Source organism: Rosa chinensis, chromosome 2 (assembly GCF_002994745.2).
Source record: "Rosa chinensis cultivar Old Blush chromosome 2, RchiOBHm-V2, whole genome shotgun sequence".
Taxonomy (NCBI): domain Eukaryota; kingdom Viridiplantae; phylum Streptophyta; class Magnoliopsida; order Rosales; family Rosaceae; genus Rosa; species Rosa chinensis.
In genome coordinates this window covers 72,206,923-72,349,328 of record NC_037089.1, presented here as the reverse complement: position 1 = coordinate 72,349,328, position 142,406 = coordinate 72,206,923, and the positions used below count along the sequence as shown (strand labels likewise).

At 38.8% G+C, this 142,406-nt stretch overlaps 8 protein-coding genes, 4 long non-coding RNA genes and 1 pseudogene across 46 annotated transcripts; 7 read left to right on the top strand and 6 right to left on the bottom strand.

Annotated features, from left to right (window-relative positions):
- Window positions 1–16,609: 16,609 nt before the first annotated feature.
- On the top strand, window positions 16,610–18,257 carry LOC112190679. 2 transcript variants are annotated; one of them, XR_002932516.2, is made up of 4 exons: window positions 16,610–16,786; window positions 17,157–17,217; window positions 17,320–17,401; window positions 18,201–18,257. It is a non-coding gene; the product is annotated as an uncharacterized LOC112190679 (long non-coding RNA). The 2 variants fall into 2 exon arrangements; XR_005805999.1 differs by having other exon boundaries at window positions 17,346–17,401; window positions 18,201–18,215.
- A 12,412-nt stretch (window positions 18,258–30,669) lies between these two features.
- LOC112190132 (disease resistance protein RGA5) lies at window positions 30,670–31,639 on the bottom strand. The gene is made up of 3 exons (XM_024329552.2): window positions 31,507–31,639; window positions 31,279–31,357; window positions 30,670–31,147 (listed from the first exon to the last, which is right to left on the bottom strand). Exons 1-3 carry the CDS (start codon window positions 31,510–31,512, stop codon window positions 30,837–30,839), a joined length of 396 nt encoding a protein of 131 aa, XP_024185320.1. The 5' UTR covers window positions 31,513–31,639; the 3' UTR covers window positions 30,670–30,836.
- Window positions 31,640–86,314: 54,675 nt separating this feature from the next.
- On the bottom strand, window positions 86,315–89,106 carry LOC112188189 (probable glycosyltransferase At3g07620). Of its 2 annotated transcripts, none has more exons than XM_024327258.2 (4): window positions 88,395–89,106; window positions 88,041–88,224; window positions 87,603–87,951; window positions 86,315–87,428 (listed from the first exon to the last, which is right to left on the bottom strand). In XM_024327258.2, the coding sequence occupies exons 1-4, from the start codon at window positions 88,534–88,536 to the stop codon at window positions 86,766–86,768; spliced, it is 1,338 nt and encodes a 445-aa protein (XP_024183026.1). In that variant the 5' UTR covers window positions 88,537–89,106; the 3' UTR covers window positions 86,315–86,765. The 2 variants fall into 2 exon arrangements, with proteins under 2 accessions (XP_024183026.1, XP_024183025.1); XM_024327257.2 differs by having other exon boundaries at window positions 88,041–88,234; window positions 88,345–89,102.
- A 1,054-nt stretch (window positions 89,107–90,160) lies between these two features.
- LOC112189830 lies at window positions 90,161–91,979 on the top strand. 4 transcript variants are annotated; one of them, XR_005807700.1, is made up of 5 exons: window positions 90,161–90,233; window positions 90,325–90,416; window positions 90,555–90,704; window positions 90,968–91,023; window positions 91,586–91,979. It is a non-coding gene; the product is annotated as an uncharacterized LOC112189830 (long non-coding RNA). The 4 variants fall into 4 exon arrangements; XR_002932102.2 differs by lacking the exon at window positions 91,586–91,979 and having other exon boundaries at window positions 90,568–90,989; XR_002932103.2 differs by lacking the exon at window positions 91,586–91,979 and having other exon boundaries at window positions 90,555–90,989.
- Window positions 91,980–95,807: 3,828 nt separating this feature from the next.
- On the bottom strand, window positions 95,808–101,670 carry LOC112190775. 9 transcript variants are annotated; one of them, XR_005806338.1, is made up of 9 exons: window positions 101,467–101,593; window positions 99,123–99,212; window positions 98,952–99,037; window positions 98,703–98,775; window positions 98,458–98,542; window positions 98,200–98,286; window positions 96,965–97,041; window positions 96,269–96,335; window positions 95,808–96,168 (listed from the first exon to the last, which is right to left on the bottom strand). It is a non-coding gene; the product is annotated as an uncharacterized LOC112190775 (long non-coding RNA). The 9 variants fall into 9 exon arrangements; XR_002932585.2 differs by having other exon boundaries at window positions 98,458–98,539; XR_002932580.2 differs by having other exon boundaries at window positions 98,458–98,598; window positions 98,703–98,760.
- A 1,250-nt stretch (window positions 101,671–102,920) lies between these two features.
- On the top strand, window positions 102,921–106,620 carry LOC112190774 (annotated as a pseudogene).
- Window positions 106,621–108,075: 1,455 nt separating this feature from the next.
- Window positions 108,076–110,912, bottom strand: LOC112189358. 11 transcript variants are annotated; one of them, XR_005806336.1, is made up of 7 exons: window positions 110,680–110,909; window positions 110,121–110,183; window positions 109,807–109,902; window positions 109,219–109,298; window positions 108,596–108,800; window positions 108,414–108,496; window positions 108,076–108,340 (listed from the first exon to the last, which is right to left on the bottom strand). It is a non-coding gene; the product is annotated as an uncharacterized LOC112189358 (long non-coding RNA). The 11 variants fall into 11 exon arrangements; XR_005806337.1 differs by having other exon boundaries at window positions 108,076–108,354; window positions 108,423–108,496; XR_005806334.1 differs by having other exon boundaries at window positions 108,414–108,500; window positions 110,680–110,908.
- A 2,797-nt stretch (window positions 110,913–113,709) lies between these two features.
- On the bottom strand, window positions 113,710–121,630 carry LOC112190466 (uncharacterized protein At4g26485-like). Of its 7 annotated transcripts, none has more exons than XR_005806083.1 (4): window positions 117,311–117,662; window positions 114,798–117,187; window positions 114,104–114,675; window positions 113,710–114,013 (listed from the first exon to the last, which is right to left on the bottom strand). XR_005806083.1 is itself a non-coding variant. In XM_040514099.1 (4 exons), exons 1-3 carry the CDS (start codon window positions 120,565–120,567, stop codon window positions 118,677–118,679), a joined length of 633 nt encoding a protein of 210 aa, XP_040370033.1. In that variant the 5' UTR covers window positions 120,568–121,630; the 3' UTR covers window positions 116,303–117,187; window positions 117,311–118,676. The 7 variants fall into 7 exon arrangements, 1 of the variants encoding a protein (XP_040370033.1); XR_005806085.1 differs by lacking the exon at window positions 113,710–114,013 and having other exon boundaries at window positions 114,151–114,675; window positions 114,798–116,361; window positions 116,990–117,187; window positions 117,311–117,666; XR_005806084.1 differs by lacking the exon at window positions 113,710–114,013 and having other exon boundaries at window positions 114,151–114,675; window positions 114,798–114,970; window positions 116,217–117,187; window positions 117,311–117,663.
- A 2,290-nt stretch (window positions 121,631–123,920) lies between these two features.
- LOC112189694 (uncharacterized membrane protein At3g27390) lies at window positions 123,921–127,811 on the top strand. Of its 2 annotated transcripts, none has more exons than XM_024329047.2 (10): window positions 123,921–124,117; window positions 124,350–124,458; window positions 124,602–124,794; window positions 125,113–125,249; window positions 125,331–125,619; window positions 125,788–125,894; window positions 126,042–126,207; window positions 126,302–126,497; window positions 126,590–126,830; window positions 127,073–127,811. In XM_024329047.2, exons 1-10 carry the CDS (start codon window positions 124,024–124,026, stop codon window positions 127,596–127,598), a joined length of 2,058 nt encoding a protein of 685 aa, XP_024184815.1. In that variant the 5' UTR covers window positions 123,921–124,023; the 3' UTR covers window positions 127,599–127,811. The 2 variants fall into 2 exon arrangements, with proteins under 2 accessions (XP_024184815.1, XP_024184814.1); XM_024329046.2 differs by having other exon boundaries at window positions 123,921–124,237.
- A 921-nt stretch (window positions 127,812–128,732) lies between these two features.
- LOC112184944 lies at window positions 128,733–130,631 on the top strand. 4 transcript variants are annotated; one of them, XR_005807562.1, is made up of 2 exons: window positions 128,733–130,298; window positions 130,469–130,631. XR_005807562.1 is itself a non-coding variant. In XM_040515595.1 (2 exons), exon 2 carries the CDS (start codon window positions 129,279–129,281, stop codon window positions 130,194–130,196), a length of 918 nt encoding a protein of 305 aa, XP_040371529.1. In that variant the 5' UTR covers window positions 128,733–128,907; window positions 129,264–129,278; the 3' UTR covers window positions 130,197–130,523. The 4 variants fall into 4 exon arrangements, 2 of the variants coding, with proteins under 2 accessions (XP_040371529.1, XP_024178935.1); XR_005807561.1 differs by having other exon boundaries at window positions 130,400–130,631; XM_040515595.1 differs by having other exon boundaries at window positions 128,733–128,907; window positions 129,264–130,523.
- Window positions 130,632–131,758: 1,127 nt separating this feature from the next.
- On the top strand, window positions 131,759–133,846 carry LOC112187546. The gene is made up of 4 exons (XM_024326394.2): window positions 131,759–131,915; window positions 132,001–132,100; window positions 132,748–133,131; window positions 133,431–133,846. The coding sequence occupies exons 1-4, from the start codon at window positions 131,770–131,772 to the stop codon at window positions 133,557–133,559; spliced, it is 759 nt and encodes a 252-aa protein (XP_024182162.1). The 5' UTR covers window positions 131,759–131,769; the 3' UTR covers window positions 133,560–133,846.
- A 1,038-nt stretch (window positions 133,847–134,884) lies between these two features.
- Window positions 134,885–138,269, top strand: LOC112187003 (glucose-1-phosphate adenylyltransferase small subunit 2, chloroplastic). The gene is made up of 9 exons (XM_024325605.2): window positions 134,885–135,236; window positions 135,321–135,617; window positions 135,710–135,979; window positions 136,097–136,276; window positions 136,548–136,651; window positions 136,739–136,850; window positions 137,035–137,133; window positions 137,319–137,438; window positions 137,877–138,269. Exons 1-9 carry the CDS (start codon window positions 134,967–134,969, stop codon window positions 137,991–137,993), a joined length of 1,569 nt encoding a protein of 522 aa, XP_024181373.1. The 5' UTR covers window positions 134,885–134,966; the 3' UTR covers window positions 137,994–138,269.
- Window positions 138,270–138,404: 135 nt separating this feature from the next.
- Window positions 138,405–142,162, bottom strand: LOC112187004. 2 transcript variants are annotated; one of them, XM_024325606.2, is made up of 5 exons: window positions 141,970–142,162; window positions 140,559–141,857; window positions 140,332–140,404; window positions 139,663–139,843; window positions 138,405–138,635 (listed from the first exon to the last, which is right to left on the bottom strand). In XM_024325606.2, exons 2-4 carry the CDS (start codon window positions 141,824–141,826, stop codon window positions 139,667–139,669), a joined length of 1,518 nt encoding a protein of 505 aa, XP_024181374.1. In that variant the 5' UTR covers window positions 141,827–141,857; window positions 141,970–142,162; the 3' UTR covers window positions 138,405–138,635; window positions 139,663–139,666. The 2 variants fall into 2 exon arrangements, with proteins under 2 accessions (XP_024181374.1, XP_040369885.1); XM_040513951.1 differs by having other exon boundaries at window positions 140,559–142,162.
- Between the last annotated feature and the right edge of the window lie 244 nt (window positions 142,163–142,406).

Here is a 142,406-nt window from a genome sequence, read left to right as displayed (position 1 = left end):
AATTGCCTTACAAATTTATAATTTCTATGTCATGCTTACATCAACTTCATGGTCATGTACATAATTAGTTCTCCGAGGATTATGGTTGGAAAGGCTAATACCACACTTTCTTTAGTTTGAGCATTTGTGTTTGAGTTAATAGATTTTTGGCAATTAATTTACATTTAGTTTGCTTGGGGACAAGCAAAGTTCAAGTGCGGGGGTGTGATTATACGCATTTATATGTGTGTAATTATATCTAAAACACTAGAATTAAGCTAATCCTCATGTTAATTAATATGTAATTAATCAATGTTTATTTACTTTGTAGAAAATAAGCGGAATTGCGGAAACGAGAGAAAATTGTGCAAAATTGGAGCAAATTGGAGTTTACGACAAAAAGACGAAAAGCTAACACCAAGTAAACCATGATCGATGGCATGAAGGAACGTAATCCAATTGCCTCCGATAATTTGTGTGGAATTGCAAGAAGAAGAGAAAGGAAAGGAAGAGACAAAAAAAAAAAAAAAAAAAAAAATAATGCAGCTTAATTAATTAAGTTAATTAATCACTTGATTAATTAGCTTAATTAATCAAGCTATGGTTGAACGGTAGAAACCATGCACGTGCAGAGTTGTTTAATTGGCAGCCACCAATCCAAGCTTGACACGTGGCACATACTCCAATTATCCTTGACCAGATTTTCTCCACGCTGACCCTGTTAATGTCTAAAAGTCTAGCGGTGGCCAAACCTTAGTTAACGCTGATCCGGTGGGCGGATCGATACTTGTATTTATGTTGTGATTCCCGTTACCTGTCAAGTAAAATACAACGGGCGTCAGAGGGAGACCGCGCTGGGCGGTCTTCAACTCTCCGATGCCTAAGTTAGTCAATGTATTTATGTTGACAAAATAACCGTAGGTAAGTATTGAATGCGTGATTAATGAGGAGAGAGGAGAGAACCTTTTATAGGTGAGGAAGAGACTGATCTTGTCTTTGTTTTCGATGTGGGACTGATATGCTTCAGTTCTTAGTTTCAGAAGCTTCTGATGCTTAACTTGGCGCGGCGCGTGGCGGCGCGTCGGTGGCGATCTGGAGGTGGTCCGACGCCGAGGCTGTAGCCCGTCTGGCAGTGTGTTCGCATGTCATTCCTTTGGTTGGAATTAGTACCTTTGGCGGTACAATGAGCATGGCCCATTATAGCTAATTATGCTTGCAAATGTACACGTATGTACAAGTCCCCCAAGTCCCCAGTCAAGGAGGGCAATCTTGGTTGGGGAGTTGTTCGGCGGTTTGAAGCGTTGTCCTCCGCTAGACTTGCAAGAGCATAATTAGCGTCAGTGCGTTGTCAACCGTTGGTTTTACTGAGCAAACGCTTTATACCCTTTCGGGTGGGCCCCTGCTGGGCCCCCAGGGAGTCCCCCACTCCCCGGCGAAGATAGACCTCCGGATGGTCGTTGAATTGTTTGATGAGGGGGAGCTGCACGGAGCAGAGGGTGTTGGGTAGCGAGCCCAATGTTTTAGCACCCAAATGACGGGGGTCAAATTGCCTGATCAGGGCAGTCGTAGACTGTGACTAGTCCCCGTGTCCCGTAGGGACGGTCTGACGGTAACGCCGAGTAGCGGTCGTTGTCAGTGAGGCGTAGCCTCGGGATTTTCCGTTTGACGGACATCCCCCCGCTGGATGCAGCAGGAAGCAGCGTCTGATAGACGTGCCTGGCGGTTGTTTTTGCAAGATGAAAAATAAAGGGGTTCCGCCAGAGGTGTGTAGCGACAGACATCGTGCTTGCAGGATGGCAAGGGAGAAGTTCCGCTGGCGGGGTTTCGCTCAGCGGAGACTTCGTCGCTTGGAGGATGACAAGGGAGAAGTTCCGCTGGCGGGGTTTCGCTCAGCGGAGACTTCACTCCTTGGAAGGTGACAAGGGAGAAGTTCCGCTGGCGGATTTTCGCTCAGCGGAGACTTCGTCGCTTGGAGGATGACAAGGGAGAAGTTCCGCTGGCGGGGTTTCGCTCAGCGGAGACTTCGTCGCTTGGAGGATGACAAGGGAGAAGTTCCGCTGGCGGGGTTTCGCTCAGCGGAGACTTCGTCGCTTGGAGGATGACAAGGGAGAAGTTCCGCTGGCGGGGTTTCGCTCAGCGGAGACTTCACTCCTTGGAAGGTGACAAGGGAGAAGTTCCGCTGGCGGATTTGCTCAGCGGAGACTTCGTCGCTTGGGGGATGACAAGGGAGAAGTTCCGCTGGCGGATTTCTCGAAGTTGCCCCTTCGGTGGTTAATACGTGTCGCGCCCATAGCGGGTTAGCGTGCGTAGGCTTGTCTGCTAAGCCTGTCCGTCTTCTAGCCTTTAATGATAGTAACTGTGGGTTTTGTAACCGAGATGATGCTTTGGGCAATCCGGAGAGTGAGTGGAGATGTACGACACGTGTACGGCTAACAAGGGATGTTGGTATGGAGCGGACGGTCGAGGACGCGTTGGGGCCTATATAAAAAGGGGGGAAATTCTGGGGGATTCGACACTTCGTGAAAATTTTGAAAGCTTAGCCATCGTTTGTTCGAAACCGGAGAAGGAGCCTACCGAAGTTTGGATAAACTACTCCCAGAGACGTTGGTCGTACTTGTGCACCACCGTGCCGGAGATTGCATCACTGAGGTTGGTATTCGGATCTCTGTCTTCTGCTATTTGTTTCTGCTAGTTTCTGGGTTTTGTAGTGTTTGCTTTTCTGGGTGTGCTCTGAGGTGTGAGATGGGGGTTTTTTGTGGGGGATTGAATGATGGTTGGCCAATGCGTTCATTGGTTTTAGGATTTGGATAGTCGAGTCTGGGTTGAGTGTGTTTGTTTACACTTTGGGGTTTTCTGGGTTTTGTTCTTGATTATTTTGGCTATAACTGATGCGAGAATAGGCTAGATCTATGTTTGTGCTAACTGATGTGGGTTTTAGGGTTTTGGGATGGCTAGCGTTATAGAGATTTCGAGCAGTGAGGATTCCGGGTCTGACGTGTCGCTCAGCGCGGCGGATGGGGTTTTTATTGATTCGTTGCGTCCGTCTGCCCATGCAGGATCCTCACTGCCAGAACCGCTAGAAGTTGAGCCGTTACAGACTATCCCCTGGGAAGCAACTATGGCCCGTGGTTCGCGTTCAGAGAGCTCTAGGGCGGGTGAGGCCGCTGCCGCCAAGGTTAGGCGCGACGAACGCTTGGCAAGCAATAGTGCTGCTAGCGGCTCCGCCGGGGAGGAAGAGGCAGCGGAGCAAAATGTTGAGTCGGCGTGGTTCCTCCCGGATGGGACAGCCGTTGACGAGGCGGGAGGGGGGATGAGCGGTGCTGCTGTCGCTCGACTGAAGCAGGCGTTCCGCTTGCCGGGGTCGGTGAAGCTGCGACCACCGACGGCTGATGAGAAGGCGTCGATTCTCCCGACGGGGTGTGCGGCCGTGCACGAGGCCATATTCCGCCAAGGGGTGACACTTCCGCTAGTGCCCAATCTTCAAATCCTTGTTTGTGAGTTTGGCCTTGCCTTCGGTCAGATCTGTCCAAACATGTGGCGGTTGATGTTGGCGATGAACTCCTTGTGGCGCTTGTCGGGGTGCGAGGGGCCTACCGTGGCGGAAGTGCTCCATTTCTACGAGTTAGTATATGTGAAGCGCCAAGGTTGCCACGGGCAAGTAAATTTGAGTCGCCGGCAGGGAGCGCCCAAGCTGATCGAGAATCTGAGGGACTCCATGTCCTATTGGCGGGGGACCTTTTGCGTCGCTACCGACGGTTGGGAGTACCACGCTAGGTCTAACGAGGAAGGGCCGTCATTTAGGATTAAGTCCGAGTTCCAACCTATTCGAGGTTGGTGGCCTGTGTCCGCTGAAAATGTTTGGCGTGCATACATGCTTGAACTTGTATTCTTACGACGTGTTTGTCTTGTGCAGCGGGACTCCGGTATACGCTGACGCGTGCAGAAGAGTGCCGGGTGGCGAGGATCAGAGGTTGCTGGCGGAACCGAAACCTGCTTGATTTCCGCTTGCTAACTGGTTGGGAGTTATTGGTCGACCTGCGACTAACACGCTCTATTGGTGAGGATCCTACCCTGTCGTTTCGTTTTATAATTGAATTGTGTCTGACTGGTGGCTGGCTTTCCCTTCTCTCTTTTTTTTATAGAAACTCCGCCGGGCAACAAATCAAGTCGCGACGCGTTCGAGAAGGCGATGGATCGGGCGGAGATAGAAACTTTTTGGAGGCCATGTATGCTGAGGGGCTGGCGACCCAGCAGACCGTGGTGAACCCGGAGACGTTGGCGTTGAGTCACTCCGAGGTTCCGGTGGAGATGGCAATGCCACACCAGTCTCACCTTGGCGAAGATGGTCTGCCTACGGTGCAGGCGGGGACTCAGGCGGATGGCGGGGAGAGGGGAACCTTTGCTACCGGGCAGCGGGAACGGATGCCTGCCACCAGGCGCGGTCCTCAAAAGAAGGCGGTACCTTCAACTGAGACTGCTACCGAGGCCAGGGGTGAGCCGCCAGTGCGGGTGACGAGGACCGCTGCTGGCACACAAAGGGCGCTGGAGAAGAGGCGCCGGCAGCCTGACTCCCCCGCCGAGGAAGAGGAAGAAGAGGTGGTTATCGGGGTCCGCCAACAAAAGAAGGCCCGACAAACCGCATCGAAGGTTGCAGTGGCGGAGGGAGAGGCGCCCCCGTCAGTGATCTGGACTCCTTTGCCGAGTACGCGCCGTTCATGACAGAAGGGGAGCGAGAGTTCCTCTTCCATCTGTGTGAGCGGCTGGGGTTCGGGGGTCTGGCGGGCATATCGCGCCCGACGGCAATTGACCAATCGCCCTTCAGCTCTGCGTTTGGTCAAGTATCGGCGGGGTTACACGATATGTTCGTGGCGGCGTCTAAGCAGCCCCGGATTGAGGCGGAGCTCAGGGGAGAAATCGAAGGTCTCCAGAGGGAGTTGGCGGAGGCCAAGGAGAGAGTGGCGGAGATCCAGCGGGGATTGGTTAAGGCGGAGTGCGATTATGCGGACGCCCGTGGCAAACTGAATGCGGCTATCCGGCGGGATCTGGAGAGGAATGAAGATGTCTCCAAGTTGGAGCAGGAGATTGGGCTGCTGAAGGAGAAGATAGCCGCCAAGGACAAGAAGCTTATTATAGTGCAGCGGGAGTCTGCCGCCAGACTGGATGAGATGAAGCGGCTGGATGGTGAGGTTGGTCGCCTGAAAGCTGAACAGAGTGCCTCTGCAGCCGCCGCCGTTGAAGCGTACAAGCTGTCGGCGGAGTATAAAAAGGCGATGACTGAGGCGGCGAAAGCTGGCGCCCGAGCAAACGTAGACATGTTGAAGCGGAAGGGTGCCATTGATTTTGTAAAGGCGTCACAGCCTGACGTGCCGCTGGTCCAGAGTGTCCCGGCGGAGCCAGAAGTCGTGCCTGCCCAAGCTGCAGGTACTCATTCAGGCAGCGGGGAAAGTGGCCCGCATCCGACGGAAGGGTCCCAGCAAACCCCCAGCAGACCCCGTCGGAGGTGTCACGTGCCGGGTTTCTGGAGGCACACACCCGAGCCGACGGCACCCTAGAGACTCCCAGTCCGACAGCCCGAGGGTCCGATCAAGCGAGCCGATCGGTCGCGCCGCCAGCCGTCGAAGCAGCAGAGGCCGAAGCCAATCGCTGAACCTATCTGAGATCTCCGAAGTTATTTTTTTTTTTTGTGTAGCCGCTGAGGCATACTAGCTTGTACCGAATTTTGTGAAATGAAGTACATTTCTGACTTGGTTTGCCATGATGTGTGTGTAGTACTATTGAGTTATATTTTCTTTTGTCGATCAATGGAACATTAAAGGAATTAAGATTGGTCCAAGTGCACCGCGTAGCGGACGGAGTCCGCCGACGATTGCTGGCGTTGCCAGTTGCCCTCGGTGCTAGACTTGGTAACAATGGTCTGAATAATTCCTCGTTTCATTGATGGCTGACTGATCAGCGTACAACAGTGGGGTAGTACCCGTTGGGTAGCTTCCCTTAGCTAAACATTCGAACAAAAAAATTTAGCTAAGTCAAGATGCGCATGGGTAGCGGTCTGACTATTTGTAATAATACCGAAGGTGTTCAGTATTCCAAGGGCGGGGCGTTGTGACGCCGTCCTTGTCCATTAAGTAGAAGGTGCCTGGGCTAACGACTTCCACAATTTTGTATGGGCCTTCCCATGTTGGGCGGAGTTTTGTCGGTGGCGGAATGACTTCTTTCATGACCAAGTCCCCCAGTTGGAGGTTCCGGGCCCTGACTCTGGCGTTGTAAAAACGTGATACCCGTTGCTTGTTTTGCAGATTGTGTAAATGGGCCTCGAGTCTTCTCTCTTCTAGGAGGTCCCTGTCCAAATTGACGTCGGCGCTGTTGGTCTCTGGGCAGTAGCCTTCGACTCTAGCGGTAGGTTGGGTAACTTCAATGGGTAAGACAGCCTCTGTGCCGAACATCATACAAAAAGGAGTTTCTCCGGTGGCGGAGGTTGGAGTTGTTCGGATGGCCCACAGGACTTCTGGGAGTTTCTCCGCCCATAAACCCTTGGCGTCGTCGAGCCTCTTTTTTAACAATTTTTTGATTATCTTGTTTGCCGCTTCGACCTGGCCGTTGGTCTGGGGGTGGGCGACAGATGCAAACCTCAGCTTGGTGCCCAAGTTGATGGTGAAGGAGATGAGCTCGTCATTGTTGAACTGTGTGCCGTTATCTGTGATGATTGTGTGCGGGACACCGTAGCGGCAATAGATATTCTTCCAAAGGAAGTGAATTACCTTGGCGGTAGTTATTGCCGTCAGTGGCTCTGCCTCTATCCACTTGCTGTTGTAATCGATGGCAACAATGATGTATTTGAACTGGCCCTTGGCAGTTTGGAATTTGCCCATCAGATCAAGGCCCCACGTAGAATGAATCCATGGGCCCACGATGATTGACAGTGGCTCTGCTGGTGCGTGTGGGAGATCTGCGAATTGCTGGCATTTGTGGCAAGACCTCGAAATCCGCCGGGCGTCATCGCCAAGTGTGGGCCAGAAGTACCCTTGTCGCATTGTGCGGTTGGCCAGGGATCTGGCGCCCGAGTGGTTTCCGCATTCTCCGCTATGGATTTCAGTCAGGACAACCCTTCCCTCCTCTGGGGTTAGACAGCGGAGGTTTGGATGGGTGAATCCCTGGCGGTAGAGTTTGCCGTGCTGGATGTTGTAGCGGGTTGCTCTTCGTTGGAGCTGCCTTGCCTGGACCTTATCGTCTGGCAATGTTCCGCTGCGCTTGTATGCGATGATCTCGTCCATCCAGCTGGGGTCGACCTGAATGTTGAAGATTTCCGCCAGAGTCTTTGTGATGCTTGGTTTGTTAAGATACTCCACCCTTGTGTCCGCCGGACTCTGATGTGGTTGGGCGGTTGCCAGTCTCGCCAGGGAATCAGCCTTAGCGTTCTTTTCCCTGGGGATTTGTGTGATTGTGTGAAACTTGAACTTTTTTAGCAACGTTTTGACGTACCCCAGATACGCCGCTAGCTGCTGGTCCTTGGCTTGGAAGCTGTCGTTGACCTGGTTGACGACTAGTTGGGAGTCGCTGAATATGTTGACGCTGTCAGCTCCTGAGTCAATGGCGAGGAGTAGGCCGGCGATGAGCGCCTCGTACTCCGCCATATTGTTTGAAGCTTTGAAGTTGAATTTCAACGCATATTCTGCCTTCAGTCCCCCGGGTCCGGTTAAGATGACCCCGGCGCCGCTGGCCTTGGCGCAGGCGGAGCCGTCCACATGTAGGTCCCATCCTGACTGTGGGGTAAGTACCCCTGTACCGGTTACCATTTCTGTTCCGGGCTGTGCTTGAGTACCGGGTTCTGGCTGACGCTCAGTAAGTTCAGCGATGAAGTCTGCTACTGCCTGGCCCTTCATGGCGGTTCTTGGCTTGTACTCGATGTCAAATTCGCTGAGCTCAATCGCCCACTTGCTGAGTCGCCCTGAGTGTTCAGGGTTCTGCATCACCTGTCTCAGCGGTTGATTGGTCAACACATGGATCGTGTGGGCCTGGAAATACTGCCGAAGGCGTCTGGCGGCAACGATAAGTGCAAGCGCCAGCTGTTCCAACGGTGGATACCTTGTTTCTGCTCCGTTCATACCTCTGCCGGCGTAGAATACTGGGAGTTCATCCTGACCCTCCCGCCGAACAATGGCGCAACTTATTGCCGTTGCCGAGACCGCCAGATATGTGAATAGTGTCTCTCCTTGGACAGGGACAGAAAGGAGAGGGACTGCCGCCAAATACTCCTTTAGACCTTGGAACGCCGCCTGACATTCTGGGTTCCAGTCAATGACCTTCTTGTGTGTTGTTTTGAGGAGTTTGAAGAATGGGGCGCACTTGTCAGTAAGTCGAGAGATGAACGGAGAAAGGGCGGTTAACTTGCCCTGGAGACACTGGACGTCTACTTTATACTTCGGGTCCGACAGGTCAAGGATGGCCTGTACCTTGTCTGGGTTAGCCTCGATACCTCGCTCGCTGACGATGTAACCCAGAAATTTGCTGGCGGTGACTGCAAAGAAACATTTTTCTGGGTTGAGGCGCATACCATAGGCCAGGAGGATGGTTACTATGATCCTGAGGTTTGCCACATGTCCGCTGGCCTTTATGCTCTTGACTAGCATGTCGTCCACATAGACCTCGATGATTTTTCCCAGATGCTCAGCGAACATTGCGTTCATCAACCGCTGATAAGTTGCACCGGCGTTCTTCAGACCAAAAGGCATGACATTGTAGCAGTAAAGGCCTTTGTCGGTGGTGAAGGTGGTGCATTCTTGGTCGCTGGGGTGCATTTTGATCTGATTGTATCCAGAGAAAGCATCCATCATGCTGAGGAGTTCGTGTCCGGCGGTTGCATCGACCAGCTGATCGATACGAGGTAGCGGGAAACTATCTTTTGGGCATGCCTTGTTTAGGTTTTTGAAGTCGACGCACATCCGCCACTTGCCGCTGGGCTTCTTCACCATTACCAGATTTGAGATCCATTGGGGGTAGATGACCTGGCGGATGAATCCAATGTCCCGTAGTTTGGCGACCTCCTGTCCGATTGCCCGGTATTTTTCCTCATCAAAGGCCCTCCGCTTCTGCTTGATAGGATAGAAAGAGGGTTTGATGGTCAGTTTATGGGTGATTATTTCAGTGGAGATGCCAGGCATGTCTGCATAGGACCATGCAAAGACGGTGGCGTTGTCACGTAAGAACTGAGTGAGTTCTGCCTCCACTTCTGGGTCTAGCTGGGAGCCTATGCGGACTGTCCTCTCAGGATGCTCGTCTGAGATGCAGACGGCCTTCAGTGACGTGTCCGGGTTGACCGGCTCCTTCATTACATATTTCTTCTCTTCATCTCTAGGATCCTCAAAGATATTCGGTGGTGGTGGGTCATTACCCACTGCCAGGATTTCATGGCGGCGCGTTGACCGCGCTACAGATGTTGAATAGCATTCTCGTGCCAGCTGTTGGCTTCCCCTCACACAGCCTGTGCCATTGGGCGTGGGGAACTTCATGAGAAGCATGTATCCGGCAATGATGCACTTGAGCTTATTAAGTGCTGGTCGACCAATGATGGCGTTGTACGAACTGGGACAGTCGACGATAATGAATTCCGTGTGCACCTCCGCCATACAGGGACTAGTGCCAATAACTAGTCTCATGTAATCCGACCCTAGTGGTTGTGTGATGTCTCCGGAGAAGCTGAGCAGTGGCTCATGATCCTGGAGTAGTTTCTTGTTCCGCTTGAGGTGGTCGTAGCAGCCACTGAAGATGACGTTGACAGCGGATCCGCTATCTACCAAGATTCTCCCCACCGAGAATTTGCCAAGAATGGCATCGACTAAGAATGGGTCGTCATGGGGTAAATGTACTCCGCGCTCCTCCTCCTCTGAAAAGGTGATAGGTTCCCATCCTGACTTCGGGAGTTTAGCGGATCTTTCATAGCGGATGTTGCAAACCTCCTTTGGGTGGTTAGCGCGTGCATAGCGCTTTCTTGCCCTGTGAGACATGCTGGTGATTGGAGCACCGCCATCGATGGTGTTGATGCGGCCCAAGGTTTCTACGTTGGCAATCACTGGCGGTGGTTGGCGTACCTTGAACTGCTCCAACTTGCCGTCACGGTATAAAGTCTCAATGGCTGTTTTGAGGGCGTTACAGCTGTTTGTATTGTGGCCGCTGTCCGCGTGGTATTTGCACCACTTGCCGGTGTTCCTGGGTTTGCCCGTTTTTGGGTACTTTGGAGGGGGTGGCGGTGGGATCTGATCCTTGCACTGATTATAGATATCTTCATATGAGGCCGTTAGGACCGTGAAAACTGCATACCGCTGTGAGGACTCCGTCTGCTTGTTGTTGTTGTCATGAGTTGGGCGGTTTCCCTTATAAAAATGCTGTCCCTTCTGCCGCTTGGTTTGGTGGCCGCCCTGCTGCCACTCTCTTTTCTTGTCAACTGGCGGAGCTGAGGGGGGTTTATCAGCGGCTTCCTGGTGATTGGAAGATGGTTGTGCTGATTTTGCTGGCGTTGCTGGTGGTGGTGTTTCTCCATATGTGATGAATTCCGCCTGGGCGTGAATGACCGCCTCACTCATGACGTGGTCGTACGTTGCATTGGGATGGTTGTAATTGAGGTGATAGAGGAACGGTCCCTTGAGGAGTCCCTTCCTGAAGGCTGCCGATGCCATAGTTTTGTCCAGGTCGCGGCACTGAGATGCTGCCGCTCGCCATCTTGTGACAAAGGCCTTCAGTGACTCGTCCTCCCCCTGTTTGACGCTGAACAGCTGACTTGTGTTGTGATGTCCGGCAGACAATAGGATGAAGCGGGAGAGGAAAGCATGCGACAGTGCATGGAATGAGCCAACCGATCCTGGCGGACATTCAAAAAACCAGTTCATTGCTTCGCCGTCCAATGTTTCGCTGAACAGATGGCACAGGGTGGCGTCGTCGAATCCCTTGTTGTTGGTGACCTTCTTGAAGGTGTCCATGTGGACAAAGGGATCGGTCATTCCGCCATATGGCGACATTTTTGGGGTCTTTGCATATGTTGGCCTGACGGCCTGTAGGATCGCGGCGGAAAAGGGGCCGGGTCTGGAAGTGAACAGCGGGTTCCGAGTTGATGTCGGGACGCCCGTGTCCGCCCGGATTAACCTCTGCTCCAGTTGGTGCATCCTTTCCAATAACTGGGCGGTTGTATCGCCGGCGGAATCGGCCTGACTCCCCCGCCGAGTTGGCTTGCGCCTAAGTATGGGCGGATCATCCTCAGTCCTTGCCCTGACATTCAAGCTGTTGGCGTGCGGAAGGGATTCCGCCGTTTGTTCTAACATTAGTTGGGGTATGGGCGGTGGTCCCATTCCTGACAACCCTGGTGGGTTCAGCGGTACGTGCGTTTGTATGACTGGCCCTGGCGCTGCCGTGCCGGCACTGGGTCGACTACGCCTGGTACTGCGTGACTGTTCGCTTTGTGCCGGGCGGTCGGTGGCCGCCAAAGTGTTTTTTAGTTCCTCAAAACGTGTCATGAGCGCAGCCACCTGTTTTTGGGCTTCGGCCTTCTCTCTACGCTCCTCCTCACGCTCCCTGTTTGCCTTATGAAGATCCGCCAGTGCTATCTCGTACATGGTGACGAGATCCTGGCCTGACGGGCGGCTGCTGCCTGGGTTTGCCTCACCACCGGGATTGGCCGGGGTTGTGAATAGTGCGCGGTTAACGCCGATCGCGGGGTCGGAGGGCTGGGGAATGGCGGGGAGCTCCGCCTGCTCTTCAGCGTTTCCCCCGCTGTCGTTAGTCATGATGATTGTAGCGGGATGACCTTTAGTTCAAGGATTCCCACAGACGGCGCCAATGTTAATGTCTAAAAGTCTAGCGGTGGCCAAACCTTAGTTAACGCTGATCCGGTGGGCGGATCGATACTTGTATTTATGTTGTGATTCCCGTTACCTGTCAAGTAAAATACAACGGGCGTCAGAGGGAGACCGCGCTGGGCGGTCTTCAACTCTCCGATGCCTAAGTTAGTCAATGTATTTATGTTGACAAAATAACCGTAGGTAAGTATTGAATGCGTGATTAATGAGGAGAGAGGAGAGAACCTTTTATAGGTGAGGAAGAGACTGATCTTGTCTTTGTTTTCGATGTGGGACTGATATGCTTCAGTTCTTAGTTTCAGAAGCTTCTGATGCTTAACTTGGCGCGGCGCGTGGCGGCGCATCGGTGGCGATCTGGAGGCGGTCCGACGCCGAGGCTGTAGCCCGTCTGGCAGTGTGTTCGCATGTCATTCCTTTGGTTGGAATTAGTACCTTTGGCGGTACAATGAGCATGGCCCATTATAGCTAATTATGCTTGCAAATGTACACGTATGTACAGACCCCAATTCCCTCTTTTCCTCTCGACCACAAGCACAGCAATGAAGTGTCTCTCTCTCTCTCTGCAGAGCAGTAACCAAGACCACCTATATATATATATATTGATTCGACCCTCTGAGGAGAACCCTAGACCAGCTGCCGCACACACCAAATAGAGGCAGCCCCTTTGGGCTGCTCTCTCTCCTCTCCTCTCCTCCTTCTCCTCCATTTTTCATAATAATTTTAGTTTTCTTTTGGGTATTCATAGAATTTATCACACAAGCTTAAGGATTCATCAAGAGCTACAAGATTCAAGCTTTAGGTATTTGTGGGAGTTGTAATTCAAGGGAAGTCATATTAGCTTCCTAGCTAATTGTGGCTACCTTTGTGTTCTCCTACACTTCTATAATCTTTTCTCTTTGAATTTTGTATCTTTGATGTTCATAGTTATGAGTTGTGAGTAATTTCTTTGTTGGGAGTTAGGGTTGTGAAGCCCTAACTCATCTTGTATAAATATTGATGCTTTAATTTTAATAAATGCAATTTCCATTGTGTATGCTTTAAATCCGAATGTATTGGTCCTTAGAAGCATGTTTCTAGGCTTTGTCAACCTTTGGAATTATGTTGTGGGCAATTGTGATGAATAGATTGATAAATTGACAACTTATTGGTCTTGTGGCATCTAGGATTTAAGTGTGGTAACCATTAGCTAGCTTAATTGTAGCTAAGCTTGCTTGGGTCTCTATTATCTTGCACTCTAGGCCTCTAATTTTAGATATTGCGGCCTTAACCGGCGTAATGCCTAAATTAGAGAGTTGATTGTGGCCCTAACCGGCATAATCGATACACCGAAAGGATAATTGGTTTAGTAGCCTTAACCGGTATTAAATACGGGACTTGACACATATAGGAAATGCATGCATTTGTGAAATTGGCTTCGATATTTGCAAGGGGGTTAGTGTGAATCACCCGACACTCCCATGTTTCCATTAATTTGAAAACCCAAATTTAATTTTCTAGTTCGTTAATTAGTTGTTTAGTTTATTTTTCGGTTGCGTTTAATTTAGTTGATTCCCAATTCAAAACCCCTACAAATTTCGACTCATTTGTGCATATCCACCGCTAGGCGCTTAGTTTTGATTAGGTTTTGGTGAAAACCAAAGCCGAGCATTGTTAAGGCTTGGTGCCTTAGATTAGCCTTTTTATTCACTTTATTTTTATTTGGTTTGCTTAGTGACTTTAGTTCCGACCACCCAAGGATTGTGGGTTAACCACTAATCCCCGTGGTACGATAAACTTTGGGCATAATATTTCCCTATTTTGACAATGATACGTACGCTTGCGTAAAGGTGTATCCAAGTCAAGCACCTGGTTTCAGTGGATCAGATATTGCTAGAACTCCAGCCACTTCTCCATCTATGGCTACTAGAATCCCAGTTTGAGCCAGCCCTTCAGCTTCTGCTACGTAGTCTTCTGCATCGAGTGGAACTGCAATGTCGTTCCCCACAATTATTTCCTTGCCCTGAACAATAGCCTTCACCCCGTGACCATTAATGGAGGCAAAGTCATGCGCTTCTGGCCCGGCTGGATTCTCTTCATCTTCTCTGAATTTTTTGGCATACTCAACAATGGCCTTGGCCAAGGGGTGTTCACTATTAACCTGAAATGTATGGGTCATAAAGAACTGTTAACATATATGCTCAGACGTTGATTTGATTCTGAAAAACATTTCAGTCCATCTAATAAAGTAGATATAACAATTGCTTACACAGGTTAAAAGCCTACCTCAGCTGCAGCAACAAGTTCATAGAATTCCCAAAGCACTATATTTTTCATGAGTCGTGGGTTAACAACCAGTGGCTTCCCAATTGTAGAGTCCCTGTCTTGTCGAACACAATGCAGTCCACCTACAACATCAATAATCACATTCATAGGAAGCAAACCCAAATTTTCTGGGAGGGCATGGTCATCAAGGTCCACAACTTGGTGAACCAAATAAAAATATACAGCAGCAGTTATAACTTGAAATGAATATATACAACTCTTAAAAGAAAATCCTACAATATCCCTTCAAGTAAACCAAACAGAAAACATACAGGAACAATGAAATTGCATTATAAGTTTATAACACATACCAGTGGCACAAAGAATTTAGAAATGCGGTCAGCAAACTTCTGAACAGGAGCTTTTGCCATCTGAGCTGACTTAACAAGCCCCACTATACCTGTGTTGTGGTTATACTGTAAGAAAAAAATGCAAAATAAATTACAATCCAAGGAATTCCAGATCACAATAACCTAAAACAAAAAGAAAATCAAAAGCAAATTCTCACGGATCCAAGTATCCAAAAACAAAAACTAAAACAGAAAAGGAACGCATATATACCATCAGGCTTGGGGACGACGGCCAGGTCCTCCCTTTGGAAACATTCCGATGACCTCGCCACCTCCATACCTGTGTTTGCTGATCTCATCTCTTCTTGCTCATTGATTCTGGAAAAGAAAGCTTATGGGAAGGACAGGGAACAGATCTATGAGGCATGTGAAACGGTGTCTGTCGGTAGCCGAGGTCGGTCTAGTGGTGAGAACCAAGTTTTGTTCATCTCTCTCTACTACTCAGTGGTGATGGCGGTGTGAGGTGTTGAAGATCGTGGGCAAGCGTCGGAAACAACAGAGACGGAGAGGATTGTATGTGACCACGGGTTTGAAAGGAAAAAGAGGCTAAAAGGGTATTAGGGTTAGTATATTTGTCAAGGGCAGTGTGTTTTTTTTTTTTTTTTTTTTTTCAGAACAATATAATTTTTTTTTGTTGCCACTGACTTCCGTGTGAGATACATTCAAAACTCTCACTGATATCTGTGTGAGATACATTCAAAACTCTCACTGATATCCGTGTGAGATACACATTTGAAGATTTACACCGAATTCCGTATGCATATCTTTTTCTCACACAGATGTCTGTATCTTCATTGAGCACAGATATCTGTGTAATGCTCGTTTCACACAGATATCTGTGTCAAACTATTTTAGCGACGAAAAACCGTCTCCCTACAATTCATATAGCACAAAAAAATATGATTTTTTAATAAACTTATATTTAATATATATATAAATATGTGTGAACTGGGCTTCACACGGACAACCGTGTGAGTAAATGATAAAATATTTTATTTTTCACACGGAAGTCTGTATGTGATGTTTTTTCACACAGACTTCTGTAGCTATTGTTATTCCATAAACTCTTGTGGGCCCAATTTTACTTATTTCACACGGTTTTCTGTATATATTGCCAATACACACTGATATCTGTGGCTTTAAAAAATCTGTGTGAGTTAAATCTGTGTGAGATGCCTGTTTTGCTAGTAGTGACAATTTTGGGTTCTTGCAATGGGTTGATTTGTCTAAAAGTCTCAAGCGGCTTGTTTCTGTAATGGGACCTATAGAAACTAAGATGTTACCCCAATTAGTTACATCTTTTTCGAATTTTAGGTTTTCTGGCTTTGGTGATGATTCTGCCAGCGAAGATTAATAAGCAGTGAATCTAAATCTGCATGTGGTTCCTTACGACCAAAGTTGCCGTTTTTACTCTGAAAACGGGTTCGTGGAGGATACTTGAAGGTCTCGAGCATGTTAGCTTCACAGAGAGTGGGTGCTTATTAAACGGTGCTCTACATTGGTTAGAGTTTTTTTTAAACATTGGGTAGAGTTATAAACAAGACAATAAGGAGGAGGATATTTTTGGAGCTAGTTTGAGAATAATCGCTTTCGATTTAGCGGAGGAGGAATTTCAGGCGGTTCTGCCATTACCCAGTAGTTTTCCAAGAAGGTGGTCGGTCTTTTCTCTGCGAGGCCTTGGTATTGGGATCGGGATCACTACTAGAACTCGTCTGTTTGTACTTTGTATATCATTACGATCACAAGACCGCACCTACCATATGGACGAAGGAGGAGTACGGAGTCAAAGAATCTTGGACTAAAGTCTTAGAAATTCCTTTTAAGATATTTACTATATACTAAGCGTCCTACACTGTTCCTAAGCACTGTTCATCACTGTTTCTAAGCACTGTTCATCACTGTTCACATGAGAAATTACGGTTTTGCCCTCATTCTTATTTTTTTAACGACTCCTCCATTGACCTACCAGACGCTTCCATTAGTTTCTTCGTTGTTCTACAGCCGTGTAACCATATAACCAAGATTGCTCTCTCAATTTGGATCTCCGCCGTGAATCTCACTCTCAGCTCTCCCATATCAATATAGTCGACGAACAGGTTTCACCGTGTAACCATATAACCAAGATTGCTTTCTCAATTTGGATCTCCGCCGTGAATCCCACTGTCTGCTCTCCCTTATCGATATCGTCAATTGTTCGGGAAGCTTCTATTGAACAAAGTTATCGAACGCAGATCGATCTTGATTGTTTCACAGTTTCAACTGCATCCCTCAAGCTGCCAGATACTACGGTTGGGCTGATAACAAGTACAAAAGGTTTGGTTTTCAGTGTTTATGTACTAGAGTTGATAGAAAATTTGGGATTTGATCATAGATCGTTGGGGTAGGAAAAAGAAGAGGAGATATTCACGATTTTGGTCCTTTTTTCTGGGGAAGGTTTGGGTTGAGGAAGCTTTCAATAGAAGAAGATGTACGTGTTTGATTTGGTTTTTTTTTTTTCAGTTGTCTAATATTGTGGTTTCGAGTGAGTGTTTTGATTTTTGATTTTTTGTGTATTTATATATGTGATTTTGTGTGAAATTTTCTGAGTTATATATATATTTTTTCAATTATTTTGTGCTGTCAGAATTAGCAGATGTATTGAATATGCTTTTGTTGATATTGGGTTGTGATTGATTGCTTGCAGGTTTTGCTTGCTCGTACTGTTTCTTCGAAGTGATTTATTTGTGAGATCGTCTGTATTCCAGGTGAGTGTTTTTTTTGAAATTTTGTAGATAATTTCATAGCATAGGTGGTTGGATATTGAGTTTCTTAAACGAGATTCAATTAGATTGTGCTGTTCTGTATAGGTTTTATATCGGTCTTGACGTTTTAGGGATTTGGTTTATCTTCGGCTTTGGGAATCTGGTGATTGATTGGAAAGGTTGCAAGGTACGGTTTTGATTTTTACTGTGGATTCACTATGGAATTTAACTGCAAATAAAGGCTATGTCTTAACTTTGATTCATTGCATTGGAGAGAATGATTAGTTTGATTCAAATTTCTTGACAGCATTTTCTTTTGATTAACATGAGAACTGTTGCTCTGATCTGATTCATTATGGGTGATATGTAAGTTTGGTAAAAAGCTAAGCCGGTTTTGCTCATAGATATTTGTCTTGCAGTATAATTTATAAACGTAAAATCTAAATTGCAAAGCTCTGATTTTTGGTGTCGGTGGAGACCTTTAATTGGGTTTCATCACATATATAGACTTACCATGCAGATCTGTATATACTGGTTTCAGGCCTTTAATTGGGTTTTGTAGCTTATAAAGAAAAAATATAACATGAATTGTTTGCATTGTTTTGGTATTCTCATGTCTCTGCTTGAAATTGCTATTCGTATAACCTTAACAATTCGTTTAAAGGCATCTTTGTATCATCATCTTATATAAATTTGTATCCCAAGTTGGAGCATTCATACATCTATACTGGTCTATCCTCCCAACCCATGTTCTTTTCATGATATATACCCATGTTCATTTAAAATGCTTTTGTTTCTCTTTGAACTATTTATATATCAGCATTCTATCTTCAGAGGTGAAGTACCCAAGAAACTTCTTTTCATTCATATTCTAATCCCATGAACACGTTGTACTTGCCTTCTTCAAAATTGAGTACTTGATCAGAAAGAGTAAGTCTTTGGTTACACTGTTCTTGATGTTGGGCTGTCATTGATTTTGCTTGCAGGTTTCGCTTACTACTACTGTTCCTGTTTGAAGTGATTCATTTCTTAGAAGATCAGTGTTTAAGGTCTGAGTTTTTTCTTTTGTTGGATGTTATTGATTTACTATAGCTGTTTATAGTTTTTCGTTATTGAAAAGTATTAAAACAAGAAGATCTACCATCTAAATATATCTGCTAGAAAAGAAACTGTTATTAGAGATGATTGCATTATGATAAATTCAAAGATAGCAAGGGTCAATTTCTCTCTGCATTTTGTATTTCTTGCACATTTGATTTCTTGCACAATTTTGTTTCTTGCAAAATTTTGTTCGACTTACAATGTATGAAATTTTGAAATAAAAAATTACTTCTATGTTATGTCCATGTTGAGTCCTACAATTGAAGGTTTAACCTTCTTCTTCTTCCTTTGTTTTTTTTTTCTCTTTTGTTTTTTTTTTTGTACAAAATTTGGAATTTATATAAGCGGTTCAAACAAGGTGGGTCTTCTTTAGCTTCAATTTTTAGATAACTTGCTGGAATTGATGCGAGAGAATGAGTTTCAACACCAGTATAATAATCATTAGGTCTGGATTTGTGTGATTGTGGGATTTCTTTTTTCATGATAGATATTGTCAGTAAAGGCTGTCTGATGTATTCGATAATGCAGGGGTTTGCGATTATCATATTGGGTTTGTTATGTTGCATATATCTTTTGGTGATATTGTTGTACTTATAGACTCAGTAGCTTGACATGTTTGCATGTTGGTTTTGCTCTTTTCTCTGGGAAATATAATGCAGTTATTTATATCATTGCAAAGAAGAAAATCAGTTTTAAATTGATTAGCCTTCTATACTGATTAAAAGGGAGTTAGCAGTTTTATTTTGATAATTTTGCTATGTTTGTTTTCTTGGTAGTTGCTTTGCTTGGCTCTATTTTTAGCTTCAGTTATCAGTGGTTTGTTGCTAAGCTTTGCATTACAAATCTGTTCATCACCACGTTTTTCTTCTTCCAAATCTGTAGGCAATTGTTTTCAGCAGCGGATGAATGACAACCAAAAAGATGGAAGTGATCTGCGAGACAAGCAAAAAGATGAAGTGGTCTGCCAGTGACATGGTCTGCTCATTATTTTCTTTCTGTAGCTCGGGCGGTGTGTTATACCCGGTCGGCTGTAACGCATGGGGTTTAGCTTTACATAACCAGGGGAAACGAGTGTAGAACAATATATTTTTGACTAGCTATGTCAACAACATTTATATCAATGGTAATGTTAATTCCAAACATAAGTCTCTAGCAGGCGAAACTTGCAGATTTTGTTTGAACACCCGCAGCAACGCGCGGGCACCTATTCTAGTATATATATATATGCCTTGGGATGTCTCTCGTGTGGATTATATATCCATTCTAGAGAACTAATGGTGCGGTTTTGATGAGTTGGAATTGCAAGAAGGTGGGGTTATATAATCCTGAGAAAGAGACATGTATGATCGTTTTTGCAACTGACGCCCTGAAACCTGTTGATACCGGACCCCGAGCTCGTTTTACTGAAATTAAGGCAATTATGTGTCTAGAGACTTTAGTTTCACCCGATAGCTGCTTTTACTTCTCTCTCTAGTATGATACTATTGCCATTCACGACTATCCCCGGTAGTATCCTATATGCTTTTAATTAATCTGGAGATGGTTGGTGCTTTATAAACCTATTAATTGAAGGTAATTTGGTGTTGATCTGCGATTGAATATTGGCTTTAATTTGATTTGTGGACAAAATCAAATGTGAAGGGCCCATGGGCTGACTAGGTTAATTAGGTTATATATGCATCCCTAAGTTAATAGGGTATATATATAGTAAGGTATTACTGCCGCAGGGATTGGCTTTTGGGTGTGAGAGATTAGACAATTAACCTAATTGTATTTAGGGTTTTGGGCAGAGAGTTTATTCTAAAACTCTAATTGTATTCTCTCCAATTGATTATAGTGGAATTTCTCGCTGGCTCCGAAGTGGACGTAGCTCAATCACATTGATTGAGTGAACCACTATAAATTCTTGTGTTCTTGTGTTTGCTTTCTTTTTCGTTGTTTGGTCGCTCATCTAGTTCCATATCAATATTGTGTTTGTAGGCCTCATCAAAAAGCCCGCGGATCAAGTGGGCCGATGGAGGCCCGCCGGCCCGGAGGGCTTTTAGCCCGGCCCGGCCCGTCAAAAAACCCGCAAAAGCCCGCCTTGGTGGGCCGAGGGCCGGCCCGCCTAAAGCCCGCAAAAACCCGGCCCGGCCCGTAGGCCCGGCCCGTAAAAGCCCGTAAAATATTATATATATATATATATATATATTTGTAGTTATGTGTGTGTGTGTGTGTGTTTATATATATGTATATATATTTATATATATGTGTGTGTTTATATATATGTATATATATATTTATATATGTGTGTGTTTTTATATATATAATATATATATATAGAGATATATATATATGTGTGTGTGTGTGTGTTTATATATATGTATATATATATTTATATATGTGTGTGTGTTTATATATATAATATATATATAGATATATATATATGTGTGTGTGTGTGTGTGTGTTTATATAGATATATATATATATATATATGTGTGTGTGTGTGTGTGTGTGTGTTTATATAGATATATATATATATATATATATGTGTGTGTGTGTGTGTGTGTGTGTGTGTGTGTGTTTGTTTATATATATAATATATATATAGAGATATATATATATATGTGTGTGTGTGTGTTTATATATATGTGTGTGTTTATATATATAATATAATAATATATATAGAGATATATATATATATATGTGTGTGTGTGTGGAAGTTCTTATACTTCTATTATTCTATATAGAATATGTGCATATATATATTCTACATATCGGTAATTGGTTGACCAATTAGATCGGGTTCAAAACTATGGTGAAATTGACTAAATTTTTAACCACACGCATAATTTATTGTAATAAACTCATCCAACGGTCGGTTTTTCCATTTAATTTGAATTGATATGGGTTGCTCTTTGGAGTGTATGATATATAAATATAGGTTTATAAGAGTAACTACGTTTGACCTAATTGATCGAATTCGAAACGATAACGAAATTGGCTAGATTTTCTACAATCACCATAAAACATTACAATCTCTCCATCGAGCGGTTGGTTTATCCGAATTCATTTTCTACTTCATGGTTGCTTTAGAATGAACCTAAACAATTTAAATGCAATGTATATGTCATACAACTTTAGGAGTAAAATTGGTATATGCCAATGTGTTTGTAATTAAAATTAATTTTTTGTATCTTATGTCCAAGCACATCCATAGATGGGATATATACAAAGGTGATGTGAAAAAATAAGCACGTTTCGAGGTTGTCACGCCATTGGTCAACCAAGAAAACATATAAGTGACTACGGTTGACCAATTAGATAGGGTTCAAAACTATGGTGAAATTGACTAAATTTTTAACCACACGCATAATTTATTGTAATAAACTCATCAAACGGTCGGTTTTTCCATTTTCTTTGAATTGATATGGGTTGCTCTTTGGAGTGTATCATATATAAATATAGGTTTATAAGAGTAACTACGTTTGACCTAGTTGATCGAATTCGAAACGATAACGAAATTGGCTAGATTTTCTACAATCACCATAAAACATTACAATCTCTCCATCGAGCGGTTGGTTTCTCCGAATTCATTTTCTACTTCATGGTTGCTTTAGAATGAACCTAAACAATTTAAATGCAATGTATAAGTCATACAACTAAATGAATAAAATTGGTATACACCAATGTGTTTGTAATTAAAATTAATTTTTTTTATCTTATGTCCACGCACATCCATCGATGGAATATATACAAACGTGATGTGAAAAAATAAGCACGTTTCGCGGTTGCCACGCCATCGGTCAACCAATAAAACATATAAGTGACTACGGTTGACCAATCCGATCGGATTCTAAAATATGGTGAAATTGGCTAAATTTTTTACCACACCCATAATTTATTGTAATAAACTCATCCAACGGTCGGTTTATTCATTTTCTTTGAATTGATAGGGGTTGCTCTTTGGAGTGTATGATATATAAATATAGGTTTATAAGAGTAACTACGTTTGACCTAGTTTATCGAATTCGAAACAATAACGAAATTGGCTAGATTTTCTACAATCACCATAAAACATTACAATCTCTCCATCGAGCGGTTGGTTTCTCCAAATTCATTTTCTACTTCATGGTTGCTTTAGAATGAATCTAAACAATTTAAATGCAATGTATAAGTCATACAACTAAAGGAATAAAATTGGTATACACCAATGTGTTTGTAATTAAAATTAATTTTTTTTATCTTATGTCCACGCACATCAATCGATGGAATATATACAAACGTGATGTGAAAAAATAAGCACGTTTCGCGGTTGCCACGCCATCGGTCAACCAATAAAACATATAAGTGACTACGGTTGACCAATCCGATCGGATTCTAAAATATGGTGAAATTGGCTAAATTTTTTACCATACTCATAATTTATTGTAATAAACCCATCCAACGGTCGGTTTTTCCATTTTCTTTGAATTGATAGGGGTTGCTCTTTGGAGTGTATGATATATAAATATAGGTTTATAAAAAATTAGTGTCTTTAAAAATTTATTTATCAATAAATTAGTATCTATATATAAATATAGATTTTTTTTGGTACAATATAGTTATAGAGATCTATTATCTTTGGTTGTATTTGATCATTATCCATTGGATTTCCAAAGCTTGATTAAAAAAAAAAACTTGTGTCTTTAAATATTTATTTATAAAAAAGCCCGCAAGGCCCGGCCCAAAAAAGCCCGCAAGGCCAAGCCCGGCCCGGCCCGAAAAAGCCCGCAAGGCCCGCTTTATATGGACGGGCTTGGATCCTTTGATTTTTAATAAAGCCCGGCCCGGCCCGGCCCGCAATTATTTAAAAATATAGCAAGGCCCGGCCCGTTGACGACCCCTATGTGTTTGTTACGCTTCCGCACAACAAACTGGCATCAGAGCTCTGGTTCTGAATTGGGAGTTGATTCATTGATTGGAAATCATGGTTGACGAGAAAAAGAAAGGGACTGAGTCTTCAGGTTCTTCGCGTTGGTCGACTTCCAGGCCATCAATTGGTAATGCCAAATTTGAAGTTGAAAAGTTTAATGACACCAACAATTTTGGCATGTGGCAGTGTGAGATGATGGATGTCTTGTGTCAACAAGAATTGGATATAGCTCTGGAAGATAAACCTGCAGACATAGATGATGTAGAGTGGGCGAGAATTAACAAGTGGGCTTGTGGTTCTATCAGAATGTGCCTTGCTAAAGATCAGAAATTCTTTGTCATGAAAGAAACTTCTGCAAAAGCGTTGTGGAAGAAATTAGAAGACCAATATATGATCAAGAGTGCTGAAAATCGGTTTCACCTGAAGAGGCGGCTTTTTCGATTTAATTATCGACAGGGTGTTTCTGTGTCTGAACACATCAGTGATTTCAATAAGATACTTGCAGATTTGGCTAATTTGGATGTGAAAATTAGTGATGAGGATAAAGCGTTGTGTTTGCTAAATTCTCTTCCTGACGAGTATGAGCATTTGATTACAACTTTGTTGCATGGAAAGAATGATGTCAAATTTGATGATGTGTGTAATTCATTGATAAATAATGAGTGCAGAAAGAAAGAGAAGCAACTTCAGAATGTTTCAGGTGAAGCACTTGTAGTAAGGGGCAGATCTGATGAGAGAAAACCTACTGGAAAAAGAGGTAAATCTCGTTCCAAGTCAAGAAGTAAATTTCCTGCAAAAGATGAGTGTGCTTTTTGTCGCAACAAAGGTCATTGGAAGAAAGATTGTCCTAAGTTGAAGAATAGAGACAAGAAGGATTCTGAAGTGAATGTTGTAAGAGATGATGAAGATGACGACTTTGATTTTGCTTTGAGTTGTTCATCAGCTTTTGAAGATTTTGAAGAAGATGAGATTGAGTTTGCTTTGGCTAGTTCATCTGCAGTTGGTTATTCTGACAAGTGCATTATGGATTCAGGTTGTTCACATCATATGTGCCCTAATAGGGAATGGTTCTCTATTTTCAAGGAGTTGAATGGTGGAGTAGTTTTGATGGGAGACAACAGTCCTTGCAGAACAAGAGGGATTGGTACAATTCGTCTCAAGATGCATGATGGAGTAGTCAGAGAATTAACTAATGTCCGATATGTTCCAAATTTGAAGAAAAATCTTATCTCTTTGGGAACTTTAGAATCAAAAGGGCACACAATTACATTGAAAAGTGGAGTTGCTAAAGTTGTCTCTGGTTCACTTGTGATGATGAGAGGTGAAAGGTTTAGAAATTTGTATTTTCTACAAGGGAGCACAGTGACAGGTGAAACAGCAATATCTGAGACTACATATGATGATGATGCAGACAATACAAAATTATGGCATATGCGTCTTGGACATGCTGGTGAGAAAGCAATGCAGGGATTAGTGAAGCAAGGTCTATTGAAAGGTGCAAAGACAGGAAAATTAGAATTTTGTGAACATTGTGTCTTGGGAAAACAGACTAGAGTTAAATTTGGCACTGCAGTTCATCAGACTAAAGGTACTCTAGATTATGTTCACACTGATGTATGGGGACCTACCAAAACTGCATCTTTGGGAGGTAAGCATTATTATGTCTCTTTTGTTGATGACTTCTCTAGAAGAGTATGGGTGTACACCATGAAGCATAAAGATGAAGTCTTAGATATATTTGTGAAGTGGAAGAAGATGATTGAGACTCAGACCGGTCGAAAAATTAAGAGGCTCAGGTCAGATAATGGTGGTGAATACAAATCTGATCCGTTCTTGAAACTATGCCAAGATGAGGGCATTGTGAGACACTTCACAGTTAGAGAGACACCACAACAGAATGGGGTGGCAGAGCGCATGAATCAGACTTTATTGGAGAAAATTCGGTGTATGTTGTCTAATTCTGGATTAGGCAAAGAATTTTGGGCTGAGGCAGTTGTGTATGCCAGCCATCTCATTAATAGGTTACCTACTGCTGCACTTGAGGGAAAAACTCCCATGGAGGTATGGTCTGGTAAACCTGCTACTGATTATCATTATTTACATATTTTTGGTTGTCCTGCTTATTTTCATGTCAGGGAAAGCAAGCTAGATCCAAGGGCCAAGAAAGCTATATTCTTGGGATTTAATGAGGGTGTTAAGGGATTTAAGCTTTGGTGTCCAGATGTGAAGAAAGTTGTTGTAAGCAGAGATGTGACTTTTGACGAGGCTATTATGGTTGATCAGAACAAGCAGAAAAATTCTGATGAGCAGAGAATGACCGTAGAGAGTTTGCAGCAGGTGGAGTTAAAGAAAAAAATTGTTGAAACTCCAATTGATCTAGTGAGTCCTAATGTTGATTCAGATTATTTAAATATTGAGGACATGAGTATTGAAGTAGAGGCTCCAACCCAAGAGCCTACACAGCAAGATGGACCAATTGCAACTACAAAGGGAAAAAGGAATGCTCAAAAGCCAGCTTGGCTTAATGATATGGTGACTTATGCACTTCCGGTTACTGAAGAAGAAATTCCTACTACTTATGAAGAAGCTGTCATACATGCAGATTGTGTAGAGTGGGAAAAAGCTATGGGTGAGGAGATGAAGTCTCTTCACAAGAATAAAACATGGGAGTTGGTTAAGTTACCACATGGGAAGAGAGCAATTGGTTGCAAGTGGGTGTTTGCTAAAAAGGAAGGATCACGGTATAAGGCTAGATTGGTAGCAAAAGGCTACGCACAAAAAGAAGGAATTGACTACAATGAGGTATTTTTTCCTGTTGTTAAGCATTCTTCTATTCGTATTTTATTGGCCTTGGTTGCACAGTTTGATCTTGAGTTAGCACAGCTTGATGTAAAAACTGCTTTCTTACATGGTGAATTAAAAGAAGAGATATATATGACTCAGCCAGAAGGATTTAAAATTGCTGGTAAAGAAAATTGGGTATGCAAACTGCATAAATCATTGTATGGTTTGAAACAATCTCCAAGGCAATGGTACAAGCGGTTTGATAAATTTATGTTCGGTCAGAAGTACACTCGGAGTCTTTATGATCCATGTGTTTATTTTCGCAAGCTACAGGATGGGACCTTCATTTATTTGCTCTTATATGTTGATGATATGTTAATTGCATCTAAGAGCAAGGTGGAGATAAATAAATTAAAATCACAATTGAGTGGTGAATTTGAGATGAAGGACTTGGGAGAAGCTAAAAGGATTTTGGGCATGGAAATTGAAAGAGATAAATCAAGAGGCAAAGTTTGTTTGTCACAGAAGCAATATTTGAAGAAGGTACTGCATCGGTTTGGCATGAATGATAAATCTAAACCTGTAACTACACCTCTTGCCTCTCACTTTAAGCTTAAATCTACTATGTCTCCTAGCACAGATGATGATATGAAATATATGGCTAAAGTTCCTTATGCTAGTGCTGTTGGTAGCTTGATGTATTGTATGGTGTGTACTAGACCGGATATTTCACAGGCCTTAAGTGTGGTGAGCAGATATATGCATAACCCAGGTAAAGGTCATTGGCAAGCAGTGAAGTGGATTCTACGGTATATTCTTGGTACTGTGGATGTTGGATTAGTTTTTCAGCAGGATAAGACGAGTCAATGTGTTGTTGGATATGTGGACTCTGATTTCGCAGGTGATTTGGATAAGTGCCGATCTACTACAGCTTATGTGTTTACTCTTGCTAGTGGACCGGTGAGTTGGAAGTCGAATTTGCAATCTACAATTGCTTTGTCGACTACAGAAGCTGAATATATGGCAGTAACAGAGGGTGCAAAAGAAGCAGTTTGGCTTCGTGGTTTACTTGAGGACTTGGGAATTATTCAAGAATATGTGGATATTTTTTGTGACAGTCAAAGTGCTATTCATTTAGCAGAGAACCAAGTTACTCATGCTCGTACGTACTAAACATATCAATGTCAAATTTCACAAGATTCGTCAGATGGTGGAGGACGGTGATGTTCAACTCCTCAAAATTGGAACTGCAGATAATCCTGCTGATATGTTGACAAAGTCGGTTCCATTGAGCAAGTTCAAGCATTGCTTGAACTTGATTGGTATTTGTAGAATTTGAAATTCCCTACGGGGATGTCGGAGCGGCGATTGGTTTTGAAGTTCTACTTTGGAGAATTTACATCAAGTAAAGCCAAGGTGGAGATTATTGAATATTGGCTTTAATTTGATTTGTGGACAAAATCAAATGTGAAGGGCCCATGGGCTGACTAGGTTAATTAGGTTATATATGCATCCCTAAGTTAATAGGGTATATATATAGTAAGGTATTACTGCCGCAGGGATTGGCTTTTGGGTGTGAGAGATTAGACAATTAACCTAATTGTATTTAGGGTTTTGGGCAGAGAGTTTATTCTAAAACTCTAATTGTATTCTCTCCAATTGATTATAGTGGAATTTCTCGCTGGCTCCGAAGTGGACGTAGCTCAATCACATTGATTGAGTGAACCACTATAAATTCTTGTGTTCTTGTGTTTGCTTTCTTTTTCGTTGTTTGGTCGTTCATCTAGTTCCATATCAATATTGTGTTTGTTACGCTTCCGCACAACAGATCTGCGAGCACCTTCTAGCAACTGTGTCTGTGTGCTTAGAGACTTACGTTAGTAAACTTGGTTTCCTTTGCTCTTTCATCAATATGTTACTAGCAATTTGTGTAATAACAGTGGGTGCACCTTCAAACAGCTACGTGTGTAGAGACTTTAGTTTCGGCTTGTCTGCTCTTTCAACATGATACTAGCCATCCATTTTGTGTTATACTGCATGCACAAGTTCTTATAGCGTCTTTTCTAATTTTTATTTTTCACTAGTCTTTAAATAACAATTTCATAGTTATGCGGAACCTTCCCGCTCCCGATTGGTGTGGAGTGGTGTTTATGATCAATTGTAGAATTATTTTGTTTGTGTTTTTGTTATTTAATTTGTACTTCAAAATAAGGATCTCCTTCAACTATAAATGCATGCGTACATTGAGTCTCCTACGCCAGATTGAATGAATTATCATATGAAAAACATCAAATCTCTTGGGGGGATTGTTCACCACAAAATGCCTTTGCGCGTGTTTCTCTCTTTCCTGCATTCCTCTGTACTCCCATTTTTCCCATGTGGGATGTATATATTCTCAACAAGAACATAATGCTGTGAAATCAAAACTGGAACACACTCTGTGTAAATTGCCTCTACGATCCCTGGACTAGCCACTTCATGACCGCTTTGGCAAATGCAATACTTGCTTTTCTTCAACATGTCATGGTACAAAAATTTCTCGGGGAGTGTTTCATAAACCAGTAAATCTTTATCTTTTTCTTTCCAGTGCTGGAAAAGCAATGGTCTGATTCGTCATGCATTTGTCCTGCAAAGAAGGCTAGGATAGAACGCTTGGAGGGGGGCAAGCCTCCAATTAGACCTGTGATTTCACCTGTTTTAAGATTGATTTCGGGAAATGATGCATCTTTCTGAGGGTTGAAGTGCTCGGAGGTGTTTGCAGTGCATAGTACACGAATGATTGGGAGTCATGCATGTCGCCGGCATCTGATCGTCCTAAATCATCATTATCATCACTTTCCTTCACTGATCAGTATTTGATTTATTCAACCATTTCTTTCAGCATGAGCAGGTACACAATAATACAAGTGGTGCTTTTTTCTCTGTTTCTGTCTTTCTGATAAGAACAGGTGGAACAAGTGGTGCTTTTATTAGTGATTCCATAACCCCTTTCGATTTTCCTTCTATTTAGTCCAAGCGTAAGCACAGGGTAATTGCCTATAAACTGCGGGGAAAATTCTCACTTTGTCTCCAACTAAAGATGGTATTTTGTACCCGTAGTGCAAATTAATAGCTAGCAAACAACGCCTTATTTTGTGCATTTCATTAAGTCTTCCCCTCCATTATTCAAATCCAATTGCATCCAAAGGACCACAATTGGTAAACATAAAAACAAAGCTCAGAGAAATAACACAGATTGAAAAATGGAAACTCTAAATCTGCAAAAAATTGCTAGTTGTACTAATCCCAGAAAAACAAAGCCACGATCTATATTTCATTGAAGGGAACCATATATGTAGTACCATGATAATTTATATTACTGTTGGAGTAAAGGGTATGAGGTCTAACATTCATCTATTATTGCATAATGGAGCAATTGGGGTTGGCTCATAGCACTGGTACGGATATGGGTGTTGGTGAATATATTGGTCTAATTGCTATATTTATAATAAAATCAAGAACTCATTTATGTATATTAAATAATAGGTAGAAAGCATAACTTAAATCAAACTAAACCAATAAAAGTTAGAAAAACCTTAAATAATTTGGTCGAGTCTAGAACTTGGTTCTATCTCCTTAAGACGAAATTGCCTCCTCATCGGTGTTTAAAGGTTTCAATGGCAAACGTCTCCCAAGATACAACGACCTTCTTCTTGTGGTAGTAGCACTCCAAACCTCAAGAATAGCGAACTTAGATTGTGTATGAACTCTCTTTTGAAAAAAACACAATGATTTTCAAGACATTAGGAAAGACTCATATGTAAAGGAGATGAGGAAATATTAATTTAGGAAGATCTTTCAGAATATGGTCTAGCAAGTGTTTTATAGATGTAAGGGCATCTCCCACCGTAGGCTATAATCCCATTTATAGCCTAAAACATCCTCCCATGGTAAGCTATTTCCCATGGACCAAGAAAAAAATTTAGCCTTCTCAAATTTGTTAGGCCAAATTTGGGCTCAGATTTGGTAAGCCAAATGGTGGGCCCTGCTGACTTTGTTTTTTTGTTTATTTAAGAACATGAATTTTACATTTAAGAAAAATCATTTTTCCTATATACATAGATTATTTATAATGTTACTAAATATTAAAATTACATCATTGTAGATATCTTGTTGAGATCTTCAATATGAGCCCAATATTTGATATGTTTAGAATTTTTAAAATAAATGTGTAATCATTAATTTTATGATATACTTATTTTCATTTAACTACAACGACTAGTTTTATTGATAGACTCGTCAAAACCATACTCGAAAATATATTCTGAGTTGGAAATTATAGTCATTTTCAAATTATAGCCGTTGGATGTGATGATATTTATTTTTGGCTTACGGAATTTGGCCTACGGTGGCAGCACTGCTTTTTGTTGGTAGGCTAAAAAAGTATATTAGAGGGAATATTCTGTTTTTGATAGGCTAAAACCATTTGGCTTTTAGCCTACCATGAGAGATGCTCTAAGGTGACTTTTGGAGGAGAGATGATTTTTCACCGAAAGTTATCTTTTGTGATTAATCATGACTTCTCATCGCATAGTCATGTACTTTTATTCAACTTCACATCTTTTCACTAAATTATTTATCCACAAATTATGGAAAATAAAATATAATATCAAATTTTCCAACAATGGGCACTGGTATGAAGCAACTGGGTAAGTCATGATCGATATGAAGCCAACTGGTATGAAACCATGGTCGATATTTCATCGAAGGGAACCATATATGTAGTACCATCATACTAAATTATTAATCTAAATCACTGTTGGAATGAAGGGTATGATCTCTTGGGTCTAACATTCATCTATTATTACAGAATGGAGCAACTGGGGCTTGGCTCATAGCACTGGTACGTACATATATATGGCGGGCACTGGCATGGGTAAGTCTGAGGACATCCGAAGATGATTTGCTCAACTTTAGGCGCCTCCTTCTTCTCAACTTTAGGCTCCTCCTTCTTCTCCTCCTTCTTCTCCTCCTCCTCTTTGACAGGGCTCACACTGACGACTTCAGCACGCTTGACGTTTTTTCTGAGAAGTGTTGTGAGCAAAACCACATCAACATCATTTCCTGTTACTTCAATTTGGTCCTTGTCCAGTGGCAGACTTGCTGAATCCACCCCTGTTATTTCCATCAGCACCCAAATGGGGGTTTAAGTTAATTTTGAAGAACTAGAGCAATTAATTACGGAGATGATTGGAAAAACAACGAGATATTACACAGAACAGAGCAAGAACAGTGTTGTAATTTACCATCAACTCCAACTGCTGTCCTCATTGCCTTGGATCGAGACCTCTCGTCGTGCACAGAGAGCCTGATCACCATCTTTTGCTGCAAATCAAAACACAGAAGAGAGCTTTCAGAATTGGCAGAAAACCCAGAAATCAAAAAGACCAGAATTGAATTGGAAGTGCTTGCTATATGTTGCCACAATGCATATATATATATATATGCATCATTTGCCAGAAACTCACACATACCTTCATGATGATAATGAAGAAGAATTAATGATGGAAAATGAAGATGGCGCTTCAGGCTTTGGGAGATTGATGGTAGGGAAGGATTAGGAAGAGGCGTGTTCTGTATAATTGATTAATGGATTGGTACTGAACCTCGTAACAAACTCTCTGGTATTTATAGGAGTAGCCACTAGCCAGCTACTTGTAGGGACTTTGTGCTGAGGAATTGTCGTATCCACTCCGAGTCATAAAATAACCCATTGTTTCCACCAGTTACACCAATTATTGAAGAGGTAAAAAGTTCTATCACGTGCAAATTATGCTTTTGATTTTGGATTGACGTACAGTCTTCGTTTTCAAGTTTGAATTTCGTATCAGTAATTTTTTTTATTTTTTATGGATTGTGATGTTAGTAAAGCAGAGGAGGAAGAGTAGCGGTATTTAATCTAGGGAAAAATTCACCAACGGTGTGTGGACACTTACAAGACTTTCAGAATGATACCTAAACTTACAATCCTGGACTTATTTTTTCTTATCACCGTCATACCTACAACTAATTTCCGTCACAGAACCGTTAACATAACAATGTGTGACACACGTGAAGCGCTAAATGAGGACAAAAAGACTAATTTACCCTAAAAAAATATTGGGTTTTTTTTTGTTCTCTCTCTCTCTCTCTCTCTCTCTCTCTCTCCCCTTCTTTTTCGACTTCTTCTTCCTCCTGAATAGAGCCATCAAGATCTCAAACACATTGATGCCCAGTAACTACATAATCATATGATGATATGTACAATATATCATAGTCCCCATAGCATAATTCAGATTAAACTCATTAAAGAAACCTTTCACAATCTATTCACAATGTCATCAACATCAAGCCAGTCATTAGATTCTTTGGTCTCTATCAGTTTATGGGAACTTATCTGCCCAGACTCAACATGTCTGATTTGAGAGGGTGACCTTGAGAGGTTGTTGGTAACTCTCTCTAAAGAGAACTATCAATTCCAAATTTCATATTATAATTGGAAATTGATCAAAATCATTACCCACATACATGTACACCTTAGTAGTGTCACCTCATCTCTCTTCATATCCATTAATATTGAATAAACCAATAAAAATATAAAACACAATCTTGCTCATAAAGGTTGGGTTGAATAGTTGAGCCTCAGTTCGATTAAACAAAGCCAAAAGCTAAAGAGTGATCCTATTTCCAGAACTGATTATTAAGCCTTGAGCTTCATTCACCACCAGATCTAGAACAAAAAAAAACAAAAAAACAAAAAAAGCGTCCCAGCCATATCACTGTAAGTCTGTAATTCCGGCAAGCCGGGACCTAAACAAGCCCCAAGGCCCCCGACATCCCTCATGGTCGTCGTCGTCTCTCAGAGATGGAAATTTGACGGAACCATTGATTGCTGCTATTGGACCGTCGACATTGGTGGCGGCTTCATGACTTTTGATGAAGAATCGAGCTCCAATCAGCTCCTTGTTGCAATTGGTGGCTAAGAATTTGACTCCAATTGCAATTGGTGATTATCTCACAAACACTTTTCCAACGGTATGGAATCAGACTGAAATTCAAAGAGATAATCACCTCAAACAGCAGAGATCAGAAAGACGAAGCTTTGATGACATACAATCTCAGACTTCAAGCAAAGGAAATCGAAATGAAACAATGATACTTTATTTGCTCAAGGAAACACTAATTCTTCTGATCTGGGTTTCTTTCTTTGGCCAAATTCTGATCTAGGTTTAACTGTTTAAGAACGCATGATGATTTAATTTTTTTTTGCTTTTTGTTTCAGACATAAATAGACAATTTTGCCCTTTGAAATTCAGTCACATGCACGTCACGTGACCATTTTCAACGGCTTCGTAACGGAAATTGGTCGTAGGTATGACAGTGATACGAAAAAATGAGTTAAGGTATCACATTGATAACTTTGTAAGTTCAGGTATCATTCTGAAAGTCCCTTAAGTGTTTAAACACTGTTGGTGAATTTTTCCCTTTAATCTAATCTGTTTCCCCAAGTTACGCCAATTATTGAAGAAGTAAATAATTCTATTTAACGTACAAATTATATGTTTTTTTTAAATTTGGATCGACAGTCTTCATTTTCCCATTTAAATTTTGTATCAGTAATTTTTTATTTTTTATGTGTTGTTAGTATAGCAGAGGAGGAAGAGTAGCAGTGTCTACTCTAATCTTCTTTATTAAGTATTGTTTTCTTTATATTTCTCGATCTTGTATGGTGAATTTGTGATCGAAACTATTAGTTTGTTGAACTGCACTTTAAAAATTATGGACACAAAGAATGAATTAAATCGATAATTATCTAAGGAGGGTGTGTATTCATTTAAGAGTCTACAAGATTTTTTTGTATTTTGAAAGTCTGTGGATATTTAATTGAGATTTTAAACAATCCTTTAAAATTTTGTTGTATTCAATTAAGATTTAAAATTATTCATTAAATCTGTCGATATTCAAAAATATACGGATTTTTAAGGATTTCATTAAATGTTGGATTTTGGAGGATTATATATATAAAAACTCAAAAACAATCCAACCACTTTCCAAGAGATTTTGATGGATTCTTTCTTATTAAAAAAATGAAGAAGCTCTTCACCAAAAAAAGAAAGAAAAAAGAAGTAACTCTCAATAGGTGACATTTATCCATTTTGTCTAAGACCTATTTTCCCACTATCCTCCTCTGCCTCTGCTCTCATTTAATAATTTTTTTTAATTTTTATCATAATAGCTTTGGAAGTCTTAATCGTTCTAGCTAATTAAGCTCACTTTCAATGGTATTGTTAAGATGATACATACACACATGCTCCTTTTTTTTGAATCAAACCCAAACCCAGGTGCTGATATATATTCATCTAAAGCCAAAATAGACCGTTACATGTACACAGTTTCTTTTGTAAATTAGATATGAAATAAATTATGCTATTAGTTTAGGGTGGTGCTATTCACACACCCCCTCTATTTTTCTATTACTTTAATTCAAGTTTTTTTTAAAATTACCCTAACTACCCTCATTTGTAATTATGTTTCTTTTTCTTTTTTCTTTTTTGTATTTGGCAAATCAATCATGAATCAAACATCATTATACAACAAATCAATTTTTTTTCACCTATATAATTGAAGGAAAAATAAAATGTTCATTAACTAGAATGACCTATATTATTAGACAAGGAATATGTTTTCCAGGTAATTACGACACTACGTTTATCAACTGAATCAAAATTACAAAGTTTGTCCTCATACAAGTAGGAGGGGTATGAAATATGCTTTTGAAAATGAAGAATCTAAACAAAGAAGAGACAAACTTTGCAATTTAGATTCAGATTTTTTTTTTAATTTTTAATTTTTAAATTTTTATATTCTGGACGACAGTTTTTTTCCCACCCCACCCATGATGTCAGTGAGATTTGAACTCATGACCTCCACAGTGTTAGTTAGGCTAGCTAACCAACATGTCATGACTCACTGACATTTGAAATTTAGATTCAGTTGGATGAACGTAATTACCTGGGAAACATATTCCTTGTCTAATAATACATGTCATTCCACTTAATAAACGTATTATTTTTCCTTCATTTATATAGGTGAAAAAAATTATTTATTGTATAATGATGTTTGATTCATGATTGATTTGCTAAATAGAAAAATAAATAAATAAATAAAAAGAAACATAATTACAAAGGAGGGTATTTAGGGTAATTTATATAAAAAATTAAATTAAAGTAATAGAAAAATAGAATAGGTGTGTGAATAGCATCATCACACACACACACACACACACACACACACACACACACACACACACATACATACAAGCCTTTTCTGCTAAGGATATCCTTAACTTAGCTTACCGTACGAATTTCCATATTTCGACCACTTTTCGATCACATATTCACATCTTAACCGTTTAGTTTTTAGGTATATATGAGTAGACCATTGCTGTAAATTTTCAGCCAAATTGATGATCGTTAAGACATCCAAAATTGCAATTTACACGAATGGTTCAGGTTGGACAGATTCGGTTCGTTCGTGTAAATTGCAGTTTTGGATGCCTTAACAATAATCAATTTGGCTAAAAATTTGCAAAGATGATCTATACATTAGGACCTAAAACTGAACGGTTAAGATGTAAATACGTGATCGAAAAGTGGTCAAAATATAGAAATCCATATGGTAAGCTAAGTTAAGGACCTCCTTAGAGCATCTTTAGCAGACTCTCTATTTTGGCTCCTTAGCTATTTTAGAGAGCATGTTTAACTTTTTGATAGGAGAATAATTATGCGATATTAATAACGTTAATCTCTATACTTTCTTTGTTAGTTTAGTGTATTTTCTCATTCTTTACGTTGTTTATTTGTTTTATAGGTATCTTGGAGCAAAGAAGGAGAAAAGAAGTAAAAGAGGGATTGAAAGGCCACATCAGCAAATCTGCCTGTGCAGATTAGTCAATTTTGACAGATCACTGAGAACAGCTCACAATGATCCAGCTAGAGAATGATCTTTATATTGATGGAAAGCCTCAGATGTCTATTTTCCAGATATTTTTACGACTTGTCAATATCATTTTTCTACAAGAAGTTATGGCCGATTTAGTACAAAAAGGTCAGGCTGCGCGTGAATCTGAAGTTGGATGGGAATTTATGTTTCGAAGCCCAAATCACACCAAGAAGCCCGAGGACGAGTTTGTGCTTCATATTCTGACTTATGATAGACATATGGCACAATGTGAATGGTTAGAATAAGTCATCAAGTTCAAGAGCCAATAAGAAAACTCTACCTAAGCACGTGAACCCTAATTCTTTTAGGTTTTGGATTTCCTACACAATAAGAAAGATGAAGGCAACCTCTAAGCATATAAAAGGAGATCAATCTGCAGCAGCTCTCTCTCTCTCTCTCTTCCTCCCCTTATTTAGTTAATTTTATTTCTTCTATGTTTAGCTAGTTTTTCTTAGTTAGAGGGCTGCTTGAAGCCCCTAGACATGAACTACAAGATGATTTGACTTTTGATGTTATTTTCTTTTAATCCAAGATGAGACTTTTGTTTACTACTTTTTCATTGATGAATGCTTGCTTGTATGCTTTGAGGGCACGCTTAGTATGCATGTTAGGATTCTACCGCTTTGATTGTTTGATGCCTTTTGTCAATAGTTGGACTCCTCAAACTTTCTAGAGAAGCAATTGTTAGTTTTTACTATCAAGTAAACTAAGTCCTAGGTTTAGCAAGGCGCTAAGTTTATTGTGATACCTAGTGATGTCTCAAACTCTTTTAGACCTTAATGATCTCTGCATGTTTAATCTAATAAGCGTACCTTTAGGTTGCATTGTTAGGGAATAGTCTAGGTATAGAGCACTTCCTGCCTAGCGTACGAAGTAACAAAGGGTAATAGGTTGTGTTCAAGCGTACTGAGCCAACCTGAGCATCTTCATCTAGATTAATTGAATTAGGATTGAAAAAATTATCTGATTGTCCGGGGTGGATGCATCTTCCCTAACTATCTTCATCATATTGTTTTCAAACCATCTTAAAACCAGTTTTTGTTATTTTCAGCTTCTGTACTCTATATTTTCGTATTTTTTTAGAATAGTAAATCAATTCCTAATAATCCCAAATTTTGTATGCTAGACGTCCTGTGTGATGACCTGGATTTTCATTATGTAATTTTGGTAATTAATAATGGACCAGTTGTACGAATAATTGTTATTATGCTTTATTCGTAGGTTTTATGTGGAGTGGAATGATTTTCGTACGTATAAATATTTGAATTTCACAGTTTAGGGGTCGTGTGAAGTTTGACTTTTTATATGTTGGGATTCTCGGAAAACTTCCTTCACGAAAGTTGTAGAGCGCGTCGATACGAGTTCGTGGACATATGGAACGCGAAAATCGGAGTTCGTATGAGGAAGTTATGGCCATGGAAAGAAGTTTCCATTTTGGTATTTAAAGGAAAAATCAGAAAAATATTTCATTTTTCTCATTTCCTTTTCCGGAAGCCACTCCCTCTCTCTCTCTTCTCTCTCGTCCGCTCCCTCAGTATTGAAGTTTTCCGCCTGACCCGACCCGAACCCGGCCGATCCGACCCGACTTTTCCGGCCGACTGCGGCGGTCTCCGGCCGTGAAACTTGGACAGACAGGATCGCCTCCTCCGTCTGGTCGTCCCTCTGGTGCTCTCTATCGACGATTCTCATCCACGACGGCGCTGCAAGTCGACCCAGATTGAGGAAATCGGACCCGGCCGGAAATCCATATTCCGACGTCGGCAAGGCTTCCAGTTTTCTTGGTTGAGCTCAGAACTGCATCGCCGATCGATCCTTGGTGGTTGTTTGGATCGATTCACGTGAAAATTCGATCAACTCGGATTGGATTACTGTTCACGGCTTGTGAGGTAGTTTTCGATCCCTTAAGCTTGTTTTATGACTTCGATCCAGTTATGAAAGTTCACAAGCATGCTTAGATGAAGCTTTTTGATGTTGGGAGTTTTGTGAAATAATGAGTTTTTGGCCGGCGGCGGTGCACCACCGTCTGTGGTGGCGTTCCGGCGGTGTTCCGGCCACTTAAGGAACTGTTTCTGGTATTATATGTCTTCTACTCGTCGATACGAGCGTTTCGATATATAATATGCAGATTTTGGAGTTCGTATGGATTTGTTTTGATTTTTGCCGTTTCATATCGGTGAATTTATTCGATCCGTGAAGATACGAGCGTCCGATCGACTTGTGGTTTGGTCACATCGATCGTGGACGTATTCCGAAGACTTTGGGAGGTCTCGGATGTGGTTTTGCCTCGATTGGCACCACTTTGGGGTTTTTAGTTCAAAAACAGGGGTTTCAAACTTAAAACAAATATGAATCATTACTAAGTTGGAACCATATGTGATTAGGTACTTGACGAAGTATTCAGACGAGTGGTTGGTGATAGTTTTGGTTCGGTTCTGTATTGAAGACGCAGCAGGAATTCGAGGTGAGTAAATCTCACAAGGACCTTTATGAACATAAGTACCATTATTGTTTTGGCGTTAATCTTTTAACTGCAAACTATAGTTGGTATTAGTAGGCATTCCTGAGCGAATGACTACATATATATATTTAGATGAAATATATATATCCTTGTGAATGATTGTGATGAATAATAATATGCATGATGGTGTTCATATTATTGTTAAATGCGACTTTTCAGGAAACGATATTATAGAAAAGATGTTTCTATTGTTTGAAAAGTATTAAGCATTAATGTTATATTTTGAGTCAAGCGTGACTCATTTTAGATGTATTGGTCTTTGTACCAAGGGTCACAGATGGTGAGCAAGGATTAGGAAAGCCGAAGCTAGGTGCTTGTAACGTTTTTAGGTCAGATGCGACTTACTTAACGTTGACCTTAAGACCAGATAGGGTCTAAGAAGATCTTACGTCACAGATGGTGATAGATCATAGATAGTAACAGGTTGCAGATGGTAACCTTGATGTTTGACTTCATGACCAGATGGGGTCTGAAGATCATGAGTCACAGATGGTGATCAATGGTTGAGCTGAGACCAGATGGGGTCTAATGATTATAGGTCACAGATGGTGACAGGTTGCAGATGGCGACCTTGATGTTGATTTCCTGACTAGACGGAGTCTGAAATCATATGTCTCAGATGGTGACAGATCACAGATGGTGATAGATCACAGATGGTGATCAAGGCAGGAAATAGGTAATCACGTTCTGGTTAGGACGAGTGATTACAATTTCAATAGGGTTCTAGTTTATCTGCCATGATAGCTTATGGGAGTAACAGTCGAGGTTGCTTGAGACTCATAGGTTCGCGGCTTAAAGGAGAGTTCAGATGGCATTCTTCTTTAATTGTCTAGATGAGACTTGAATTGCTACTTGATGGTTAAGTTAGCAAATAAAGCATGGTCATAGTGGTGACTCATGTTGTCCTTTCTATGGAAAGGATATGAAAAGTAACAAGGAAATCATGGCTGCATGTTTCCTTAAGTAGATTGATGTGAGTTGTTGATTGATGTTCATGAGTTACTCATACGAGCTTGAAGAAGCTTACCGGGTTTGTTGTTTGGCAACCCCGGTGCACCATTGTAAATGGTGTAGGGGCTAATCCTGCAGGTCAGGAAAATCGTGGCTGAAGCTGAAGGAGCTTGTTGGCAGCAGAACGGGTAGGAAGCAATTTTTGTTGGCTTTGCCAATATATGACTTCCGCTATGCAGTAAGCTCTGAGGAGCATTTACGTTTTATTGTGATGACAATTAAATTCGTAAATTTGTATAATATATAACTCTGTGGAGCGAGTGTATGTTATCTTGGATGATTCAGTGTATCAGTAAGTACTTGTTTTAAGGGAAAGATGTTCCAGATATTTGTATTGATGACTGAATATTCACGCATGTATAATTATGGGATTATATATATCGATTTTTATTGTTGTAAAAATCAGGGGCGTGACAGATTGGTATCAGAGCGTAAGGTACATATTTGGTGACACAATTAATACTCCTCGAGTGATGGCCCGTCTGCAGCGGATCCCCATCGTATGCTCTTCGGTATTGATATAGTCATTGGGTATGTAGTGAACGGTAGGATGTGAGTCTTCAGGGTAGTGTCGGCTCAGGAGATGAAGTGTAGGAGCTAGATGTAGCTTCTATGAGTTAGGACTTTTAAGGAATGATGACCTTTAGTCTAACTCAAGATTTACGTAGGGGATGGAATTGTATCCTTTGACGTAGTATTGTGGTTGATCGAGTCATAGCGTTGACTTATACTTGTGTTTGAGAGTTATACATGTATTAACCACATGTTGTTATACTCCTGAGGTGATGGACCCTCGAGGAGGCAGAGCTAGGGATCGAGGTAGACCCAGAGGCAGAGGTAGAGCCCGAGGTAGGGGCAGGATTCCTCCTCCTGTTGAGGAGATGTTTGAGAATGATGTGGAGGCATCAAATGTTGAGTTGCCTGTTCCACCGGTGGTGGAGGTTGCTAATGTTGTAGATCCTACTCGTTTGTCGAAGTTGGCAAAGGAGATTTCGAGATTGGGAGGAGTTCCATTTCAGGGAGGTACGGATCACATGTTGGCAGACCAATGGATTGAGAATATGAAGACCTACTTCGAGATGGTCGTCTGTGACGACATTGAGAAGAGGAAGATTTCCACAATTATGCTCCAAGGCGATGCACGGGTTTGGTGGAATGGCACACAGAGGGTGATGGACGTGTCCACCATGACCTGGAATGAGTTTGTAGAACTGTTCAGGAAGAAGTACTTTCCGCCTTCAGTGAAGGAGCAGATGGAAAGGGAATTCATCTCGTTAGTCCAAGGGACTAAGAGTGTGAGGGAGTATGAAGCTGAGTTCTCAAGGTTGTATCGCTTTGTGAGGCAGATGGATGCTGAGAGCTTAGCTATGAAGTTTCAGTGGGGACTGAATGCTTCAATCCGGCGCGATGTCGCTGTTCTGGAACTGAAGACAGTAGAGCTCATTTTCGTTAAGGCTATGGCCATTGAGCAGGAGAACTTGACTCTCCAAGAACACGAATCGGCTGAGAGGGATTTCCAAAGAAAGGGAAAGGCAACTGCGGGGAGCAGTAAAGCATCTGGGAATCGAGGTGGATTCTGGAAGAGACAGAGGACAAATCAGCAGGCACCAGCTAGGGCTGCAGCTGCACCTGCTAGGGTTGCACCTAATAGGCCGGTGGCGAACCCGAAGTGTTTCAATTGCAATGAGATGGGCCATGTTGCTCGAGATTGCACGAAACCTAAGAACTTGGCATGCTTCACATGTGGCCAGACGGGGCACTTCTCAAGGGATTGTACCCAGCAGCGTAGGGAACAAGGGAATCAGCAGAGGCATCTACCTCCGGGAAATGCTAGGGTGTTTGCTATTGGTCAGCAGAATGCCGGAGTGGAAGGTACCTTATCCTTATTTGATTTCTTTGCTAGGGTGTTATTTGATACGGGAGCGTCCCACTCTTTCATATCTAGTTCTGTGGTTGATATGTTAGGTTTAACTCCTAGGCCTCTTGCTAGATCCTTGTGTGTTATTTCCCCACTTGGTGTTTCCCTTGAGCTTGATAAGTTTTGTGATGCTTGTCCAATTGTGATTGGTGGTAAGGAGTTTACCGCGGCCTTGATAGTATTAGCAGATCATAAGTATGATGTCATTTTGGGTATTGATTGGCTGAGGCCAAATCATGCTATGATTGATTGCTTTGAAATGGTAGTGTCATTTCATATACCTGGGCAGCCGGTGTTTCGTTATCGGTGTCTTAGGTCAGATACTGCTTTAAGGGCATGATTCTTAGCTCATGTGGAGTCAGTGAGTTGTACGGCGGTTATGGCAGAGATTTCTGTGGTTTCCGAGTACAGTGATGTATTTCAGGAGATACCAGGATTACCTCCGAGGAGGGAAGTGGATTTTGCTATTTATGTGATACCAGGTACTGCACCTGTATCTATGGCACCATTTCGGATGGCACCAACTGAACTTAAAGAGTTGAAGGAGCAAATTGATGGTTTACTTGAGCAAGGGTTCATTAGACCTAGTACTTCTCCTTGGGGTGCACCTGTGGTGTTTGCGAAGAAGAAGGATGGTTCACTAAGGTTGTGTGTGGATTATCGGCAGTTGAACAAGGTGACGATTAAGAATAGGTACCCTTTACCTAGGATTGATGACTTGTTCGACCAGCTTAAGGAAGCTGCTGTATTCTCGAAGATCGATTTGAGATCCGGATATCACCAGTTGAGGGTGAAAGATGATGATGTTCCTAAGACTGCTTTTAGGACTAGGTATGGACACTTTGAGTTTGTTATCATGCCTTTTGGTTTAACCAATGCACCAGCAGCCTTTATGGACTTGATGAACCGTATGTTCAGTCCGTACTTGGATAAGTTTGTGGTAGTATTCGTAGATGATATTTTGGTTTATTCCAAGACGTTGGAGGACCATGATCAGCATCTGCGGATTGTGCTACAACTTTTGAGAGAAAAGGAATTGTTTGCGAAATTCGAGAAGTGCGAATTTTGGCAAAGGGAGGTCAAGTTCCTTGGTCATGTGATTTCGAAGGATGGAATCTCTGTGGATCCTTCTAAGGTGGAAGCAGTGATGAACTGGGGCCAACCCACTACAGTTACTGAGGTACGTAGTTTCCTGGGTTTGGCAGGTTATTATCGGAGATTCATTGAGGGATTTTCTAGCATTGCTTCGGCTTTGACCAAGTTGACAAGGAAGAATGTCCAGTTTGTGTGGACTGAGGAATGTGAACGAGCATTCAATGAGTTGAAGGCTAGATTGACCACAGCCCCAGTGTTGACTATTCCCACAAGCGGTGGCGGTTTAGTCATCTATAGTGATGCGTCTCATCAAGGTTTGGGATGTGTATTGATGCAGCATGGAGGTGTTGTCGCTTATGGTTCTAGACAGTTGAAGGTGCATGAGCGTAATTACCCCACTCATGATTTGGAGTTGGCTGCGGTTGTGTTTGCCTTGAAGATTTGGAGGCATTACTTGTATGGGGAGAAGTTCGAACTCTTTTCGGATCATAAGAGTTTGAAGTATCTGTTCTCTCAGAAGGAGTTGAACATGAGACAGAGAAGGTGGATGGAACTCATAAAGGACTATGATTTCACCTTGGAGTATCATCCAGGAAAGGCCAATGTGGTGGCGGATGCTTTGAGTAGAAAGCCCAGGGGTATTGTTGCTTCTGTTATGGTTCAGGAGTGGCTTATGTTGGAGACTGCATCTGAGTTTGACCTTGTGCAAGTAGGAATTGAGAATGGGAGTTTCCTTGGAAGTATCACGGTACAGCCTGCCCTGATTTCCAGGATCATTCAAGGTTAGAAGGAGGATGAGTTCTCACGTGCGAAGTTGGCAGAGTTAGCTGCAGATTCACCCATTGATGTTCCATCTGAGTGGACGGTGGGGACGGATGGTGGTTTGAGGTTGAACCATAGGTTGTATGTTCCGGATCATGTTGACCTCAGGGGAGAGATTCTTCGTCAGGGACATCGATCGCGGTATACTGTGCACCCTGGAAGCACTAAGATGTATCGGGATTTGCGAAGGCAATTCTGGTGGAATGGAATGAAAAAGGACGTGGCAGAGTACGTTTCCAAGTGTCTTACTTGCCAACGTGTGAAGGCTGAGCATCAGAGACCTGCAAGTATGTTGAAGCCATTACCTATTCCCGTATGGAAGTGGGAGCAGATCTCGATGGATTTTGTCACTGGACTGCCTAGGTCCCAACGAAGTCACGATGCGGTGTGGGTGATCGTGGATCGTTTGACGAAATCAGCGCACTTTCTTCCGGTGTCAATGACGTATTCGGTTGACACATTGTGCAAGCTTTACATCGAGGTGATCGTGAAACTTCATGGTGTGCCCGTGTCAATTGTTTCTGATCGTGATGCTCGATTTACTTCAAAATTTTGGAGCGGTTTCCAAAAGGCCATGGGAACTGATTTAGATATGAGTACGGCATTTCACCCTCAGACTGATGGGCAGACTGAGCGAGTGAATCAGGTGTTGGAGGATATGTTGAGAGCTTGTGTGTTAGACTTCAAGGGAAGTTGGGAGGATCATCTGCCGTTGATTGAATTCTCCTACAACAACAGTTATCACTCCAGTATTGGCATGGCACCATATGAGGCCCTGTATGGTAGGCCATGTAGATCTCCGATCTGCTGGGCAGAGGCAGGAGATAAGGTGTTATTGGGTCCTGAGATTGTTCAGGAGACCACTGACAAGATTTCAATTATCAGGGACAGGATTCGAACAGCACAGAGTAGACAGAAGAGTTATGCGGATTTGAAAAGGAGACAAGTTGAGTTTAATAAGGGTGATCTTGTGTTCTTGAAGGTCTCGCCCATGAAGGGTGTGGTGAGATTTGGCAAGAAAGGAAAGTTATCACCAAGGTTTGTCGGACCTTTTGAAATTCTGGAAAGGGTAGGAGAGTTGGCTTATAGGCTTGCCTTACCTCCTACTATGTCTGGTGTGCATAATGTTTTCCATGTGTCTATGTTGAGGAAGTATGTTCAGGATGAGTCACATGTGATTGATTATGGTACGATTGAAGTGCACGCGGATACGACCTTTGTTGTTGAACCTGTTAGAATTTTGGATAGGTCAACAAAGCAACTTCGAAGGAAGGAAGTTGACTTGGTCAAGATATTGTGGAGTCACCATGACGAGGGTGATGCTTCTTGGGAATTGGAGTCGGATATGAGAGCGAAGTACCCACAGTTGTTTGTTGATGAGCAAGCGTGAATTTCGGGACGAAATTCCTTTAAGGAGGGTAGACTGTGATGACCTGGATTTTCATTATGTAATTTTGGTAATTAATAATGGACCAGTTGTACGAATAATTGTTATTATGCTTTATTCGTAGGTTTTATGTGGAGTGGAATGATTTTCGTACGTATAAATATTTGAATTTCACAGTTTAGGGGTCGTGTGAAGTTTGACTTTTTATATGTTGGGATTCTCGGAAAACTTCCTTCACGAAAGTTGTAGAGCGCGTCGATACGAGTTCGTGGACATATGGAACGCGAAAATCGGAGTTCGTATGAGGAAGTTATGGCCATGGAAAGAAGTTTCCATTTTGGTATTTAAAGGAAAAATCAGAAAAATATTTCATTTTTCTCATTTCCTTTTCCGGAAGCCACTCCCTCTCTCTCTCTTCTCTCTCGTCCGCTCCCTCAGTATCGAAGTTTTCCGCCTGACCCGACCCGAACCCGGCCGATCCGACCCGACTTTTCCGGCCGACTGCGGCGGTCTCCGGCCGTGAAACTTGGACAGACAGGATCGCCTCCTCCGTCTGGTCGTCCCTCTGGTGCTCTCTATCGACGATTCTCATCCACGACGGCGCTGCAAGTCGACCCAGATTGAGGAAATCGGACCCGGCCGGAAATCCATATTCCGACGTCGGCAAGGCTTCCAGTTTTCTTGGTTGAGCTCAGAACTGCATCGCCGATCGATCCTTGGTGGTTGTTTGGATCGATTCACGTGAAAATTCGATCAACTCGGATTGGATTACTGTTCACGGCTTGTGAGGTAGTTTTCGATCCCTTAAGCTTGTTTTATGACTTCGATCCAGTTATGAAAGTTCACAAGCATGCTTAGATGAAGCTTTTTGATGTTGGGAGTTTTGTGAAATAATGAGTTTTTGGCCGGCGGCGGTGCACCACCGTCTGTGGTGGCGTTCCGGCGGTGTTCCGGCCACTTAAGGAACTGTTTCTGGTATTATATGTCTTCTACTCGTCGATACGAGCGTTTTGATATATAATATGCAGATTTTGGAGTTCGTATGGATTTGTTTTGATTTTTGCCGTTTCATATCGGTGAATTTATTCGATCCGTGAAGATACGAGCGTCCGATCGACTTGTGGTTTGGTCACATCGATCGTGGACGTATTCCGAAGACTTTGGGAGGTCTCGGATGTGGTTTTGCCTCGATTGGCACCACTTTGGGGTTTTTAGTTCAAAAACAGGGGTTTCGAACTTAAAACAAATATGAATCATTACTAAGTTGGAACCATATGTGATTAGGTACTTGACGAAGTATTCAGACGAGTGGTTGGTGATAGTTTTGGTTCGGTTCTGTATTGAAGACGCAGCAGGAATTCGAGGTGAGTAAATCTCACAAGGACCTTTATGAACATAAGTACCATTATTGTTTTGGCGTTAATCTTTTAACTGCAAACTATAGTTGGTATTAGTAGGCATTCCTGAGCGAATGACTACATATATATATTTAGATGAAATATATATATCCTTGTGAATGATTGTGATGAATAATAATATGCATGATGGTGTTCATATTATTGTTAAATGCGACTTTTCAGGAAACGATATTATAGAAAAGATGTTTCTATTGTTTGAAAAGTATTAAGCATTAATGTTATATTTTGAGTCAAGCGTGACTCATTTTAGATGTATTGGTCTTTGTACCAAGGGTCACAGATGGTGAGCAAGGATTAGGAAAGCCGAAGCTAGGTGCTTGTAACGTTTTTAGGTCAGATGCGACTTACTTAACGTTGACCTTAAGACCAGATAGGGTCTAAGAAGATCTTACGTCACAGATGGTGATAGATCATAGATAGTAACAGGTTGCAGATGGTAACCTTGATGTTTGACTTCATGACCAGATGGGGTCTGAAGATCATGAGTCACAGATGGTGATCAATGGTTGAGCTGAGACCAGATGGGGTCTAATGATTATAGGTCACAGATGGTGACAGGTTGCAGATGGCGACCTTGATGTTGATTTCCTGACTAGACGGAGTCTGAAATCATATGTCTCAGATGGTGACAGATCACAGATGGTGATAGATCACAGATGGTGATCAAGGCAGGAAATAGGTAATCACGTTCTGGTTAGGACGAGTGATTACAATTTCAATAGGGTTCTAGTTTATCTGCCATGATAGCTTATGGGAGTAACAGTCGAGGTTGCTTGAGACTCATAGGTTCGCGGCTTAAAGGAGAGTTCAGATGGCATTCTTCTTTAATTGTCTAGATGAGACTTGAATTGCTACTTGATGGTTAAGTTAGCAAATAAAGCATGGTCATAGTGGTGACTCATGTTGTCCTTTCTATGGAAAGGATATGAAAAGTAACAAGGAAATCATGGCTGCATGTTTCCTTAAGTAGATTGATGTGAGTTGTTGATTGATGTTCATGAGTTACTCATACGAGCTTGAAGAAGCTTACCGGGTTTGTTGTTTGGCAACCCCGGTGCACCATTGTAAATGGTGTAGGGGCTAATCCTGCAGGTCAGGAAAATCGTGGCTGAAGCTGAAGGAACTTGTTGGCAGCAGAACGGGTAGGAAGCAATTTTTGTTGGCTTTGCCAATATATGACTTCCGCTATGCAGTAAGCTCTGAGGAGCATTTACGTTTTATTGTGATGACAATTAAATTCGTAAATTTGTATAATATATAACTCTGTGGAGCGAGTGTATGTTATCTTGGATGATTCAGTGTATCAGTAAGTACTTGTTTTAAGGGAAAGATGTTCCAGATATTTGTATTGATGACTGAATATTCACGCATGTATAATTATGGGATTATATATATATCGATTTTTATTGTTGTAAAAATCAGGGGCGTGACATCCTGTGTGTCTAGTATATCTCTGTAAATTTTCATAATTTTCTGAGTAGTTCAGATTAGGTTTTCGACTACTATTCGCTTGGAACAGTGGTCACTTTTGTGACATTATTTTGAGTAGTTATAACCTTAGTCCTCTGCGGGAAAGACCCTTGTTACCCTTGCTACAATTGACAATCTTAACTGTGAATAAGGAAAATCAATAGCTTATAAATTTAGCTATCACTTTTTATCTATTTTAGCAGCTATACCAGACTCCTAAGTGACTCTCTATTATAACTTTTAGCTATCTCGCTCATATATATAGAGAGAGCGAGATGAGGCTCTCTATAATTTAAAACATTCATTTTGAGTTACCTTATGTAATTTATAAATACATTTAAACTATTTAATATTTCTTTAAAAAATAATGTAAATTCAAAATTAGCTAAAATAGAGAGCCTGATACAGAAATATTTCTAAAGTGGCTAGCCAAATTGACTTTTTAGCTACTTTAGCTAAAATTTGACTCAAAAATGGCTAGCATTGCTAAAAATGCTCTTAGACTGATATACACACACACACACACACACACACACACACACACACACACACACACTTTTTTGTCACTGATATAGCATTATAGTTGGATCCATACATCCATTGCTTTTAAAGAAGAAGAAGAAGAAAAAAGAACCTACCAAAAATATCATAAGGACTTGTAAAATCTAAACAAATACCAGTAAATCAATTCATTAGAATCAATCAGAGTTCATATAGAATTTAAACAATCTGCGGATTAAGTAAATCCATAGATTATAAAAACTCAAACAAAATTTTTTAAAATCTGAATTGAATAGACCCCCTAATTATATAACTATATCAAAAAACTTAACTTCTCGAATGATAATTGTATTGTGGCAAAAACTGATAGAAATGAATTATAAATTAACTAAACTTCTGTAAAAGTTAATCTAAAAAATCAATTTTCAATCTTAATATTACACGACCCAATGAAATGAATGAGAAAAGTAATGGAAAATTTATCAATTTTATTAGCCGCTCCCTAGGGTTTCTCTCTGCAAACCCTGGTGTTGCGTGGTAGGCCGCGGCGGCAACGACGATCGGTGCTCGCTGGTAGTGCAGGGTGACGCGCTCTTGGGAAGCGCACAATTTAACCCTGAAAATGTCGTTAGTAGTATAAGCAAATGGGGATCGTTCTATTCCGGGGATTGAGGGTACACCTGTCATTGTGAAACAAATAAAGAAAAGTATTATTTACAAAAATAAAATAAAGAATATAAATATATACAATTGTATAAACAAATAAAGAATTAAAATAATAAAGTATTATTTACAAAAATAAAATAAAGAATATAAATATATACAAGTGAACAAAAATAAGGGGGGAGGGTTTTAAGAATTATAGAATTGAAAATTAAGATAAATAAAATAAAGAAAATGTAAAAACACATGTACAAGGGTGGATCGCAAGGAACAAAGATCAAAACCACATCCGTATGTAAGAAATCCAATTACAATTCCTATAGTTGATTTTAAATGTCATGAGAGAGGAGTTGATCATGTGAAACATTCGAAAGCAAATGATTTTCCATATTTTACTTTTCAATGCTAATTAACCTAAGCGAAAGCACCTAGATTAATCCTATCAAACATGCAATCAAGCCCTAGAAAGCTAGTCAATCATGTCATGTTCAACGCATTAGACACAGAGAAAGGCTATCAACTCAAGTGTACAACTTAGTATGGAAAAGTCCACCTAATTGCAATCCTCGTTAATTAAATTCGGTCTTTGCACAAAACCTTTACTACTTTGATTCAAGTTTACACAAAACGAAAAGTCGATTTCATGTTCTTAAACCTAGCACCAATTATATCAAAACCCTAAGTGTTTGCAACCACATAAGATTAAAATACAAAAGTTTTCTATCATGCAAATTTAATTAAACAAACCCACATAAGCAACATAAAAATCAACATATAGAAATCACAACTTTATCTCAAAACATATAAACGGGCTTTAAACTTTGCCCTTAACATTATTTGTTAACTAGAATTCATAGTTCTACAAATCTAAACAAAGAAAACCAAAAGAAATTACAAGGAAAAAGATAGAATTACACCATGAAGGGAGTGGATGATGAAGAGCTTGAGACGTTGATCTTGAATCTTTAAAGCAAGACTTCACTATCACGGCACAAGGTGGATGATGACGGCTAGGAGGCTTCATGGCTTCTTCTTCTCTTCTTCTCTTTGCTTAAAAATGCAGAAACTTAAAACTAGAGTATGAAGAGAAAAAATGGAAAGGAAATGGAGAGACAAAGAAGATGGAATGGATGAAGGAATTCGTATCTTGAGAGTGAGAGGAGAAGTGTATTTATAGCCCAAAAAATGATGAATGGAGGGTGGAGATGAACATAAATGAAGGGCTAGATATGTTAGACAAATTTGTAAAAAATATCTTCCCACTTGTTTATCACTTGTTCAACTTGAATTGATTTTCCTCCTCAAGATTTTCCACTTGGTTGCAACTTTAATTTTCCTCCTCAAGATTTTCCACTTGCTTGCAACTTTGATTTTCCTCCTCAAGATTTTCCACTTAGTTGCAACTTTAATTTTCCTCCTCAAGATTTTCCACTTGCTTGCAACTTTGATTTTCCTCCTCAAGATTTTCCACTTGGTTGCAACTTTGATTTTCCTCCTCAAGATTTTCCACTTAGTTGCAACTTTGATTTTCCTCCTCAAGATTTTCCACTTGGTTGCAACTTTGATTTTCCTCCTCAAAATTTTCCACTTGCTTGGAGGTCCTAAAAATAGAAACTAATAAGAAAAATAGAAACTTTCCTAAAATGAAAAATGGCAACTTTTCTAAACTGAAAATGGAAACTTACTAAAAATGATAAATAGAAACTATAAAAATAGAAACTTTCTACAAATAGGAACTTTCCCAATCAAAGAATGAAAACTTTCCTAAACAGGGTTTTAATAAGGAAATAACGCAAAAAATGTAGGGAAAAGCAAGTAAAACGTCGCATTAAAATGCTCCTATCACAGGGTGGGTGCTAACTTGCTGCTTGGGTCACTTCTGCTTTGGTGGTACGGCTTTGGAACCGGAGGATCAAGTTTTTTGGTTCGGATCTCGGGTGTAGATTGGTAAGAGGTGGTCTTTGATCGTTGTGGTCGCAACAAGGGTATTGGGAACAAGGACTTGGCGCCGGTGGTGTGTGGATATTGTCTTAGCGGCAAGGTTTTTGATCGGGTTGCTGGAGGAGGTGCTTGAAGGCGGTGCTAGTTAGGCTTTCAGGTTCCTTTGACAACCAGTGCGGTTGTCTTCCAGGTTAGGCCCAAGGCGAGGTCTCTTCCAGATTGGTCTGATGGTGGAGAGCCGCGGTCGGCCACCGGAGCTGTGATGAGTGGGGGTTGCCTCCTTGAAGGGTCAGACCAGGCCAACCTGGGTGATGGGGACGTAGGGTTTCGGCAGTAGGCTTTGGGCCCTTGCCTTTCTGGGCTGCGGATGCAATCCAGTGAACTAGGCCTTTTGTCCAGTTCCCATTTTCTCTCTCGCTTCAGTTTGGTTTGGTTTTGGCTTTTTGGGAGGCAGTTTTGTCCTGCTCTTAGTCCTACTTTTATTTCTAGCGTGTTGCTGTGGCTGTGTTGTTTGTTGCGACGTACACCAAGAGGGTCTTAGGCGTCAAGATGTTCAAGACAATGGCTCCATGTTAGGGTAGGGTAGGGTTAGAGAGTTTTTTCCAAATTCTGTATTTTGTTTTTTGCAGTTCCTTTAGGATTTTAGTCTTGTTGGAGTAGAGACTTTAGCTTTCTTTTGGATTTATTCTCTTCGTGAGCATGCATTGTAATATGAGGGGTGTTTGTACCCTTCATGCTTGACCGAGTGAGGTCGTCATGATTTCTATCAATGGATTAGTCTTCCGTTGCCCTAAAAAAAATGAGAAAAGTAATGGGGGAGGATTCAGTGCACCGACATGGGGATGAAATCTGTTGTCCCCAAAAACCATGTGCCAAGCCTGTCTTTATATTCTGATTGGTTCATTAAGATTAAAAAATGAAAGAAAGATTAAGATAATGATTTTTTTAATCATTCTAAGCCAATTAAAACATGGGGATAGTGTTGGGAGAGGGTTTTTGGGACAGCAGATTTCCATCCACCGACATGCACTTGCATTGACATAAATGAATGGTTAGATTATATTAAATACACTCTTAGGTTATTAATAAAAATATTAATTATAAATATCAAGGGTTGAGATCATCTTATAAGTGTTGGTTCATTTACACCGTCGGTGCATAGAATAATTTCCAGAAAAGTAATGGAGAAAATTGAAATCCTGGAGGTAGATACTATCATCATTAGGTGTATGTTTTTTTTTTTTTTTTTAAGGACATTAGGGGTATGTTTGGATAAAGTAGTTTCAATTTCCATAGATATTCTCAAATCATGGGAATTACGATTTTATGATTTTAAATTTCATTAATTGGGAACTCAAATGTTTGAATTTCAGAATGTGGAATTTATGAAATGATAGGAATTATGAATTCTTGTGTTTGGATTAATGGAGAGAGAAACCATTTTCTCAACGTGATTAATCGCCTTAATTATAGTATATAACTGATGCCATATTTAGATATCTCAACGTGATTATTCTCCTTAAATATAGTATATAACTGATGCCATATTTTAGGAGATGGTTTGTGTAGATATTCCTTATTTAAAAAGATTAATTGCCTTAATTATTGTATATGTCTTCATTTTAGATTTGATCTATATATTTGCTATTTTTTAGTAGATATGTTTGTGTAGATATTCCTATTAGATTTCGTAGATTTCTGAACGTGATTAAACATCCTTTTGTGGAGATATTCCTATTATTAGATAGCACCTAAACTCTAGGTGGGAGTATTCTTTACCCATCAAGAACTTGTAGAATCTATTGAGAAACAATAAGAGGAAAAAGAAACATGCAATCAAGAACTTGTAGAGTCTATTATACCTATTTAATAGCATAAACCCTGAAAAATCTCAAAACAAATACCTCTTCGTCAGGAACTCAGGAAGACACACACCTATTGAATAGGTAGCAAACACAATGGTCATCAACCGTGCCAGTCGGATTAAAGGGATATGCAGTTGAACAAAGGCTACCCACCAACCTCTGATTGTGTGATCCATTTATATCACAATCACAATTTGAAATCAAAAACATAATCGCATGATTGTGGAGAAGGTCGTACCTAAACTCTAGGTGAGAGTATTCTTTACCCATCAAGAACTTGTAGAATCTATTGAGAAACAATAAGAGGAAAAAGAAACATGCAATCAAGAACTTGTAGAGTCTATTATACCTATTCAATAGCATAAACCTTGAAAAATCACAAAACAAATACCTCTTCATCAAGAAGACACACACCTATTGAATAGGTAGCAAACACAATGCTCATCAACAGTACCAATCGGATTAAAGGGATATGCAGTTGAACAAAGGCACCCACCAACCTCTAATTGTGTTATCCATTTATATCACAATCACAATTTGAAATCAAAAACATAATTGCATGATTGTGGAGATATTGATACCGACTTTGAATGTAGAGATTAGGCTTTTGAATGTGTAGATTACATAACCTCCAACCTAGAGGAGAGTTTTCAATTGTTGGAATCAAGGGTTAAGTAATTCCGGGCAACGTCTATGGGCAGCCGTTTCATGACTTCCATCAGAAGCAAGACTGGATTTTAATATTAATCATATTTAACAGGTGAATGGGGAATTTCATAATGACAACTTTAGTAATTCTTAACAACATTGAGTTTTAATATTTATCCTATTTAATAGGTTTTTTTTTATATTTTGAATAAACCTAATTAATTGGTTTGGGTGTATATTAAAACACTCTTATGGATGAGTTTATTCTAAAAGGGGTGTGTGAATTTGGGTGTAGAATCAAATTTCCCAAACTTAAATGAAGAAACCTTCCCTTTCAACATATCCCACTTATTGTCTGCCAAATGTCTTTTGACTTCACTCAATTTTATAAATTAAATGTTGTGAAAATCAATTTTTGTTTCTTCCAAATTTGCCCATAATTGGGGAAATATTTCTTTTATAATTAATGAAAGATCTTAACCTTTACATTATTCTTTTCCATTCATTTCTCTTCTTCTATCCCTCTCTTTGAACATTTTGTGCTCGTTCTCTCCCTCTTATCATTTTTTCTTGCTCAAACCTTTAAATAGAGTAGCGTATGTATAATCTCTCCCAAAATTTGAGCTAAATTCTTCGCAATATTTTTCTGGAATTGAAAAAAGTCCTCTAGGTTCCTCTTTTAATACTCTTTATTTGTTGAAACCCAATTTTTCAGAAATCTTATAGAACAAATCTGTAATACCCCGAAAATTTGTTATTATTTTCTGAGGATTTTATGGAATTAATTCAGTGGTTATTGGTAAAAGTATGTGGTTCTGGAATGGAGTTGAATTATTTTCGGATGAATAATTATTTAGGAAGCGTCATTTTTGGGGGCGCAAAAGTTGACTTTTTATACGTTGGGTTTCTCTAAATATTTCCTTCACAAAATTTGTAGAGTCCGTCGATACGAGTTCGTGCATAAGTGAAACGAGGAAATCGGAGTTCGTATGTGAAAATTATGGTCAACGGAAGTTTCAGCCATTTTTAGAAATTACTATAAATAGAAGTTTCCGAAAAGTTGATATTTTCGGAAAGTTTCTGTTTTTGAAAATTTCTTCTCTCCGTTCTCTCTCTTCGAAATCCTAGGATCCAGAATTTTTCGTCCAACCTGACCTGACGGTAACTCTTGATTCCGACGTTCTCCGGCCAAGCCACCAGCACAGAACAATTCAGAGCAACCTCGCCGACCTCCCTATGGTGGTCTCTAACGACGATTCTCACCCACGACGACGCTGAAAGGCAGCGGAGGCGAGAGCAGTCAGACCTGATCAGTTAACGTGATTCCAACGACGGCGTGGCTTCAAACCATCCTTTTTTGAGCTCGCAGCAGCCTCCTTTGTCGATTCTTGGTGGTGGTTTCGAGTGATGCTCAGTATGGAGTTGCAACTCAAGGTGAACAATATTTTTCTAGCTTGTGACGGCGATCGGCGGCGATCTAGTCCGAGTTGGCTTGAACCCCAGGTATTAAAGTTGCTCTACTGGGTATTCTTGACATTTTGGACGGTTGGATTAAGGTGGTTTTGAGTTTGGTACGAGTATTTTGATCTATGGTACTCGACGAGGTGGTCTTGGATTGTTATTGGTGAGTGTGTTATCTCGGTTCTGTATAGAAGACCCAGCGGGATTCTGAGGTGATTAATCTCACAATGTTCATTTACGAAGGGAAGTTACCTTATCGTTTTGGAATTTATATATTTAACTGCAAACTATAGTTGGTATTAGGGGCATTCCTGAGTGAATGACTACATATGTGTGTCTATATATATATATATGTATATATATATATATATATGTATATATATATATTTATGTGAAATATGTATATTCTTATGGGTTGATGAGTGATTTAAATAGTACGTATGACGGGGTTCATTCTATTGTTTTGAGGCGACTTTTCGGGAAACAATGTTTTGGGAATTGGGAATTGCTACTGTTTGAAAAGTATCAAGATTTGGTGTAAGTTGCTTTAATAAGATTTAAAATGTTTTGATCAGATGATCGGGGATCTGAAAATCTGAGAGTCATTGGTTTTGATTTCTCCTTTTGATTTGATTTAACATTTTGGGTCTAGAGTGACTTGCTTAATGTTTTAAATCTATTGACCGGGGCTCTGAGGATTCCGAGGTCACGGGGTGACATCTCCTTTTGATTTGGTTTAACATTTTAGGTCCAGAACGACCTGCTTAGGGATCACAGGTTGTGACATCTCATTTGAGAGTTGAGTAACATTTTGGCCCTGAGTGACCGTTTTGAAATTCTTTGATCTGAAGGTCGGGGACCTGAGGATCCGGGGTAGCTGGGAGTGACCTCATGCATATATATATCGGGACTTCACGCCTTTGCAAGGGCGGATCCAGAATTTTTTTTTCAGGTAAGGCAAGTCAATGGCAAGAGGGGAAGGGAGGAAAATTAGAGAGAAGCTGCAGATTTTAGAGGCAATTGTGAAGATTTTGCCTTGGTTTTGCCCTGTTTTTGCCTTAATTTTGCCTAATTTCTACTATTTTCTTCCCCAATTCACCTTATTTTGCCTTATTTTTGCCATTTTCACATTCTTTGCCTACACCAAATCAATATAAAATCAAAAATTCAGTCTAGGCAAGTGCCCAAGCTGGGCTCTATGTGGATCCGCCCCTGCGCCTTTGGTCGGGTGAGTGGATACTATCAGATAGAGCTCTAGTCTGTTGCCATTGTATTCATGGGGAGTAGTGGCGAGCTACTTGATGCTCATGAGTACTCGTTTTAAAAGGGAGTTTCGGGGATTCTTTGTTTTAAATGTGTAGGGTGGACTTGTTTATCATATTTAATTGTTAGAGTTTCAATTAATATGATTTTGTCACGGGATAACTTTTGTTGTTTTGAGTACGTGTTTTAAAATGGAGTTTCAGGGATTCTTTCTTTTAAATGTCTAGGGTGGACTTGTTTATCATATTTAATTGTCAGAGTTTCAATTAATATGATTTTATCATGGGGTGACTTTTGTTGTTTTGAGTATGTGTTTTAAAAGGGAGTTTCTGGGATTCTTTCTTTTAAATGTCCAGGGTAGACTTGTTTATCATATTTAATTGTCAGAGTTTCGATTTATATGATTTGGTCACGGAGTTTACTTTTATTGTCCAGGTTGGACCGAAGCATCATATTTGATTTGTTAGGTTAACAATAGATATGATTTGTTGTGTTGTTGATTTTCATTATCCAAGTTGGATTGAATTATCATATTTTAATTGTTGGAGTTTCAATTAATATGATTTTATCACGGGGTGACATTTGTTATTTTCTTTTGGGAAAAGAATATTGTTTTTGGGAAGCATGGTATGTGTTCATTTTTCTTGAGTTGAAAGGTTTTCCTCATTTGGTGAGAATTGTGTGGGTTATGTTTTGAGTTACTCATACGAGCTTTCATAAGTTTACCAGATTTGTTGTGTGATAACCGGGTGCACTATTCGATAGTGTAGGTGTTAATCCTGTAGGTCAGGATAATCGTGCCTGAAGCTATGTTCCGATAGTTGCAGCTTTACGATAGGAAGCCAATTTGTGACTTTACCGTTGTTAAGACTTCCGCTTTGTAGGAAGCTCTGAGGAGCATTTACTTATTATTTTGTTGTGGCAATTTAATTCACAAACATTGTTGTGGCAATTTAATTCACAAACTTGTGTAATATATGACTCTGCGGAGTGAGTATATATTGACATTGTGGGTTCATGGTATCAGTATGTACTTGGTTTAAAAGGAAAAAGTTTTTCAGGTATTTTGTATTGATGGCTGAACCATCACGCATGTATAATTATGAGATTATATATTAATTTTTAATTGTGTTTAAAATTAAAAATCGGGGCGTGACAAAATCATTGCTATATATAAATTAAAATTATAAGCCAAACCCAATTCCGATCATCCTATGCATGTCAATTGAAGTGATTGCTAGTCTGCCTTTATAGATTCCAAAACCCAGAAACCAAAATTGAAGAGAGAGAGAGAGAGAGAAAGAGAGAGAGAGAGAATTAGATTTTGGGATTATATCAGTGTATATAGTAATCAAGTTTTGAAATATTATTCATCAACTCTCTTTCCTTTAATTGTAGTTTGATATGATGATATTAGTATTTCTGGGTTTGTATTGAACAAAAAGGAATTGGAAAAATAAAATGAAAAAAATAATAGAAAAAGATGAAGGAGTAGAGGCTTGGAGCAAAGATAGAGAGAGGAAAAAAAAACAAAAAAATTATTGCATTAATTATAGGCAAATTTGGAAGAAATGAAAATTGATTTTCACAACATTTAATTTATAGGATTAAGTGAAGTTAGAAGACACTTGGCAGACAATAAGTGGGGAAGGTTAAAAGGGAAGGTAGATGGAGAAGGTTACTAGCATGAGAAATTCTTGCGTAGGGTCAGCCGTACCATTTGGCGGTGTGGTTGAACAATCAAAAGCTAGAAATTTTTCTTCCTTTGTCAAAACTATCCCTGCTTTTTAAAAGTGAAATACTCAAAATATCCCTCTGCTAGGGCCCTGATTGGTTAGCAGCACCGCCACGTGGTACAGCTGACGTATGCAAGAATCTCTCTGCTAGCATTCCTCCTTAAATGAAATACGGTTTATGTTGTGTGTGATTATGGAACCTTTAAGGTGATATTAGTGCAGATTTATTCAAAGAGATTGTTGAAATGGAAGAAGAAGGAGAGAGATTATTCAGTCCAGAATAAGGATAGAAACATTGCAGCTAGACAATAACGTATGTGCCGCTTAATTAGATGATTTTGCTTTTACAGTACAAAAACACTTTAACGAATTCACTAGAGTATCACTCAAAATAATGATCATGACAGATTATATATTAACTTGTACTAGTTCGCTACTAATTTATATGAATAGAAAATATTTCACATGAAATTAATATTTGATTTTAAACAAGTTTAGATGGAGTAGTCAAGTGATTGAAGTTGAAGCTCCACTAATTGATGGATCAGTATATAAGTAAGAAAGTGTCCAAATATGAAATATCGTTGGCCGTTCTTATGAGTAGTGTTGAACCTTGAAGTCAAGAGGTCATGGTCGATTCCTGAACCTTCTGGGCTCCGGCTGATTGCAGCTCTGGGGCCCCGGTCAAATATGAACCCGTTGTCTCAGTCTCACGTCTCAAGTCTTGGTCATTTTACGGCTGACGCGGTTTGATTGCCAAATTAGCTTGACGCCTCGACTTCAAAAGCTAACCTTTCTTGGAAGTTTAGGGACGTTTGCGGTAATGGACCAAGTGTCTAGGACTTTGGGGACACTTATACCAAAAGTCCAAAACCCTTTCCATTGGAATCATGGCAAGTTATATTTCTGTTGAATGTTGAATGCCGTTTAAAGTAAATCATAATTCATTGGCGAAAGAGAAGCTGTTCGTAGATTATATTTTGGTGGATTTAGAAACGATTCTTCTTTCAACTGTTTGCTTTGCTCACAAGTCGGAAAGGTTCAAAAATTGGTATAATGGGAGGTTTATGTTGGTGTTTCTGCCCTCTTAGCAGGAAATGAGTACTTTAGTTTTTGGTTTTCATTGTTGGGAGTGACCAAACTACTGAGATCTCTTGTTTGAAAACAACCGAGTTAACCAACTCCGAAGGCGACAATGTGTATTAATCTGTATTTAATATACGAGACCAACTTGCTGATTAATATTCAATTCTCTGTGGAAAGGTAAGCATGAATGTAATTTAGGAGTATTGGACACTAATAAAAGTTCATACACCAAACGTCACTCCATTTGTGATTATGATTGATCAACATGAGGTGATGTAATTTAGTCTTCTTCAGATGATGGCAATTAACCACCCTTCTTTTTCTTTTTTTTCTTTTTTGGAAAATGAGAGAAGGACTATCTCATCATCCTCTCCTAGAAATTTATTGATAACTCAAAAAACAGGACAAGGGGTGGAGGGTACCACCAAAGCCAACCCCAGTATGCACTACAAAACCCATGCATACCAAGTACATTCTAGATGCAATTAAGCACTTCTTTTCCTCTCTAACCCGATTGATTCAATTAATTAGTTTATAATTTAGGGGAAAAAAAAACCGATTACTTTATTATAAGCTCTTAGAGCAACTCCAACAGATTCCCTATATTTTGATTTTTCTCTACTTTAGGGGAAAATAAGCCTCTTTTGCTCCAACAGATTCCCTATAACTATCTCTATTTTAGAGAAAGTGAGGAGAGAGAAAACCAAATTCCCTATATTTACAGCAAACTCCAAAATTTTAAAGAAGAATATGGAGATTTTATAGATTACTGTAAACTAGGGAATCTGTTGGAGTTGGAGAAGAAAAATAGGCTAAAGGTTTGATTTTTGCTTCTCTATAATACAAAAATTATAGAGAAGCTGTTGGAGTTGCTCTTAGAGCATCTTTAGCAATGCTAGCCATATTTTAGTCAAATTATGGCTAAAGTAGCTAAAAAGTTATTTTGGCTAGCTACTTTTAAAAAACGTCTGCATCAGTTCTCTCTATTTTAGCTAGTTTAAAATTCATATTAATTTTTAAATGAAGATTAAATAGTTTAATTGTATTTATAAATTACATAAAATTACTTAAAATGAATGTTTTAAATTATAGAGAGCCACACCTCGCTCTCTATATTTAGGAGCGAAATAGCTAAAAGTTATAATAGAGAGTCACTTAGGAGTCAGGTGCAGCTACTAAAATAGATAAAAAAAACTAAACATGCTCTTCAAAATAGCTAAGAAGCTAAAATAGAGAGTTTGCTAAAAATGCTCTTAAAAAACCAATGCTAGTCATTTTTTTGGTTCAAAATCAGAAATTTTTGGACTTTACTAGCTAAGAGGAAGTTTCTGAATTTAATTTACTAAGGGAAAAAAATGGCTTGTTTTTTTTTTATACCACCAAAAAAAAAAAAAGGCTTGTTGATATATATGTTTTTCTCAAGTTGTATCACTTGCCAAATCGACCAATGATAAAGACCTACACATGAATCATGTGGTTGACTTTGGTAGATCAGGAACTGTTTGGAAGTTGGAAAGAGAGTTCACCTATATTTTCAATGGGAACAATAGGGTCAAGATACTCTGAATTCATTCAATTTCCCACTTCTTTAGAAGGTAGGCCTTAAAATGTCTCATTCAAATTAGCATACTGGACTGATTATGAAATTGGTAATCTTAACTTTGTTTGTAAGAGCTATGAAAAGGTTGGGACTAAATTCTGCTTACTACTCTGTACTTTCAAGAGTTCATCAGTTCAGTTCATGCACTTCTAATTTAATCAGAAAAGTCATTGCACTCTCCAATTTCATCTAATTGATCCAATCCGTCACTATTCTGTCAATTTTCGGGGAAAATTTCCAAACTATCCATCTATATTCACAACACTGACGCGTCGGCGGGCTGTTTAGAGATGGGTAGTTTGGGAATTCTCCCTGTGAGAAGGTCCCACGTCAGCATTTTAACAGCGAAAATTGATAGAATAGTGACGGATTGGATCGATTTGATGAAATTGGAGAGTGCAAGGACTTTTCTGATTAAATTAGAAGTGCAGGTACTGAACTGATGAACCCTTGAAAGTACAAAGTAATAAGCAGAATTTAATCCAAAAGGTTATAACACTCCAAAATCGTACTGTATTATTTTTCAATCGCTCACATAAAAGTAGTTGTTTCTATCATTTCTAGAGAGTAGAGACATAATAATTAGTATATAATATGCTTTTGATTCAAATAAGTATTACATAAGGGTTTTTATTATTATTATTATTATATATTAAATCATACAAAAAAACCTTACGTAATATTGATTTGAATCGAGGGCTATACTAGAGCTTTTACACCCAAATTATAACTGAGAAACAAAGTTCTAAAAATACAAGGACAATGGTTCCAAGTTTCAAAAAAGTAGAGGTTATAGAAAAATAATTTCTAATGCACTCTATAGGCCAAGAAGGTTCAATTTCTAACAACATAACAAGACCATGCTGCCCACGCTAAAGTGAAAAATATATCCATACCGGCACAGTTTAACCCCTCTTATCAATTTCAACATAATAAAACGGAGAAACTCGGAAATGAGATTGGCTAACAAAATAAGATCCGTATGACAATAAGAAGACCCATGCATACCAAGTACATTCTAGATGCAATTAAGCACTTCTTTTCCTCTCTAACCCAATTGATACAATTAATTAGTTTATAATTTAGGGAGAAAAAAAAAACCGATTCCTTTATTTAAAGCTCTTAAAAAGCCAACAGTAGTCATTTTTTTTGGTTCAAAATCAGAAATTTTTGAACTTTACTAGCTAAGAGGAAGTTTTTGAATTTAATTTTCTAAGGGAAAAAAATGGCTTTATTTTATACCACCAAAAAAAAAAGTCTTGTTGATATATATGTTTTTCTCAAGTTGTATCACTGGCCAAATCAACCCTAATATTAAAATGATAAAGACCTACACATGAATCATGTGGTTGACTTTGGTAGACCACGAACTGCTTGGAAGTTGGAAAGAGAGTTCACCTATATTTTCAATGGGAACAATAGGGTCAAGATACTCTGAATTCATTCAATTTCCCGCTTCTTTAGATGGTAGGCCATAAAATGTCTCATTCAAATTAGCACATTGCACTGATTATGAAATCGGTAGTCTTAACTTTGTTTGTAAGAGCTATGAAAAAGTTATAACACTCCAAAATCGTACTCTATTATTTTTTAATCGCTCGCATAAAAGCAATTGTTTCTATCATTTCTAGAGAGTAGCGACATAATAATTTACATATAATATGCTTTTGATTCAAATAAGTATTACATAAGGATTTTTATTGTTATTATAAAAAATCTTATGTAATATTGATTTGAATCGAGGGCTATACTAGAGCTTTTACACCCAAATTATAATTGAAAAACAAAGTTCTCAAAATACAGGGACAATGGTTCCAAGTTTCAAAATAGTTGAGGTTATAGAAAAATAATTTCTAATGCACTTTATAGGCCAAGAAGGTTCAATTTCTAACAAAATAACAACACCATATGCTGCCCACGCTAAAGTGAAAAATCTATCCATACTAGCACAGTTTAACTCCTCGATCTTATCAATGTCAACCTAATAAAATGGAGAAACTTGGAAATGAGATTGGTTAACAAAATAAGATCCGTATGACAATATCTGACCTGGGATTGGGCTTGTTATGCCTAATATGGGTTGGCCCAATGTGAGAAAGTTTTTAATTAAGAGCTGTTCAAAAAGAAGGGTTTTTTGCACCAACAGTGTCTGGAGACTTAGGTGACTAACAATATGATATCCAAACTTATCAAGTTATCAAAGTAATACCCAGACTCAATTTTTCGTATTTCTGTCGTACCCACGGTCATTTTTCGTCACGGTGCCGTCAATCCTGATCATGTGTGGCGCACATGAGTTGAAAATTGAGGTCGAAATAGACTTTTCTACTCTATCAAAATTGAAAATAAATTGAATAAATTATTATATATTGAAAATAAAAACTGAAGATCCCAATCAGTGGAGGGAGGTCCTAGTCGAAAAAAATCGGTAGAGAGAGGTTACGGGACTTGAAATCTCATATTCGTCGGAATCTGGGAATTGGATCATGTCCGGACCAGGGTTTTCTGTTAAGAGAGAGAGAGAGAGAGAGAAGTGAGAAGCTTTCATGAATTCTGACAAGTCGAAGTTGAACTCCGCTGAGGAGGGGAAAGGGGTTGTCTTGTTTGAACCCACAACGCCGGCTTCGAGTCTTTTAGAGAATTGTGAGGCGGCTATAGACCATGATGGGCGGCGGCGGGATTGAAGTCAGATTTCAAATGGAGTTCAAATTTGGGGATGCATGCCTGCACGAGACCTTCTTCCGATGTTTTGTTACAGTGGGCTAGCAGAGGTAAGGCTGGGATCAAAGTTCTTGTTCACTGATGTTTTTGTACACGTGATTCTGCGATCGAAGTTCTTGTTAACTAACCTTGGTTTGGATCAGATTGTCTGGATATGAATTTAGGTCGGTGGGTGAGTGAGATTCAAGAGGCCTCATGCTGGTCTCTCACCCCTCTATTATCCCTCAGCCACGTTCTACACATAGGAAAGAAAGGCGAAAAGGGTACCAAAATCACCCTCTTGATTGTTGGTTCAATTTGAGATTAATGGCTGGAATGAGTTTCTTCCAAATTAAAGCTCAATCCCATCACCAATCTTTCTTCTTTCGAAAGCTCAAATGGGTTTGCTGGGTTTAAGAAGATGGACATGAATGGGCTCAAGAATATGAAAAATTGCTGAGATTTCTTTGTTTTTTTGCTTTTTTTTTTAAGAAGATGAACATGAAGAATTAATAGGTTCAAATATTTATCTTGATTATTGTCACTGAGGTGGAACTAGTGGTGGATTTGAATAGGAAAGGAAATTGCAAGAGGTTGAATTTGATGAGAGGATGATGAAGGGGAGAGGGAGAGAGAGAGAGAGAGAGAGAGAGAGAGAGAGAGAGAGAGAGAGAGAGAGAGAGAGAGAGAGAGAGAGAGAGAGAGAGAGAGTATTCTAAAAAAAAATGAACTGAGGGCAAATAAGTCTTTTTTGCCTCATTTAACGAGTCACATGCGTCATATGTGGTCAATTTGACAACGCCGTGACGGAAAATGACTGTAGGTACGACAGAGATATGAAAAATTGAGTCTGGGTATTACTTTGATAACTTTATAATTTCGGGTATCATATAGTCACTCACTCAAGTCTCCAGACACTGTTGGTGTAAAAAACCCCAAAAAGAAATAGGAGATCAAGTAACCTAATTTGAATAGGATTACCAAATTACCTTCGCAGGTCCTTGCTCATCGACCTAATAAGGTCAAAAAAATCACTTTGAATAAACACACTGTATGGGAATTATGACGCAACTGCGCAGTAGTCATATTTGTCTTTAGAGACAAGTGTCTCTTACAGAGATGCAGACACTTTATGGTTTCTGCGCTATAATCGCCAACAAACTAAGAGGGAAAGTGACAAGGCCTACGGCCAGCGGAAGCCGAAGCCGAAGCGGAGTAGAAGGGGAAGAAGATAATAGTCCCCCCGGATGGCGGCGTTGCTGAACGGCCTTTTTTTTTCGATTCTCGTGCGTATGCAAGTCATGGCGTGCTTTAATCTCCAGTACTTGTTTCGTTAACAAGCATCTCAGACACGAAGCTGTCACCAGTAGATTACAGGTCCTTGAGTGTATCCCTAAGGTATATTGTGCCGGCGGAGTCCATAAACCTGAATCGAAGGTAAGAAATTACAGTGAGCCTGATTTGAAGGATGCAAGCACAAAGCTTGATGTACCAAGATGGTGCTCTACTGACGTATTTTCCCTTAGCCTATTGTGGGTTCGGCCAATAGGTTGATTTGTCTTAAAGTCTCAAGCGGCTTGTTTCTGTTATGGAACCCTGTACTAGAGAAACGAAGAATCGAAGATGTTACCTCAACTATGGTTACATCTTTTTCGAATTTTAGGTTTATGGCTAATATGGTACTGGAACCAGAGAAAACTAAAATAGAAGGAAAGTAAAGGAAATTGCAGAAAGAGAGAATTAGTTATATCATTTCCTAGTCTTCCAATGAGACCAAGGCGAGTACATATAGCTAAGAATGAAGGATACGTGTCCTGTAAGAGATAAGGAACAAACACGTGATAACAGGCTGGCAGATGACTATTGACATGGCACACTACCAATAATACTGAAGATAAAGTAGGATTCCTATTTAATAAGTAAAAACAATGAAAATATATGGATATTGGGGTATGAATATTGGAGCAGAGCCCCAATATCCCACCTCCCTTGACAAACACCATCAGTTACCCCTTAAAATCTGGAAAACGCTTCTGAAATGATGGAACTCGTAGTGCCCTTGGTGCGATCTAATTTGCAAGCTAGTAGTAGCTCAGAAAGAAAATGGACAGTTGTCCATTTTCAGATAAGGATCCAGCTATTGCTGACTCATAACAAATGAACGACAAATGAAAAACAGTAAAAAGGTAAGTTGCATATTGGGTCAGAGCCCCAACATCCCACCTCCCTGGACAGAAACCATCACCAGCTACCCTTGAAAATCAGGAAAACGTAATTGAAATTCATTTGCACTCTCCCATGTAGCATCATCCTCAAAACCATTTTTCCATTGAACTAACCATCTTACCTCAGGATTGTTACCCTTCTTGAACAAACTCCTATGTAATATCTTTGCTGGAACCCAGTTACTCTTGTTGGTATCAAAGCTAGGAGGTAAAGTTGGAGATGGAACTACTGAACTTCCCAATTTCTTCTTTAGAAGTGACACATGAAATACGGGATGCACCTTTGCAGTCGCAGGTAACAGCAATTTGTATGCAACTTTGCCAATTTTTTCAATCACCTGATAAGGGCCAAAGTACTTTGGAGCGAGTTTGTGGGATTTTCTGACTTGCACTGACTTTTGCTTATAGGGTTGCAACTTTAGGAACACCCAATCACCAATGTCAAACTCCCTCTCAGTGTGATGTTTGTCATAGTATACCTTCATCCTTGCTTGGGCTTGTTCCATGTTAAACTTGAGTTTGGACAATAGTTCATCCCTATTTCTCAATAGCAGATCCACTTGATGTACAGCAGTACTACCTGGAACATATGTTTGTACTGAGGAGGAGGAACCCCATATAGAGCTTGATAAGGAGACATCTTAATAGCTGAGTGGTAGGAGGTATTGTACCACCACTCAGCCCAAGGCAACATTTATGTCCACTGACCTTGTTCCTCCAAAATCACACACCTTAAATACTGTTCCAGGACCCTATTTAAACATTCAGTTTGACCATCCGTTTGGGGATGGTATGCAGTGCTCATACATAACTTGGAACCTTGTAGCTCAAAGAAATTTTTCCAAAATGCACTCAGAAATATGGGGTCTCTATCACTGATAATACTATCAGGCATTCCATGAAGTCTAGAAACCTCTTGAACAAATAATTCAGCCACACTTCTAGCAGTATAAGGGTGCTTGAGAGCAACAAAATGTGCATATTTAGTAAGTCTATCAACAACTACCATAATGGAAGTCTTACCTGCACTGTGAGGAAGGCCATCAATGAAGTCCATCGAAATATCAGTCCAAAAACCAACGGGAATCGGGTTAGGTTGCAGCAATCCTGGAGGTGAAATCGTCTCATAGTGAACTTGCTGACAAATTAAACATTCAGAAACAAATTTCTTTACTTGCCTTTTGATTCCAGGCCATAGAAAACTTCTAGAAACCCTTTTGTAGGTCCTTAACCAACCTGAGTGTCCCCCACTCTTACCACAGTGTAACTCCTCGATAATTTTCAACCTCCACCCATCAGCATCAGGGACAAAAACTCTCTTCTTATAAAGCAACTGACCATTAACCACAGTGAAGTTTTTAGAAGTGATAGTTCCCTGGTCGATGCCTTCCATCAACTTGCAAGTCTCAGAGTGGTTTTTGCACAAGGTAGATATTTCCCTCATGAATGTAAACACAGGACTAGAAATTTCGATAAGAGAGTTTAACTCACCTTGTCTTGATAGAGCATCAGGGACAACATTAGTATTACCAGATTTGAAAACAATGCTATAGTCATACCCAAGTAACTTTAATAGCCACTTTTGTTGTGCAGGGGTGGTAATCCGCTGATTCAAAAAATACTGAATAGTCCGGTGATCGGTAATGATCCTGAATGGATGTCCCAACAAATAAGGTCACCAGTGCTCAACTGCAAAAACAACTGCTAGCATCTCCTTATCATAAACACTCAATGCCAAATGCTTGGGAGCTAGAGCTTTACTGAGATATGCTATGGGGTGACCATCTTGAGAAAGAACTGCTCCAATCCCAAGGCCTGAAGCATCACACTCAACATCAAATTTTTTTTTGAAATCGGGTAAAGCTAACACCGGTGTTGAACATAAAGCTACCTTAAGCTCTTCAAAAGACTTTTCAGCCTCAGAGGTCCAAACAAAATTGTCCTTCTTGAGCATGTTTGTCAAAGCCTGTGCAATGATTCCGAAATTCTTCACGTACTTTCTGTAATACCCAACCATGCCTAAGAAACCACGTAATCCCTTTAGAGTCATAGGTCTCTTCCAATTCTTGATTGCTTCAATTTTTTTTGGATCAACTGCCACCCCTTTTGCTGAAATCACATGCCCAAGGTATTCCACACTTGTAGCTCCAAATGTACACTTGCTCATCTTAACCTTTAACTGATGTTTCTGCAATATGGAAAAAACCATAGTTAAATGTTTCAGATGCTCTTCAATGGATTTACTGTAAATAAGAATGTCATCAAAAAACACGAGGACAAATTTCCGCAAGAGTTCCTTGAATATATCGTTCATCAAGGATTGAAAAGTGGAGGGAGCATTGCTGAGACCAAACGGCATCACAAGGAACTCGTAGTGCCCTTGGTGAGTCCGAAAAGCCGTTTTCAGATAGGTCCCCCAGTCAACCCATTTACGCACAATCTCAATCTATGGTCGAACCCATCTACCCAGATTATCGCTCATTTCAGCCTGCGTCTAACATGAATCCATTGATTCCAATATTTCAGTCACCACCAGTCCCCACCTTTTTACCCCAAACAGGCATGTTTCTGAATCCCTTTCCATCATTCGGAGTCGGATCCTCCAACGGCCCAACCACCACCACCGCAGCTCCTACACCTTCCCTCGGCTCTACTCAATCACACCCCATGTTCGGCTCAACCCCATCTCAGTCCGTGTTTGGCTCATCCTCATCGACGCAGCCCTCGGGTGCTAACTCATCCCCATTTGGGCCAACTGTATCTGTAGCCATTTCAGGCTCAGCTATGTTTGGTTCTTCCTCTTCTCCATCGCCAATTTCCGATGTTCTGGAGCAAAATGAGGTCCTGCACTCCATACCCGCCGTCTCCGTTATGGTGGATGAGCTGGAGAAACTTCGCCAGCCTCTCTCTGTGGCCCTGACCGAGGAGGTCAACCGTACCTCACCGGTCTTGGATGAGAACTTTACCAACGTTCAGTTGCTCCAGGAGTTGACCGACGAGGACACTGTGGATGAGAACGACGAGCCCGCTCCAATCCTAGTGGATGCAGTTGTCGACAACAAAGTACCTGATGTCGCTATTGGCAAGCGCATAATTTAACCCTGAAAATATCGTTAGTAGTATAAGCAAATAGGGATCGTTCTATTTCGGGGATTGAGGGTACACCTGTCATTGTGAAACAAATAAAGAAAAGTATTATTTACAAAAATAAAATAAAGAATAAATATATACAAGTGAACAAAAATAAAGGGGGGATTTTGTTTTTGGTTTGTTTTTCTAAAATTTAAAAATAAGAATTAAAACTAAGTATAAACAAAAACACAAATACAAGAATGAAATGTAAGAAACAAAGATTAAACCCAAGTTTATTATTGAATTCGAATTAACCCTACATTGTTCTTCCAAGTCACGAGAGAGGAGTTGATCATGTGAAACGTTAAAAGCAAACAATGTCCCATATTTTACTTTTCAATGCTAATTAATCTAAGTGAAAGCACCTAGATTAATCCTATTAAACATGCAATCAAACCCTAGAAAGCTAGTCAATCATGTCATGTTTAACGCATTACACATAGAGAAAGGCTATCAACTCAAGTGTACAACTTAGTATGGAAAAGTTCACCTAATTGCAATCATCTTCAATTGAATTCGATTTTTGTCCAAAACCTTTACTACTTTTGATTTAAGTTCATAACACAAAAAGTTGAATCATGTTCTTAAATCTAGCACCATTCATATCAAAACCCTAAGTGTTTCGAACCACATAAGATTAAAATACAAAAGATATCTATAAAGCAAATTCAATCGAGCAATCACACATAAGCAACTTTGGAATCACAACATAAGAATCGAAATTCTTTATTTAAACATAGAAGTTGGGTTTAAACTTTACCCTAAACATTATTGTTAACTAGAAACAAGTTCATATGAATTCAAACAAGGAAAACAAAAGATCATTACAAGGAAAAAGAATGAATTACACCGTGAGGGGAGATGGAGATGGAGAGCTTGAACGTTGGAATCTTGAATCTTGGAAGCAAGTCTTCAAGGTGGACGATGGAGGCTATGTCCTCACGGCTTCTTCTTCTTCTCTTTACTTGAAAATGCAAAACTAAGAACTAGATAATGGAAAAGGAAAATAGAAAGGAAATGGAGAGACAAAGAAGATGAGATGGATGAAGGAATGTGTGGGAAAATGGAAAGGAAATGGAGAGACAAAGAAGATGGAATGGATGAAGGAATGTGTAGGAAATGGTGACTAAGGAAAATGGAGAGGAAATGGTGAGACAAGGAGATGAAATGGATGAAGGAATGTGTTTTAGAGTGAGAGGAGAAGGTGTTTATATAGGGAAGAGAAAGAAGAGTGAAATTGGAAAAGATGGAGTAAATTAGTGTGAGTAATGATGGAGAAAACATGATGATTACACCCTAAAACATGGAATGTTTTTGGGTGATGATGATGGTGGATTAGTGTGATAAATGATGGAGAAAACATGATGATTACACCCTAAAACATGAAATGTTTTTGGGTGATGATGATGGTGGATTAGTGTGAGAAATGATGGAGAAAACATGATGATTACACCCTAAAACATGGAATGTTTTTGGGTGATGATGATGATGGATTTCCTACTCATTTACTTCAATTTTATCTCCACCGAAAGTTTAGATTCTGCCTAAGACTTCTTCATAACAAATATTCCCCCATGAATGTAGATTACTGTGGTAAAATTTCAGAATGTATTGCCATGTGGTTGGGCCGGAAATGCTGCTGGACCTCTTACAGGTCCAGTTTTCCAGTTTTGCTTCTGTAGAAAATTGGGCTGATTGTTTGAATGCCTTCCACTCATAGTTTGCTCTGGCACTCTTCATAAGAAATGATCCTTGGGCTTTCTAGAATAAATCTGGAAAGTTTCAACTCATTTGAAGTTTGGATGGTTAGTCTGCCACTCCTCATTTCTTGTCTAGCTCGCTTTCTCATTGGCTCAATTTCTCCAAGACACGCTTTCTCAGGCCAAAATGCTCATTTTATGGCCAAACAGCTCATTTCATCATCATCTACTCCAATGTAACTAAAAAATAGAAATTGAGTTAAAAATCGATTCGTTAAGGAATTAACTAAGCAAAATGTGAGGAATTAACTATTAAAATACAGCATTAAAATGCTCATATCGGTACCTGAAAGCGCCATTTATCGCCAGTCTCCACCTCAAATTGGAGGAGCATACTGGATGAGCTTGAGGTCAGTGGTGATTCCAGCATCATGTATTAGAGCACCATTAGAGTGTCATCCATTATCAGTTGTTAGAATTGATGAGTGCTTGTCGTCGCTTGATTTTGCTCTGATTGTTGAGAAGAATGAGAATTTTTCAAGTCGTAGGCCTGCCATGAATTCTGTACATTGCTTGGAGACTATAGAGGATGCTAGAGAATTGTTTCTAAAAATGCCTGAGAGGAACATTGTCTCGTGGAAGACTCTGATTAGTACCTTGGTCCTAAATGGTCAGGAGGAAAAGGCGTTGGAAGTTTCTAATGCCATGATTTTGGAGGGAATGGTGCCTACGCATTTTACATTAGCAATTTTGTTCAGTGTGTGTGAAAGGTGGTTGGATGTGGAGAAGGGTAGGAAATGTCATAGCCTTGGAATGGGGGGGTTAAAGCAGATGGACAAAATTGCGGAGGCTTTGGAAATGTTTAAGCTGATGTGTAGGAGAGGAGTGTCTATTTATTCTGCTTCGTCATTTGTTGATATTGAAAAGGACCCCTCATCTGTTGCTCTTACACTTCTGAAAGCAATTATTAAACTCAAGCTAGTTGTTTCGGAGATGTATGATCCTCTTATTAGAGTTGCAGAACTGATGGTAACACGTCAGCAGCGACTGTGGGGTGCAGCAGCTCAAGCTTTGGGGTTGCTGGTTGAAATCAAAGTCATGAAGAAAGGATTCCACAAGCATTTCAATAGTGTATTACAAGTGACTGAAAGCATCTTGCAGTCTGCCATTGATGCTGTCACTCATGGTTCTCTTCATAAAATTGCCATTCCTTTATGGAAATATGTATTTTATTCATCGGTTATGCTAAAAAAAATTTCTGAATCAATTCCATGAACTTGGTTTTGCTAGGAATCTCAAGAATATATGGGAAGCAATTTCTGCCTATCTCTGCCGCCAAATAAAGACACGACTTGTTGGTGATGCAGCCAACAAACTGATTACACAAAATATGCCATTCATTGTGTGCAGTGTGCATTTTTTGATAGGACAAACAGAGTGTGTAGATTCCTTGTCAAGAATGTTGGGTGTTTGTGAAAAAGGATGTAGTGAGTTTGGTGTTAATGAACATGGTTGTGGGTCTGATGATAAGGAAAATGATGTCAAACGACCTGATTTCAACGAGAAATTGGACATCTTCCAGTCAAGTCATTTAAGTGGAGGCATTGTTGTCTCTTCTGATGACAGTGCTGGGAATTTGCTTCCTAATGACACATTTGGGATAATGGTAAGGAATGCCAAGTTATTTCATGAATATGTGAACGTGCTTGCCAATATACTTTTCAGGAGTGTTAGTAAGGATTTCTGCTCTGGATATCAGCATTTTAAGCACGAAGTGAGTCTTGAGCAGCACGAATCTCCTCCACAGAATCACGCATATGTTGAATATGTGAGTCAAACAGTGATTGTTGAGCAAGATAATCCAACTCTGTCGCCGTTAAGTCACAGGTCACCGGAGGACCACCACCACCCTTCGGTTTTGGCATGAGCGCAAGGGCTCTGATATCAGATAATATGGTACTGGAACCAGAGAAAACTAAAATAGAAGGAAAGTAAAGGAAATTGCAGAAAGAGAGAATTAGTTATATCATTTCCTAGTCTTCCAATGAGACCAAGGCGAGTACATATAGCTAAGAATGAAGGATACGTGTCCAGTAAGAGATAAGGAACAAACACGTGATAACAGGCTGGCAGATGACTATTGACATGGCACACTACCAATAATACTGAAGATAAAGTAGGATTCCTATTTAATAAGTAAAAACAATGAAAATATATGAATATTGGAGCAGAGCCCCAATAATGGTTCCTTATACAGTATAACAACATTGGTTCCTTATATGACATTTCATAAACTTGAACATGTCAATCTATTCATGACTACTGTGGTAGCATATGAACTTCAATGAAATTACACAACATTTATTCTAACATAATTTAATTATGCATACAGGCTTTATCATATTAATATTGCAAATTTTTAAAAATAACCAGATCAATATAATCATAGAAGCATGTATAAGCATTCATGTAATCTCAGAATCATAGATATATCAATCTTAGTCTAAGCATAGATGCTCTGATACCAATTGTAAAATTAGAACTAGCCTACTGCAACTTAAATGCAGAACATATATATAAACTGAAGATATATTTCTATGTCAGACTAGGATTAGATATAGAGTTTAAGTAAATGACCAGTTTGGTTGGTGTTGTCCATTCCTTCTCCAAGATCCATACGATATAATCTCCTTGTATTGATGGGAATATATATAGAGATTAGTTTATGTTCTTGCAGGGGAATCAACAAATCTGTAGAACAGTTTTGTAACTGCTTTGCAGTTATAACAGTTCCTTCCATCAAGGAAACTGTTTATAACTCCTTATCTAGTCAGACAAGGTCTTATCTTAATCAATGCATAATTTGAATGTTTGTATTCAAATAAGATGGCTTTAATTAAGTGTTTATAAATGATTTTATAACTTAATTAAATCACCAATGTTTTATTAATTTAAATCCCAATAACTTAGCTTCATTTTCTTTTGCTGCTGCAACTCGTATTCATACCAGCTTTATATATCTAGTTCAATATGATCTTAAACTTAATGCATGGGCAGTGAATCTAAATCTGCATGTGGTTCCCTTACGACCAAAGTTTCCGTTTTTACTCTGAACCAACGGGTTCATGGAGGATACTGGAAGGTCTCGAGCATGTTAATTAGCTTGACAGAGAGTGGGTGCTTATTAAACGGTGCTCTACATTGGTTAGAGTTTAAACACGACAATAAGGAGAAGGATATTTTTGGAGCTAGTTTGAGAATAATCTCTTTCGATTTAGCGGACAAGGAATTTCAGGTGGTTCTTGATGCGCTCAAAGCGAGCGCATAATTTAACCCTGAAATATCGTTAGTAATATAAGTAAGTAGGGATCGTTCTATTCCGGGGATTGAGGGTACACCTGTCATTGTCAAACAAATAAAGAATTAAAATTAAAACAAAGTATAATATTTACAAAGATATTCACAAGTATAAACATTATTTACGAAAAAGGGGGGATTATGTTTTTGGTTTTTTCGAAAATAAAACTAAGTTAACAAAATAATTAAAATGTAAAAACATATATACAAGGGTGGAACGCAAGGAACAAAGATCAAAACCACATCCATATGCAAGAAATCCAATTACAATTCCTATAGTTGATTTTAAATGTCATGAGAGAGGAGTTGATCATGTGAAACATTCGAAAGCAAATGATTTCTCATATTTTACTTTTCAATGCTAATTAACCTAAGCGAAAGCACCTAGATTAATCCTATCAAACATGCAATCAAGCCCTAGAAAGCTAGTCAATCATGACATGTTCAACGCATTAGACATAGAGAAAGGCTATCAACTCAAGTGTACAACTTAGTATGGAAAAGTCCACCTAATTGCAATCCTCTTTAATTAAATTCGGTCTTTGCACAAAACCTTTACTACTTTGATTCAAGTTTACACAAAACGAAAAGTCAATTTCATGTTCTTAAACCTAGCACCAATTATATCAAAACCCTAAGTGTTTGCAACCACATAAGATTAAAATACAAAAGTTTTCTATCATGCAAATTTAATTAAACAAACCCACATAAGCAACATAAAAATCAACATATAGAAATCACAACTTTATCTCAAAACATATAAACGGGCTTTAAACTTTGCCCTTAACATTATTTGTTAACTAGAATTCATAGTTCTTACAAAATCAAACAAAGAAAACAAGAGAAAGGATATAATACACCTTGAAAGATGAATGATAAAGCCTTGAAACGAAGAACTTGAAGATCCTTGAAAGCAAGCAATCTTCTAGGGAAGACACAAGGGTGGATGGCGGTTAGGAAATTGATGTATTGCATGGCTTCTCTTTCTCTTGGCTTGAAAATGAAGAACAAGAAAACTAGAGAATGAAAAAGAAATATGGAGAGGAAATGGAGAGACAAAGAAGATGAAATGGATGAAGGAATGTATTTTGAGAGTGAGAGGAGAAGTGTATTTATAGCCCAAAAAATGATGAATGGAGGGTGGAGATGAACATAAATGAAGGGCTAGATATGTTAGACAAATTTGTAAAAAATATCTTCCCACTTGTTTATCACTTGTTCAACTTGAATTGATTTTCCTCCTCAAGATTTTCCACTTGGTTGCAACTTTGATTTTCCTCCTCAAGATTTTCCACTTGCTTGCAACTTTGATTTTCCTCCTCAAGATTTTCCACTTGGTTGCAACTTTGATTTTCCTCCTCAAGATTTTCCACTTAGTTGCAACTTTGATTTTCCTCCTCAAGATTTTCCACTTGCTTGGAGGTCCTAAAAATAGAAACTAATAAGAAAAATAGAAACTTTCCTAAAATCAAAAATGGCAACTTACTAAAAATGATAAATAGAAACTACAAAAATATAAACTTTCTACAAATAGGAACTTTCCCAATCAAAGAATGGAAACTTTCCTAAACAGGATTTTAATAAGGAAATAACGTAAGAAATGTAGGGAAATGCAGTTAAAACGTCGCATTAAAATGCTCCTATCAAATTCCCCCACACTTAGCTTTTGCTAGTCCCTTAGTAAAATCACACTAAGACACACACTAAGACTCAACGAAAATTAAAGACTCTACAAAAACAATGACTCTATTGCCCTTCAACTTTTTGTCTCAGAAATCTCCTACTTTCACAACATCAAGATTAGCACTCAACCAAGAATCAATATGTAGATATTCAAGAGTTAATTAAAACATATAATCCACACATACACAAGTAGGACTTGGTTGTGACAATGGTGATGGTTTATGTTAAGCATGCTTCGAACAATTATGATTCATATCCTCACAAGGTATATCCACTCTTTCTTCTCTCAGAATTCAAGACAATGCTTAAAAGTTTATAATCACTCAATTATATGTGAGAGAAAATATTTTGAGGCAATCAAATAGCTCACATATATAAGAAACGAAAAGCACTTTGTGAATATAATTTTTTTTTGAAAAGATCTCATGAAGGATATCACCTACTTGCACGGATGGACCCAAGCCATAGGTTCAACTCTTGTAACTCATCTCCACAAATCAAAGGCTGTCCCATCTTAAGGATCAAGAAGGTCTTATCAAGGGTTGTAGTGGGGCTAAGGCTCAAGGTTTCAAGAATTGAAAGGTAAGGATTTATCAAAGTGTCCTAAAAACCTAGCAGAGCACATGTAGATGTAGAGACCTCAAGAAATCCACCAAGGCATTGCAAAAACGTTACTTTCCCTAGAGGTTACATAAAAGGGCCTAATGTCTTCATGTTGGGCCAAATCTTCATTGTAAACTTCCCTAGAACTATAGTGGAATGGACAAAGGCCAAATTTTTCTGTAGTGGGCCTTCAGTTCAAAGTAAACTCCAAAATCACTGAGTATGGGGGACTAAAATCCATAAACATTTTTCTTTCTTTTCTTTTCTAGCCGTACACAATTTTTTTATTTTTTTTCTTTTCATTTTTCACGGCTTTCACATATTTTTTTCTTTATGGACAAGTCTACCCCCACACTTGAACTTTCACCTCTTCTCAATCTTCTTTCTCAATGCCAAATCCTCAAGTAAAGTCCCAAAATATAGCTCCGCTAAGTTTTTAGAACAAAGGGTAGGAGTGTAGCTATACTAAGGTTCAGGGTTAAGGATTTAAGGGTGATGAAAGAAAAGGCTTAATGTAAGCTCAAAGAGGTTTATCTAAGGGAGTCCCACGACGGGCACAAATAGGGACACATGCTTATTTAGCAATGGTGGTAATTCCTAGGTTGCCTCTATCCCTTCCAGAATCAGGGCCATGTATTGACAAACGTCTCAACAAGCACAAGAGCGAATTCTAGCATTTTCTAGTCCATCAAACTTAATCTATGGCAAGCAATCAATCAAATGAAAGAATAATGAGATCATCAAAACATCGCCAAGAAATTAAGAATATATTTTTCAATTATCACTCCAAGAAAAAGGGACATGGCTCAAATATCTCACATGGGCTTTTATGAATCAAAACTCATCCTAACATGCTCATATTCTGTACCAAGGTTACGAAATCCATATCCACTACACATGCATGCATTTTTCATATATCTCAATTAACCAAAGAATACCATTTTAAAAATCATCTCAATTTTGTGATGCTCTTTTAATCATGATTTCAGAGATATAGAATCATCCTAGACAGTTGAAAGGGCATTCTAAGACTCAAAAACAAAAACAAAAGAAACCAAATTTTTTTTTTTTTTTTCAACAATTTAATGTAGTTTCAACACTTAGGTACGGGAACAGGGAGTCTCGATGTGCAATGGGACTGAAACAGCTACCCTTTTTCAAGACTATGTTTAATCCAATATACCTTAGTGTATCACAACATCAATTAAAAACACAAAAAACACAATCCAACATCAACTATTTTTCATTTTTTTTTTTAATATACTAACTACTAAAAACACAATAAAGCAATAACCCTTCCCCATACTTAATTCATGCATTGTCCTCAATGTATAAACAAATATAAATCATGCAAAGCATAAATCAAGCATAGAAGAGAAAGTTAACACAACGAAACCTAAAACAACCTAAAATTCATGAAAATAAAATAGAAGGAAGAGTTCAAGAAAGCAAATCTGCGTTTGATGGCTCCTCCACAGCTACAGTTGAAATGGGTTGCCTCCCATGCAGCGCTTAATGTTTAAAGTCTTTCAGCCTAGACTTGTACCTCCATTTACTCCTTTGGAGGAGCGGTATGCGGGCGAGTGGCAGCCCTCTTGCTGGTTTCAGCTTCCTGAGGAGGGTCCTCATGGTGTGATGCAGTAGCGTCCTTGCGAGGAAACCCAGGAGGATAACTCTGCAAGTTATTGACTTCCTGAGCCAGCTTGTTTATTGCAGTGTGACAGCGGATCAAAGAGCAGTTCATCTCAGAGATGTAATCGATCATGCAATTGACTCTACAATCTGTCACCATAATACCATCGCGGAGAGAGGAGCGCAAATCATCAATCGAATCCGACAAGCTTTCCAGGGTGGCCATAGGCCGAGGAGCACGAGCAGCTGGTGAGGAAGAAGACTCTCCGGGATGCAGTCTGGGAGAGCGACGAGGCAGAGGAGGGGGACTGCGGGTACGCTCACGGATAGGACGATGGTCCCATGGACGAGTAAGTCCAGCTCTAGTGGCCGCTTGACGACCTTCTTCTTCCAAAGAGAGAACACAGCGTTGATTGACGCCCCTGCGAGGGGTAACCTTGGTTCGAGCCATGAGGAAGTAGAAAGAATTTGAAACTACACGCTTAGACAAACCTTAGTAAAATCTGGAGGAGACAAAAAAGGATGTATATGTAAAGCACAAAATAGGGTAGAAATTTCAACAGGCACACGGTTTTAACAAAGCTTCTCCGGGAAGGAGAAGAGTTATGACAGTTCACGGCCCAAGAAACACGTATGCACATGAAAAACTTCCCCACGCGTAAATATTCCTTTCTTTTCCGTGATTTACGGCAATTAGGTCTGCTTTCGGCTGTAGCATGTCTGTCACAGCTCCTCGATATTCATTTGGTTCCCCCACGCGTCCTTTCTTTTCCTTAATTTACGGCAATCATACCTGCTTTCGGCTGTAGCTTATCTGTCACAGCTCCTCGAGATCAGTTTGGTTCCCCACGTGTCCTTCACGCGCCAACAGATTTTCCTTGTTTTCGGTTGACTTTAATCTAACGCGTAGATTTAATCTCAGAGATCGTCGATCCAACGGTGGAGATCTGCTCACTCGTTCTATAAATAGGTGCATTCTGAGCGACTGGTCACTCCAAAAGAAAATTCTTCCGAGTTCGAGCCTTTCTCTCTCAACCCTTCAGCCTTTCTTTCGAAACTCAAATCCTTTCTTCATCAACATGGAACCACGAACTCTGCAACTAATGGAGTTACAAACCCAGCAACAAATGGAATTACAAGCCCAGCAACCAACCGAGGAGGGAGGAAGCATCCAAGCAGCCGGGAGTAGTAACCGGTGGGCTCCCACACCGCCTCAACTAAGAATCCTCAAGGGCCTTTACTATGATAAGGGTTTTAAGTACCCAACTCCAGAGCAGATTCAAGAGATCTACCTTCATCTGAAACAGTATGGGCAGATCGAGGACAAGAACGTCTTCTTTTGGTTCCAGAACCTCAAGGCTCGTGAGAGGCAGAAGTTGAAGGAATTTCAGAACGTTCGGGTTGGTGGCTCTCTCGATCTCAATTTTGGATCCACTAGTTCTACTGATGATGGTAGGTCCATTGATCTAAACTTTGGTTCCACTGGTTCTACTAGTACTGACAGATCCATTGATCTAAATTTTGGGTCACGTGTCGGCTATGGTGTTGATGGATCGATCATGGAACAACGAGGAGAATATCACCAGGAGATTGAAACCCTTCCACTATTCCCCATGCATGGTGAGGACATCTTTGGCAACATGAAGACTACTTCCGAGGGAGGTAGCGGTTATGGCGGTGGCTCTCACATTTCCCTTGAGCTCAGCCTCAACTCCTACAGAGATGCAGACATGCAAATCCTATAAGTGTCGACCCAAATAAGATAAACATATAAAAGTTTTCTGTAAAGCAAATTTAATCAAACAAACTCACATAAGCAACTTAGAATCACAATTATAGAATTCGAAAACTTTATTTAAACATAGAAATTGGGCTTAAACTTTGTCCTTAACATTATTTGTTAACTAGAATTCATAGTCTTACAAAATCAAACAAAGAAACCAAAAAGGTTACAAGGAAAAGGAACGAATTACACCGTGAGTGGAGATGGAGATGGAGAGCTAGATGGTTGGATCTTGAATCTTGGAAGCAAGCCTTCAAGGTGGATGATGGAGGATATGATCTTCACGGCTCCTTCTTCTTCTTCCTCTCCTTGCTTGAAAATGCAGAAACTTAAAACTAGAAGAAGCATCTCCTTGTCTCTCCATTTCCTCTCCATATTTCTTTTCCATTCTCTAGTTTTCTTGTTCTTCATTTTCAAGCCAAGAGAAAGAGAAGCCATGCAATACATCAATTTCCCAACCGCCATCCACCCTTGTGTCGTCCCTAGAAGATTGCTTGCTTTCAAGGATCTTCAAGTTCTTCGTCTCAAGGCTTTATCATTCATCTTTCAAGGTGTATTATATCCTTTCTCTTGTTTTCTTTGTTTGATTTTGTAAAACTATGAATTCTAGTTAACAATACTGTTTAGGGCAAAGTTTAAGCCCAATTTCTATGTTTAAATAAAATTTTCGAATTCTATAATTGTGATTCTAAGTTGCTTATGTGAGTTTGTTCGATTAAATTTGCTTTACAGAAAACTTTTATATGTTTATCTTATTTGGGTCGACACTTATAGGATTTGCATGTAATTGGTGCTAGGTTTAAGAACATGAAATCGACTTTTCGTTTTGTGTAACTTGAATCAAAAGTAGTAAAGGTTCTGGACAAGAATCGAATTTAATTGAAGAGGATTGCAATTAGGTGGACTTTTCCATAACTAAGTTGTACACTTGAGTTGATAGCCTTTCTCTATGTCTAATGCGTTGAACATGTCATGATTGACTAGCTTTCTAGGGCTTGATTGCATGTTTGATAGGATTAATCTAGGTGCTTTCGCTTAGGTTAATTAGCATTGAAAAGTAAAATATGGGAAATCATTTGCTTTCGAATGTTTCACATGATCAACTCCTCTCTCATGACTTGGAAGAACAATTATAGGGTTTGAATCGAATTTGATTACATGGAATTGATTTTGATCTTTGTTCCTTGCGTTCCACCCTTGTATATATGTTTTTACATTTTCTTTATTTTATTTATTTTAATTTTAATTTTAAGAATCCTAATCCCCCCCCCCTTATTTGTGTTTACTTGTATATATTTATTCTTTATTTTATTTTTGTAAATAATACTTTATTATTTTAATTCTTTATTTTTTTATACAATTGTATATATTTATATTCTTTATTTTATTTTTGTAAATAATACTTTTCTTTATTTGTTTCACAATTACAAGTGTACCCTCAATCCCCGGAATAGAACGATCTCTATTTGCTTATACTACTAACGATATTTTCAGGGTTAAATTGCGCGCTTGCTTTTAGCGCATCAATTTTTGGCGCCGTTGTATTATTTACAGAAATAAAATAAAGAATATAAATATATACAATTGTATAAACAAATAAAGAATTAAAAATAAAGTATTATTTACAAAAATAAAATAAAGAATAAATATATACAAGTAAACACAAATAAGGGGGATTAGGATTCTTAAAATTAAAATTAAAATAAATAAAATAAAGAAAACGTAAAAACATATATACAAGGGTGGAACGCAAGGAACAAAGATCAAAATTAATTCCATGTAATCAAATTCGATTCAAACCCTATAATTGTTCTTCCAAGTCATGAGAGAGGAGTTGATCATGTGAAACATTCGAAAGCAAATGATTTCCCATATTTTACTTTTCAATGCTAATTAACCTAAGCGAAAGCACCTAGATTAATCCTATCAAACATGCAATCAAGCCCTAGAAAGCTAGTCAATCATGACATGTTCAACGCATTAGACATAGAGAAAGGCTATCAACTCAAGTGTACAACTTAGTTATGGAAAAGTCCACCTAATTGCAATCCTCTTCAATTAAATTCGATTCTTGTCCAGAACCTTTACTACTTTTGATTCAAGTTACACAAAACGAAAAGTCGATTTCATGTTCTTAAACCTAGCACCAATTACATGCAAATCCTATAAGTGTTGACCCAAATAAGATAAACATATAAAAGTTTTCTGTAAAGCAAATTTAATCGAACAAACTCACATAAGCAACTTAGAATCACAATTATAGAATTCGAAAACTTTATTTAAACATAGAAATTGGGCTTAAACTTTGCCCTAAACATTATTGTTAACTAGAAACAAGTTCATATGAATTCAAACAAGGAAAACAAAAGATCATTACAAGGAAAAAGAATGAATTACACCGTGAGGGGAGATGGAGATGGAGAGCTAGATGGTTGGATCTTGAATCTTGGAAGCAAGCCTTCAAGGTGGATGATGGAGGATATGATCTTCACGGCTCCTTCTTCTTCTTCCTCTCCTTGCTTGAAAACGCAGAACTTGCAACTAGAGAATGGAGAAGGAAAATGGAAAGGAAATGGAGAGACAAAGAAGATGAAATGGATGAAGGAATTGGTTGGGAAAATGGAAAGGAAATGGTGAGACAAAGAAGATGAGATGGATGAAGGAATTTGTATTTTGAGAGTGAGAGGAGAAGTGTATTTATAGCCCAAAAAATGATGAATGGAGGGTGGAGATGAACATAAATGAAGGGCTAGATATGTTAGACAAATTTGTAAAAAATATCTTCCCACTTGTTTATCACTTGTTCAACTTGAATTGATTTTCCTCCTCAAGATTTTCCACTTGCTTGCAACTTTGATTTTCCTCCTCAAGATTTTCCACTTGCTTGCAACTTTGATTTTCCTCCTCAAGATTTTCCACTTGGTTGCAACTTTGATTTTCCTCCTCAAGATTTTCCACTTGCTTGCAACTTTGATTTTCCTCCTCAAGATTTTCCACTTGGTTGCAACTTTGATTTTCCTCCTCAAGATTTTCCACTTGCTTGGAGGTCCTAAAAATAGAAACTAATAAGAAAAATAGAAACTTTCCTAAAATGAAAAATTGCAACTTTCCTAAACTGAAAATGGAAACTTACTAAAAATGATAAATAGAAACTACAAAAATATAAACTTTCTACAAATAGGAACTTTCCCAATCAAAGAATGGAAACTTTCCTAAACAGGGTTTTAATAAGGAAATAACGTAAGAAATGTAGGGAAATGCAGTTAAAACGTCGCATTAAAATACTCCTATCATAGATCAAGTGTGTACTTTCTCTGATTGAGAAAGAGACCTTTATGAGAAGTAGCCATTTCTATGCCAAGAAAGTACTTAAGAATTCCCAAATCTTTAATAGCAAACTTGTTTCGAAGAGATTGCTTGAGAGACTGAATCTCCTCAATATTGTCACCAGTCACTCTCAAATCATCAACATAGATGAGCACCACAAGCTTACTGGTTGAACCAATTTGAACAAACAAAGAAGAATCTGCATTGCTTCTTTGAAAACCAACTTCCTCAAGTACTGAACTGAGCTTAGCATATCAGGCATGAGGGGATTGCTTTAAACCATAAATGGACTTGTGCAGCTTGCATATTATTTCAGGGTCATGAGATTGAGGATGACCAGGAGGTAATTTCATATAAGAAGGCGTAATTTCATATGAGATTCAGGGTCTTCAAGATCACCATGTAAGAAGGCGTTTTTCACATCCATCTGGTACAGTGGCCAAGAATGGTTAACTGCAACTGATAACAAAACTCTTACTGTACTCATTTTAGCAACAAGAGCAAAAGTCTCCTTGTAGTCTACTCCATATGTTTGAGTAAAACCATGAGCTACTAAACGAGCCTTATATCTCTCCACAGAACCATCAGAATGAAGTTTTGTTTTGTAAACCCAACGACAGCCAACAACTTTCTTTCCTTTAGGAATTCGAACAACACTCCATGTATTATTGTCATGGAGAGCTTGAAGTTCATCTGCCATAGCTTTCTTCCATACATCAACATGATTAGCTTCCTCAAAGCTTTGAGGTTTATGAGTACCATCAAGGACATTTAGAAAAGCAGAATGAGCCGAAGAGAATTTCTTATAGGATATGAAGTGTGTCATTGGATACCTTGCAGTATAAGTTTTGTAGTCATTTAGCTTGGATGGAAGACCTCGATCTCATGGAGGATTCCTTCGAAGAACAACTGCAGGGGGTGATACCAAGGGATTTCTACGAAGAACAACTGCAGGTGAAGAGGTAGGCTCATCAACAGGTTGAGTATCAGTTTCTATATCAGAGGATACTACTGGAACTTCCTGATCTTCTTGCATACCAGTTTCTGCATCAGTGACTATTGCTGGAACTTCTTGAACTAAAGTGTCAAGATTTAAAAACGAACTACAATCCTCATCAACAAGAAGGTTAGGACTTGGAAACAAATCAGAGAGAAACTCCCCCTGACCAAAATCACATGATTTTCTAGTGAAATAGGGAGTAGCTTCATCAAATCTCACATCCCTGGAGACAATTAGTTTTCTGGTAACATAGTTATAACATTTATAACCCTTTTGAGTAGATGAATATCCTAGGAAAACACACTTATCAGCTCTGGGATCAAGTTTATCACGTTGATGAGCTTGAATATGAACAAAGCATGTGCAGCCAAAGACTTTTAAGTGAGACATATCAATCTTTCTTGAATATGAACAAAGCATGTGCAGCCAAAGACTTTTAAGTGAGACATATCAATCTTTCTACCTTTCAACACTTCACGAGGTGATTTGAAATCAAGCACTTAACTAGGGAGTCTGTTGATGAGATATGTGGCAGTGAGAACACCTTGAGACCAAAATTTTTTTGGAACATTCATTTGAAACATAAGTGCTCTTGTTTTTTCAAGAAGATCTCGATTCTTTCTCTCAGCAATCTCGTTCTGTTGAGGAGTACCAACACAGCTAGTTTGGTGCACAATGCCTTGTGTGCTCAAGTAACTTGACATATTATTGGACATATACTCAGAGCCATTATCGGATCTTAACACATGAATGGATGAAGAAAATTGAGTGATGAAAAGTTTATGAAAATCCTTAAAAACATCCACAACTTCACTTTTGAATTTCAATAGATACAACCAAGTAATCCTTGTAAAATCATCTACAAATGTTACAAAATACTTAAAATCCATCATAGGATTCAAGAACTGGACCCCAAATGTCTGAATGAACGATTTCAAAAGGATTACTAGCTCTAGAAAGAGAGGAAGTAAAAGGCAACCTAGAGGATTTTGACAGATGACAGACATCACATTGATTGTCTGCTTTGCACAAATTTGGAAACAAAAAAGACAACACTTTCTCTGAAGGATGAGCCAAGCGTTGATGCCACATATGATGCTCTTGTGTTGATCTTGAACTGACTTGGAAGGCTTTAGAATTAAAAGAGTTCTTGGACAGATAATAGAGACCATTCAAAAAGAAACCCTCACCAATCGTCTTCTTGGTGATGAGATCCTGAAATATGACATTATAAGGAGAGAAGATGACAAGACATTTTAATGTGTTTATAATTCTTCCAACAGATAGGAGCTGAAAGGGGAAAGAAGGAACATAGAGAGCAATTGACTCAACAAGCTTGGAGAGTAATTTGATTTTTCCCTTTCCTAAAACTGAGACACATTTGCCATTTGCTACAGACACTTTAGAAGGGATAGACATTTTTTCAAACTCATGCAAATTTGTGATTTTATTTGTCATGTGATCCGTAGCCCCTGAGTCTATAATCCAATAATCATCCATAGCACAAACATTGAGAGCAGTAGAAAAGGATTTTAGAGTACCTGAAGCTTCTTCATGTGGAACATAATTAGTTTCTGCAAGGAAGCCAGCAAACCTTCTAAGGATTGCAGTGTGACCTTCAATCCCAGACATGGCTGTTTCTTCACCTCCTTATGCATCTGCTTCTTGCTGAGATAAGCAGCAAATTCATTGATTAAAGTAGTGGGATTGGAGGTGAAGTTGAGCCTATCCTCAGAAGAAGAAGAAGAAGAAGTTGTTGCCAGGTTTGCTTTTGGTGGATTCCAGCTCTTTTGAGAGCTTTTGCCTTCCTTTAGAAACTTTGGCTTCTTCTCAGGATAGAGAACCCAACATCTTTCCCTGACATGTCCAACCCCCTCACAGTAGCTGCATTTCAAGTCAGGCCTCTTGCCTTTGTACACTTTAGCTTCAGCTTGCCTGTGATTAGAAGCATAAGCTCTGGTTTCAGATGCACTTGTCTTGGTCTCCATATTCATCACCCTTTTTTGAATTTCTTCTCTTTGAATGGTGGCACACACATTGTTGAAAGATGGTAGCTCAGTATTCATAAGAATATGACTTCTCAAATCTTCATATTTTGAGCTTAAACTTGCAAGAAGCTGAAAGATCTTATCCTCCTCAGCTCTTTTTAACAAAACACTAGCCTCAATAGTATGAGGTCTATAAACATCTAGCTCATTCCACATACTTGTAAGACTACCAAGATGCTTAACAAAGTGCTTACCTTCTTGTTGAAGATCGGCAATATCTCGTTTGAGTTGAAATACTCGGGCAACATTATTCTGATTTCCATACATCTCCTTGACAGTATTCCAGAGATGCATAGATGACTCAGAAAAACTAAAAATTTCTGCTATTCTGCTCTCCATGGAGTTGATTAGCCAAGACATGACGAGTTGATCCTTGCACAACTAAGAATCAAGTATAGGAGAGTCAGCTTTAGGCTTCTGTATAACTCCATTGACATAGCCAAGCTTGGACCTTCCTCCAAGAGCAAGAGTAACAACTCTAGCCCAAGAAAGATAGTTGAATTCATTCAACAAAACGGAGCTAAGACGTTGGTTTGGATTAGACTCCACATCGGAAGAATTTGTAAGAGGATCATCATCTTTAGAACCAGATTTCCCAGCCATCTTAAGTAGGTGAACTCAGGAACTAAACAAAAAAGAAAAACATAGACTCAGGCCTTGAATGCCTGCTCTGATACCATGAAGAAAACAAGCAAGAGAATTGTGGAAAGTTTTCTTGTATTACTTTATTAATAAATTGATTACAAGGATGCAAATATATACAAGGAGGAAAACAAGCAACAATGCTTTTAACTTCAACTCAACCCATAACTATGCTTAACAACTCTACTTTACCAACTAAAAGTAAGGTATGAACAGTGGAAGTTAATGTACAAACCAGTAAACCAGAAAACTAAGTCAGAAACAGTAAACTAAGCCATGCTGCAGCCATACTGCTACTGCCCCATGCTGCAACTGCCAATACATTTTGTGTTATACAGCACAAGTAGTTCTTATAGCGTCTTTTCTTAGAATTTTTATTTTTCACTAGTTTTTAAATAACAATTTCATATATAATTATGTGCAACCTTCCCGCTCCCGATTGGCGTGGAGTGGTGTTTATGATCAATTGTAGAACTATTTTGTTTGTCTTTTTGTTATTGTTTCATATTGAATGCCTTCAACTATAAATACGTACATTGAGTCTCCTAAGCCATATTGAATGAATTATCATATGAAAAACATCAAATCTGTTGGGGGGATTGTTCACCACAAAATGCCTTTGCACTTGTTTCACTCTTTCCTGCATTCTTCTATACTTCTCTTCAGGAATCCCCATTAAGATTTCCTTAAGTTGTGGTATTTCACTCACAGATACTTGAATAGAAAAGGACTCCCAATCTAGAACATCACTGAAAGGCAGAACATAATGCTGTGAAATCAAAACTGGAACACACTCTGCATAAATTGCCTCTACGATCCTTGGACTAGCGACTTCATGACCGCTTGGGCAAATGCAATACTTGCTTTTCTTCAACATGTCATGGTACGAAAATTTCTTGGGGAGTGTTTCATAAACCAGTAGATCTTTATCTTTTTCTTTCCAGTGTTGGAAAAGCAATGGTCTGATTCGTCCATGCATTTGTCCTGCAAAGAAGGCTAGGATAGAACGTTTGGAGGGGGGGAAGCCTCCAATTAAACCTGTAATTTCACCTGTTTTAAGATTGATTTCGGGGAATGATGCATCTTTCTTAGGGTTGAAGTGCTCGGAGGTGTTCGCATTGCATAGTACACGAATGGCAACAAAGTATAGCTGTCGAACATACCATGTCGCCCTTGGCCCCTATACAAAAGCCAAATAGCACATTAACAAATATTACTTCTTTGTCACTGTATTCTAAATTATCTGAACTATTCATTAGATGGATTGTTATTTGAATGTGCGGTCTAAAATAGCAGTGTGACAACAAATATGTCAGATAAGATAAGGTGTCGAGTACTTGGGATATCTACTTACCCAATCATGGCAAGAAAGCACTACATGATCAGCCCCAAGGCTTCTATTCCAAAATGGGTACTTGTTGGATATGACTCGAACATAATCAACCACGGTGCGTTGTAAAACAGCTTTGTCTCGAATAATTGGATCAAAGAGGTACTCAATGATCATCACCACACTAAAAGGAAGGAAATAGACATGAGCTTTTTCTGGATCCAAAGTTCGGAATTTGGTATCAGTTCCCATGAAGCTGAGAAAGAGTCCTTCCATAGAGTATATGTTCTTGCAAGGACCATTGTGGAATATTGGAGGCTCTCCCTCTTCATAGACAAAAATCTTAAAAAGTCTTTCCATTAAGAGGTAGCTCCTATATACAAGTAAAACACATAAAAATCACGTGTGTAGGTAGTGAAATATTCAAGATTCTTATACTGATCAGAGTAAAGTGGCACATACCGGTGAAAGGCATAGGCGTTCCTGTAAATATCGCCGTGTGGAACATAATCGGCATCTTCAAGTGTACTTGTTTGGTTTAGCTTTGTTGCTTCCCTTATCAACTCTCTAGCAGTAGCAAGACCGGCCTCAAGCCTCTCCAGGTTTACATCTCTTTTATCATTATCTCGTTTAGAAACAGACTTGCCTGTGAAACTCTTTTTGAGATTAAACATAAAAGGTAATCAATGAACAAAAATGATCAATGATGAGAGAACAAATTAGCAAATTAACTAGGAATGAATGTGTAAGAAGATCGAATTCATACCCCGTTTCCAGAAATATTGTTGAATCTGAACTGAGAATCAGAACTCATACCTATGGTACTAGTTAAACCCAACCAAGTAGATATTCCTCCATGGGCCTTTGGCATAACAACCACTGAGACTATAGCAAAGAAAGCCATTGCAAACAGTACAAAGACATTTTGGTATGATCTTCTATGAGCCTGCTTTGGCATCTCTTTCTTGTTGGAATCTATCTCTCTCACACCTACAATCACTCTCTAAACATATATTTAAGTAAAGAAGAAAGATGTAGATGAGAATTTTAGAAAGAAAATGAGATGAACAGAGTGCAGACCATGTAGCTCGTCTATTTTCTATTTTGATCTGAAAAGATTATACAGATGCTTAGGCTTAAATCCCAAGACTTGGAGATGCTGCTGGAACACAGTACTAAACCACACAAGGCTAGATTTTTCTCAGCCACAAAACACATAAACTTTGGTCAAAGAACTAGTACATACAAAACTCTGACGATTTAATTAACCTGCTAGGAAGTACATTACAAGTATACATTATTTCCAAAAATAGTACAAGAATACATTAATTCTAACATTTCTCTCTTTCAGAGTTTATTTTTTTCCAGAAAACTGTGCGACTCTCATGATCTAGAATCTTCTAATAACGTGGTAGGACACATGGAATTTATGGAAGGTATCGGTAAGATCTATCCCTGTTCCAGTTTTATGTGTAAATTATTAGATAGAACATAATCTAATGTTATCTGGGATCAGTGTAACTATTTAATAAGCTTTTGGTATTCGCTACTGGTCTTGATTGTTCAAGCTAGCTAAACCACACAAGTTAGATTTGGAGATTCTCAAGTCCACTGACATTTGCGTCAACAACGGACAAATATATTTGATTTATATTTCATGAAAACTAGACAGAACAGACCAACGTGGCAACGTCTAAGCAAGGTCATCTCTCTCAAAATTTACATTAATTTTAGGCAAACCGCTGTGAGATAGCGGTGTAAAATTGGCCCAAAAATCCTACATTTCAATAGACTCTACAAAAGAGCCCAAGGAACACACGCTTCTAATCTTTTTTTTCCTTGTTGAACTATACACTACTAACAAAATAACAACACATACATATTTTTGAAAGGGGTTTGGAACCCAGCCTAGCTGGGAGGCTCAGCCCCACGCCCGGTTCCATTTATTGAAATAATACTTTGCAACGGGGGGGACATAACACCTGAACCCCGTGCAACATTAGAAATATTACAAACATCCTCATAGAGAACATCCCGAATAATAACAGGAGTTTCATCTAACCACACATCAGATAACTGTGTGACATGAGCATAATTAGGCCCATAATAATTTACATAGTAACAATATCAACATAAATCTGTGTGAGTAAACAACAGTAACAGATGTCTGTGTAAAAACTAAAGCATTTTCACATGGTTATCTGTGTGAATATGTATTTCACACGGATTTCTGTACATATTATAAATTAATTAATTTAGAAATAGTTAATTTTTATGTTATGTGAATTATAAGGAGACGGATTTCCGTTACAATAAATTTTTGGTACGGAATTCTATGTGAAATGAGCAACACATGAATACCTGTGTGAAATGTAGACACGGATTTCATTGTGAAAAAAAAATTAGCTACTGAATTCCGTGTGAAAAAAATAGAATAGAGACAGAATTCCGTGTAAACAATCGAAGTTAATTACCGAGATAAATACACACGGATTTCAATGGTATGTATTCCACACGGATTTCTATGGTAATTTTTTCGCGCTCACTTTTTTGCAACAAATTCAATTTCTCTCCCCTAATAGTTTCAAACCAAGAAAAACAGTAAGCCTCAAGTTCTCTGGTTATTCTGGGAAATATAAATTCTACAAAGAATGGGTAATTCCTTTCTCTTATTGTTGGTCACGAATAGAGCATTGAGCTATACACATGCGCTTCCTTTCATATCTGGGTGTTGTTGGTTGTGCAGATCTTCGAATTTAGGTTTTGGTTCGACTTCCAGAGGAAATAGCAGTTCAAGAAGCGGCTTAAATTCATCGTCGCGAAGCTTTCTTCTACAGAGTACGTCTTTACTCAGTGACCACACCTGTAATATTCTTATTTAGTTTTTGATTTGGAAATATAGATTTTCTTGTCATGCTTGGTTTGAATTCAGTACGCAAATCATCTTTGTACATAATTGGTGGGTTAGTTTACTAGGGTGAAATTGTAGGTTATCAATTGGTATGAGGTGAAGCTTGAGTTTATGGCAAGATACATGTATCAAAAATATATGAGGGAGAAAATTCTGAGGTACAGAGGAGGCAAAGTCCATCATGATTCATCTAACAAGTCCCTAAATTGGCAAAGGTAAGAACAAAAATTGTGCAATTCATGACCGCCAAGAATAGAAGTTCACTTCACTCATCTGCTACTGATTTGATAATATATATCTTAAAATATCTTAAAGGCACAATTGCAATTTTGGTCCTTATATAATTGTTCTTATTTTGATATCTCAATTATGCCTTTGTGTGGTATGTACTCCTTTTGAGATTGATGTTCACTATGGTGTTGTTGCTTTGGACTATTTTATTGAAAGGATTAGAATTTGTTTTTGGTTATTTGTGCAGGGGGAACAGGAGGCTTACTGAAGAAACAAGTGAAATCTGAATTATGTCTTTGTGTGGTGTGTACTTATTTAAATTTGTTGTTCTTATATTTATTGTAAATCAAACACAAAACTGGTGCTGTTATTTTCCTTTTGTTATACTCTAGATCAATTTGAATCAGTCATTATCGTTAATCTTCTTTTTGGGATATCTATATTACTTGATTACTAGAAATGGAAGAGACAAACAAGGAGTTCCATGGGAGAGGCTTAACTTGACTAGATATCAACTTGATTGTTGTCCTGATATTTGCCTATTAGGAAAAAAAATGGCTAGTATTCTCTGTTGGTTTTCTTTCTTTGTTGGCAACTTAACAAAGTTGTAGCTTTCTGAGTTTTCTGTAGAACTTATTTGTTCTCATGATTTACACAGTGTTTAACTTTGATTAGCTATAGCATGAACTGCTTGTCATTGCTAAAAGTATCTTTCCTGCATGCTACTCTTGGATAGTTGGAACCATTACTTTTGCGGTAACATACAAAAAAGCTTTTCTTCATTATGTTGTTTTTATAATCTTTTGGTAATTCTTTGTTGCTAATTTCTATTATTTCTTTCATTTTCCTGTGCATTTTTGTGCAGTTAGTCCTCAAAGCATTTGGATGGAAATTATTCTGGTGTTGATTTAATTGTTCTAGCTGCTAACTTTGCCGGCTGCAGTACTTTTACTAACAGAGTACTGTGAGAGTGTCTCAAGTGAGACTGAGAATGTTGGTCTTCCTATGATCTTGTTACATGGCTTTGGAGCCTCAGTTTTCTCTTGGAATTGAGTTATGAAGCTGTTCGCTAAGGTCATTGGTTCCAAAGTTCTGGCATTTTATAGATCGAGGTTTGGGTTGACACTTATATTCAAACTCTGTCAGACATTTATCTTCTGGAAATGAGGAATCGAAATCTGTGAATCCGTACTCCATGGCATTTTCAATGCTTGTTACCTTGTTTTTCATTGATTTTCTAGCAGCTAAGAAGGCCATTGTAGAGGGGTATGTACTTCTCCTGTTCTGTTTGAGTTTTCTTTCATGTATTGTTCTTGTGGTGATTCATTTTCTCTAGCCGATGGGTAGTTCCTGTTCTTTGTTTCAAGGATGTTAACTCTTTTAGGAGACTTTCTATGAGTATTATTCTTTAACTGAAAGCGAATATCTCTCTAATATCCCAGGCATTCAGCTGTTTCTCTTGTAGCAGCTAAGTCATATTTTGAAGCACCAGAACGTGTAGCTGCTCTAATCCTTATTTTTATCACAAGAAAATTTTGAGAAATAGGTGAGGAAAGAAAGAAAAAAGAAACTGATCTTAGTTTTTTTTAGCCATGTTTTTGGAGAATCTGAGATGGTAGTTCAAGTGATGGTCTTCTTGTTTGTTTGCAGCCAAGACTTATCATGTCAACCGGATACAAGTGATGGCGATTAGAGTTGGGTTTTCAATTTGCAAAATTAATTCTTATGCACAAGCTGTTATTTATGTTCAAACTTATATGTTTAGATTGTCAGTATCTTCAGTAGGTTTACTTTGCAATTTCAGAGCAAATATGTTGGATAGATTGGCTCTATCTTGTTGAAATGTTCAGGGAAAAAAAAATTGGTTACTGATGTATTTGATAATTTATTTGCAGAATTTTTTTTTTAAAGCTATAACTCTTTCACACTGAAATCCGCGTGAGATAGAATTTATGTATTTGACACAGATATCTGTGTGAACAACTTACGTATTTGACACAGATATCTGTGTGAAAAATGAAGTTGTTCATTCATTCCATTACAATATTTTATATTGGGAAAATTTTGGTAAGTGAACCTGAACTATGGACCACTACGAATTTCAGTACATAAAATTCTAAAACATAAACTTTGGTACATCAAATTAAAAGCCCGACTCAATATACATACACGACGTCATTGACGGCGTTAGTTTGTCATATTTTGAGGGGTAAAACGGTCTCTATGTCTCTCTCTTCCCCTACCTCACTTTACTTTGTCATTTTGCCTCTTAAACCCAAGCCCCTCTGCTCATAACCGCCGCCGCCGTCGCCGACGCCTCTGCCCCAACCTCACCACCAGTCTCGACCACACCGACTTTGGCCTCTTCTTCCTGACCTAGTCTCGCCCCTTTCTCGTCCTCCCTCTGTCTCCTCTATCCTTCTCTCTCTCTCTCCTCTCTTCAGAACTCCATCGGCAGGCCCTCCCCTCTCTATTCGGATCGATTCCCACCAAAACAAACATGGTTCTCTTTCCCGAGACAAATCGAGACAACACAATGGGACTCTCACCAATAACTTATCCATCACCAACAATCAATTTCATTCAATATCCCATTCAACACTACTCGAACAATTTCTCAAGCTAGACACAAAACAAGAAACAATTCCTTCTAGAACTTTGAATTTACCTTCAACAAGTCAGATTTGCAGTCTAGGTTTGGACTCCCTCGAAGCAGTTTTCTGAAAACTAGAAGGAGAACTCGGTGATGAACTGGTATCTAAGCCTCACTGTGCACAACCTAGAAATCTTCAAAGTTTAACTTCCACTCAAGGTCAGGCATCGTCCAGGGAATCAGTCGAACCAGAAACTAAGCCCAGACGCGTCGGAGAAGTCGCCAACTTAGAAACAGCAGCGAACCCGAGCTAACCCAGAAACCAAGTCGACAAAACTCCATCAATTTTGAAAACCAATTAGCCTAACACGTAGAGAATGGCATGAAGATGAGTTTCCATACCAAATGCAGCTTAATCGGCCGTCGGAAATTGCAGAGGTTGCCGATGAAGCTTCGGGCTCCTCATCGTCGGGTTTCCTTTTCCGTTCAATGCATGGACGATCCAAGGATAGTAGGCTATTGGCGACGGCGAGACGAAGAAGATGGTGGTCGTCCATTGTCTATTGGTAGTCGGATGGTGGCGCGCCGGCCGGGTTGGGTCTCGGAGGCGTCTCGAGTCACAGGCCATGGAGGGTGAGAAAAGAAGGAGGGCTTGAATTGAAGCCGGGCTGGACTCAGTGAGAGCCTGGGCACAGTGAAGATCGGCCCTCGAGTCGGCTGAAGCGGTTGTGGATGTTGAGGTGAGGGGCTATAATCGGAGGTGGTGAAAGGCGGTGTAGAAGCCATTTCGAGAGAGAGAGAGAGAGAGAGAGAGAGAGAGAGAGAGAGAGAGAGAGAGAGAGAGAGAGAGAGAGAGAGAGAGTCAGAGAGGAAACCATTGACAAATGAAAAATCTATTCTGCCCTTCATTATATGTGTAATGGCACGACGTTTGACGGAGTCATTGACGTCGTGTACGTATATTTGGTCGGGCTTCATATTTGATGTACCAAAGTTTATGTTTTGGAAATTTATGTACTGAAATTCGTAGTGGGCCTTACTTCGGGTACTATTCATGATTTTTTCCCTTTTATATTTATAGAAAGATAGTGGGGCCCACGTCTAATATTCACACGGACAAGATAATCCGTGTGAGATCAGTATTACCTCCCCTCCAAACCACACAGTAACTCAATCTATGCGTGTACTGTGGGTAAAAGCCATCACGCACTGAAACCTGTGTGAGAAAGTATTATTACACACAGATAAAAATCTGTGGGCAATGGCTGTTTTGCTAGTAGTGATATAAACTCAGACTAAGGCACCAACCCTTACCTGCCCAACTGCATTAACATTTGATCGTTATGTGACATGACACAAATTTGTTAACCTTTACTGGTTAAACATGATCAAAATTTATTGATGAAATATGTAGCTACTATCTTCATTCAGAGAAGTCTTGTGATCAAAAGCTTTTACTTTTAATTTCCGTCTCATATATTTCATAGATTATCTATTCGAAAGCCTAATTCAATCAAAAATTGATTAAAGTAATCGAGTTTTTGTAAAAATAATTAATAATCTCTAATAAGAAAGGTTAAAAAAATGAATCGTTTTGATCGTTCAGGGTTTAGGGTCTTGTGGCCTGGGACTCTTGGTTTAGGTTTCTGTTACGTATTCTGCAATCTGCACGTTCCTAGAATAGTCATGGTCCTTTTGGGTCGTAAACACTGGCGGGCCGAGGTAGGGGCAAGAGGGGGCTGATGCCCCCACTAAAATAATATTTATAGGTTCTTTCATGTATGGTAGCCGTTGTCTGCTTACTGCAATTATAGGATAGATGAAGGTTACGCCCCCACAGATAGAAACCATTAGTAAGCATTCTGATTCCTTTACATAGTCTTTCTAAGTTCGCCCCCACATAAGTTTACTTCTGGGTCCGCCAGTGGTCGTAAACGATCTTGTTCTGACGGCTACGACAACGTGATGACATTACTGAGAAGATACTGTCAAGATTACCAGCCAAATCTCTACTACGATTTCGGTGAGTTAATAAAGAGACCAAACATTTTTTCTCTTGTCCTTTAGAACCAAGCTTTTATGGCTTTGGTTATGATTCTGCCACTGAAGATTACAAGGTCATTCTGGGAACCAGCACCATTGCGGTGTGTACAATCAAATGTTCATGAAGGACTATTGGTGTTGGAGATGTCGATTCTGTCGAAAATTTGTATCGGAAGGGGCACTTACTAAATGGAGCTCTACATTGGCTTAATATGATATAGTTACAGAATAATGGCTTTTGATTTAGCCACGGAGGAATAAAAGGAGTTGCTCCCATTAGACAATCTTATGAAAGAAACTTCTACAGCAGATATTGTAACCATCGGAAATTCTCTCTATCTTCTTTTTGCCGAAAGTGATGCAATTACATCATGGGAGATGAAGGAATATGGGGTCAAAGTGTCTCTGACTAAAGTTGTAGAAATTTCTAGCAGTTATACCTACATTTAACATTGCACTAGTTAGCATCCCCGCGCGTTGCTGCGGTTTATTATTTGCCTATATTTGATCAATAAATGCCAGAGATATTTAGGTCTTTAGACATGCCATCCATAAAGCAACATTCAGAATATAGTTTGCAAATACATTTATATTTACAACTTTACATAACAGAGAAACACACAGTAGTTAGAAGGAGAAAAGTAAAAACATTATATACTTTGTTATAACAAACTGAATTAGCAAAAGGTCTTTATCACAAATAAGCAAAAGTTGTCGAGCTTCTTTATGTAGGTTAACTTCAGTTTGAAGAGTAGTAAAATCCAGCAGTGTGCATATCAGCCTCCATGATGGTATGTACTCACTCTTGACATCTGCAACAAAGAGAAGAAACAGAGAACCATCTTATGTTTGAAGTGCAAAAAAATTTGCAGCTTGAGGGCTTCACTATTCATTATAAATTAGTAGGCTTACCCATTGAAGATGATTCATGTATTACAGCCAAGTCTGAAAACACCCATCTCCAATTATGTGTCCTTACCTGTCACAATTACAGTAAATATGTCATGACTCTCATGGTATCTACAATTCTTTTGTTTATATGCTGCTGTGATTGTAACATGGAACCAATGAGGCTTTCTAAATATTGAAAATGGTCATGACTCCCAACTTTATATTCTTTTGTTATCTGTCTATTTTATACTATGTTTGTAGTCAAAATATTCAAAATTCCTATCTGGCAAGGATAAAGTGGAACAATAATCAAGTGATTACTATACATGAAAGGGTCTTTCTTGACACCAATTTCAATTAGGAGCTATGGCGATGTGAAAATAATTTACCTAACAACAAAACATCTACCATAACAGCTTCACATGCTTTGCCAAAACACAAAATTCACGTTGAAAAAAGTCTTTTGAATAAGGGGGCTAGTGTGGGACTACTTCCATGGTTGAGGGGCAATTATCTACATGGACTACTCCTAGGGAAACAGATCCGTAAAAGTGTTTGAGACGCAAGATTTGTGTCGATAGATTTTCACACTTGTATCCATTTAACTCCAATTTTTCAGCACTTAATTGAAACAAACATGAAACCGGTAACGATCTACATGGAAGAAGAGACGAAAATATCAAGAAACTCATCCACACAACAGAGAAAGTTAATTACCTTTTTGAAGCAACATTCACAATCAGGAGAACCTTGCCACTGTACTCACTTAGCTTTACATCATTTCCATGAATATCCTGCAATCAAGTCCATCAGTATACAAATTAATTCAATGCAATCACAAACTACATTGCAAATCATGTGCAGAAGTAAATCCATATCTTGTTGTCTCTAATCTTCATTCAACTGATTAACTGTAATTAAATTTTGGTCAATCCATCGCTTTTGCCTTAATATTCCTAATGCAGGCTAGCGGTTTCATTGTAGAATAAGGAGGATGTACAAAGAAGCCAATAATAAGAATGTTGGAAATTTAATTAATTTAAATTAGATTAAATTCATTTGAATGAAAATTCAAATTACCAATATTGATATATATGAAAGAAGTAACTGATCATCTTATCCAAAGGTTATAACCTTTCAAACTAAACACAACGTGGAAGTTGTAGTGTAGAAAAGTATGACCTTTCAAATAAGATGAATCAGACTCCTATATATACAGAACCAATCCCACCACTTTGCATCCAATTTTTGCATCAGAAAATTCATCCAATATTCAAAGAATTTCTGCATTTATATTAGAGTTAAAAACAGAGAAAGTTCAAACACTACATTGGTTCGCCGTTTCTTGTTGATTAAAGTGCTTTCTCAACAAGAAGAAAGATCGTTGTATCCTGGGAGGCATTCGCCAATTCAAACCTTCAAGCACCTGTGAGGGGCGATTTGTCTTAAGGCTATAGAATCAAATTCTAGCCTCGATCTGTCAAAGGTTTTTCTAAGATTTCATACTTCAGTTTTTCTTATATCATATTTGTTTTGAATTACAGTGGTTTCTTATAGATATACTTATTCACAATATAGCAATTTTCTAATTATTTTACTAACAAAGAATACAATAGGCTGATATAGTACCAATCATTCAATTCTTAGGTATTGAAATTAAAGCAAACAACTTTCATTGTACACAACTCTAGAATAGGGTAAACTGTTTTTAACTGAAATCAGGCCAATCAAACCATTGTAGAAAATGTTGGAGAAGTGCAGAAACCAACCATTTCTTAATAAATGGTTTGCTACAAAAGGATCCTATTGCTATCAAAACAGGAGAGTTCTACACGTACTGTGTCTGAATTCTGTAGTGTATAATAAATAAACCATCTATAATTCATGTAATATCCAGATAAAAAGTTCAAGTTTAATTCAAAAGAAATGGCCAAAAAATGAATTGAAGGTACCTGTGGCATGTCAACTGCATATCTGATTACTTGTTCAAACCACTGTGTCATCTCTCTGAACCGATCTTTGACCCTTTTAAGCCTCCCCTGAAATTCCCCAAGATATGCACAAATCAATTCAAAATTGAACTTGGAAGAACCACCACAATTAAATTACTTGATCAATCATGAAGAAATTAACAAAAAATAAAAATTCAACCAGTTGGGTAATTCGGGATTCAATTTTGAATCAATTACCAAGAAATCGAAATAGTTTACCTTATTAATAGGCTGCCCAGACTGATGGTTTCCCTGAAAACTTCCCCGTCCCGTGATCCTCTGATGTCTTGGCTCTCTGTCCCTTCTTCCAGACACAAAAAATTAATGAATGTATAGGTACATACAGATGAAAGTGCTACCCTACAGTCCACCATGGCAACATTAAGACCTAAAAGAGCTAGACATGATGTAGGTACCCATCTGATCTGACACAAAGAACAAATGCTAAATAAAAGACTACCTACAATTAATCAATGATCACTCGGGGACATCCAGTAGTCAGTCATCAAATCAACAGATTGCCTGCATTTTCCAAAACTACTCAAATTCAACAGCATTAATCACAAACCTAATTCAACTCCTCCACTAACTCTAATTCATCCAGTTTCGAACAGGATTACATTTCAATCGCAACTACCTTCAAAGCTCTATATGAACATATATACATTACTCCAAACTCGAAAAAAAAAAAAATTTAGCAATAGATAACTCACCATAAAGAACATCTGATAACCCGCTTTGGAGTCGAATATTCCTTGGTGAAGTACAACTGAGCAACAGTCCCACTAATCACATACACCTGAGCTTCCACCATAACCATCAGAGACCACAACAATATCAAAATTGCAAATGCCTAAAGAAAGTTCTAGGAAAGAGTATCTGACCTACAGCTCTCCTACTTTCCTCAACGCAATTCCAAAAATCGCCTTCGTTCTCCTTGTTGATGATAAACCCAATTTGACAATCGTAAACTCCTGCATCACCGAAACCCCAAATCAATCACATACAAAGAACCGAATCGAATTTGACGAACTCTAAATCGAAGGAAAACCCAACAAACTAAATCGAAGGAAAAAGCACACAATCACGACATGCAGAACCTATTCACTACAACCTGCCTCTCTTTCACTCTCTGTCAACTGATAGGAGCATTTTAATGCGGTATTTTAATAGTTAATTCCTCACATTTTTCTTAGTTAATTCCTTAACGAATCGATTTTTAACTCAATTTCTATTTTTTAGGTACATTGGAGTAGATGATGATGAAATGAGCAGTTTGGCCCTAAAATGAGCATTTTGGCCTGAGAAAGCGTGTCTTGGAGAAATTGAGCCAATGAGAAAGCGAGCTAGACAAGAAATGAGGAGTGGCAGACTAACCATCCGAACTTCAAATGAGTTGAAACTTTCCAGATTCATTCTAGAAAGCCCAAAGATCATTTCTTATGAAGAGTGCCAGAGCAAACTATGAGTGGAAGGCCTTCAAACAATCAGCCAAATTTTCTACAGAAGCAAAACTGGAAAACTGGACCTGTAAGAGGTCCAGCAGCATTTCCGGCCCAACCACATGGCAATACATTCTGAAATTTTACCACAGTAATCTACATTCATGGGGGAATATTTGTTATGAAGAAGTCTTGGGCAGAATCTAAACTTTTGGTGGAGATAAAATTGAAGTAAATGAGTAGGAAATCCATCATCATCATCACCCAAAAACATTCCATGTTTTAGGGTGTAATCATCATGTTTTCTCCATCATTTCTCACACTAATCCACCATCATCATCACCCAAAAACATTCCATGTTTTAGGGTGTAATCATCATGTTTTCTCCATCATTTCTCACACTAATCCACCATCATCATCACCCAAAAACATTCCATGTTTTAGGGTGTAATCATCATGTTTTCTCCATCATTACTCACACTAATTTACTCCATCTTTCCAATTTCACTCTTCTTTCTCTTCCCTATATAAACACCTTCTCCTCTCACTCTAAAATACATTCCTTCATCTATTTCATCTTCTTTATCTCTCCATTTCCTCTCCATATTTCTTTTTCATTCTCTAGCTTTCTTGTTCTTCATTTTCAAGCCAAGAGAAAGAGAAGCCATGCAATACATCAATTTCCTAACCGCCATCCACCCTTGTGTCGTCCCTAGAAGATTGCTTGCTTTCAAGGATCTTCAAGTTCTTCGTCTCAAGGCTTTATCATTCATCTTTCAAGGTGTATTATATCCTTTCTCTTGTTTTCTTTGTTTGATTTTGTAAGACTATGAATTCTAGTTAACAAATAATGTTAAGGGCAAAATTTAAAACCCGTTTATATGTTTTGAGATAAAGTTGTGATTTCTATATGTTGATTTTTATGTTGCTTATGTGGGTTTGTTTAATTAAATTTGCATGATAGAAAACTTTTGTATTTTAATCTTATGTGGTTGCAAACACTTAGGGTTTTGATATAATTGGTGCTAGGTTTAAGAACATGAAATCGACTTTTCGTTTTGTGTAAACTTGAATCAAAGTAGTAAAGGTTTTGTGCAAAGACCGAATTTAATTAAAGAGGATTGCAATTAGGTGGACTTTTCCATACTAAGTTGTACACTTGAGTTGATAGCCTTTCTCTATGTCTAATGCGTTGAACATGTCATGATTGACTAGCTTTCTAGGGCTTGATTGCATGTTTGATAGGATTAATCTAGGTACTTTCGCTTAGGTTAATTAGCATTGAAAAGTAAAATATGGGAAATCATTTGCTTTCGAATGTTTCACATGATCAACTCCTCTCTCATGACATTTAAAATCAACTATAGGAATTGTAATTGGATTTCTTGCTTATGGATGTGGTTTTGATCTTTGTTCCTTGCGATCCACCCTTGTATATATGTTTTTACATTTTCTTTATTTTATTTATCTTAATTTTCAATTCTATAATTCTTAAACCCCCCTCCCTTTTTATTTTGTTACTTGTATATATTTCTATTCTTTATTTTATTTTTGTAAATAATACTTTATTATTTTAATTCTTTATTTGTTTATACAATTGTATATATTTATATTCTTTATTTTATTTTTGTAAATAATACTTTTCTTTATTTGTTTCACAATTACAAGTGTACCCTCAATCCCCGGATAGAACGATCCCTATTTGCTTATACTACTAACGATATTTCAGGGTTAAATTATGCGCTTGCTTCTAGCGACATTATCAACCATAGTACGCAGAGCTCACCCGAGAACGAAGAGAGAGAAAAGATCGCGTCGATGCTAAAGAAATTTTTTGCAAAAATCAAGTCGATACCTCTTTAAGATGAAGAAGATCGTCATGCCCAGACTGAAATAACATGCAAATGAATATGCTAGCAGAAATCTCGAACCAAACCCTCAAGCACCAATTTCTTTGGTTAGAGACGAAAATCAATTCCCTTCACTCCCTCTCTCTCTCTCTCTGAATAAGAAAGACACGACAGTTCTGAGCAGGTAGACAGGTGTCGCTGAGCAGGTATGCATGGACAAAATAGTCTTTTCAGCCATGACCGGCTCGGCTCGCGCCGGAACTGTTCATAAGCCGATGAACATTGTGTTGAGAATTAGTATATAGTAAATACGGAGTAGGCTGCAATGAACCAACGCATTTGTAGACCAACAGATGCCGTCAGCTTTTCCGTTACATTTGACCGCGTCAACTCGCATAGGACAGGGAAGATGAAATCGTAAACTATCAAGTTACCAGAGGGGGTTTTAGGGGAGGGGGAGATTGGCAGCTGCATCGAGGAGGACATAAGGTTCCAAGACTAAATAGTAGTCTCCGTCGTCCTCAAAACATCAAAATTCCCTTTGAAAAGAACTGAAATCTGCAAACGATATCAATTTTAGTCTCGGCTGGAATCAGGAATGGCGTCGAGTGTGGTGAAATCCCTAATCAAATCATCTTCCTCACACCGGCAAATGGATGCAGGTTTCTTTTCTCAGCTTTACCCGATTGTTTTTCGTTTTAAGTATTGCAATGACTTACGTTCATCTCTATATTTCGCTTTTCGAATTCAATTCTGCAGAAAATGGCATAGCTTGTGGGTGATTGATTATATTTGGTTTTTCTGGTTTCCCTATCGAATTCCATGCCGGGGATTTATTCTAGTTGCATATATAGACTAGTTAACCTTTATTCAGATGCATAAACCAAGGCTTAATATTATTATTATTATTCATCCCCCATGCTACATAGTTTGCCTTTCAACACGTCCAATTTCAGCCATTGTTTTGTTTGCACCATACCATTAGACTTTCCCCTAGCCCTGAATGCTATAATCTAGCAATAACAAAGAGGCTTTTCAGGAAATCCAACACACCTACAAATCGAGTTTTCAGGAACTGATCATTGAACACAGATTTTTCTGGAGCATAAGCCAATTAGACTACAATGAGAAGCCAAATGTAACACTGTTCTAGGAGCCTGCATTTCAATCAAGTTCCCTGTCAGTGAAATTCTGAGCACATTTTACCAGTCAATCAACACATTGTGTTGGTTCAGATGGTGTTCATGTTGTCATCTTAGCTTTACAATAATGAGTGTTCTGCATAAGAGAATAGGTTCCTATTCCCTCTTCTTCTTCTTCTTTCACGCTTTTGCACCTTCTCATTTGCTTTTGATTTCGTCTTGTTTTCCGATACCTTGTTTGGTTGCCGATGAGGAAAATTGAAACGGGGCATTTTTGTGTTCAGAGTGCTTGTAGTATGAGGCTGGCAGGGATGGAAGACACGACGGAGCTGCTGGAGAAGAAGCTAGCGTCGGAAATTTCGAAGATGAGCTTAGAGGAGGCACTCACTCTCGCTCCTGTTTTCAGCCATTACCTCAATTTGATGGGCATTGCTGAAGTTCATCACAGGTCACTCAACGACTTGATCTCTCTGTTTTATTTTATTTTTTATATTAAATTTTTTGTTTTTTGAAAAAAAAAAAGGGTTAAATTTCAGATATGTGCCTGTGTGTTTATACTTGTTTGGAAATGAAATATGAAGCACCAGAGCTTCAGGAAATAGTAGTGTCTATCAAGGATTGACTTCTAACTTTGGTTGTACGGTTAAAATTATGACATTCTAGCTTCCGAAAAGATAATATGAAAAAACAAAAATTGGTTGGAATTCTTTCAGCTGTGAATTTTAAAGCATTTTGGTGAATTTAGAGATCGAAAATTGTTGATTTGTGCAGGGTTTGTAGACAAAAGAATGTAAATCTTGTGATGATATTTTTAATCAGCTTCTGCAGCGTGGTGTTTCCCCAAACCAGCTTTACGATACTGTTTGCAAGCAGGTTGGTTCTTTTCCTCCTATCCTTTGTCTTGATTTGTATGCCTAGACAGAAAATAGTGGGGAAAATATATCACTCATGTTGTTAAGGTTTCTGTAAAAGATAAAACCCAACCAATTAAATGATCTTGTTTTAATGAGCTCAAGTTGTTACTTCATTGATGTTGCCTCGTTCTATCAGCACACTGTTGAACATAAGATGTGTGTGTGTGTGTTTCTACTGTTGTTCAGTCATTTAGATATCTTGTTCTCAACCTTAAGTTTTTGCTGCAGGAGGTCGAGATTGTTCTTACTGCACATCCTACACAAATTAATCGCGTAACCTTACAATACAAACATATCAGACTTTCTGTGAGTGGCTAGTGACTTTGCTCAATTTTTAGGATGTTGAACATTATGATTAAAAGACATGTTGAAAATTTGTTTAGACTAATAATATCAAGTTACTTGCAGCATCTTTTAAATTTAAGAGACCGACCTGATCTTACTAGTGAAGACAGAGATATGGTGATTGAAGATCTGGTATTGTTTTTCCAACCTTATTCTCTTCTTCCAAAACCACTTTGCTGGGGCAAGGGGGATTGCATCTTAATGACATTGATATCGTGGATATTCTCTAATTTTCCTTGTGTTTTATATTTTACTCGTGCTTTTATAGGTGCGAGAGATAACTTCTGTATGGCAAACAGATGAGCTTAGGCACCATAAACCCACACCAGTTGATGAAGCTGGGGCAGGTAAACCACTTCAACATTAGATTCATTGATATTCACATGCTTTGGCTCTTTGAAATTGTGTGTATCACTTACAGACAAAATAAAATTGTATATATTGTTTACCACAGGTTTGAACATTGTGGAGTAGTCCCTTTGGAAAGCTGTACCTCATTATTTATGTCATTTCAGCAATGCTTTAAAGAAGATTTGTCTTCAAATTCGTTTCTGGTATTGATCTGTTTCCAGTTCTTTATATGTAGCTACTACCTTCTGTCTTTCTGTACTTCTTGTCATAATGTTTTCTTAATTTATTTATCAGCACACTGGGAAACTGGAAAACCACTTCCATTGAAATGCACACCAATCAGGTTTGGCTCTTGGATGGGGGATGGTCGAGATGGAAATCCCAATGTCACAACAAAGGTACTCATGGGTCTTATTGATATTTTATTCGTAAATCTTCTCCTAATGGTATTATTTACTCTCTTAAATCTAGGAGAGTCCTTTCATGCCAACAAAAGACATGAAGCATGAACTAATCATAACTTTGGCATATATTAGATCTGTGTTATACATAACTTAGTTTACTGTATTGGTAATGGTGTTGCTGTGTTGGTAATTCATGGGGTAGTAAATCATGTTTTGAGGGGAATAAAGCAAGCCCTGGTACTTAGAATCAATTACTTAACTGTACGGAGACATTGATGGATAAGCATGACCTAGTTGTGTAAAGTTTTAGACCATCAGTTTAACCTTCATTTGTGCTATCCCTTCCCTGTTCTTTTCTTTGGGGTATGAGAGAGGAGGTTTTAGTTTTAAGGATTCCAGTATGCTGCCAGATTTCATGATTAGATTGCAAACTTAAGATTATTGTTTATGTAGAATTTATGATGTCAGACTGTCTAGCTCTTCTACACAATTATATCAACTTGCCTCTTTCTATTGCTTCAGGTCACAAAAAATGTCTCGCTTTTATCTAGGTGGATGACTATTGATCTCTATATTAGAGAAGTGGATAGCCTGAAATTTGAACTATCCATGAATTGGTGCAGTAATAGCTTGTCAAAACTGGCACAAGAGATTCTAGAGCACAGTATGACATATTGCAGTTATTTTCAGTGATCATTAATATTGGCTGCTTGGTATCATGTGGAGACTACCAAAGCATAGCTTCCATTGTTTTTCTTTGACAATTTCCTTAACAGGTTACTCCTATGTTTCTGATTTTTTTTTTATTGCTTGATCTTTTTTTTGAGGGCTGGGATTATGTTGTTCTGAGACTCTAATCTTATTAATATAACAATTTAAATCTCTAGATCACTTCTGTGTATGCAGAATAAAAAACGTTGAAAGACAGATGAACACTCTTACTTTATGTTCTGCCAGGTAGGATAGAGCAGATTCTAACTTGTGAAAGTAATTGAGTGAAAAAATTGGAGTCATAGTTTACAAAATTCTTTGTTTTTTATGGACCTATGGGAATTTGACTTCTCTTAGCCCAACTCTTCTATGCATAAGTACCCACTGGTCATCCCCTCCTGATTTCTTAAGGTTTCAATTTATTTTTAATAGATGATGAATATACTTGTGAATCAATTTATAATGTTAACGTAATTGAAATTCTCTCTTCAGAATCTGCATCTGAGGATCACCAGAGTTGGGATCATCAGTGTTATAATAGGAATCAGGTAAAGTAACAACCTGCAGCACTTCCAACACAACTTCCAGCTAGAGCTGATCAACCCTCTTGCACTGGTGAACATCCGATTATCCTCTTAAAACTACTTTTTGAAGAAAAAAATTATAGAAAAATTGAGGATCTCAGAAGTTTTGTTACTTTATATTATGTTCATATGCTGCCATCCCTTATTGCATAAATGAGAACTTGCTCAACTATGTTACAAAGACAATTGACATCAGTTCCAAAAAAGGCAGTGTGTATCACATGGGCCCTTGTAGTTATTTCCTTTTCAAATATGGAGGGAATCAATTTTCATAAATAAAATCTTAATTTAGCTGTACAATAGTGAGCTAGAGCTGTCTTTCCACCTAGAATCTCTATTAGCAGTTACTTTTTGTCTCTTTGATTGTTAGCCTTCCTGAAGTGTTTATTTATTCTATGACCAATGGTACTCATGGTTTCTCAGTTCTTTTAAACTTGCCTCTTCACGCAGAATGCAATGTTGGTCATTCTCACTATCCCAGAATTGAAATGTTGGTCATTTTAACTAAAGATTGCATTGGGGCAGGAATCTGGTAGACATGCTGAAACACTTGATGCAATTGCCAAATATTTGGATATGGGCACATACAGTGAGTGAGATGAAGAAAAGAAACTGGAATTTCTAACAAGAGAGCTCAAGGGAAAAAGGACCGCTAGTCCCATCTAGCATGGAGGTAAAGTAGTAGTGTTAGGAACTTAGGACTTCGGATTACTATGCTCCAAAGTTCAGAATAAGTTACTTCTACCCGAATTTTTGAGAAAAAAAAAATTCTGACAAGAATTCTTTGCTATATATCTAATGTGTCTCTTCATTACAACAATTAAATGAAATTATGGTAGTCATTATTTACCTACAGGGAATGAACTTTAAATAAGCACAAGTTGATCTAGCATGATGATGGAGTTGTTTACTATTCTCAACAATTTGTTTTATACTCTCAAACTCACTTCATAGCATGCGTTCAACTTAATTGGGAGGTTTTCCAATTGCAAAATTTCCAACTCAGGATCTTCTTTTGTGATAGGAAGAGAAAGTCTTGGTTTACCACTATTGGCCAAAATCTTAAACTATGAAGGTGTGCTCCATGGGTGTTTGCATGGACTTGAACCAGGATCTTCTTTTCTGATAGGAAGAGCTCTACTGGAATTGGACATCTTTGGGCAATTCCATGGGTGTTTGCATGGACTCGAACCAGATTTGTTCTTCCAGCTTGGGTGGAGTTGGGAGTTTGTGAGAAGGGACACACTGAAGACTTGAAAGCCATGTACCAAGCTTCTTGAACCCCAAAGACGTTGATGAAGTCCAATTAGAGGAAGAGCCTCCAACTCAACTGCTAGACGGGGAAAATTTTACAGCTAGCAAGTACTGAAGACATTCCTAGCATGACATGAAAACACGAGACTGTTTTATTTGAAATCTTCTGTTAGAATCATTAGTATTCAAATCTTTGGTTGATGGCCTACTGACCCAGAATGTTGATGGGAATTCACATTTTTGACTGCTAGTATCATCTGTGGAGCATAATTGTTTGCTGTTGTATCAGATGAATTCAATTCACCATGCCCTACCGAAGAGATTTCTGCTTAAAGTTTTCATTTGGTAGAAGCAGAACTAGTATATCTGGAATGGGATTAGCAGAGTCTAATTATGCTCCACCCTTGTACGAGTTTGTAATTACTTAGGTCAATGCATATTTTTAACAAGTGCTACTGGCCATTTGTTCTGTTGGATAGTTTTGGGTGTTTAGGTTTGGATGATTAACAGCAACTGCTATGCCATCTATTCTGTTTCATTTTTATGCTTTCATCTTAAAATTGAGTTGAGTATATTCATCCTTTACACATTTCCTGTAACACAATTATCTCATTGTATCTGCACAGCCATACCAAACAGTCATAGTGGCATAGTTATTCATTGTTCTGCGATACATCATGTGTAAGGCTTGTTTGTGACTATCTAACTGTATTTGTTCATTTCAAGGAGCTCATGTGGGGCAAGACAGTGATCTAGAGCTTTTGTGTGCATGCGTGGTGTAATTGGCAGCCACAATGCCATGCAGCTTTTCATGGGGAAATAATATGGAGCTCAAGGAGGTGATGAGATTGAGCAGTGTAATTGAATGGTTGGGTGAAGCTGAATTTCAAATGAATAAAGACATGATATACTTAGAGAAGTTTCCATAGCATTCAAAATTAGTAAAAATCACAAAATCCCACAAACAAAGTCTACTGGTAGCATCTTGATCAGAGCCCAGTCTTCTAGCCGTCCCGGTCAGGCATAATTTTAGGTACAGATCATAAAATCCCAAGAACAAAGTAGACTGGTAGCATCTTGTTGGACAATCAAAGCCAGTCGTACACTAAACAAAGCACACTAATATCAGATTATCAGTAAACAAAAAAAATGACATAGTTGAAAGTTTCTTGTTTTACATGTCAAACCTCTTCAATAGTGTCCATGTGCTCGTTCAAAAGCTCCTCTTCAATAATAGGCTCCAAGTGCTGTTGCTCAAAAGCTGGCTGAGAAAAGACAACAAATTAAACACACAACTCCTAAAAATTGGGTGAACGAATAGTATTTTATTGGAGATAGAAAATCAAGATGAAGTGATTACCTGGGATGGCTAGAAGACTCAGCTCTGATCACCATCCAAAAGGATAAGGAGGCCAAAGCCTTATTTGACAAATTTATGCAAGTTCAGGTCGTCTTTAAACATGTCATATATCAATCTCTTGCCTATCAGCATCTCAAATAGCAGGATTTCATAGCTATAGATGTCACCACTTGTTGACACCTCCATTCCTATGCCATACTCTGAACTTCATTTCCAAATGTACAAAAGAATAAGCATTCAGCCTATAAACTATCATGTTTGTGTGCACCCCCACCTTAAGTCCTCGGCTCTTAATGATTAGACTGGGCCAAACCTAGGACCTAGATGCATTCTTTGACAACCCAAAGATCACATTCTAGATCAGTGGATCACCTTCGAGCATATTTATGTATGCAACATGAAAAAGAAAAAAAAGAACAGCGAGCTTTGACAACCGAACAACAATATAGTTGGATGTCAAATAGGAACATTCATAAACACATTGGGCTTCTCCCAACCTACTATAAAATCCCTCTATAATCCTATACTCTTCAAATAGCTTCTATCATAATCAGACCCTCAAAATCCATAGTCACAACTGAAATAAACCATTTCAGGTTATTAGAAGAAAAAGAAGCTCAAACCTTACTCTTTGATACTTCCAGCTACACTCTTGCCAAGTGCAATGACTACTTTCTTCGAGATAACTTCAGTTTTCCACGGCCTTAGATCACAAAAAGGAAAAAGCAATAAAATATAAATTAGTAAAAAGAACCATAAATTTAAAACCACCCACCTAGATTGAACAAGACCAATTATACAAAACAGCCACAAAAAAAAAAGAAGCAAATTCAATTCGAGTTCAACAAAAACTGATAATCAGATTGAAAACCTAAAATCCTTGAACTTTTACCGGTATCGAATCGAGCACAAGAAGAGGAAGTTTGTCGTGCGTGCAGGAATCGAGGGCCATTGCGTATAAGCAAATAAGAGAAAGAAGAATATGCAAAGACCAGCAGTAGCACATCAAATAGAATAAAATAACCCACTTAAAGTCCAGATTTTTAGGTCATGTTAATTCTTCTAGCACATAATGTGATCTACTTACACATTCTGCTTCATTATGTGCGCAAGTGTAGGTGGACAAGTGTGATTATATATATTTGTCTTTCTTTATTAACAACACTTTTCTCAGTAATCATTTGTCATTGACAAATTTAAAGCTTACTTACAGAATAGTTGACATCAAGCTTAGGATTGCTATTGTAAACCAAACAAGTCTGAGCAGTGCAGTACCAGTGGGAGTGCACTGTGATGTTTTGGACCTCCTATAAATATCTCAAATATAGACATACAAGAAAACAGTGATATGAGAATTCATTGATCGCTTGATATAAGTGATAGCATTGAAATATTAAAAATCAAATGCAAAATGTTCAAGAAATCATTATAACCAATCATCCCTTTATATAACCAAACTTGTACCAAATTATACAAAAAAATCTATATTTCCAATTGAATAACAAAAAGTAAGGCAAGAGAAAACCTGCTTCTGGGGAGCGAAGTTCGGAATCCGCCTGCACAAATTCTTCAAACTGGTATTCCTCTCCTGTCAAATCCTAAACTCATCAGTACGGCAATCTAAAATTCCTATAGCACTACCAACTCAATAATCAAACTAATAATCTTCAAGCAACAAAATAAATAACAGTAAAACCAATAGACTTGCATAATAAACTCAAACTAACAACCAAAAAGGGTTCACTGCATTTTCTTCTCTCTTCTTGTCCTGCTTCAATTTCCCAGCAACCAAACATGAGATTTCAAGAAGAGCATAATAATCAAACATAACCAAACCCCGAATCCCATAAATACCCAACATAATTCACCAAAACTAATACTTGTTGAAGAAAACAACCCATAAAAAGCAACAGGCAAAAGCTAACCAAAACGATGCCAACTTCCAAATCAATCGAAATTCATATTGATGCAACAGTAATATGCAAAGGAAACGCATTGTCAACTATCATCAGAACTCAGCTCTGACAATTTATAACAAAATGTAGATTTTCATTAAGCAAAAGCCTGAGATGAAAAATACATACCGCGTAGTACTGGACATTGAAGGATCGGGTCTAAATTGGTCTGAGATCAAGGGCTTCTTCTGATTCGCCGGCTTCGGCTACAATTGCAACAAAACAGCCTCGATCGATGATCAAGATTTAGAAGGTGGAGATGTTCGATGGAGACAGTGGATTTAAGGAATTGGAGTTGCAGATTGGAGGTAGATGAGAATTAGGCCCGAAACGGTGAGGTGAGAAAAGGAAAGGTATCCTTGTATTTTTTTGCTAAAATTTGTCCAAAATTTTTCGCGCAAAATTTGACGAAATATTAAAATTTCAGCTTACCGCCCAAATAAAATTTGAAAGGTAATCTTGGTATTTACAGCCTCATATATATAATTTCTATTAACGGTTCAGATGCAGAGCAGACGGTCCAGATCACTTCTTTTGAAAATTATTTTCTAATAAATAATTTATATATTTTTGAGAATACTATACATAAATCATTTTTAAAATTCTGAAACATCGAAAAATCGTAATAAATAGCTCGGGTGTCGGCAAAATCCTCAATTCCTCATATGCCTAGTAATGTAATATAACTTATTTATTAGGTGTATTACAAAATTATACCTTCCATGTGCAACTTAATGGAGGAAATATAATTTATCAAAATTGGCCGTTGGATGTTATCATGATAAGAAAATATGGTTATGGTCAAAATTTCAGTTATTTTCGTCATCATTTGGGTCTTGATCTACTAGGTCAACTCTAAACTCAAAATACCACATAAAACTAATTTGTTCATAACATGTCATTCACAATTCATTTTTTCGATATGTCAGCTCTCTCACTCTCGTGGGTATGGGCTATATAAACTAATGTAAAACTTTATAGAAGTTTATCTCCTCCTGCTATAGCTCCCCTTAGGGAAGTATAAGTATATAAAGAGTTGACCGCTTTATTTGATGTCGAAATGACGGCGAATCTGGTTAATTTTTTTATATAGTACCTATTAATATACTATAAATATATGGGTAATATCAAATTTACCTATTTTCAGTTACGAATTTTTATATTGCACAAAATCCTTATATGCCTAGTAATATGGTCTAACTAGTTTATTTGGTGTATTACAAAATTATACCTTCCAAGAGCAACTTGGTGGAGGAAACATAATTTATCAGAATTGGCCGTTGGATGTTATCATGATAAGAATATAAGGTTATGGTCAAAATTTCAGCTATTTTCGTCGTCGTTTGGGTCTCGATCTATTAGGTCAACTCTAAACCATAAATACCACATAAAACTAATATGCTCATAACCTGTCATTCGCAATTTATTTTTTCGATATGTCAGCTCTCACACTCTCATGGATATGGGCTATATAAACTATGTAAAAATTTATAGAAGTTTATCTCCTACTAGTATAGCTCCTCTTAGGGAAGTATAAGTATATAAAGAGTTAACCGCTTTGTCTGATGTCGAAATGATGGCAAATCTGGTTAATTTTTTAACACAGTACCTATTATTCTATTAATACGCTATAAATAGATGGGTAATCTCAAATTTACAGATTTCCAGTTACGAATTTTTAGATTGCACAAAATCCTTATATGTCTAGTAATGTGGTTTAATTTGTTTATTAGGTGTATTACAAAATTGTACCTTCTAAGAGCAACTTGGTGGAGGAAACATAATTTATCAAGATTGGCCGTTGGATGTTATCATGATAAGAATATATGATTATGGTCAAAATTTTAGCTATTTTCGTCGTCATTTGGGCTTCTATCTACTTGGTCAAATCTAAACCCTAAATACCACATAAACTAATATGCTCATAACCTGTCCTTCGCAATTTATTTTTTCGATATGTTAGCTCTCACACTCTCGTTGGCATGGGCTATATAAACTAATTTAAAATTTTCTAGAAGTTTATCTCCTCCTGGTATAGCTCTTCTTAGGGAAGTATGAGTATATAAAAAGTTGACCACTTTGTCAGATGTCGAAATGACGGCAAATCTGGTTAATTTTTTTACAGAGTACCTATTAATACGCTATACATAGATGGGTAATCTCAAATTTACCGATTTCCAGTTACAATGTTTAGCTTGCACAAAATCCTTATATGCCTAATAATGTGGTCTAACTTGTTTCTTAGGTGTATTAACAAATTATACCTTCCAAGAGAAACTTGGTGGAGGAGCATAATTTATTAAAATTGGCCGTTGGATGTTATTATGATAAGAAGATATAGTTATGGTAAAAAATTCAGCTATTTTTGTCGTCATTTGGGTCTCGATCTATTAGGTCAACTCTAAACCCTAAATACCACATAAAACTAATATGTTCATAACCTGTCCTTCACAATTTATTTTTTCGATATATTAGCTCTCACACCCTCGTGGGTATGGGCTATATAAACTAATTAAAAATTTTCTAGAAGTTTATCTCCTCTTGGTATAGCTTCCCTTAGGGAAGTATAAGTATATAAAGAGTTGACCACTTTGTCTGATGTCAAAATGACCGCGGATCAAGTTAATTTTTTTTACGGAGTACCTATTAATACGCTATAAATAGATGAGTAATCTCAAATTTACCGATTTCCAGTTACTAATTTTTAGATCGCACAAAACTCTTATGTACCTAATAATATGGTCTAACTTGTTTATTAGGTGTATTACAAAATTATATCTTCCATGAGCTTGGGTTATCTTTCCTATTATGGTATGTGAACTCGTCTGTCCCTTGACGTATATGTGCACCGAGTTCATTTTATTTTTTTGTAATAAACTAATAATATAGATGAAATGTCAAATTGTGATTTAGTTATCAGTTGAAGCATTCATGTTTTGGAAGTGATACAATAATTTATTCTTGCTTTTGTTGCAGGTACTTGAGATCTCTTATTGTTGCTCTTGTTGAAAATTGCCCTCGATGTACATCAGAACTTCAGAAGGGGAAAATGTAGTGTCATGAAGGAATTTGAATTAATAGCCATGTTAGGATGCATCTGATGTATGATAAACTGCTCCAATCCAAAAGCGAATTCTGAGAAAGCAAATTCCGACCAAATTACATCATGACAATTTTGAAATGTTTTACTGCTCGAAATAAAAGTCTTTCTAGGAATGTAAAGAATTTCCCAATAAATCATTCTAAGTCACCACTTGATCTATGAACCAATTTTGTGCTTCTAAGCATCACATTGTTGAACTTGAGAGTGTTGAAAACAATTCTCTTCTTTTGTCAGATTCCACAGAAACATACCCTAAAAGAAACCTTTGGAAAGGATGACAATCACTGATAGATCTTCATGAGTCTAAATGTAAAAATATAGCACCCATACACCATTATAATTTCTCATCCAAGGGATGGCCTGCCAACAAAACATTTCCCTAGTCACAACCACAAAGCTTGGTAAAAAGAGAACGTAAAACATGAGGCAGAGATAGGAACTAGGAAGTACGTCTGCATAGCGGCAAGAATGACAGATTCAATATGGGACTCTGCAAGTGTCAAAACCTGGTTTAAGCATCTATTCCATCTAGGAAGTACTAACTAAATATTTCAGTACATGTGCTAAAATTCAGTTCATAAAAGGGAACTCATGGCAGCAGACTTCACACGTTTGTTCTCTTTCTTATATAAGTGAAAATCTGGAAGTAGATATCAAAAGTAACTTAAAGATATATCAACTTCTCATACATCTTTATGGCTGGTGTGTTTGATGCTCTCACAAAAAGATCAACAAGGGGTTTAACTCCAAGCCAAGCTGGAAGACAAATCTGGTTTGAGTCCATGCAAACACCCATGGAATTGCCCAAAGATGTCCAATTCCAGCAGAGCTCTTTCTTCTTGAGGGGCGGCTTCCTATGTTAAGGAAGCCAAGCTCAGCCTGGGGTAGCAACTTCTTCTACAATAAAATAAAAGCACATCTGGCACAAGTCGAGCTTTCATTAATACCATCCCAAACGTAGCAACTCTTCAGATCAAATCAGCAAGCCGACCATCAGCTAGTATCCCAGATCCACATGATTGCTGCAAAAAAATGATTGTTGTCAACTTGTCATTCAACATTACATAAGAAGTCTATATGCATGCAGATATGGCACATTTGTGTCTGCACAGAGAGAGAGGGAGGGAGGGAGAGAGAACATTACATAAGAAGTCTATATGCATGCAGATACAGCACATTTGTGTCTGCAGAGAGAGAGAGAGAGAGGGAGGGAGGGAGTTCTATAACTTCATCTGATGTGTCATAATACTCCGTTAGACTAAAATAACAAGGAAGATCCTCTAGAAGAAGCTCCAATCGTCTTCGTGTCTTCATAAGCTGTACCCACAGAACATACACATGTCACACCCCAAACCCGGGTATGACCTATGGGGTTCTCAAGTAAGAGAAAATGTGAACAAGACCGAATAAGACCAAGATCGATACAATCTTGGCCTAAAAGTATGAAGTACTTCGGGATGGACTTTGATTTGAAGAAGGAAATGAAAGTAACATTAAACCAAATGAAACTATATGTTAATCAAGCAACAAAATACATTATCTGAACTTGAAAACTGTAGATGAAGAACTGAAAGCTGATTCAATAGAGTTATAACGAAAGGGAGACATAAGTGGGTTGGAGAGTTAAGGCATGAACAACTTAACTTTGAAGATTTACTAAAACTTCATTTCTGCAGCAATGAACTTGAAACTTTCCAGACTAAAAGTAACCATGTTAAAGAAAGACATACTAAATTTTCAAGCAAATCGGAGTACGAAAGTAAGGAAAAAGATGGATACAGATAGACTGAACTGCCAGGTTTTAGAAAAATATTGCAGCAGCAAAGGCCACCAAAAAAATTCATTGGAAGTCCAAATGACAAGAAATCAGTTTCGAAACTAGCATTGGGAAATATAGTTCAATATACACAAAAACCAGAGGTTAAATAATTCAAGTGGAAGTTCAAATCTCAAGTGAAAATCAAAGGAGACATTTAGAGTGCTGGAACTTTTCCAAATGCAGACTTAATCACCGAAAATTCACTACACATCGAAATAAGACGAAACTTTCCAGATCCTTTGTTAACTGACTGAAAAGAAATATGTCAAAATTTCAGAATATTTGGAGGCCAATAAGTTGAGAAACAGAAATACCAAAGAGGGCTATGCTGCAGGGCAGTTTTTGCAAAATTCCAGCTGACTGACTTTTCTTTGGGAAGGAGCTACGGGTGGGTTCAAATGTTTTTTGTTTTGGACGAAACTTGTTTGGAGAAAGTGTTGGAATGTCCAATTTTAAAGAAAACATAGCTCAGCTGAAATCAATATTGAAGGATGAATCAAAATAATAACCAAAAATTATGCTGAGATATAACTAGAGAATTCAAAAGCTAATATGGTGTCTTTATGCAACACTTTCACATTCTGAACAGATGACACACAATCATATAAATTAACTCAATCAAACTGAAATCATGAATCTAGTAACTGACCCTCAAGAAAGTTAAATTCATTACCCAAGCACGAAAGCTGCAATGGTCACTAGACTATATAACACTCTTAGACACTATCTAATTAGATCTACTACCTAGGCTCTGATACCAATTTTCTTGGCTGGAAAAGTGATAATACAAATCTGAGGTAAGCAATGAACAGGGAGGAGTCTCCAAGAACTGTCTCAATTTAAAGAGGACAAGCATTCTCACTAAGTTTGGTATCATTTGGAAACATATCTGAGGAGCAAAGAAAATAAAAGTGAATAACCATCAGGGATGCTTCACATAACTCTAAAACTTTAAAGTCAAGTCTTTACTGGACTATACTCTTTGTCAAACTTATTAGTTCCAGTGCAATAGACATGATTACCCAGAACTCTTGTCAGCTTATTGTAATAACAGTATGTATCGGAATTTGAAAACCCAAAACCAATACTTCAATGACAATATCAAGTAATGTCAGTCAATGTGTAAAGCACAAGATCATAGTTACGAAAGAGTTCAAATGGTTAATTTTCAAAATCCCCTGAGCAGAACTGTTGCTGCCTTAAGGTTACACTTCAATTGTGTCAAGTTTGGTCTTTTTCTAAATTTCTCTTTTACTTGAGAACCCCTTAAGTCACACCGCCGAGTTTGGGGTGTGACGACACATGCATAAGTAACATAACAAAAACAAATGACTGTATAATCATTCCCTTTCAATGAATCTTCTAAACAAGCAAACATTGTCAGAATAAACAAGCTGTTCCAGAAAAAGGGTGGTGTGGTATCATCCCAAACCAGCATCCCAAAAATATAAATCAATCAAGCTTAGCTATGTATCCGCTAACAACTTGCTTGACATATTCAAAGTAAATAAACATACCTTGTCACTTTTTATATTACCAAGAACAATTCTATAAGGAGTAATTGCATATCTCTGAGTGGGGGCTTTGGCTTCAAAAGCTTATGGAAACTGGACCTTCCAACCTGGGACTCAGCAAACATTTTCCTCCTTTTGGCAACGAAGAGAGTTCTGGGATGGAGACTTTGCTATTGGAGATTTTGGAGATTCCGGACCATCCTAGCAAATGAGATAGTATAAAGATGACAACATATTGAGTTACTGCTACAAATTCCAGATAAATTGAATACAATCATAAATCCAAAAAGGAAAGGAATTTAGAGAATATATATGGGAACGAACCCGTATAGACGAAATTGCTCTCTGGTGGTGAGGTGAGGTGAGGTTTTCGGGGTCCAAGTGTCCATTGCTGCCTACAAATTGCCGTCATCGACTTACCAACACAACTGCCAAACCATATATCTTCTCTTCTCCACTCCAACCAAAATCAAACTGAATAACAATAATCAAAATCCATCCGGCTAGCAAGAAGGAGAGAGACCCAGAGTCGGAGTCGGAGGTAATTAGGCTGATTGGCGCAGGGATTGGTTTGCTCTCTCTCTCTCTGCTTTTAATCAGCTTCCGTTAAGGGGAAGAGATAACTTGAATGACAGATTAGCAAGGCAAAATGACTTCAATAGGAAGCTAAGCTGGGTTCGGAGATATTTCCGTAGCGAAAATACTAGAAACCCCTCCTCATTTTACCATCACGGCACAAAACTTACAATTGACAGAGACTTACCGGTCAACAAAAAATGTGGATCATAGTTGGCCACGTCAGTGGGGCCCCTTTGGTTCATTGCAGACTCTTCCAGTAAATATGGTTCGAAATTTTTATCTATTTCACAAACCGGTGAAGTACTTCTGAGTTCTTCAGGTCCGAGTTGCACAAAAGTGGGACTATATTATCCTATTGAAAAGAGAATTAGGTATGTTCATGAGACTTTTTTAATCCGGGCTGGTTGCTTCAACCTTATGTAGACACTCTGGTTTCACCAGTAAGGGGAAATGAGACAGTCGTTTGCTGATATCGCCAGTCGTCGGCAGCTTGCAGGCCCCATCTTCTTCTGTCTTCATTAGCTGCCTGCCATAGTTTCATCATGGAGCATTTCATCTTGTTTACCGTTTAGTATTATTTTAGGCGAGTTCGATTCAGTGGCCTATTTTATTTATAAAGTTCCAGTTTTAATTTTTATCCTGTTGTATTCAGTGCTTAAACTGCTTATTTTATAGACATTGTAGATGATAAAGGGTGCCATCAGTTTTCATAGGTAGAATGTGTGAAACAAACATATAAGTAGGTGAGCCTCGCATGTCATACAACAATGATGTAGGTAAAGAAGAAGAATAGAGTGCCTCAGCACACAGCCCTGCCGTATAGATCATGTACTTAAACCCAGACTAGTCCGCAGGAGAACTACACCTGCATTAGCATTAACTAAGTCATATGCACAAAACATGTGCTCTTGACAGATTCACAGCTCGCTGATTGCTGCTTACTCCTGATATGGTTCATATCAGGAGCAAATCCATATGCACAGAAACAACTAGTCAGAATACCCTACCATAGAGTCAACTCAGAGCAAGCAAAACATGTTCCTCTCTCCATAGGCCTAAGTGCACCACCTTAAGTCTGTTACTTCAGAAGAACATCAGTGCTAAGTCCAAACTAATACATATAATAAGTTTTAGCTACAAACTTGAAGGTGTAGCTCTCTCCCAGTGGAAATTTCTTGTTGCTGTCAATGCCACCGCCTCTCTTATTGTGATAGCCAGGGTAGTCAGACTTTTCGAACCACACTTTCTCTCTCAAAACCAGGCCTGCTTGAGCGGCAAGTTCCTCCACATTCCATATGTTATATGGGTAGTCATCCCTGGTTGTCACATGAATTTGACCACCAGAGCGAAGCACCACTCGGGCGCTTGCAAAAAACCCACTAAGCAATTGCCTGTGCATCCTATTCCATTGAACCCACAAATCAAGCACCAAGAGCGGAGAGAGATTAAATAACTAATTAGGGTATGGATGATATTTAATGAAAGGCAATCATATGCAGAGCAATGATTATTATAGACCTGCAGCCTACTGTAACCCCAAAACTATACAAGGCACATCCCTTTGGTGATAGTGATGAAATTCAACAGTTTTTGTTTTTCACTAAGAAACCATTTTCTTGCATTATTTGTGCATAAATATGATCACTGTTAAAAATTTACAGCATATCATCCACCTGTGACAAACTTGAAGTGCATCGAAATAATAAAGATCTTGATGAATGATTTCCAAAAACATAATTGGTTATGAAACCTTACTGTATGAACTCACTGATCATGCTATTGCAACAGATTCACAAAATTTATTTTATTTTTCTATACTAATCTTGGTGATACATCTTAATGAATGCAATTCTTGAGCTCTGTATATATGCAATATACTATTTTTGGAGCATAGAAATCAAAACTTTTGGATTCAGAAACTGAAGTGACAGTCACTAAAATCTCATTTGATTAAGGAAAGTTTTTGATTTGGTCAACTAAACCACATTTCCTTTCATCTCTAACCTAATTAGCCTATGGTGCCTCTGCTCTACATAGTAAATGGAAGTCTAAAACACCACCCACCCATATATACAATTAATGTAGAGCTTCATTGGGCACACAACAGAGTACAGGCAAAAAATTGTCACTTACTGAATGAGCTGATTATCTCTCTCTCGGAGCCAAGGGTAATGCCCTGCATGAGGAAAGTTGAAGATGATAACATCAAATTTCTTCCATTTCAGGATGTAATGGAGGTCCATGTCATGCACATTCACATCATGCAACACTAGGCATCCTCTCCCCCTCAACTCATCCAAGTGTGACACACAGCTCCAATGCTTTTCCCACAGAGATTCTGAAAAGTCAAATTGTAATTAGTCACTCGATAACAAAACTTTCACCTTAAAACATCTATGCTCCTCACACAAATTCTTTTCCCCGATTTAAATTCAAGCAAAAATGACCCAAAACACTACTCCACCCTTCCCCAAAATTAGTTTTTTTTTTCCCCTAAATTTTCCCCAAAACTTTCTCCTTTCCAAGCTCCAACACACCACATTTTTAGCCCCAAAATTTAAACAAGAGAAAACTAGAAACTTTGCAAAGATAAAGAGGAAAGATTTGAACTTTAGGGTTGAGAGGTTGTCGCCATCCAAGACCTTTCCCCAAAAATTAACATTGGGCTAGAGGTTAAAAAAAAAAATATGGTAGAGGAGTAAAATTACTAGCAGAACAAGGTATTGTTACTTGTAGCACTACAAATGATCCCCTAAAATCATTATAAAAACAGGGTCTTGCTACTTGTACTAGTCCAAATTGATGAACCCTAAATCAGAATAGTTACTTGCACAACAGGGCTTAGTACAAACCAGTAATGTACCTTGGGAGTCGAGAGAAGTAGCGACCATGTTAGGAGCGCAACCAAAAGCTCGAGCCAAGCAGGCAGAGAATGAGAAGTCGCCTTCCCCAACCAGCAGTATCTGCTGTGAGCTAGAGTAGTGCTCAATCCACCGCTCCATTTTCCTTCAAAGTTCAAACACCTCCACAACCCCAAAAGCACTTGAAAAGAGAAGCACTTTGTAAATATGAAAAGTGTTGGCATTCCAACAACCTCAAAACTCTACTCTATGTGATGTCCAAAATATTATTTAATCATAATGGTAAAATTTGATTAATTGTTTATATATGGGTTGATGTGAAACCTTGCCGACAAGACCAAGATCGAAAAGAGGAGAAGGTGGGAGGCATGCTTTTTAAGAATGAACATTGCAGGTTCACTTTTGGTCTTCCTCTTTTCTATCATGTGCTCTCTTTCTCTTGACACATCCTCACGGTCAGAAAGGAAATGAAGAACATGGCAGCTAAACTTTCCACCCTCACAACCTTGCTGTTAACGAACAAAGGAGGAAGCAATTGCATCTGTCTTCTATATCGTCTTGCTGTCAAAGAAGCAAGGAGGTGTTGGCGTGAGTCATACCGACAAAAGATGGCTGACAACCCTGAAATGTTGGATGGCCGACAATGCTGGAATACTGGCTTAAATCATGCCATTATATTAGGAATATTATTCTTTTGTAATAGGACTTGATGTATATATACTCTGTTCGTGGAGTAAAAATGATATAATTGAATTCCCACCTTCTTTCTGACTTGGTATCAGAGCGGAGATCGAATTTGGACTCTGTCTGTTCCACCGTGCTTTCTTTTGTTTCGGGTTCTTTTGTTACCGTTCGTTTCGGGTTCTTTTTTTGGTTATCTTCACTCAAGCACACTACCATCACCGCGCGCCGTTCCCGCAGTAGAAGCTTCGTCCAAAATCTGCAGCAGTTCGGCCCATTCCAAAACCCGCAGCAGCAGCTCCGTATCTTTCCCACAAGTCCGCAACAGCTCCGTGCCGTTCCAGCAGCAGCAGCGCCGTCCAAAACCAGCAGCAGCAGCAGCAGCAATCCCACGATCTGACATCACATCACTTGCAGCAGCAACAGCTCCGTTCATCACATCACTTGCAGCAGCAACCTCACGATCCCTTTCTACTGCAACAACACAAAAAAAAAAAAAGTGGGAGATGGTGGAAAAGGATGCCTTTTGCCGTATACCACATTACCACTCACCAACCCACTTCCCATCCTTTATCTTTGTCTGCCACCCCACCATTTATTTTAAAGTGCAAAAAAAAAAAAAAAATTTGCCTCCCTCCTTTGTATTTATAGTTTGTTTGAGGGTAAATTCCTCCTATGGTACCTGAAGTATTGCTATTTGGACAGTTTGATACCTGATGTATTAAATGGGACAGTTTGGTACTTAAAGTTAGACTCTGTTTGACACTTTGGTACTTCTGTTAATTTTTCTGTTAAATGTAAGGATAAAATTGACATTTATGATATATGTATAAAAACATAATAGAAAAACATGAGTTTGTGGGTTGATTTTCTTCAAAATTTTATAGGTATGAATTAATGCTTAATCATGGGTTATGTTGAAGGTGAAATATTCAAATTTTATGTTTAAGAAATATAGTAATCATATAGTGAACACCCATGAGAGTGCTCCATTGAAACTAGTCTCGTACAATTAATTTTTTTTAAACATAAAATTAAATTATGTCAACTTTAACATAACCCAAAAGCATGAATTCTTTTTCACTTTCTCCTAAATGACCCAAAAAATGATGAAGACCTAAAATGATACCAAATAATATCATCGCATTGTGTTTATGAAGAGGTGGAAAAATCCAAGTTTTGGAGGAAAAATCAGTGGATTCATAGAGAATAGTACAAAAAAAATATCTGATTATTATATTTTTTTAACATAAAATTCGAATATTTCACCTTCAACATAACTCATAAACATTAATTCATACCTATAAAATTATGAAGAACGGCAATCAACCCACAAACTCATGTTTTTTTATTATGTTTTTATACATATATTCTAAATGTCAATTTTATCCTTACATTTAACAGAAAAATTAACAGAAGTACCAAAGTGTCAAACAGAGTCTAACTTCAGGTATCAAACTGTCCCCTTTAATACATCGGGTATCAAACTGTCCAAGTAGCAATACCTCAGGTACCATAGGAGGAATTTACCCTTTGTTTGACGGGGTGTTTTAAAAGTAAGGCTGGGCGTTCGGACCCGAAAGACCTAGGACCCGACCCGAACCGAGTGAAAAAGCCCGAATCAGTTCGGTTTTAGAATTGAAATTTTTGGTTCGGTCTAAAGTCCGATCCGAATTGAAATTTTCGGTTCGGTCTCGGGTTCCATATTTTCAGGGCCCGAAAGCCCGAACCGACCCGATACTGTAGCAGTTGCCACATGTCAGTCTATGATTGGGTGTTATAATAATAAGTTAAATATAAAAATATATATATAAACAAGTGAACAACCCTACTCCTAAAGGACCGAGGCCTTTACTCTTTAGTCCAGCCCTATCTTTGCCGTCGTCAGTCCCTCAGTCCCTCTCTTTGCCCTATCTCTCCAGTCTCTCTCTTTGCCGTCGTCAGTCCCTCAATCCCTCTCTTTGCCGTCGTCGCGTCGATACTCGATACCGTCGAATCGTCGATACTCCCTCAGCCTCCCTCTCTTTGCCGTCGATACCATCTCAATCTCTAAAATCATTATAAAAAAATATGGTAGAGGAGTAAAATTACTAGCAGAACAAGGTATTGTTACTTGTAGCACTACAAATGATCCCCTAAAATCATTATAAAAACAGGGTCTTGCTACTTGTACTAGTCCAAATTGATGAACCCTAAATCAGAATAGTTACTTGCACAACAGGGCTTAGTATAAACCAGTAATGTACCTTGGGAGTCGAGAGAAGTAGCAACCATGTTAGGAGCGTAACGAAAAGCTCGAGCCAAGCAAGCAGAGAATGAGAAGTCGCCTTCCCCAACCAGCAGTATCTGCTGTGAGCTAGAGTAGTGCTCAATCCACCGCTCCATTTTTCTCCAAACACCTCCACAACCCCAAAAGCACTCGAAAGAGAAGCACTTGAAAGAAGAGCTCGCTTTCCCAAAACGAAAATGGAGTTTTGAAAAAAAAAATAAAAGCAGAGACCTTTGGAGAAACGACTGTGACAAAGTTTGTGGGTGGGAATCGGGTCGGGTTTGGGCCGCGTGTGTTTTTCTTTGGGCTTTTGGTGGTCCGATTTTTGGACCAGAAAAGGACAAAAGTCTTCGGAAAGTCGGTTGTTTCCCGCCAAAAGCGTGGCTGAGGTGTTACATTCTCACGGACTGCCTTCCACGCCTGACGAGCTCCAAAGCTCGACACGTGTCCTGAATTCCCGCCACGCAACTCTTCGGGACTGGAGAGGCGCTTAACACCTCTCTCTCTGTCTCTCAGGTCTCAACCTTTTCCTGTGCCACTGAGATCAACGAGGCCCCAGAACAAACGCTCTCTATTTTTCTCTGTAGATTTTCATTTCTTGCCCTAAGATTACAGGGACCAGAACAAGGTGTGTGTGTCCTAATTTGATGGGGGTTCCGGTGAATTTTCTGTCCCAGCTTTGGAGTTTCATCTCCTTCCTACCCTTCTTCTTCTTGCTTCTCATCCTTGGCCTCGTCAAAGGTTTAAGCACCATTTCATTTTATTTATTCATTACTCTGTTATGCAACACAATCGTTCTAATTCGGAGCGTTATCTATCGGAACATTTACGATTACACAACAATTTTTTTATGTAAACACTGTAAGTACCGGGATGCCCAGTTGCTAACTGTATCATATATGTGCACTGTATCTATAGGTTTTTTTCAGTTTTGATGTGTCAGATTAGTGATGGAATGGTTTTTGTTTGATAGCTGCGATCATTGGACCGGTGGCGCTGTGCATTATTTTCATTGGAAATTCAGCTGTAATTGCTGGGCTTTGGATAGCACATTTTGTTTGGACGTACTACTGCGTAGCAAGGTAACGCTTTACCTTGCACCAATCTATCTCGTTATGTATATATGAACGTGTTCTATATCACGATCTCGTTATGGATTTGGTTATTTATGCTAGCTGCGTGCTTCTTTACATGGTTTCAACCTTCTGTGTCCTTATTATTTCAGAAGCAAGAGGCTTGGACTTGTGTTAAAGATTCTAGTGCTGGTATTACTTCCGGCGCCGCTTGTCCTTTGGCCGGTCGTTGGAGTTGTCGGGAGTCTTTTAGGTGGGATTGGATATGGGTTTTTTTTTCCCCTTCTTGCGACATTTGAGGCTGTTGGCGAGAATGTCCCTGACAAGTTCTACCACTGCTTTGTAGTATGTTTCTTGTCTCCTTGACTCTATTTGTTTCATCTGCAAGAAGTACTTGTGTTGATGTTTCTGTAATTCTCATTTTAACAAGCATCTTTTTATCTGAACCCAAAAGTAAACATGGGTTTGTGGGTGTATGGCAATACATTGCATTCATTAGGTTTCTCTTTTTAAGGTATTATGAAGTAAAATTTATCAGTTTCTAGCAATATGGCGCCATTACAAACCAATCACAATGTTATTATGTGATGGTCTACTTGACTAAATAATAAGTCTTAGGCTCTTAGCAGTTCAGATAGGTTTCTCACTTTTTTCTTATTCTAGGATGGTTCCTGGTCGACAATCAAAGGAAGCTGCATAATCGTCCAGGATCTCACAGATTTTTGCTTCCACTCTTACTTCTCCTACATGGATGAACTAATGGAACAGATACCTGCCAATGAAAAGCCCATGGATATAGAGTACGAAAGCTTACTTTTTCTAATTTCTTTCATTTTTAGAAAAGTATGTAAATGGGATTTTCTGAGGAATTTGCCTTTTAGGTTAATGAAACTGCCGGGTTGTTTTTTGGTGAGTGTGATTGGAGTCCCAGCAGACGTGTCTTTGATTACAGTTGTTGCACTATGGAAAAGTCCATACATGCTGTTTAAAGGATGGAAGAGGCTATTAGAAGACTTGATAGGCAGAGAGGGACCATTCTTGGAAACAGAATGTGTTCCATTTGCTGGTCTTGCCATTCTTCTATGGCCTCTGGCAGTTGTTGGAGGTGTAGTAGCTTCTTTCTTCTGCAGCTTCTTTTTAGGACTATATAGTGGTGCTATTGTGTATCAGGTACTCTATTGTTTTTGCTTTCTCATCGTTTTATTGAGTTTGGTTATATTTTCTGAAAGTATTGCCATGTGGGTACTCTTCTTCTTCTGCTTCTTCTTCTTTTTTTTATTTCTTTTTGTTGTTTGTGTTGGGCTGAAGTTTATCTGAACAGAACTATATAATTTCCAGGAAAACTCAGTCCGCCTGGGACTTGCCTACATAGTTTCAGTGGTTTCACTGTATGATGAATATGTAAATGATTTACTGTACTTGAGGGAGGGATCCTGCTTTCCCAGGTACATTACGGATCTCTCTTGTAAAGTCTAAATCAATGTTACTGCATGTTGAAATGAAATGGTATATTAGAAATAAAGTGAAGTTTGGAATAAGGTTTAATTTGCTTGAGTCTTAATTTTGATTAAAGACATCCCTGTGACAGCCAGGCCGATATACCGTAGAAATATGAGCTTTTGCTCGGAGAGGAAGAGCTCTGGTGACAATGATAATAATGATTCGAAGAACGGTAGAGAAGCCTTATATAGATCAAAACTTGTGTCGCAACAATCAAGAATTTGGAAGCAGGCACTCCACCGGTATAAAGAAATGCAGGTAAGGACTTGCCAGAAGTAATAGAACAAGATCAATATTGTTTTACAGATATTACACTTGTGTACATGTTACTTTTTGAGTTCTGTTGTTACAGGTGTGGGGCTGGCTATTCAAATCTTGCGAGATTAATGGTAGAATTCTCCTTCGTGATGGTCTGATAGATGTCAAGGATGTAGAAGAATGTATCTTGAAGGGAAACTGTAAGAAGTTGGGAATCAAACTACCTGCTTGGTCGATATTACAATGTCTTCTTGTGTCAGCCAAGTCTAGTTCGTCCGGGTTGGTAATATGTATGTTTATGCCTTATACGTTCATTTTCTTTGCTTCTTATTATTGAGTTACTTTGACCTTAATGATAGATATTCTAATTTGATTTCCATAGCTGATGATGTAGAGTTGACAAAGTCAAATGGGCCAAGGGATAAAGTGTTCGACTGGTTCATTGGACCATTGTTGATCATGAAAGAGCAAATACGGAATATGCAACTGGACGCGAACGAAGAAATGACTCTGAGATATGTGTTTATGAAATGCAAAAATGAAACACCTGAGGAGTGGGATGGCACTGAATTTCCATCTGCAGATCCTATCCGAAGGGCACAGTTGCAAGCCATATTTAGAAGGTGCACTTACTTATTCCATGTATGATATTTCTTCTGGTGTTTGAAAACAGAGATTTTGTAAAGGTCTTTGGGAATGAAATAACTACCGACACAAATGAATTGTTAATGATAATAACATGACCAAGAATATCAAAGCGCTCTGTTTTCATTCCATGGTTCAGATTATGTTGCTCCTATTTTAGTTCACATGAAGCACTGTCAGCAGACTTCAGTTCTCATACTAACAAGCATTTTCATCTCAGACTACAGGGTCTCATAGCTTCCATGTCTAGGGTGCCAACATTCAGACGCCGCTTTAGAAATTTGGTAAAGGTTCTGTATCTAGAAGCAGTTCAGGCTGCTGCTTCTGGTAATCACATAGGAGGAATATTAACTCCTGGAAAGGGCAACCAGAGTGTGATGGGAAGTGAGGACGAGAAAGAATCAAAGGAAGGAGACGAGATTGTTGTGGATGTAGCAGAACGGAATACTTGTGACAATGGGAACAAGAGTTTGATGGTAAGTGAGAACGAGAAAGAATCAAAGGAAGGAGAAGTAATTGTTCTGGATGTAGCAGAACGGAATACTTATGACAATGGGAACAAGAGTTTGATTGGAAGTGAGAAGGAAGGCGAAGAAATTTTTGTGGACGTAGCAGAACAGAATACGTATGACAATGGGAAAAGGAGTTCAATGGGAAGTGTGAGACGGAAAGAATCGAAGGAAGGAGAAGAAATTGTTGTGGATGTAGCAGAACAGAATATTTATAACAATGGGAACATAGTATGAGTGTGATTTCTGTAAAATGCATTTACACGTAGGTTTGGGAATTGTATAACTAGGTTGCAACTAGCAAGAGTATTATGTTTCCTTTTTGTAAAGTATTGTGGACTGGGGATGAGAATGGTCCCTTTTTAGTAGAAGAACTGATTTAGATTTGTAATGACAATACAAACTGAGAGGATATTAGTGTTTGTTCTTGCAATACTTTGGTCCTTTACAAGTATCCAGTTAAAAGGTGGTGGTTGGACAATCTCCTTCTATTGTGTTTTTTGTTTTTTTTGGGTGTGGACTTTGCAATACCATTTTTCAATGAGATAAACGAAAATCTCGTAACAGTACCCAAAAGTTTTGGCGAACTAACAAATATATATATGAATATTGAGACAGGGAACTAATGGAACCTAAGTGCTAATTGCAAAGATATGATATCACAGTTTGATCTCTGTTTGATCCACCACATTCATAGGGAACATAATTTTGTTGCAGATATTTTGGTAAAAGATAATACCAACTTCTCTAGAGGAATAATTATCTAGGATCAATCTCCCCATCATACAGTTTAGACACTCCTTGATGATATTGCTGGTAATGACCATGCTAGAGTTGTAGGCTCTAATTTTCTGTTTTCTAGTTAGCTTCTCTCTTTGTTAGGCCATTTTGGGTCTCCTTGTAACAAAAAAATAAATAAATAATGCAACCTAAATTACCCAACATAAAAAATAAAGACTAACCTAGTTACCTAGCCCAACAAACTGATCAGATTAGAAAGGACAACACCATAAGTTCAGCATATGCCCTGACTTTGACCAAAAAAACAAACAAAGAAAAGCCCTCTGAGATTGGATCTGGTGAAAACTATATGACAGTTGAAAAATCCGAAGCATTCTAGTGAAAATACAATATATGGTCAAGTAGTATCAGCATATTTAGGATGTGAAGACTAATAGGTGTCATGTTACCAAGCTTGGAAGCCGCCTTGATATCACATATTGAACAAATTAAGGAGCTGTAAATAGTAAAAGATCTTGCTGGTATGATTTTTCGTAAGCCCTTCTCTTTCGGCAATTCTTTAGATTATAACCTCTGAAATGTGAGTTGTTTTCTCCACAAAATTAACAATTGCCATGCCTGTATCTCCTGCGTACTCTCTTTTGATATTTCTATCTTCACCAAACCCCTTGTCAAGCCATTTCCCATCAATTTCCCATTATCATAGGACTCCCATTGGTCAAATCCATATAACACATTTGCCAATTAGAGGGCAAGTTGTGAGTTTTCAATCCTCTCATTCTCTCAAAGCTTTCGTGTTGATAAGGTAATCAATATGAAGTTTGTTCTTATGTTATTTGTTCATCAAAGATTTCATCCCCAAAAGTTGTGCGTATTTTGTTGATGTAGAGGTGCATTTGATATGAAGGTGGCAAGAAATATATGATTATTGAATGTTACCCCCAAATCCAATACATTTATACAGATATCTCATTCTCATGTTTGTTATTCTAACCTGATCAAGATTCTAGTTTCTTCCATCATTGATCCTCGTCGGGAGATTGACCGGCGTGACCGCATTACTAATTCTTATACATTTTTACGATCAAATCCTTTTTTAAGAAGCCACTGCATATTATTTGGGAAACAAATTTGGTGACAATAGCATCTGCAAAGATGCAGGCTTTTAGTCGTTCTATGCGGGGACATTCGGTACATGAGCCTCCCCCATTAGCAGAGAAGCTCACCGAAGACCCCGTGACATCGAAAACCGCACAAAGCACGGTGACATGCGTCTACCTTGCCAACATTGCAATGAATTGGCGGAAGGTCACGGTCATTTGGTGCAAGAATCTCATGAACCATTCCCTAAGCATAAGGACTGATAGTCTAGAAGGCGATTTTCATATAACTTGCAAAATCGACCTCAAGCCGTGGCATTTTTGGAGCAAAAAAGGGTACAAGTCATTCGAGGTTGAAGGGAATCATGTTGAAGTCTATTGGGACCTTCGATCTGCTAAATTCGTAGGAGGTCCAGAACCGAATCAGGACTTCTACGTTGCCCTTGTTTGCGATGAGGAAGTTGTGTTACTCTTGGGAGACATGAAGAAAAAGGCTTACAAGAGAACCAAATCAAGGCCTTCAATGGTTGAGGCCGTTATGTACTACAAAAAAGAAAACGTGTTTGCCAAGAAAAGCTTTGCCACTAGGGTGAGATTCGACGAAAAGAGGAAAGAGCATGACATTGTAGTGGAGAGCTCAACTTCCGGGCTCAAAGACCCCGAAATGTGGATCAGCATAGACGGGATTGTGTTGGTTCATGTCAAGAATTTGCAATGGAAATTCAGAGGGAACCAGACTGTGATGGTGAACATGTTACCTGTCCAGGTTTTTTGGGATGTTCATGATTGGCTTTTCAGTAATCCAGGAACAGGACATGGTCTGTTTATTTTCAAGCCCGGGGCACCTGATTCGGAGAGCGATTACGACAGAGAAGGAGGCGAGTTCTGTGGAGACAGTGACAATAGCATTAGCAGTGCCTATTATTCAACTCAGAGTCTTAACACAACAGCTTCTGACTTCTGCTTGTTTCTTCATGCTTATAAGCTTGAATGAGGGGGCTAGCTTCTTGCATATGATGCATTCTCACAGGGTTTTTTTTTGGAATAGCTAGCAACAATAAGATATCATACAATGGGTTTAACGATCTTGTAAATTGTAAGTTAGCATCATTCATGTATCTGTTCCATATAATACAAGTATACTGTAAATTATTAATGTATTTCAATGGCTGATGTGGCCCTTAGTGTTGCTTCTAGGTTGCTGAATAGCCTTTGTTGGGGAAGCTATTGGAGAATTGATGCTGGGGAATGTGTCTATGAATGCAGGAAAAGAAATTAAGCTTTGCAGCTGCAGTGAGCAAGCTGCAACAAATTCAACGTACCTTGAATCTTAACCTGTTTTGACTTTTGATGGTACCCCCTTTCAGTAAACATTCAAGCTAAATTGCAAGTCTCGTCTTTTTCTAGTATTCCCATATCAAGTTAGGGATTGGAATATGCAGCTCTAATTTTAACCTTTATATTGAAAAAAATTGTATAAACAAGAACTACAAAAAAATTACTCACCCCTCCATATTTCTTAAATGCATCTCTTTTGAAAAGGTCAAAAATCCTATGTTGCCCTTGCTTAATACACCTCCATACTTCAACAGTTCAACAATCAACCTAACCTTCATCCACCTCCGCCGATCACCTCACATTCGCCTCGGCCACCTCGGTGACTCCACATATTCCTAACAATCAGATAATATAGTGACTACATACAAATTCTTGACATTTATGTAAGAATGTAAGATAGTGATATAGATAGGCCGAGATGACATGGAGAAAGATATGATACATAGAGACTAAAAAGAACAAAACGCCGATATGCCCAACACTGTTTAAGCGATTTGGTGAGAGTTCATGTTGCCCTTTTTTGTCAATTCAATTGTGAGTATAATGGAAAACTTGTAAATACTAAGGATTTGTTTGAGATTTTTTTCAAACTTTTCAAGTTTAGCTTTTTGTTTAGGAAACACTTTTCAATTGCTTCTCAAAATCATTTTTAAGTGCTTCTGAATCTCCAAAAAGTAGTCTCAAACAAGTCTTAAGAGAGCCATACTAAGAATGATGTAAGTAGTAATACAAATTCTAGATTGAGACTTGCGAATAGAATTATCATTTTTTTTATCACATCAACAACTCACAATTATAACAATTAGTCTTTTGTAAGTCGAACTGATCACGACCTTCCATTTACGAAGGGAAGACTTATGTCACTACACCAACTGGTAATGAACATATTTCTCATCTTCTAATCAGAATATTCAACCATAATAAATCTCCTAAAAAAAATAAAAAGTAATGCTAGATGAATCGCATTTTAGAGTACTACCTGCATCCCACATTATGTGACAGCTGATGTAGCAGAAAGTCCAACTTATCACAGAATCTCATTAAATAACGCGACTGTGCCACATCAGCTGCCACATAGGTTGAAATACATGTGATATCCAAAAAAGTGGTTAATCTAGCATTATTCAAGAAAAAAAATTAGCAAAAGAAAAAAAAAACACACAATAATAAGAATAAAATAGGAAGGATTAATGAAAAAGAAAATAAAATGGACCGGTATATAAATAGAGATGAACCGCCGCGTTTGGTTTGAAGGAAGAGCAGAGAGAAAGGAAATGGAGGTAGGTCCAAAGGTAGTGCTTCTGTTGAGAGACCCAGAGGGCTTCGGCCAAGCCATCTCCGACGCGTTCCACCCTAACCCAACTGCTTCCGTCACGTAAGCTCTCTTCTTCTCCAAGCTTCAATTCTAATTCTAATTTCTGTATGAATCACTCAATTTAGGGTTTGTAATCTTGTTGCAGAGAGGAAAGCTTCGAGCTTTCGCTGGAGCGCTATGGGATCCGAAATTGCAAAGCTTCTGGAAAAGTTCGTCACTTTCTTGATCAGCACGGTCAACATGAGGTTTCTTTTTTGTAATCCCTATTTTTATTTCACTCAAAATTAGGGTTTCAAATTGATGTTCTTGTATGTGTTTGTGTATTTTATGTTGGGTTTTAGCCATTGAGAAATGGGGTCGTGCAGTTTTTGAGAGAATGTGTTGTAGTGAGCATGGGGGAAGAGAAATTAGCCTATTTGGGTTAGAATGTACCTGTTTCGGAATGATGAAAACCCTTTAGCATATGAAATCTATTTTGATTTTACAAGTAAGAATGCTTTGTGAGATGTAGAGGCATTCAATTGCCGGCATTTTTTTTCAAAGAAAGCATATAGGTTCCATTTATTAAGCTCCAAGAGGTAGGAACCCAGTAGTGACTGTCTGCAAATCTTGTTCCCTTCTCATCTGATATTTCACAAGTAAGTCCTGCCATAACTACAGGGGCAGGTAACTTTTGCCACTATTCATAAAGCTGTAGTTGTTAATCTGTGAGCTAAGTGCTCTTAGCCTCTAATTCTGACACCATAATGAAATTTGTTGGTTTGTCACTCATTTTCAAAAGTTTAACCTCTTAGGTCGGAGTTGAACAACTATCTATATTCTTATGTATCTTAGCATTTACAGATTTTAGAGAACATTTATTATAACTTTTTCTGTAATTCTTTGTTTTCAGGTGTCAGTGTTGCTTATGGAATATTATGAATCACCGATACTAGCATGTGCTTTTAATGAAGTTCTGGCTGAACTAGCAGGACAAAAATCATCCTCAATGCCCACCATTGTTGCCCCCTTTTTCGTTGCATCATCCAAGCTTAAATGGGACAGTAAATCTGCAACAAAGTTTGACAGCAAAGGTTCACTTTATGGTATACAGATAGGTCCAGAAACAGACATAAGCAAGGCCATCATTGCCAGAACCCAGAAAGCACCACCGTCATTACAGATTCATCATGAACCTCTAGCCTGCCTTCTTCAGTTGGTCCGTGTCCTGAATTTGCCAACTCTTGTTCTTATAGGGCAAAGGGGTCAGCGAATTTCTGATAAAGAAGAGCTTGAGGTAACCATTTTTTTATTTACTTTTTAGCTAATGCAACTCTCAAATTCAGTTCACTTCAAAATTGTGGTGTGATATGGGAAAATTCAAGTTATATTTAGAGGCCATGATAGAATATTATTTTTCTTTCCATGAACTTGCTTGAGTTATATGCCAAGTATTTATTAAGTTCTGTTGTGCACAGTAAATGGCTTTTAGTCTTGTTCGTCCTCTGTTCTTTTTTCTGGTTCTGTTCTACATTTTATAGACCAAATTTTCTGGATTGATCTTTATCATCTAATTCTGTGTGTTCTCTTGTCCAGATACTTTATGAAATTGGGGAACTTTTGGCAAACACTTGTAAGGTAAACTTCTCAAGAGGCAAAATCACATGGAAGCCAACAAAAAAATCGAAGGATGAACAGGAGCCATGGCGTGCATTGTATGGTTAATTCGGAGTCATTTGTGTCACTTATGGCTTGAACCATTGACTGGACAATGACTTTATGCAGATTCTCAGTTTGTGAACTGTGCATGGAGATAATGAAAAATGCTTTTTGCCATAATCTACTTTTGGCTTTTCTTTTTTGTTATTTCGTCCCTTTGGTTTGGTTAGTGAAGTCCACTGTCTTAGAAATAGGGGTTGCACTGAGGTAACTAAACAGGTACCAATTGTAGCTTTTTGTGGCCAAAGCTGATTCTACAATCATTCTGATATAAAGTAGCCTCACCTTGTCTATATCCTGTAGTTTTTTTAACATTGGTCTGCTCATGAACGCCCTTTTTCTGTGTTTAGAGTTGGGGGAACTACAATTGGTTGGTTTTGCATGATATCTTCTCACTATAGTCTACAGCTACAACTTTTTAGTCTGAAATGTTTTGCCTCCCTTTTCCTCTATTTTCCGACTTGCATTGCACTATCATCTGAATTATTCCTTGACAAAAGGATCACACAAGAACTGATGTGATACAATCATTCCATGCATAAAAGCAATGATTTTTCATAAATTGATTGGTTTCCTTTTTTATGAAAGCTGATATTATCTGGACGCTTTTCTGTTCCGCCCTGTATTGTGTATTTCCGGTATTTATGTAGAGCTCATATTGCTCACGATTATCAACCGTTGAACACACCCGTCAACCACTCTTAGAGTAACGATCGAAAAAAAATTGATCAATAAATCACACTCATGTGTATAATTATAATTGAATGCAACATTCGAGAGGTACATCAACGGATGAAAATCGTTCACGCATCAACGCCCAACTGACCCGATCATCTTCGCATATTCAACATATTTCTCATCATGAGAAATTTTACTAGAATCGTACATGATATGATTAATAATTGGCCTAGAGGCCTAAACTTGGAGTATCCTCCTTTGTCTTCTTGTCACGCAAGGACGGGGCCTCCCTAGAATATGCTTCAATATAGAAAGGGAGAGAAAGAAACAACTGACGGTGTTAAAGCAAAGTCATGACTTTGTTACACAAAATCTAGGACATCACCCCACATGCCACATGTCACACGTGACCAATCCGATCCACCTCTCCCCCTCTTGACGTGAAATGCCATCCACTTACTAAACCACTCGGGATTTGCGACATCATTTTTTGGCTCTCCTTCCACTCCGTTTTATTATTTCTATTAATTACTTGGCTAATCACTTTTCATTACCCAATTGTCCAAAATACCCCTCCTCTCTACCGTTCACGTTCGAATCGCTCCTCGCCTCCCGAGGGCAGTCATTGACCAAAACCCTCTATCATAGCTGAGAGATATTGCCAGTTTCCTCCCACACTCAAAACACTCTCTCCCACTCCCTCAAAAAAATACTCAGTGCTACGTTCCTCCTCCGATGGCTTCCTCAACAATGGCAGCGAACGGGGTTCTCACTCTCCGGTCATCCACGTATGCCAATGCTTCGAATCAAACCCAGAAAACGAATCCGGCCTCCGCGGCGAGAGGGCTCTCGTTCAGCGGCTCTCATCTCTCCGGGGCCAAAATCCCGACCACGTCTTTGAGGACTTCCCCCAACAACACTCAAAGGGCGCCATTGGTTGTGTCTCCCAAGGCTGTTTCCGATTCCAAGAACTCCCAGACGTGTCTTGATCCCGATGCGAGCAGAGTGAGTAGTTTGTTCATTTCTCTGTTTTTCATTGGCGAAATGCCTTGTTTTTGATTGACTGTTTCTCGTTGTGGTTTTGTGTAGAGTGTGTTGGGGATCATACTGGGAGGTGGAGCCGGGACGAGGCTTTACCCTTTGACGAAGAAGCGTGCGAAGCCTGCTGTTCCATTGGGAGCGAATTACAGGCTGATTGATATTCCGGTCAGCAATTGCCTCAACAGCAATGTTTCCAAGATCTACGTCCTCACACAGTTCAATTCCGCTTCTCTTAATCGCCATCTGTCTCGTGCTTACGCCAGCAACATGGGAGGGTACAAAAATGAAGGCTTTGTCGAAGTGCTTGCGGCGCAGCAGAGTCCCGAGAATCCCAATTGGTTTCAGGTGATTGTATTGATTGTGTTTTGATTTTACCGTATTGCTGTAGGCGATTTGGTGTTTTTGAGTTGCGATTTGTTTGTTTTTGTGGTTTACAGGGTACTGCGGATGCTGTGAGGCAGTATCTGTGGTTGTTTGAAGAACACAATGTGTTGGAGTTTTTGGTTCTTGCCGGGGACCATTTGTATCGGATGGACTATGAGAGGTTCATTCAGGCTCATAGAGAAACTGATGCAGATATCACTGTGGCTGCTCTGCCCATGGATGAGAAGCGTGCTACTGCCTTCGGTTTGATGAAGATTGATGACGAGGGTCGCATTATTGAGTTTGCTGAGAAGCCTAAAGGGGAGCAACTCAAAGCTATGAAGGTAAAACACCCACTTGCAGATTGTTTACATTTAATTACGCATTAATTAGTTGCTTAACTGTGAGTGGTTTTCGCCGTGTCTTTGATAGCAAAATATCTTGTTTTTGTTTTATTGTAGGTAGATACAACCATATTGGGTCTTGATGATGAGAGAGCTAAAGAGATGCCTTACATCGCCAGTATGGGTATATATGTTGTGAGCAAAAATGTGATGTTAGATCTGCTTCGAGAGAAGTTTCCTGGAGCAAATGATTTTGGGAGTGAAGTCATTCCTGGTGCTACTTCCATTGGGTTGAGGGTAACTTTTTGTTTCATACATATTTGTTTTGTAATTCCTACCTTCCTATCAATTACAATAGCTTTCAGTTACAATAGAAAGAGTCTGATATGACTTATATCTCTGTTTCTAGTTTACCAAATAATAAAATGCCTTTCTTTCTATTGAAGCATTAGTGCACTGGTTCACTATGGCTTATTAAAGGTTTCCCAGTGTTGCCATAATTTTCTCTCGTGCTTCTTGATCTAATAGAATTCCAGCCCTCGGATTACTAATTGTTTGGTGGTGACAGGTTCAAGCTTATCTGTATGATGGCTACTGGGAAGACATTGGTACCATTGAGGCTTTCTATAATGCTAATCTGGGTATAACTAAAAAGCCAATTCCAGATTTCAGGTACCTTTTACCAAGTTCTGCCTTCTTCTTTCTAACAATTTAATCTTGGTTTTATGTGCCTGCCTAATTCTGAACTTAACATTGTAGCTTCTACGATCGTTCATCCCCGATCTACACCCAACCTCGGTATTTGCCCCCATCCAAAATGCTTGATGCTGATGTCACAGATAGTGTTATTGGCGAAGGTTGTGTGATAAAGGTAAGTTCTTGGTTGCAAAAGTCAGCATTTTGCTAACTTGTATGTCAATGTAATTGGCCCTTGTTCTCTTTCATGTCAAAGAAATCCACATCTATATCCTATCATTAAGAATGTGATGTAGATCAATACATTATTCCAGCTGTGCTAACTTAACACACCTCTTTTTATGTTTTGCTTAATGCAGAACTGTAAAATTCACCATTCTGTCGTTGGGCTTCGTTCTTGCATATCAGAAGGTGCTGTTATTGAAGACACATTACTGATGGGGGCAGACTACTATGAGGTAAAACCTGTTGTAGATGTAATGTGTAACCCACTCCATTTAAGTAGAATGCATGATTAAAAACAAGAAACATCATATGTCTTTTACAAATGAGTGGAATTTCCTTAGAAATCTGGGGATTTCCACAGCTTAACATATATATGTGGGTTGAATGGATAACTGATGCATTAATTATGATTGGCCAGACGGATGCTGACAGGAGGTATCTGGCTGGAAGAGGCGGTGTTCCAATTGGTATCGGAAAGAATTCTCACATTAAGAGAGCTATAATTGACAAGAATGCTCGAATTGGGGACAATGTGAAGGTTAGAATTATTTATTAATCTGAAGTCTCAGTTTTGCTCGTACATCTTTCCAAAATGGAATAGAAAATCCATCAAGAGCTTATGCCTTCTTTGTGATGCTTTTTCAGTCATCAAAGTTTAATGCTCACAAAGAAATATAACGAAATGAGAGTTATCACTGAGAAACATTAAAAAAAAAAAAAAAAGAAGAAGGGAATTTGCTGCAAATTAGTGTCTATTTGAAACCCTAAACCCAAAAAATAATTTAAAAAAAAGGGTAAAGAAACAATTCCTGTTCTAGCATCCTATTTCCAGCTTATTACTTTGTTTGCAATGCATGTAAGACATTCGTGTTGAGTTTTTCCCTTAAGATTTTGACTTCATTCTTTGTCTTTGCCGCCGCTTAGACGTTATGCATTCTCTCTTACTGAAATTGTATATTGACAACGTAAATTACAGATTGTCAACAGTGACAGTGTGCAAGAAGCTGCAAGAGAAACAGATGGATATTTCATCAAAAGCGGGATTGTCACAGTGATCAAGGATGCCTTGATTCCTAGTGGAACCGTAATCTAAGCTCCGTTTTTCCACCTGTTTAAATTTTGCTGACCACGAAGACTTCTTTACCACCACGCTGAGAGAACAATGATGCTCTCTGCAGCCAAAGCAACTTAGCAAGTCTACTTTGAGGGTTCTGTCTTCTGATCATGCAATGTATATTTCAGGGTACTACAATGTAATTAGAGGAAGAGACCTCAAATATTTGCTCTTTTAGATGTTCTATTTCTATCTGAAATAAAGTTTGTCATTATTTAATATGAGAACTCAAGCATCTGTACCTTGCTTTATTGATTCCCTCTTTGCTAATCATCTTGTGCCTTCATAAAGGGGTTCACTTCGAGTTCGCTGGGTTTACATTAGAATTTTGGTTGGTAAATAACAATCATATGGCAATCTAAAAGTGCTGAAATGTGCCAACAAGGAAAGTGAATTCAGAGGTTGCCTTCTATTCGAAAAATTAAAATTCTGTATAGCAAAAGAAAAACTGACACCATACTTCCTCTTGATCTAACAACCATGTCCGTATTTACTAAATTTGACCCACAACAATAAGCTGTTCCCACATATAGCATCCTTTTTACAAACTCCAGAAATGGTACGCAGGCTGAAGCTCCTTCCTCTAAGAAGTTTCTATAGCTTCATAACAATGCTTGCCTCCTGAACAATGAGGAATAGTGTTATAGACTACTACCATCTCAAAATTAGAAATAACAAAGACAAAGGTCAGCAAGATGCAAGATACTAAAAATGACAAACTACTATCACTTTTCTTCCACTTTTTTTTTTCAACGTATTGTTCCACAGTACATTAAATATGCTTCCAGTTGATTTTTTCAGTGACAGCAACCTTGAAACCAAAATTTGAATAGCTCCACAGACAGCTATTCATATTGCGAAAGAATTGGACAAGACAAGGAAACAGGCTCAGCTCGTGCTTGTGACTTTATTCAGTCATTACATATAAAAATTTGTGATATATATCAATCTTAATGCAGGGCTCTCTTAAACTCGGGGGATTTACATGATCAATCCTAGCTATCAATCAATGGAAAGTGAATGGTTCAGGCATTCATAATTTGATTTAAGGAAGCAGTAGATGCAGATTAACTCGAATGCACCACTTCCCAAGTTCCTAATATCAATATCAAAATGGGTTTTTTTTTCTTTTGCACTCCCAACAACCTATCCTCTGAAGATAATTCTAACTCAGTTCAAATGCAAAACTTTTGACTTGCTCCTATGACATACATTACGGGTAGCTTTTCTCTCCCAAACTCTCTTGCAGATTATCAGAAAGATGCTAGATACCACTTGTTACAAGGTTTAACACCTCACACGTCACAAAGAGCATATCATAGAAAAACATGCTGCTCAAAATCCTATAGCGCCATTAGGCAATAAGCACTTTAAGTTATTTTATTTCCAGCACACAACTGTACAATGATATCATGATGATGGTTGTTAGGCAAGACAGTTCATGTTCAGTTATCCATTGGCAAACAAACGTATTTGAGCATATGGTTCAAAGTTCAAATGGAGAGACTAGCTACAATATTCTCAGTTATATGAAAGTTTTCCTATATAATAGTCAAAACTTAAAATTTTACATAAATATTAATGCATAGGTTCACTGACATAGTTTCTTTTAAAGACCACAGAACAAATAACGCGGTACCGAAATTACCTTTTTACTTGGAGTCCAAGTGATTTTGTTTTTTGTTAGATGCTTCTCTGCTCAGGAGCTTCCATTTATCCTTAAGATTATCTGGAGTCCGAGTCTCGTGAAAAACAGCCTTACCAAGTTCCAAAATTTTCCTCCAGGGAAGATTTTTGTTTACTTGGGCTGAAAATAGTCGTACCCCATCCTGGAGCATAAGAATATTAAGTTAGATTCCAACTACTGGACCAAATCAGAAAGACACTGTCCCTAGTCTACCCAGATCTAAGCTAATTTCATACATGTAGCATTAACCATTCCCTGACCAGTAACATCTTTAACTTTGTTATGACCTGTCTATGCAAATCTTCTGAAAGAACAAAATCCGAGAACTTTCCAAAATTGGAATTAAAGAGAACTTAGCATATGTGACTGATAACTACAGGACAAATAATATGAAGATTTGAAAACTCCCGGTGATTCATAATACTTCTAGTGATATGCTTCTTAAGTTTTTGATTTTTTTTTTTCCCTATCAATAGCAAGTCCATTAAGATACCCATACATAACCCACCCTATGCCACACTTTTAACATTGAAACCACGAAAAACATAAGGTGGTTGAAAGTTGTAGCTTGCTCTACATTGCATAAAGTACATGACATGTCAATATTTCCAGCATCTAAAAAAAAAATACCTTTAACATTTTTAACTCTTCAGCTGTCCACTTAATTTTCCTCCGCTTGGCATTATGAAATAACAATTCTTCACTGCATATTAGGAGAAATAATTGATTGTCAATTGGTAATTGTATCAGATTTTAAATGACTGTAAAAACTATTTGCATTAACATAGGAAACATATAAAACTCAATACTTGGACTTAAAATAAATAAACAGAACTGATAATATGACTCCTGATCACCTTTCAGATTCCGGAACTTTTATTGGTTCAGTGGAGGAGGTAGTAGTTTTCCCATTGTGGTTCGAGTCTGTATCTTTTCTTGACTTGGAGAAAGCGGTAGTAGCTTTCTCATTTTGGTTTGGCTCTGGAATTTCTCTTGACGCAGAGGACACGGAGGTGGTAGCTTTCTCATTTTGGTTTGATTCTGGAACTTTTCTTGACTCAAAGCAGGATGTAGTAACTTTCCCATTTTGGTTCGACTCTGGACTTTTTCTGGACTTGGAGGAGGTAGTAGCTTTCTGATTTGGGTTTGACTCTGGAATGTCTCTTGACTTGGAGGAGATAGTACCTTCCACATTTTGGTCTGATTCTGAAACTTTTCTAGACTCGGAGGAATAGGAGGTAGCATCTTTCTCACTTTGCTTCTCGGCATCCTCCTCTACAGCATCAGTTTGGCAAGAGGATGATTTTGTTGATGGAGAAGGCACTATCATTACTGGAACGGCATACGGAAGCTGCACTATCTTTTGAGCTCTTTGTTTATAACGCCTCTTACGCAATAGAGGAGAACCACTCTGGAAATCACCAGATTCAGGCACAACAGTGTCATCTCCAGGCACCTCCATTGCCTCTGGTCGCATCAGTTCTTCTCCCGGACTTTTGCCTTCATTCTCCTCATTCCCCCTTATACTATCCCCATCTCCTCGGTCAATTCCATCAACTGCATCATCTTCATTTCTCTTATCAAACTCACGCCTCTCCGACACACATTGTTGGTCCGAATTTCCCTTACTCACATTCTCATCCATTTCCCCGTGTCCATTTTCATCTACTTCCATAGACCGATCCTCAGTTTCGCCACCATCCATCCCTCTGCCTACCGTCACCTCATCCCGAACCGCCCCAATGCCTGCTGCTGTGCCTTCACCTCCCCCGTTGCCACTACTCCCCTCTCCATCATTCACCAAAAAATTAACCCTACCGCTATTGATAAACATAGACAGAACCTCCTTAGCCTGCATTGCCTTCCTCCTCAGCTTCTCTTCCCGCACCAACGCTCTCTTGTAAGCACAGTAAGGGCAGTAGAACCTTCCCTTCTCATCAATTTCAGGCTTACAACACATACACTCCTCATGAACAGAAATCGGGCACCCAATCACACTACACACTAGCAATTTTCCCCTAGCACAATCGCCGCTACACCTAAGGCATTTCTCTACTACTACGCTATCTAATTCCATGGAGTCTTCTTCGTCTAACATTGCTTCTCGGTTTGAATTAGGGCTCATTTTGGACGTCGTCGTCGTCGGCTTTATCGTCCTAGCAATATGCGACGGGAATAGAAGGATTCAATTTTGAAGGATTCGAATTTGAATTTGAATTACGAGTGAGAAATGTGAGATTTGGAGGAAGTTAGGGGTGACTGACTGACCTGAGTGGAAGAGTTTGAAGCGGTGGTTATGGAAATTTGCAGATTCCATCGTCTCCGACGGTTCTGTTGCTATCTCTGATGAACCGCGCTCACCGCTAACGATCTTTACCGACGGGGAGGTAATACGACATCGTGTGGCCGCTTTAGGAAACCACTGTATGGGCCTGCAGGTTCTGGACTTCATGCTGGATTAGCGGATTGGCCCAAAGATGAAAGCTGGATATAATTCATTAAAATAAATAGATTATAAATTGAGAGATTTACTGAGAGAGACTCTAAGCAGTATCTCTATATGAGTCACTGAGTGACAATAATGTTCATTATCACTGGATGTAAATTTAAGGATGTATTAAATTATTATTTTTAAGTTGAGTTATTTTGTTTTCTATTATTGGGTTTATATCTAATGGTGATTGAGTATAATTTATTTGGTCAGT

Bases quoted from the DNA above. Each gene is read 5' to 3' on its own strand.
- LOC112190466 (XM_040514099.1), bottom strand. From the start codon at position 120,567: ATGGAGCGGTGGATTGAGCACTACTCTAGCTCACAGCAGATACTGCTG. The intron at 119,904-120,428 runs GTACATTACTGG...TTGACTTTTCAG, and splicing joins TACTTCTCTCGACTCCCAAG to AATCTCTGTGGGAAAAGCAT. The intron at 118,966-119,698 runs GTAAGTGACAAT...TCAATGGAATAG, and splicing joins AGAGATAATCAGCTCATTCA to GATGCACAGGCAATTGCTTA.
- LOC112190132 (XM_024329552.2), bottom strand. The intron at 31,148-31,278 runs GTAAATTACAAC...TGGAAATAACAG, and splicing joins GACAGCAGTTGGAGTTGATG to GGGTGGATTCAGCAAGTCTG.
- LOC112187004 (XM_040513951.1), bottom strand. From the start codon at position 141,826: ATGAGCCCTAATTCAAACCGAGAAGCAATGTTAGACGAAGAAGACTCC. The intron at 140,405-140,558 runs GTGATCAGGAGT...CCTAATATGCAG, and splicing joins AAAGTTCCGGAATCTGAAAG to TGAAGAATTGTTATTTCATA. The intron at 139,844-140,331 runs GTATTTTTTTTT...CTTATGCTCCAG, and splicing joins AAGAGTTAAAAATGTTAAAG to GATGGGGTACGACTATTTTC.
- LOC112187003 (XM_024325605.2), top strand. From the start codon at position 134,967: ATGGCTTCCTCAACAATGGCAGCGAACGGGGTTCTCACTCTCCGGTCA. The intron at 135,618-135,709 runs GTGATTGTATTG...TGTGGTTTACAG, and splicing joins AGAATCCCAATTGGTTTCAG to GGTACTGCGGATGCTGTGAG. The intron at 136,851-137,034 runs GTAAGTTCTTGG...TGCTTAATGCAG, and splicing joins GCGAAGGTTGTGTGATAAAG to AACTGTAAAATTCACCATTC.
- LOC112188189 (XM_024327257.2), bottom strand. From the start codon at position 88,536: ATGCCAAAGCAGGCTCATAGAAGATCATACCAAAATGTCTTTGTACTG. The intron at 88,235-88,344 runs GTATGAATTCGA...AATCTCAAAAAG, and splicing joins ACAATATTTCTGGAAACGGG to AGTTTCACAGGCAAGTCTGT. The intron at 87,952-88,040 runs GTATGTGCCACT...ACTTGTATATAG, and splicing joins AACGCCTATGCCTTTCACCG to GAGCTACCTCTTAATGGAAA.
- LOC112184944 (XM_024323167.2), top strand. From the start codon at position 129,258: ATGCAGGCTTTTAGTCGTTCTATGCGGGGACATTCGGTACATGAGCCT.
- LOC112189694 (XM_024329046.2), top strand. From the start codon at position 124,024: ATGGGGGTTCCGGTGAATTTTCTGTCCCAGCTTTGGAGTTTCATCTCC. The intron at 124,238-124,349 runs GTAAGTACCGGG...TTTGTTTGATAG, and splicing joins AATTTTTTTATGTAAACACT to CTGCGATCATTGGACCGGTG. The intron at 126,498-126,589 runs GTATGTTTATGC...TGATTTCCATAG, and splicing joins TTCGTCCGGGTTGGTAATAT to CTGATGATGTAGAGTTGACA.
- LOC112187546 (XM_024326394.2), top strand. From the start codon at position 131,770: ATGAACCGCCGCGTTTGGTTTGAAGGAAGAGCAGAGAGAAAGGAAATG. The intron at 131,916-132,000 runs GTAAGCTCTCTT...ATCTTGTTGCAG, and splicing joins AACCCAACTGCTTCCGTCAC to AGAGGAAAGCTTCGAGCTTT. The intron at 133,132-133,430 runs GTAACCATTTTT...TCTCTTGTCCAG, and splicing joins CTGATAAAGAAGAGCTTGAG to ATACTTTATGAAATTGGGGA.